The 121,896-nt window shown below is 36.3% G+C and overlaps 4 protein-coding genes across 7 annotated transcripts; 2 read left to right on the forward strand and 2 right to left on the reverse strand.

Annotated features, from left to right (window-relative positions):
- Positions 1-32,071: 32,071 nt before the first annotated feature.
- LOC139694438 (protein FAM193A-like) lies at positions 32,072-89,679 on the reverse strand. The gene is made up of 20 exons (XM_071593022.1): positions 89,446-89,679; positions 89,112-89,218; positions 72,149-72,319; positions 70,693-70,835; positions 69,799-69,986; positions 69,587-69,720; positions 69,329-69,439; positions 64,982-65,329; positions 62,863-63,202; positions 61,299-61,536; positions 58,883-58,998; positions 56,733-57,417; positions 53,640-53,903; positions 52,726-52,880; positions 51,003-51,309; positions 49,014-49,165; positions 46,806-47,181; positions 42,233-43,216; positions 39,970-40,827; positions 32,072-34,136 (listed from the first exon to the last, which is right to left on the reverse strand). The coding sequence occupies exons 1-20, from the start codon at positions 89,677-89,679 to the stop codon at positions 33,949-33,951; spliced, it is 6,099 nt and encodes a 2,032-aa protein (XP_071449123.1). The 3' UTR covers positions 32,072-33,948.
- A 30-nt stretch (positions 89,680-89,709) lies between these two features.
- amrt (TM2 domain-containing protein 2 amaretto) lies at positions 89,710-91,073 on the forward strand. 4 transcript variants are annotated; one of them, XM_071593027.1, is made up of 5 exons: positions 89,710-89,824; positions 90,221-90,280; positions 90,348-90,435; positions 90,510-90,625; positions 90,682-91,073. In XM_071593027.1, the coding sequence occupies exons 1-5, from the start codon at positions 89,820-89,822 to the stop codon at positions 90,911-90,913; spliced, it is 501 nt and encodes a 166-aa protein (XP_071449128.1). In that variant the 5' UTR covers positions 89,710-89,819; the 3' UTR covers positions 90,914-91,073. The 4 variants fall into 4 exon arrangements, with proteins under 4 accessions (XP_071449128.1, XP_071449126.1, XP_071449124.1 ...); XM_071593025.1 differs by lacking the exon at positions 89,710-89,824 and adding an exon at positions 89,882-89,926; XM_071593023.1 differs by lacking the exon at positions 89,710-89,824 and having other exon boundaries at positions 89,966-90,280.
- Positions 91,074-92,647: 1,574 nt separating this feature from the next.
- Positions 92,648-107,574, reverse strand: Dhpr (dihydropteridine reductase). Its single transcript, XM_071592208.1, has 6 exons — positions 107,443-107,574; positions 106,831-106,914; positions 106,596-106,701; positions 95,516-95,656; positions 94,419-94,611; positions 92,648-94,193 (listed from the first exon to the last, which is right to left on the reverse strand). The coding sequence occupies exons 1-6, from the start codon at positions 107,530-107,532 to the stop codon at positions 94,094-94,096; spliced, it is 714 nt and encodes a 237-aa protein (XP_071448309.1). The 5' UTR covers positions 107,533-107,574; the 3' UTR covers positions 92,648-94,093.
- A 15-nt stretch (positions 107,575-107,589) lies between these two features.
- On the forward strand, positions 107,590-119,022 carry LOC139693890 (E3 ubiquitin-protein ligase KCMF1-like). The gene is made up of 8 exons (XM_071592209.1): positions 107,590-107,774; positions 108,395-108,562; positions 108,648-108,787; positions 109,918-110,022; positions 113,022-113,119; positions 115,423-115,612; positions 116,150-116,909; positions 117,000-119,022. Exons 1-8 carry the CDS (start codon positions 107,759-107,761, stop codon positions 117,119-117,121), a joined length of 1,599 nt encoding a protein of 532 aa, XP_071448310.1. The 5' UTR covers positions 107,590-107,758; the 3' UTR covers positions 117,122-119,022.
- The last annotated feature ends 2,874 nt before the right edge of the window (positions 119,023-121,896 follow it).

The raw sequence follows: 121,896 nt of genomic DNA on the forward strand, positions 1-121,896 counted from the left end.
TTAAAGTTTGTGTTTACTCTATTTAATCTCTTCAACCAGAGTACATTAGCTTTTAGTAAAATTCTTTCGACCGCCTGAAAAGATTACTCGTTCAGCAAGATATAATCTTTTCCAAACGAAGGCTTTTATTAATGCTTAATATTGTTGCGTAATTAAACAGTCCTAAGGAAAAACTTGTATATTTCCGAATCCTTAATTGATCAATACATACAACAGCTAGAAAGAAAGCATTTTAAGCAAAGAGTCAATGCCTTTACAAGTGTTTTATTGAAAGATGCATTCGGAAAGTAAATTAGCTCATATTTCCACTTTGAAATAGGATAATTTATTTTATTATTCATTAATGACGGCACAAATTATGTATACTAACCTTCCACGTATTTTCCGCCGACATAGGCGTTTATCATAAAAAAATCGCATATTGCTATTGAAGGAATAATCATTTTGACTTACAATTCCTGCGTCTTTAGGTGTGTATTGACGGATCTAGGAATTTTAATACAGGCTCAAACGGGATGGCAAAGATAAGCGCCACTCGGCTGGATGCGTTGGCACGCATATTTGAGGAGATATTACACAGATGTAAGCGGATGTGAAACGGGAAGTTGTAAAGCATAATATTAGAAAAGTAAAAGGGGCTCGGATGGGGAACGTTAAGGTTTCGGGAGGAAGACGAAGTTGTCAAGGAAAAAACATAAGACAATTACGAGAAATCGGATATACTAAGTGGCGTCGTTAGATGGTCTATTTTCTGCTCGCGGAAATTATGAGCTATTTATTATTCAATATTATCTCAAAAGTTATTCTTGAAAGTCCAACGAAAGATGCACCGAACCTGTAACATATTCAACATGCTAAAATAAAGGTCAGTTGAAAAAATATTTCGGCGTAGTAGAAAAATAGAAAAAAGGAAGTTCTTCCAAATCCAAGTGGGTTTGTTTTCCTTTACTATCACTCTCGTAAATAGGTCTATAGTATAACAGCACTGGCTTATGGTAAGTAACAATTTATGATTTTCGTTATCCTGCAAACAGGTTTCGAGCTTTTAAAGAATATGACATATAAGAATCATCACATAACTCACAGTTCTCCCAATTGTTTGGTATTCAAAAGTATTTTTTTAAATGATTACCCCGTATTATACCTCCCCGCCGAACATAAAAAATGTTAGCAAAAAATAAAGAGAGACAAAAATATATAACAATATGATTTTTTCAATTAAAATATCGTGCGAATTAAGATACTAAATACGTACTAAAAATCCAAAAGCAGAAGTGTTTTAGTAAGATGCTATAAATAATAACTTGGTTAATACGCAACCTAAAAAGTTGAATATTCCATTTTTAGGCATAACAGAATCAGGATTTTTGGAAACTCTATATGTCTACATCAAAGAAAATACCTTTAATGGATTTCATCACCAAGAAAAATGTATTAACAGCGAAGAAAAATGATCGTTAGGGAAATCGTAATTCAGGAAAAGAAAAAAACGTCCCGGAGGAAGTAGAAAAAGGGAGGGTTGGTAGTAGGTAGCGTTTGGAGCAGGCGAGCGAGTCCGGAAGCGGGTTAAAAAAGCAACGAAACTAAATGCTTTGGTTTCGAGGGAGTGGAACGAGGGAAGGCCGGAAGCTGAGAAACTATTCATCGCTACGCCACTTCGTCACTAATGAACCAGAACCCCTAGTTCCAGAAGCTCTGGGAGAAATCTTCGTTGGGTCTATTATAGCTCACTCCTATCTAATTTCTATCTCAACTTGGATTTAATTGCCTCGCGAAGTATTAGACAGGAGGAAATGGCAAGATCATTTTTTCATCAATGAAACGCTCCCCACCTGTTTTATTCTGATGCCAAGTCCGTCCTTTTAATTGGAATTTCCAGAGTTTTTATTCTTTTCAAAAGGCTTCCAAATCACATGGCGACTATGTATTTTCAAGATTTTTTCAATTTTCGAAATGCGCATTGATGTTTAACTTTATCCACAAAATATATTTATAAATCGCCTGGTGAACGGCGATGTGATTTCGGGAGATTGGGTGGAATACACGTATGATGAGAGATTCCAGTTTGTCTAGTACTAACAGAACCAGTGCGCCCATCGAAAGGGGGTGATACTACGAGTACTGAATAATTACTCGTATGCTGCATAATTCCAAATTTGCCCGGACGGATCTCACTGTAATTATATTGCCGAACCTTGAGGCAATGTTGCTCTTCCTGAAATTTTTAAACACCCAGATACGAAGAAGAAAATGTGATTGGACTGTAAAGTTTTGGTTAAATCTAATTATTCAGATAACCAGTAGAACAAGAAGCCGATGACGAAGGACACACGGTATTTATTTAAGATGCACAATTCCATTAAAGTCGAAAAAAAACAATGAGCACCACTGAACGTGTGAGTCATCAGTTGAAGTGGAAGGCCTTCCTGGTCACGGCTCATCTTCAATTGACTGGCGACCACTTTTTAATCGTGAAAACATTTTGTAACATTGCGTACGACCCAGAGCATAATCTCTGTAACCTTGTTTCAGAATTTAAAACGTTTCTGTAAAGTTTTTTCTCAGTTTCACGCAAAGTTTTACGTTGCATCGTTGCTCCAAGAGATTGCACATTTCAAAAATGGCCACCAGCTCTTAAACGCCTTGCACTCAAACGGCAGTATCACGAAAACTAAACGATATATCAAACCGCGCATATCAATAAATATCTGCGTTGGCGCGTAATTCAAAACGTTCGGCTATTTTATTAACAGAACTCGTGTGTCGGTGAAATTCGACTTTTTTTTAGTTATTTTAGCACTTTTTTACTGCATGCAGAATAATAGTTAGCTGTATATATGCATATAATTTTCACTTCCGCAATAAAGGAAGTGTCAGCTTTACTGTGGAAGTGTAAAGTTTCTTTTTTACCCTCATAATGAAGGAATTCCACAAAGTTAAACCTGACCCGGTTATGTTCATATAATTTTCGTAAACTTCGCGATTTGTTAAGAACTCGAGGTATTGAATGGTGCGAGAGGCGTAGTACTTGGGAAGTCGGGCCAATATGGTACGAAGGAAAACCCCTCACTCCAAAATATGCATCCTAAATAATTGACAATATAAAAATAAAAAAATATTGCCTTGTAAGCTGGGTATGGTAAACAATAGCTTGTGAAACTGATATTAATAAATTCACAAAAAGTATCCCAATTAAAATAACCACTCTCGTAACAAAGCTTCAAAAAAAACTTCCATTTAATATTTTCAGAATAAATATTTTCGCCGCGACCCGATTAACTCTGAGAGAAGAATATTTTCTGATCCAATAATCTGCATCGTGAACCAGCTGAATGATTAGTGACGCGGGCGATATGTATTTGAAGAGAATGAGTCTAAAGGCAGATGGGTTATCGAGTCGAAGCTAGATGAAAGGTGTCTTCGAGAAATACTGGAGACTCGGGTTGATACGCTCCACCAAATGAAGACAGGAAATGTTTCCTGGGTACATGCTAGAGGGAACGACGGGAGCGAAGATGATGCGAGCAAAAGAGGATTGAGAATGCGGAATTACGGTCATGACGAGGAGATGACTTCCGTTGTGAGTTATTGCCACGAGGGCCCCAAAAAAGAGGAGGATCGTGGTTTAACGTCAACAAGGTATCTTTGCGTGTATCCGGATAAATTAAACTCACCATTCTTTAGGGTTAATTGTGGAGTTTATCTTTATTATTGAAGCTTAAAAAAAACCATTCAACATTTTCCCTCTCTCAAACATCGCATTTGTAATCGACGAAACCTATGAATGACCCCGAAATTGAAATTAATATCCTCTGGATAAACTTCTGGAAATAAATAAACTTCTTTAGCGCAGAGACCTCTTTCGATTAAGATTCCTTTTGGTAGCTTTGTACCCCAACGGCTGTATCGTATATACGTAAGACCGTATCGCACTGTAAAATTATTTTTTTTTTAATGTTTTAGCTATGATATTCGAACCCGCGATCCGCAAACAATTAAGTTTGGACACTAGACACACCAATGATTTTGAGTCCATGATGCCGATATTAATTTTATAAACCAAGCGGACGATAACACATCTAAGACGTATCTTCTGTTCTCTTTTTTGGGATGTCTTCCTTGCCTTGAAACCATAGCTCTCTCAGGTTTCTCTTTCCCTGCTATTCATAGGCTTCGGCACTTCATTTATTTTCAGAAAACACTTAATAGCATCATTATTGAAATGAGTTGGAATGTCGTAAGCCATCTCTTTCCCTAAAATGACATTCTCCTCTCTAAAACGCCCTTAAATCATACTATTGCCTAATAATACCACTTCCATCTACTTCTGAGTGTGTTCTTTGAATTTCTAGAAGAAATTCCTCTCATCCCCAACAGTTTAATACTTCCTTGCTTTTCTCCCTCTTTATTTTCATTTCTCATTCCTCCTTTATATCTAAAACGTCTCCAACCTACACCCTTCCTCTTCTTTTATTACCAGGATTGGGAACTGTACAGCGCTTTCAAAATGTATCTTAACTGTAAGATTTGATGTTTCCTCAGGTCAGGGTTTTAGCTCTCGACGTTTCGATGACGGCGTTAGTCGTTGAAACATCGTAGCTAAAACGTTGACCCGGTAGAAAATCCGCAAAGGCTTGACCAGTATTTCAACTGATCTATAATATTTAAGTATAACATTTTCATCAATTTATATTTCAATGCACCTACATTAATTGATTCCTTTGCATAAATGCTTATGCTAATTTTCTTCCATTATCCGACTCCTATTTTTTTGCCACTATTTCAATCGTTGTCTATGTCAATATTGACTAACTTTCCGTTCAAAGAAAATTTATAATTTCTGAAGGTAATCACCACCATTACACCATCGCGCACTATTTAGTTTCATTCACCGCGAAGTCATAGTTCTACGTTGTTATTGGATACATTTTTATCATTATTAATCTTAAAATTATAAGTAATGTTTAACGCTAAGAGATGCCATCACGGTTGTCCATCTTATGGAATTGGCGTCAAAGACAAATTTCTCGACGCGTCATAAAGCCATATATCAAAACCAAATACTCTGGTAAACTCACTTATGCCAATACTCGTTCTCGCATTCTTGTGGTAAATTGGAAAAATAAAAGTCACTTTTCCATTACCACGGTTGCTTACCGATTTTCCATACACAATAAGCAGGTGTATTTTTCACACAATGACGACGAAATTTGCATTGAACTAAGATAAAAATTTAGGGATGGTCAGAAGACATTAACGCACACGAAAAGAATATTTTGGTCGCGCCCCTCCCCGATCCCTGTGAACGCCGTCGAGCATACGCAAATGAATCACGCCGAAAAAGATACACTGACCGCCACATCACATAATAGGGTTGTTCGGATGACGTCTAAGACCCGGGTGCACCGCAAAAATAAATATTAAAAGAAACTTCTTACGTATGAACACGTCGGGCGCCAGGCCATTGTTATGTCAGCCCCCGCCCCCTCCCTCCTCGTTTCTATAAGCCGTCCGGAACTCATCAGAATGGGAGAAAGCAAACCGCTGCCGAATAGTAAATAAAAAAGGAAAAGACATTACTATCACTTGACTCCATCTTTCGTACGACCAAAATGGCCGCCCAGATGGACTCCCCTCTCCTCCTCTGCACACGTCGTCTGTATCGATCGCTCATCTCCAGCAGCCAATCGGTTGAAAGTCACAAAAAAGAAACAACAGAACAACCTATGGGAGATTGAACCCTCGCGTTTCCACCCCTTGAATCGATTTGAAGTCGGAATGAGACTCGTGTAGGCACTGCGGCGGGCAGGGAGAAAAATGGATGCCCGACACCCGCGACGGGTGGTTTCGAATTCTGTACTTAACAAGGGGAAGGTGTGCGCTCGCGAGTGTGTGTGTGTGTCTTGATGCGTTATGTGCATGACCGGAAAGGGAAGGAAACAGGAAGTGAGCGGGGGTCGCGTGAGGGTGATCGGCCATTGGGGAAGAAAGAACCGTGGGAAGAAGCTTAATCAAAACGATGGGGAGTGTGGGGAGACGTCGTGAAATACGCGATGCGCTCAAAGGGGAGGAAGGAGAGAGGTGAATAGCAAAAGAAGAGGCGGGGTCGTAGTACGGTCCCCATCGATGATAACGGAAAAGCCAAAAGCGAACGAACTTCTAGCCAATCATGATTCCTGAGTCGGAAAAAATAGGAGTGGTGCCTAGTGAGGGGTTGCGAACAGATAATTTTGCGTATTACATTTATATGAATAAATACTCACCAAGCCAGAACCACCGATGATGCATATTACATGGAATATTTAGTCTAAAGCTAAAACGTTATTATTTTATTTCTAGGAATGGTTTTTGGGAAAATAAAACAGGGCTTAGGCAGAAACATGACAGTTCCTTTCAAACTGCACGGCCCAGCTTCGTGATCCTGATTAAAATAATACGAGTAATAATTATAAAAAATTTTCTCAATTGATAATTTTTAGTCGCAATTCGATTTTTTTAAGAAAAACGATAGACTTTCAAGTCAATAAATCAATCCCTAATCCAACGCATCACCTTAATTAAATGACTGCGTAACCAATGCTATAAAACGTTTCCAATGTGAAATTCTTGCAAAAATGTTATATTTTAGAGAGGGACTTCTACTTTTTAAAGGTAATTGTTTTGTTCACCAAACTTTATCTAATCTCTTTAAATCATCAGATAACTATGCACCAGCATAAGTGCCCAGGGAATTTTAAATAGTTGCTTCTTTAAAACAATTATGAATTTTTAATTGCTTTTCATTGACGAGTGAAATCCATTTGAATTTGTCAATACAATCTTGAATTAGACACAAATCCTCCATATCGCCTATTTTATAATAATCAAAAGATCACTTATTACGGAGACATAAAGCTAAAACTGATCCCTGGAAACTGCTGAACAAAGATGAAACGGTAATAGGGTGTCACGCAGCACAATCATCAAATACGATATACGATTATATCATTACTCGTATATCTAACTCTCTCATTTTCTTGGCTTGGCAGGAAGCATTTCTTAGTCTCTGATTGCATTTTGTTTTCAATTATAAATCTTTGAAATTGTTTTGGAAAGTTGAAGGATGTGAACAATGAAATTAAAAAAATAGATTAACACCAGAAATGTTCTTAAATCACTTCGGTAGTGACGCTGAATTTACGGTCGTTATGATCACATCCGGTGAAATCTTCGAAAATCTATCATTCGTGTATTAATCGCAGCTACCTAGAAGTTGGTAGCTGAATGCGAGCCGAGCACTACGGAAGCGGAATCAGAATGAAAGAAAGAGCAAATTAAAAACATACCCGCTGAATGAATGGACATCGGCGTCTTAGTCCGGAAGGACAGCGTACAGCGCTTGGAAGTCCCTCGCTGAAATTGAATTGGCAGTTCATTGACTCGACTGAGTGACGAATCAGATGATTACACCAGCAACACGTGCCACAACAGAATGATTGAGACAAGACTCCATGCTCTAAGGTCCTCGATAGTATGCTCGTAGAACGAACGATGTGGTCGCACTGCGGAATGATACACATGATTAATGGAAAAAGTTACTTCTGGATTAGTTTTTCCGTTTAATAAATAAAACCTTCAATTTTTGTCCCTGCTCTCATATCGCTTATGCTGTTCACATATTTTTTGACACATCATAGTAATGAGGAATCATTACTTTTCAGCAGTATTTAAAATCAAAAACTGATCAAAATTCATGAGTATATCATATACTAGATCAAGTCACGGAGACTTGACTAAGAACACAGCATTGAAGTGACGAAATAGTAGCCGTCTATTTCATTATATACTGATCGCTTAAATATGAATAATAACCAAATCACTTCATGCTTCTCCGCCAAACGGTGTAGCAAGAAGTCCCAACATACGAGCACAAAATGTCAGAACAAGAAGCTGTGAAGACGGAGTAATAAAACTGAATTTTATATTTTTAAGTTTAAACTCATAACGTGCAGAGTGGAAACGTGGTTGTCCAGTGGGTAGTGCATTAGGCTACCGGTTCCGGGTTCAAGCCCAAACGATGCCCACATTCGCAACTCAATCCAAATTCTGTGACTATCTGGATGCCAAATTTTCCTCATCAATCATAAGAGAAACAGGAAAAGGAACTACAACGACTTTGGGTGTGTGTATTCCACATACCGTAGGCCTTGTTACGAAGTGATCCATATCCCTGCTAATAAACCAACCATCTCGTGGATCCGGAGAGTTCCTATATTAATTTGTAAAGGTTCGTTCGTATGCTTTCCCCTCTCCTAAGATCTGTCAGCTGTGGTGTCAGGCTGTTGTGAAGGCGATACATTGGTTATTAGGCTTGCAAAATAATAAAACTTTTAGGGTGTACTCCGGTACTCCTTCTACTATGCCTACAGAGTAACTGAGACAAAGCAGTAATCGGTGTTAGAGAAAACTCATGGTGACATAAACCTATTGTTAGGGCACCATGAAATTCGCAGCTATACTGTATTTCTGAATTTGATTTATTTATTCCAATAATGATCTCCATGCACAAAATATTTAGGGATCGTAGAGCCTATGAAATATTCAATCGCCAGTGGCATCGAACTCGAGTCCTCAACTTAGAATGTAAGTAGGGAACATTTAGGCCTCCAATTCTCAGCAACTGGACAACGATTGTGAATTCGTGCGTCAAAAGATATACAGCCTTTTTAGTAATAAACATGATACTACAGTCTTCATACTTCTATCCCTTCTTCAATCTTTAGGAATGGCATCAATTATTATAACTATGCGAATTTACTATTTTAATTTGAATTCCGTTGAGCGATTAAGTTGTTTAACTCCCCTCCAGGCTCACTCACGCCCGCGAAAGAGTTTCACTGTCTTCATTCTTTTCTATTTCTGCCTGCCCTTCTAATCCGCACCTAATTCTTATTAATGATCTATTCTTCTCCACCAACCCTTTTCTCCTTCTGGCTAAACGACCACATAAATACCAATATGACCACGGACACCAGGCATTTGGCGCCCTTTCATTTACTGTTGAAAATGTCATTGTCTGGGTTTACTTTCTTCTTCACTTAATTCAATACATAATACTACCTCTATGAGCTGCCGCTACTTACTCTAGTTCACTTTTTTAGCTCCCCAGCACTTCTTTATATACCTTATGACCCATGTTATCATTCATGTCTTTCATCAATTGCCTTCAGAATCCGTTCCCTACATACCTATTCCCTTTTTCCTTCAAACATCTGACTTTATGTCTGCGTTTGCGGCATTCTCAGCATGCCCTAGGTATATAATTCCTCTTTCTAATCTAATCCCTCTCGCACTACAAGCGCATTACTTAAAAAATAATCTCGCTCTTCAAGAGCACCACATCGACCGATGTTTATTACATTTTAAGGTTATGCTTTATTACATTGGAGTTCTATTTACGAGGGTGGTTTCATAAGTATCCGGCCTGACCCAGAGATAGCGTTAGTTGTTTGTAAAATATCACTGTATTAGAAAGTACACAATCTAAAAAGCATATGTTTGAAGTTTGAAGAGGCCACGTTGGTCAGCATTTGTTTGGCAGTCATCAATAGCGAACGTTTTCAGTGAATTTGTGGGAATGGAAAAAATTGGTCATCGTTATGTGATACAATACTTTTATTTGAGAGGCCTTGACCGAATCAATATAAAAGCTGAACTGAATTTCACTCTGGGTGAGTCTGCTCCGTTTACAGCAGTAAAATGTTGGGTAGCAGAGTTAAAACTAGGCCGTACGAGCTGTCAAGACGAGCATCGCATTGGTCGACCAAATGAGATGACGACTCCAGAAACGATGAAGAAAATCCACAAGTGATACTGAATGATCGTCGACTGAAAGTGCTCGAGCTAGTAGACATAGTGGGCATTTCAAAAGGTGCGGTACATCGCATATTAACTGAAATTTTGGACATGAGAAAGCTGTGTGCAAGAGGGGTGCCGCGTTTGCTCACACTCGAGTAAAACCATTGCCATGAAGATGTTTCAATTTAGTGTTTAGCAAAGTTTCACCGCAAGTTTCGGCAGTTAATAACTATTTTGAGGAGCAAGACAGTTCTTATTATAAAAAGGGTATCGAATTCATTGAACATCACTTGGAAAAGTTCATAGAGCTGAAAGGAGATTATGTTGAAAAATAAATACGAGGTTCATCCGGAAAGTAGTACCCGTTCGTGAAATAAGGACACAAAAGTAAATATTAACAAACATAAAAAATTTTATTTGAAAGAGGATACTTTAAACTACTTCTCAACATAATCTCCAAGCAAATTAAGGCATTTGTCATAACGTGTGACAAGTTTCTGTATTCCTGCTGCATAGTCCTTCGCCGCCAGCTCATTGAGATACGCGAGGGACCCATCTTGCACAAATTTTTGCATAATGCAGATGGTGTTTAACAATTTCATGAACAATTGTTCGAGAAACATTGGGAAAATGCTCACAGATGTCATCAATTGTGACGCGCCGATCGTTCCTCACGAATTCGTCAACTGAGCTCACCAGTTGGTCTGTAATGACAGACGGTCTCTCCGAACGCTCATCGTCGTGTGTGTTCCCCCTCCCCATGTTGAAGTTACGACACCACCGCCGAACAGACGACTCGTCCATTACATTGTCTCCATACACCTCCTTTAATTGGCGATGAATATCACATGGGCGAACGTTTCTTGCATTGAGGAATTTAATCACTGCCCTCACTTCACAACTGGCGGCGTTCTCAATTTTTTTAAACATTGTAAACAATCACAGAAACAACACAGGCAATGCTAGCGTCACGCAACTTGGCTCAGAGAAGGCAGACAAGCCACTGAAGCTATCTGACCTCGTCCAGCGGCTACTCGCGTCGTCAGCACTTCATGCGGCACGAACGGGTACTACTTTCCGGATGACGTTTCCTGATGAAATTTCATCCTTTAAATTCAACTCTCGGTTGATTTCAATCAATTCATCTGCACCCAGCTTCGAAGAAATATTATTATTACAAATTCTCCTCACAATTACCGCAAATGAAGTTGACATCTTAATATATTTTATCTCACTCTCACTTATTTTCAAGCCAAACTTACTTCTCTCTTCAATGTTTCAAAGCTTTCTTTAAGGACGGTGGCCTGCTGGAAAAATAATGGAATGTCGGCGACATAATAATGCATTAAATCTTCGATTGATATATTATACAACCCTCGTTTCCAATTCCTGCATTAGCTAATGCGAAATTAACACGTTTCCACTTTAAAATAACTACGTAATAAACATATCGGCAAAAATTAATTCTGGAAACGTTAAATAAACTCATTAAATAAGAGGGGAATTTATTGTTATGAATTGAAACCTATTTTTGTCTTTACAATTGTGAGCTTTCAATTATTGTTGACTGAGGCAGCACCAAAGCTCTGGAATCCGTAAACACAAAAAAGTGAAATTTCTGAAATGCTATCGGTGAAAAAAAAGAAATAATAAGGTCACATGGACTCTGGAAGCATATATCTATTATTTAAATCTAATTTTTTTGGGAAAATCACCAATATTGACCATCACTAAGAACAGACTTAGACAAAATTAAGTACTTTTAACAGTAACGGGACATCTTAGATTGAGAGTGCGTGGAGTGAGTGCGCTAATTTTTGCATTTCTAAACAATGTTATTTCTTTTGATGTTTTCTACTGCTCAAATCTCATGCAAACCAGCGATTTTGGCAGCTGAATTAGAAACTAAACCGTACGTTCACATGGGATGTAAAACCTAAGAAAAGATTTAGAACACTTAATTAAATCCGAGGATTTAATTTAAATACACCTGGAAATAAAGGCATGATAAAATCAGGAAAGAACAAAAATTATATTTAATTAAAAAAATTATGAAACAATTTAAACTAATGAGTATTAAATTGTGCCTTCTTAATCGTTTCCATCATGGGCGATCATATTATTTTTCTCTGTATTAGAGCGTAAAATCAACATTCCAATAAAATTTTTCTCGCTGGTGAATGATTTGATTTTCTCAGACGCAGGATGAAACCGCGGGGTTCTGGCTTCCATGCCTCTTCTATTTATTTCTACGTACGTTTAAGTCGGCTCCCAAAACGTTAGCGAAACTGCAGTGAATTCAATAAAAACACAAAATGAAACCATTGACTAATCGTCATCATGGCCATTCCGTGTACGCATTTATACTTTCGTACGTCTCTTCATTTGTTAGAAGCATTAATTTTAAATTAAAATTAATAAACATTGAGAAAGATAGATAGTGTAAACATAAACAGATACACAAATACTGAAACGCGTGAACATTTTTTTCAATGAAACGAAGCCCTCACCATGGGGTTAACAAGTGGTGATTTCGACAGAAAAAATTCACAATGTGACAACATTATTTCTGAAAAAATGTTTACCATCAGACTAATACTAAAAGAAAGTTGGTGCTATAATTTAAACTCTCGTAAAACGGGTACTGAACTTCCCAGTGCTCAATGTCTGAACAAATATTCCTATGTATTTCAGAAGCCAGGTTTCAGGAAACCAGGATTCCATCTAGGCCATTCAGCGTGCGACTTCCCTGAACATTTTGAAACGAGGCAACACCTACAGGTAATGTGACCTCTCTGGTAGACTAAAGGAACATGGGAACAAGACTATGATGGTAACAGGAAATTTAAAAAAGGATCGATGGGGTTAGTCTCTCTTACCTCACATACTATTTGATGGAGCAGACCCACAAAACAGTTGCCGAGATGCCAAGAGCAAGTTTAGAGTTGCCAAATTGCGTGACATTAACCATCTGTCTTTATAGCAGCTAACAGCTAACTGGCGACTATCTTCGGACCTCCTTGCAATCCGCATTTTGAATAACTGATTTAGATCTCGAATAGACTCTGTTTTAAGTACATTCGCATTACAGATTTATAAGTATAGGGCAAAAAGTATAAGCATCAGAGGAGAAGATTGACGCATGTCGGGAGTGATTCTGAACGATTGGAAAGAGAGTGACGTCAGACGAGTCAGAATTAGCATAGAAAAGGCGTTCTGGACAGCGAGTAGCTTAAATAAATGAGGAACGGAAGTCACTTGTATAGAGTCTCGGGATCCAAACTAGTGTTGGCCCATTTTCTTTCCCTTAATTACATTCAATTAAAGGTTGTTGGCAATTCAGTGCCTTCTGTCACCCAACAGATCACCTAGCACGTAAACTTGTGAGTCCATTCTAAAACCAATTAACCACTAATTGCACAGGGTAATTGCAGTGGCGTTGGTAAGTGCTCATTGGATCATTCATGTTGGAATTCATTATTATTATTTTGCTAAAATACCCCTCTTTTTTATTCTAGAAAACTATATTTTTATAAATAAAACTTAATAGAGTACAATCGAGTTGATAGCATGACAGTATCAAAACTAAGGAAGGGAAAATACGCATCCCCCATAAGTCCACATTAGCAGAACCAGAATTCTTTACTATCCTTATTCCGAGAACTCATTTGCTCTACATTTTACCATTTTAATTTTAAATTTGATAAATACGCATGTACCTGATTTCAATTAATCATGTATTTAAAATAGAGAAATAATTTAGTAAAATATACTCACACAACAAACAACTGGCCCGTTCACTAGGTTATAATCATTTTGGAAAAGAGAATAAATACTTAGTTACTCCACATATTATATTAAATACGACCTAGGTTTCGACTTACAAAGTTATCATCACCTGATGATGACTTTCTAAGTCGAAACCTAGGTCTTGTTTAAGAAAATATGTGTGAAATAACTAAGTATTTATTTTCCTTTCCGAAATGAATCGCTTCCACAAAGTGACGCCTGAAACCATTCTAGGATATAATCACGTGCATTATGATACTCCAGTGATTTTAAAGTGCCATCTTGGATGAAACGGGAAAGGAAGTAGCCTCTAAAACTATGTTTAAACCTGCCTCCCAAAAAGTAGTTTTTTACTGCGCCATAGTATTTTTTTCTAAACTTACTAACTGGGAACTCGTTGAATAGACCGGAGACAAATACTAACTTTGAAAATATTATAAAAAACTTGATGACTTGATGATCGTTTTAAAATAAAAACAAGTCGGTCTGAAAATCGCAGCATGGACTCCGACGTGCAAAAGTATGGGAGTGAGAAAATAAAAATTTTTGGGTAGAACACGAAGACGGCTCTGAAGCTCCTCAGCGTTTATTCTCTCACTCATTTTCTCCCCCCGTTCCATGATTCTTCGCCCTCAGATAAAGTAAAATCGCATTCAATCACAGAGACCACCCAAACGACGCGTCTCATGTCCGCGTGGGATGCAAGTCGCGCGCACGCCGGTGTTACACCCCCCTCCCTGAAAAGACGTCTCCCACGTACCCCTCTCTCAGCCGGCACGGCACTGCACGCGGTTGGGCTCGCGCGCGCGTGTGCGCCGGGTGGCCTCACATCAAGTACTCCCACCACCAACCAACCGCCTTCTATTTCCTCCTGGATCTAAAAACCCATACGCACGTAAAGCTATCAAGAATACGGGCGGAGCCCGGGGAGTCCACGAATGCAACACGCGAAGCAGCACTCTACCTCCTCCCCCATTCCAAAGTCGCACTAGGCGCGGTGTGCATCGCGACTGAGTACCACCTCCTACTCTCCCCTTTTTACACTATTCTTGGGTGAGAGGGGGTGGTTTTTAAGAGATCTCTTCGTCGAAATTGCCACGGGGGACGTCATAGGGGAGAATATAGTAAGTCTTAATCGGCTAATACTATAGTCACTCAGAGTATGCTTCCACTGCACAAAAGTAATTTTGAATGCCGCATGGCATTCAAAATTACTTTTCTGTCGGCATAATCAAGTTTACAGGATAATTTAGGCTAGTTTTAACTTTGTAATAAGCATCTCCATATGAACTGAAGAAGTGAATATTTGTGTTGAAAAATGCATTTTATGTTCATTTGGTTTGAATTCCAGCTCTTTTACCTTTACTCTTAAATCTTAACGAAAAAATATTTTTAAAAGGGACTAAAATAGCACAAAGTTAATGATTCAAACGGAAATATAGCTTGGTAATGGGAAGAATACGAAAATAATGTTCAAAGTTGTAACATTGAAGAGGTTCTCTAGGACCAATGCGTACCCTTGTGAACTATTTCACTATCCCAACTAAGGACTGTTACTTCAAGTTTTATCCAGCGGACTTAAATTCTCAATATTTATCCTTTGTTTCCACAAACCACTCCCGAAGTCTTTTGAATAAAAAAAAGTATACTTTTTCATTTTTATTGAAACACATTTTTGGCAATCACATATTTTCGCAACGGATCCTGTCATGGCAGTCCTTTGGGGAAATATATTTTAAAACATTGACCTGCTATAGAGTATATTGATATAACCCTCAATCATGTATGAGAGTCGAGGGCGGAAGGAGACAAGCTGAGGGGAGGGGAAGGCCCAGAGGGTGAGGGAAACACGGAGACGAAAGAGGGGGAAGTGAGGGGTTTTTAACCCCCCGCGGAACACACCAACCCTGCCTACTTCCGGCTCGTGCAACGGCGTGCTTCCCTAAGGTCCGCGTTTGCGGAACGTGGAAGGAATACCTCTCAGGGTTGAGAAAAGGGGATGAGGCGTGGGCGTGGGCTGTTAGGAAGGAAAGGAAAGCTGGGGGGTACGGGTGACTGGGGAGGGGGAGGAGAGCGCCCGAATGATGATTTTTCCTATCAGTCGAGCACGGGAAGCCGGTAACCAACATTCGACTCACTCTCACACATCGAATGAAAATATCGCTTCGCTTTCTGCTGTGTGAAATCAGAAGTTCGATAATGAATGGAACATAAACATATGCAACGAAACATGGAAATAATTTATAGTAGAACCCTTTCTTCTCGGCATTCTACTTAAATTTCGCGGAATTGTTCGGAAGGAGAGTAATAATCAAATATTTCTTGGATTTTTAGAATGGCACCCAAAACATCGAGTATGTTTTGGGTGCCATTCTAAAAATCTAATTCTAATTAGATGTTACCATCTGATGATTTTGAATCTCAGTTTTGAGGAGTTAAGTCCTATAAATTTTCTGGAGACATTAATATTTTTTAAATTATTATGGAAAGTGAATAACCCCCTTCGTACATTTGGTGTTCCTGTTTGTAAAAATAATATTAAGTAGGAATCATAAATGAACTACGTAACTACATACACATTACGTTGCGTAACAGGAAAATTCATATTCAGTTTTGTTGGGTAAAGGAGTGTTATGTTTTTTCGTAAAATATTATTATTTTAGCACTACTATTGCTTCATTTTTATTAAGGTTAAATAAATTTTCGATGATACCACAATGAAGTCTTTTTCTATTAGCCAGTTAAATTTGGCAACTGGTTTTCAGCTATAACTGAATTTGTTTCCAAAGGAATTTCGCCAAACACTGGCGATATTTCATATTCTAATTTTCCTATCTTATGTGCCTCAGGAAAATAAGGATATCCGCGAATATATCTACCCCCATTACTTTACTCAAATATCTTACAATGTTGGTCGACGCGCTTCCACTTTCAAAATCCAACGTTTAATTTTAATAAAATTAGCATTCCGTTGCAAAGTAACAAAATCTGGTGGTCAATTTATGTTTCATTTAAGGAGAGAGAATTTTTTTTAAAGGTTTTTTCGAAGTTCTCTTTAAAAAAACTGATTTTTTACTCTAACTGAATGGTGTAAACACGATATTTGCGCGGTAGATCGGGAAAATCGGAATAAAAAGCACCGGAATCATCTTTCAAATCGATATATTTTTCATTAGTGTGATTGGTGAAGTAACAATTGCCCTAGGATACTTTCAAACATTTCCGTATTTTGCACTAAAATCACTTGTGTGATCACATCTGTCATCTTTTGGTCTGCGTGGAGAAGTCAGCGTGGAGTAAAACTTAAAAGGTGCATTAATAGATTAGGCTTTATTTTAAGGTCGGAGTAGGTTTAAAATACAGCCATTCGATACTCGGTACAGTGCCTTCATGGTGAAATGTCGTCCAGGAAGGTCGTAAATAGGGTTACCAGACGCCCGTTTTTTCTTGGATACGTCCTCTTGTTACTAGTGTCGGGAGTGGGCTTTAGGTTATCGGCCGAATTTCACGAGCAATGAGAGCACACGCATGAGCTCATATGGGCTTGTATGTGCTTATAATTATATGCGTATATGCTTATACGTAAATACGTATTTGCTTACGCACGTCCCCAAACGTTAAGCGCTCTCTTTTCTGGAATAAAATTCTTACTAGTGTAATGCATTTTCAACATCTTTGCCTTGCACCTACCTAAAAATATCTATATCAACCCTGGGGGAGCTAAAATGACTTTTTTTTTCTAGTATTACAATCCTAGAATTGGTGTACTGCAGCCCTCCATTCCTTCCTATCCCATGCTAGCTCCTTCACTTCACTGGGACGAATGCCATCATGTTATAATAGGTTTGTGTGCAGGGCTGCATCTCCTCGGGAGTTTAATGCGGTGGTTTCCCGTTGCCTTCCGCATCGCAGTACTTCGGCCGATTCCGTGAATTTCACTCTCGCCCGAAGCTGTGGCAGTTGATGCCGGGCCAATCTCCTTGATCTGCGCCATCATTGCCTTTTACTGAGAGCTGCTTCCTCTCAGTAGTGGGGTCATTTTGTGCTGCGTTTAAAAGTCGTCGACCGCTGAAAAATATTCTCCGTGCAATGGTCTCGAAGCCGGCGACCCTCGGAATGAGAGTCAAACACGTTACCACTGGTTCACCCCGGCCCTAAAATGACTTTTAGGGGATAGAAAATCTGAAGATGGGTTTAATTTTTCTCAAACTCATGTTTCATTTAGCATTTTCCATTTCCTGAATTTCTGACACGCTTAGGTTTTGACTAAAAGTGAAATATTTTTTTAAGAAAAATGCCCTATTTTTATTATTCATTATTGTCAAAATTTAAAGGTGAAACCAAGAAACTTGGTAAAATCATCGAACGACTCTCAGTAATTTGCCATTTTTGGTGGATGAATTTGAGTGAAAATGCACGTACTCACACACACGCACAAAAAGCATTGATTTCGTTGTTCAAATGATGAAATTTCTTCAATTAATCCCAAATATGTTACTATTCCTCTTGAAATTCCCAGATTGGTTTTTTCATTTTCTTGGATTTTTAGAACTTTTCAGTATTACTTATGAAAGTGAGAAGAAATATAGAAAACTTACCTCTTCTACTATTTAATGCGAAAAGAATTGGTTATTAGTTGTGTTTTTCATTTTAGTTTGGCTTAGTTTTTCTAGCATATGAAACAATATGGAAAATTAGAATGCATTCATTGGCGTTCGATAGACAAATAATATGGGACACGTAGGTAAGAACAAGTTGGTCTATATTTTAAGAAGTTAACATGAAATTAATAATAGCGTGCGTTGAATCTATGGATAGTGTTCTTGTATGCTAACCTCAAATTCACATTTTCAACTTTTATGATGGTCGAGTGTAATACGAAAGAACATGGTAACATGCAGAAATAAGAATATGAAGACTCGTGCGGTTTCAAGTTATCTTAAATGTATATTCTGAAACCCATCTAAAACATTTTCTAGGGCCACACACAATGCAAATGAAAACCCTCGATTTCATAAATGGAGTATTATGTTCTCGTTTAAACTTTCATCATGATTAAGTGTAAAAACATTAAAAATCACTTTTTCAATCAAATTCCCTACATAAAAAGATATCCCATTTTCAAACAATAACAGACTACCCCCTCCCAATCACCTACAAACTCGACGTGGTGGAAGGGGCTGGGCGTTCTGATGAACCCTACAGCTGCCATGGCGGGAGCAATATTATTTCTCCTGGTTGGGTCACCCATGCAAGATACGGCAAAAGGTAATCCGCGCAGTGTCCTTTTCTCAGTGAGGTAGCTGCAAAGCGGTTTGAACCAAGTGGGGAAGCCATCTTAGTGATTGTATTACGTTAAAAAAAGTAATGAGGAAAGTATTGGGAAACCACCCTAATTGATTATCCCATATAGCAATGATAGATAATAGATCTGAGTAAGAGTCCTGGCAACTATGGGATTCGGCCCGATGGGTCGTGTGTCGTGCCCGGCAGCGGGAGAGGCAAGGTTTCCATGGTCGTCATCTCATGAAATCCTTATAAAGCAAATTCGACAGCGGCAGTACAGTCACAGGAAAGAACCTAACCATTTAGGATAGGGGGTTGGAATGTTAGGGCGACGTGGAGAAGGAAAATTTGAAAATACCAAGCTGAAGATGCATAGAGGAAATATAGATATTTTAGGGCTCTGTGAAGTGAGATGAAAGGATAGCAGGGATTACTGGAGCGATAGTTATGGAGTAATAAACAGCGGAGTGGGAGATAACCAGAAAAAAGGAAGCGAGCGATAGAATAATATTAGCAGAATAAAAAGTTGAACCAACAAACTTGGTAATTGCTCAGATCTAAAACGCCACCAAGCAATCATAGGGAGAAAGACGTCAGCAAGGTATACAGTCATTTAAACGAAGTAATTGCGGGTGTTCCTGTAAAGGAACATTTGATATTGATGGGGACTGAAATGTGACGATAGGCGAAGGGAATGATGTTAGTGGCGTATTGGACTAGGGTTTAGAAACACAGAATGACCACGGGGAGAAACCAATGGAGTTCTGTAGAAGGCAGGGCTTAATGACAACGGACTAGGTTTACAACGAACTTGATAGCACTTGGACTATATTATGGTTAGGCACAGATTTAGGAAATTAATTAATTCGCATAGTTTCTCAGGAGCGGATGTAGATTCAGATCATTACGTAATACTAATTATGTGTAACGTCAGATCTAAGAGGATGAAACAGGAAAGACAGTTGAGGAAATGGAATGCAAAAACATTAACCGGACCGATAAGAGAGGAGTATCAGCAATCTGTAGAGAAAATTATGAGTGAGGGAAGGGAGATGGGTAATAACAATGTGGAACAGTTTATCTACCCCGTAAGCGTTCTCAAATAAAATGGTCAAAGTGGTAGAGACAAGAAGAAGAAATACGTTAGGCAAAGAAGCTACACAATGAGGAGGGAATCGACGTCTGGGTATGGATATTAAGAAAAGGCTCGTTAATTTTTTTATCTGGAGTAGGGCTCTGTATGGCACGGAAATACGTCCATTGAAGCAAGATAATATTCGTAGATTGGAGGCTTTTGAAATGTTGATACGAAGAAGGACGAAAAAGGTGAAATGGACAGAAAGGAAAAGAAACGAGTCGGTAGTGGTATGGTAGTTGGAGGAGGAGAGGGAGTGTTGGGAGAAATACAAAGGAGCTACAGCGTTTTGATTGGCAACGGTATGTTGAAGACTGTTGATGGAGAGGAAAACGTTAGGCAAGCGACGAAGGAGTAGGAATATGTTAGAATAGGCATTTTGGACGGAATGAAAGAAGGAATGAAGGAAAGAATGGAGGAAGGAAGTATGCGGAATAGGAGAAAGGTTTATTGCAATACCGGGTATCAGGTTATGTTTTATTAGTGGAAGCATGTATTTTTGTACCGATGTTATCGGCTGTGTCTATCGAAAATCTACCTTAACAATAATAATAATCAGACGACTGGTCAATAATCGTCTTAAAATCTTTCAGGTCAACTCCTTGCAAGTTTATTCAACCGTGAGAGTGAACTCATTTGATGGTGAAAGTACTCTTACCTTAATTACTTATATATTTATTTTACTTACTTAATATCTATTTTAAATGTGATACATAAACCACGTAATAGAGGCAATGAAGTCTTTTAACACATTTAACGTAGACAAAATATTTCTTTATCTTTAAAAAATAAGGTAATATATTTTAAGCTTTTTTAATTGTAGCTAACTATGCATATTTGAGGGAATGTTTGTTAATCATGTCACGACAACTTATCTAACGAATGCGTTATCATCACAACGAGTTATCAGTATGAGTATTTGTTTGTAGCAGCTCTCCAAACTATCCTATCCCCTTCAAATCCCCTCACTCCTTCGTAGCTCTTTTTAGCTACATTTTGCATTAACTGGAAACTGTTGATAATTCTATACCTTCCTCTGTAATTCATCCCCTCCATGTTTCCCTCAATTACGATCTTCAGTAAACTGTCGTGCCTCAAAATATGCCTAATCAACTTTCCTCTCCTTATTGCAAGTGTCCCTGATTGGCTTCTCTCTCCACCCACTCTTTGGGGTGCTTATTCATCTTGCACTCAGTCAGTCCATTTTATTTTCAGCATTCTTCGGTGGTACCACATTTCCTTCGCCTCCAATTTTCGTATCTCCACTACTCCCATCGTTTAAGTCTTATAGTCTGCTTAAAGTAGGTTCCATATATCTTTCGATGAATCGCATTCTTATATCTATACCAGTTCGATTTGCCGTTAATAGTTGTTTCTTCATATAGAAAGCTTTTTTACCATTCCTATTCTGCTTACAAAATCCATCTTGTTTCTCCCATTACTAGGGATCCTGCTGCCTGAATAGCAAAACTCTTTCACTTGTTCAGTAGGCCATTCCCTCATCTTACTCGAAGATTTTTTCCCTATTTCAATTGCAGACCATTACCTGATTTAAACTAGTTTACCTTGAGGTTCCACTTTTCCAACACCTTTTCCATATTTATAGTATCCTAGTAAGTTCTTCTTTCTTCGCTGAAATAAAAACAGCAATGTATATTTCCATTTAATTTTATTTGGTACAACTAGTTTCAACGCATCGGTGTCATCCTCAGGTACTGAACTAGTTGCACCGAATTTGGAGAAACAAGTTGTGCCGAATGAAATTGAGTGGTAATATACATTGTTATTTTTACTTCAGTGATAATGGATTTCCACAAAAGCCTGAAAACATTGAATATGTCATTTTTCTTCTTCTCAATGATATCTTCACCTTTCTTAACAAACGTTGATACCTCTATGCTACTCTGCGGGCAGTTCTTGTCGGTGCATCCATAGCTTATCTACCTAATAAGAATAAAGGCAGGTTTTGGATGTTTTATTGAAATGATGCGTATCTCCTTGTTGATGTGTGGGTTAAAAAACTAATTCCTACAAAAATTTACATCCGAAGCTGATTTTACCTGATCACTTCGAAGGAAACAAATAATGATCGACATTTCTCCGAGCACCGGTCTATTTGCCACCATCCAAGGGAATCTCGTCCCCCTTACCACCACGGAAACAAAACACGTCAGGCGCAGGAAAACTAGTCGAAATTTTCAGAGAGATGAGCTGTAAATTTAGGAAAAATGTGCGCGCGTGGGCGAAAGAAGACGGGGGGAAGGGAGGGCGGAAAGACGTCGGTACAGACGCACCCCATGATCTCTTTCACGGAGCCTGCAGCTGCGAATGGGGGAGGATAAGAGGTGGTGCCGCAGGACGCGTAGCGAGGGAGTGGTGGTGTCGCCCAAATGCCCCCCGCGTGGTGGCACGGTCGATGGAGCGTGTCGCCAACGTCGATCACGGCGGCCCTCACCGCGGTGTTGTCGGGAGGAAACACAATCTCCTCCCTCCCTCGGGTTCCTTTGAGTGACGTGGAAATGCTCAAACAAGCAACTATTAGCAGCCGTACGCTCCCTTGCCCCCGTCGTGCAGACGAAATTCTCCGAAGGGGAGGACATTCACGCAGCTAACCCCCCAATAAGGGTACTGTAAAGGATTCCGGCAGCTGATTACCCTCTAACCAGGTAACTAGGATACGCCCCTGACAGTTTGTGCTTGATAATTCGTGTGACCTGTTTACAAAGTGGATTTTTATTAGGGGTTCCAGTCGTGTTATTCAAGAAATGGAATTGTTTAAATCAATAAATCTGGCATTTGATGAATGTCATTAAATAATGATTAGAGAAAGCACAATTTCCATTCTAAAATTTTAAATTAAGGTCCTATTATATCAAAATGGAAAGTGATCTGGAAAAAAATCAATTCGATCGAAATATATACTTTGGTAGGCCTGTTTGTCATTGCCTCTCTTTTGTTTATCCCTTAAAGAGATAAATGTTTTCATCAGTAGCCATACTTCCTGAATAGTGAAATTGTTTCACTTTCTCTGCTTCCTCGTTTTATACTTATAATTATAGCCCTTCTTAAGGTGGTTTTTTACTCACGAGTACCAATTTTATTTTCCTGATATTTATCTTAAATTTCTGTATTGGTATATAGTATACAGTTAATGAAATTCTGAGTGAAGAGATAAGTCACAGTATTAGAAAGATGAGGGTTTCTCGAACAAGGGATAAAGAAAGTGCCCGATGAAACAAAAGGAGCCATCAATAAAAAAAAAGGTTAGGAAGGCACGGATTACAAAGAATATGATTATGAAGGTGGGTGAGCCAAAAAAATGGAATAATGTAAAGCCAGAATTAGGGAGAAGAAGTGGCAAAGAGCTAAAGAATGAACTGAGGCGAGAAACTAATAAACGTGGAAAAGATGGAAAGAGTACATGGAGGAGCTTTATGGCAGAGATAACAGACCGGTGAGTTTGGATACAGAAAAGGAATGTGATGTCTATGAGGAAAACTTAGGACCAGGAACACTTAGAGGGTAAAAAAAGGCATTAAAGGAAATGAAAAGAAAGCTGTGGGGAAGAGATAACATTCCTGCAGCATTACTGAAGAATTTAGGAAAACAAAGAAGGGAGAATTTTTATAGGCTCATTCGTGGAATTCATGGCGGAGGAATTTGGCCGGAAGACTCTTTCAGATCAGTATTGATAACCGTCCCAAAAAAGGGAAAAGCGGCGAGCATCACATGGAGACACTGGGATTATAAGATTGATTTTACACGCAGAAGCAGAGTGCTCAATAAAGAATAGAGAAGAAAGCCAATAATCATTAAGGGGAAGAGTAATTTGGATTTAGAAAAATGATGGTTATAGTGATTTTCTGCGAATTCCTCATGTTAAGACTAAATTAATGTTTAATGGATACTTTGAACGCATTTTATGGTAAAAGGAGCCAGTTCCAGACAAATGCAGTTACATTCCCAGTCAAATTTACAATACTACCCTGGTGTGAATGAGCCGAAATTGAAATGGTTTCCATTACAAAATTGTTTGTACCAGTACCCAAAACTGCCTCAAAAATTTCATTTTGACGGCCTGTTTACCCGAACGGGCATGATATTCTTGGTTATCGGCACATATTCCCAAATTTTGCGTTGTGCAATGCCATTGAAGCGGCCATATCTTTTTCAAAAAGAAGATGAAGCATCAATTCATTTATCATCATTTATTCATTTATTTATTATTATTTATTCATGTATCATTTCATTTATTAATTCATTAATTTATTCACCATTTAAAAGGAAATTAAAGTTACTAAAAAAGTTGGTCAGAAAAAAATTTAAAGAACCGTGACATGATCGTTATTCGATTCTCATATACCCTCATTTTAAGTCTGCTATCTCTCTATCAATCAGGAGCTTCCAGTCAAGTCTATCAAAGGTATTTTCTAAATCTATGAAGATCAGATGCTCCTGTCTGTTTATTCACAGGAGTCTTTCAGTTATTACACGTAGGGGTAATATTATTTCCCTAGTGTTCCTCCTACTTCTAAACTCAAATTGACCCTCCACAACACGCTCTATTTTTCCTGCTGCTCTGTTTTTCACCACATTAATCATAATTTTGGAAGTATGCGACAATACGTAGAGGTATTGTTCTATAGTTACTTATTAGTTATTCGACATTATCTTTGTTTGGTATGGTTATAGTTGGAGTGGTTATTAAATTCTCTGGTGACTTACTTTCGTCATAATATTCTCTAACGACTTAAAAGAGCTGCTATTTTGCTTACCCCACTAAAATCTGAAGAAGTTCTGCCTCCACACCTGCTGCTTAGCCTACATTAAGACTTGGCCGTGCTTGTTCAAATTCCTCTTCAGCTGTTGGTGGACCTATTTCATCCTCCCCTTTTCCCTCTTCGTTTTTAATAAATCCATTCTCATTTATTTTAACTGCCAATTGTAAAAAACTTCTTTATGTATTCTTTTCTATCTTTCAACAAACTTTTTCACTGTTCTAATCTTTACCTATGTATGATTTAGTTCTAGGTTTACAAAGAATTTTGTTTTATTTTTCGAGTACACTTGGTGTCGCCTTGTCTTTCCCTTCTTACATTATCTTGAATATCTTCCAGGACATCTAAAGTACACTTTTATTTATTTATTTAGTATCCTGCGAGCCACCACTAGGGTGTGTTGTTCTGCACAATTTTGCGACTTTGTTCTTGGTATTTTCTAAGCTTCTAGACGCATTTTATCTTAGTTTTTCCTTTAATCAGTTAATTCCAGTACCTTTCCTGTCTTCCACCTTTTTCCTTGGTATCCGTTTTCTTCTCCCAATTCATTTCTTCTACAGCACTAAGACCCAAATGCTTTGTTTGCTTATCACCTTCGTTAATTGGAGTATATTGGCTTTCCCTTTGCCACTTTTTAAGCGCTAATAACTCCTTGAACTTTTTAAATTTCTATCTTTTTAAAAGTTTCTTGTTTTTCTTTAATATAACATAACACTCTGACATGACGAGTTCATTGCCCACAAAATGACCAGGATAACAGGGAATATATTCATATTTTATGCTATTGATATCTATGCTTCACCAGTATGAAATCTATTCAAAGAAGTAACAGATACTTCTTGGAACATACAGGGTTCGTCCGGAAAATAAGTGTACTGACTCCTGGGCTGGGCGCGCCGCTCCAGGCGCGCCCAGCACCGCTCTGACGGGCTGCGATTGGAGGGGGGTATGTTGGCAAGCGACGCTGAAAAAGGCAGTCGGCTCTGAGCTGTGGTGTAGTGAGGAGCCCTGTTAATGCGAACCTCCACGCTTCGACCCACGTCACGGAACGCGATGCCGAAGTTTTTGGAGCAGCGTTATTCCATCAAATTTGCGTTAAAGCTTGGGAAATCGTCTAACAAAACTGTCGGTATGATTAACCAGGCTTACGGGGAGTCAGCCATGTCCAGAAACATGATCTTTCGGTGGCACAAGATGTTCGTGGAGGGCAGAGAAGAGGTCGACGACGAGTCTTCGAGAGGTTCCCGATGATGCCTTCGCGGGAGCGTTCCAGGATTGGGAACGCCGCTGGAACAAGTGTATCGACTCACAAGGGTCCTATTTTGAGGAATATTAGCTTAAGATATGTAAAAGTGTAATAAATTTTTTTTCCTGAGCTCAGTACACTTATTTTCCGGACGAACCCTGTACAACACTTCCACTAAGTTACGCCAGAAGCTAATAAGCTAAGTGTTAAATCTACTTGGAACGTTCTTTTAACTGGTGCTTCCCATGTGTATTTTCTTCTAATTAGCACTTCATCATTCACTTGTTCATCCACATTTACACAATATCCCAGGAGCCGTCGTAAGGGCGGTAAGTACTCTTCATGGAATGGCTAACGTTGCCTCCACCATCTTGATGCCGTTGATTACTGATAGTTTATCCGTATTTAAGAGCAGTTTCCCTGCCCATCCCAAAGGCAAGAAGGTGCCCCAACCCCTCCACCTGCTCATCCGCCAATATGAAGGTCGCCGGCGCTTGGTGAATGGAGGATTAAAATTTAAAATATTCACATCGTACCGGAGGTATATCGTCGCAGACGAAATTTATTGGACTGAATTATAGGAAGTTTGCGACTCATATATAATACGAATACGTTTTCATCACCTGGGTGACATGTTTCAATATTTATAGACAATGTAGTAAATAGTTTCATCCTCGAAACAGTTCAGCATTATCTACGGTAACGTTTGTGAAAATGCTACGAAAAAAATCATTTTTATATGTTTCATAAAATGGTAGCTATTTCACAGGAAAATATTCCATATTTTGTCACCAGCTGTAATCAACACAAAAATAATAGGCGAAACTAATAGTACGACACGAATATATTTGGCTGTTTTGATGAGGATATCAAAGAGCACATCAACCAAAGGGCACTACCTTGCCAAACACAACCACCGCTTAGAATCAATTGTCCTGATTGAATCGGTAAATTTACCATCCGCGTCGACACGGCCACGGACAAGAGTTGAGGGACTGGTTTTCAAATCCACGATTCAATTTACTCGTTGAGAACGTCGACCCCGGCGCAGTGGAAGGCAGAGAAAGGGGGTGGAGTCTAGCGGAGGGGGTGAGTGGCAAAGTGGAAGCAGGCAATAGCGGCATCCTTTTGCCCCGCTGAATGGGAAAGAAGGAAGAGGAGTCCGACCCGATCAGGCACCAACACCAGACTTGTCCGCCCTTTTCTCGCCGCGCCCCCTCGACAGAGCAAAAATCGGAGGTACCTGACAAGACGGAACGCAAATATGAGAAGAAACGAGGGGCAACTGATTTGAAAAGTTTGGTCCTATTCGTAATTATACCTTACATTATATGAGCTTATGTGTATGATGAGAGGAGCGCCAGATTCATAATTCGCCCCGGACAGGACACTCTCTAGCCAGATCACTGAAAGAAAGGCACTCGAAAGTCACGAATTTAGGCCTTTAGAAATTTTTCTTATTATTTACTTACCCTGAAGAAGATCTACGCTCTGAACTACCAACGGCGATAAACTGTCGTCGTGTTTTCGTGGATCCTACGCAGTATTTTCTGCGATACCTCGCACGGATGAACTACCGAACGATTAAGAAGCTTTCAACGCTATTCACGCTGACAGGCCACAGGTCGACAAAATACATTCCAATACCCGACAAGAATGTCCAATATATAATGTAATCCTTCTATGAGAACACCACAAAAAAATAGGATTTGTCGAACTCTCCAAAATACGCCTCTGTCTCGGCGATAACTTCCTCGTTTGAGCTAATTTTTTTTCCCGCGAGCCATTTCTTTATGTTAGGGAATAAAAAAAAGTCGTAGGGAGCCAGATCAGGTGAATACGGAGGTGCGGCAGCCATTCATAACGTAGTTCATGCAGTTTGGCGGCGACAACTCCGGATGATAGCCGGATCAGATTGTTGTCCACCGCGAGCAATCGCGGCACCCATCGGGCCGACAATATTTTCATCGCAAACTTATCATGTAAAATATTAATTGCCGTTCCGGTCGACACACCCATGGCCTCTGCTACTTCGCGCACTTTCGTTTGTCGATCAGCGAGAATCATGGCGTGGACTTTTTGAATGATTTCCTCGGTAACCACGTCTGCCTGGCGTCCTGGTCGCTCCTCATCAAAAACAGATGTTCACCCACGTCTAAATTCGTTGAACCAATATCTAACTGTGGTCATAAATGGCGAAGTGTCCCCATAAACAGCATCCAACTTTGCTTTTATTTCCTCGCATTTCTTCCCATCCAAAAACAAAAAGCGAATTACCGAACGATACCGCTCTTTTTCCATCTTAGCAAAAATCACGAAACACGTCTCACTCGAATGGCTGCCAAATCCAAATCCATGTAAAGTAGGATTCCGGTTGTGTTTTGTTAGAAGAGACAAGATACTTATTTGGTTTTTGTGTCCATCCAAATCCTACCTTAACCGGTAGATTACCAATAGTTATATATTTTATATTATAAACATACATACATACATGCACACGATGGTAAGGTGAAAATTTCTCGGTCTGACACAGAGGTGTCGTTTCAATTAGTGAATATTTATGATTCCTGCCTGGGTGCACTTGTCATTAACTCGTAAGGCAAGTTTAACATGCTCTCTCAAGTATTTTGTTTCCACCTATTGTTCAGTAGACATATTTCGTGCTTTTCGTTAAAATAGAAAAACTGGAATTTCGTGCGGTCATATGATTCTTCGTTTTGGATGCATTAACCACCAAGGAAATTCATCCGAAGGCGGAAAAAGTGTACGAGGAATATGTTCCTCCAATGTCAACCATTGATAATTGGGCAGCTGAATTTAAACGTTATCGCACATCCCTCGAAGGTGACCCACGTGAGGGACGGTCAAAAACCGCACCCCACCGGAAACCATCGAAAAAGTGCGCGTTATCGTTTTAGACGACAGACGAGTGAAGGTGGGTGAGATATAGCTAAGGCCGTGGGGATATCAGAAGAAAGGGTGCGAAACATCTTGCACGAATAATAAGGGATGCGAGAGGTCTGCACAGATAGGTGCCGCATTTGCTGAATGCCAATCAAAAGCAAATACGCAAACGATTTAAGCTGTAATATTTGGACTGATTCAAGAGGGAACCGACCAATTTTGTGCGGCGATTTGTCGCCATGAATGAGACATGGGTCGATGGGAGACGCCAGAAACGAAACAGAAGTCGAAGCAGTGGGTCAAAGCTGGTGGTTCAGCTCCCAACTCTTCCCCTTGCAAAGGTTTGCAAGGGGAAGAGATGGGAGGGGAATTTTTAGAAGTGTGGGAATAATATGGAAGGTGTTGGGGGTGGATAGGGGATGAAAATATGAGAAGATTGAGGTAATTAATGTCTAATATTAGTGTCTAATTAGTCTAGTATTAATGTCTTGGGTAATTCCAGGAATCCAGGAGCCAGATAAACGCCTGCTCTTTGTTTTGAGTGGAGGATAAGAGGGTGGGAGGAATACTTAGTAATGGATACACTTTAGCATTTATTAAATGGACCGTTGTGTTCGGAGGCGTGTTTTGGGATTGGGAGTATCAGAGACAAGGAAGAATGCTAGCATGAGGCCCGGTGGTTATTGATCCTAATATTTAGGGATGTGGTGAGTCCAATATAAAAGGCAAGGTATAGTTGGCACTTTAGAAGGTAAACTACAATGCTGGAAGTACATGAGGAGTAGGGAATTTGTGGGAGAGGGATGGGGTTCGGACTTCGAAAATAGGAGATGTTTTGCATCTAGGTTGATTGCAGAGCATGGAAGTGGCTTTGGGACGGGGCGGAGATTTAAGGAGTGGATTGATTAAGTTGAGATCTGACAAGTTGGCGGGGCGTTTGAAAGTAACGGAGGAGTATTTGGGAAAAAGGTTGGCGGTCGCATTCAGGGAGAAGTTCCTCCACTGTTGACTGAGCGTTACCTCCCAGAATACGCCCTGTGCGTATCCATAGCAACCAATCACAGGAAAGTGAATCAAAACCGTCAAACCCACGTTTAATTGAATATTGTCAAAAATTAGAGCGAGTTACGTCAAAATATGACAAAATTGGAACGCTTAATGAGTCATATTTTTGTCCACAACCAATGCTTTTAGTTACATTATTTCATATTTTAATGAGTAAATTAAAACTGATCTGCCCGGGAGATTTTCGTTTTTTCCCTTACGCATTATTAGAAATCACAAAAGTTTTTCGGATTGAGCGAACCACTGATAAAAATTTTCATTTTCCTATTTGTAAACGAAAATGCCCATTTATGTCTTTAGAATTCCCACTCTGCATTTGCTGTGGCGAAAGAGCGGAACAAAGAAATCAATCAATTTGCATATTTATATTAGTGAGGATTCTGATAGGATAATCATGATGGTTTTTCATCTAAAGCCATACAAGAAACTACGGCACAATGAGTGTACTGTTGATAATGCCACTACCTAGTAAATATCCATATTCTATCTCATTTGTACGAAGGGCTTGTTTCACGTAAAAGATGGCGCTAATGCTTTTGCTGCTAATTGCTGCTATTATCTCATTGCACCTATAATGCATCTTAGTTGAGCCTCAACAGTTAAGAAGATAAATTTTTTTAAAGGTAGCTCCAAGTACAGATACAGAAGTGTTTTCACTCTAATTGAAGAAAGTATCAAGAAATACACTCACCACAATATTATTTTGACCGGATAACACCGACTTCCTCCAACCGAGCACTCTCGCCGTAAAATTATTAACAAGGCATCAGTGGTCGACTAATGGGTCTAATTTTAAATAAATGCATATGTTAGCACATATTATGCAGTAATTGTTCAAAAAACATTGTTATATTCTTTACAAGGGCACTATTGGAAAAGAGTGATGCACTATTCTGATCTTACCTGTTGGCTCTTTCCACCCATACTTGAACAAATTTCTAACTAATCGTTTTACAAGTTCATTTGTTCTCCGAACATGATACATAAGTTAGAAAATTATATTCTGCATTCCCTTTTGCTGACGCCGAAAATTCATCATCACATTGCCCGCGGTAAACTTCATTTGAGTTGGAAGCGTGATTTGCTAGTATTTAGAAAAGCAGTTGCATTGCGCATGACGTTAATTGGTTTGTATTCAAATGCATAATAAACAGCGCAATAACCACAAAGGTATTCGTGATTATAAAACTTAATGAAAATTCTGATATTGCTGCTGCATGTCCATTTTATCGTCTTCTGTCATCACGTTTCTTACAGCATAAATGGCAGATAAATACATTAACCATGAGTGCAGCAATAATTAACCACTCCCAAGGCCAAAAATACAATTCATCAGAAGTTTCTTCGAAGTAAAAATAATTATCACCAATTACTTAACAAAACAATCCTAAAATCGGCTTCAAGGTAACACTTTAAATTCCCTTTCACATTTTCCAGTAAATACGTTGGGCAATAACCAAAAGGAAGTGCAACTACTTAATAGATTGAGGTCGTACATGCTCTAGTCGCTCCATTAGGTACCTAATTTACAAAAAAATTCCAAGTCTTCCCGGTAAAAGTTTAAATAATCATAACGAAACACTAGTTTTTTTATCACACATGTATTAAGGTAGATTTAACTTTTTCCTGGCATGTGCAATGATGCTCGAACACACTGCTAGGGAAATACAATACTACCCACAATTTAAGGAAGGAAATGATGGGAATAAGGAAGGTGGGAGACTAACAAATGTTGCATAAATGAATTAAACCAAAAATGCCATCGATTCCCAACCATGTTGACCTCAGAATTTTTGAAGCTGATTTAACCTATCTTAAACTTTGTGGCACATTAACATATGCACACATCATTGCAGGTACCTATATTACCACACCATGTTTATTTAAGGTATTCAAGAATCATCTAGATCTTAATAAGCATTCACCATTCCATTTTGTCATCCAACCTGGGATCCCCCTTTCAGTAGACATCTTCTTCAGAACAGGCGCCGGGCCATAAATTTCATTCCTCGTGGGGGAGGTTAAGGTAATCACAGGTTATATCAAAACATACTGTGAAACCTCAAGGCTTTGCAACCATATATTGTTTACGAACAATCTCTGTACAGATTTTACAATATTCTATATCATCTTTCAATTGAGAAATTTAATTAGCATATATATGCAACAAATTAGGATGTTCACAAATTAACTGCAACCATTAATTGCAAACACACCATGAAGAAAGCTACCACAAGCAAAGTTCATGAAAATATGAGAAAGGTCAAGTTAAAGTTTTATCTTAAAATATAAAATGCTAGTACGTTGATATTTAATAGATTGATTTAATATACTAATAAAATTACTTAGCATAGACTCTAGTACTAGACATCTGGTATAACAAACATTTTTTTTAGTTTCATCATACGATCAAATAACCCACAAGTTCATAATTCAATAGCTACAATTTATGCAGTCAGATAGGCATATGATTCTCACACAAAAAGAGTGAGAGTATTCATTAGGTTTCACAATTTCATGGAATAATAATGTATTGATAAAAGTATGTTTTAGCATCTTTCATGTATATACAACAAAGATGCACTTTTCAGCAATACAAATAGTCTAATTTTAAGTTAGACAATGTTTTGACAATACTGATAGATGTGGCAGCTCATCTGCTAATATTGTAAATAATATAAGATGATTGCATCAATAAATGTAATAAACAATCATATGTACACAATATTAACATAACCAATGAAAAAAAATCTTTCTCCAAAATTACATAGTAACTTTGAAATTGAAAAACAGCAGCCCAATAATGTGGCTTTTAAAATTGACGAAAACTCAGGATATATTATGAACACCTTAAAATTATTTTTTAAGACTAAGGTTTTGAAAACCAGGGAATGACACATCAAACAATGCACTATCAATCTGATAAACACATCAATTTGAGAAGGCAAGAAACAGGTTGCAATAGATAATTGGCTTTGTTTTTTTTTTGGGATTTTTTAATCATTAAACAATGAAAAACATGGAAATGAATGTTTCAGAAAACAACAAATTAAACACCAGATCACAGAATTAAAAACACGAAGGAAAAAAAAAGTTCCACAGTTTACCATTCAACCCAAGTTTCAGGTTGCAAGTAAAATTATTCACATGAACTTTTTAATCTGTTCAACGTACACTGCATGCAGAAAGGTGTGCATTCAGTAAAGACAGCTCATATCATATTTTAATCATTATTGAAAAGATCAAATTATCACCCATGCATAAACATACATTGCAGCACCATGTCTTCATTAGGTATGTTACTTGCAGCCATTTTCTCATCCATTGTGCAAAAATATTGAGGACATAAAACTGGTAAGACTCAAAAATTATAATTTTTTAAATTACAATTACACCAACTATTGTAATCCAGATACAAATACAATGGAGCATAAAAATGAGTTGCATGTATATATATTAATATTTTCTAACACATACACAAAGTAAAAATGCTGACAGAAAATAAGCAAACATCATGTATGTAGATATACAAGTAAAATTATAATTTAAAAATGTATTCATATAAATACTTTATGGCAGTATCATTTAATGTAATGAACTCATGGGATGAGACAGCAGCACACTCAGTCTCAAGACTTCATCAAGGCAATACTGCAAATGTTAATAAACACTGCATATTCATACCTTGAATAAATGGCCATTCTAAATAATGCAGCTCACTCACAGTGAAGCTGGATTTGACTTTAAAATACACAGGATTCAGTACTCCGTGATATTGCTGACATTCCTTCATCTTCCATAACACAGTAATTTCAAGATAGGGAATGGTTAACCAGCTGAACGCAGTCCTTACAACTCAAGTTCTTCCACAAAAATCACCGCTCCCTGATTATCTAGCACCCAGCATTTTAGCTACAGCCAAGAACTGAATGTTTCTTTTTCAAGACTATGTCCTTGATGTTGAGATGGACCTTTTCTTTGCGCTCCAGGGGAACTGAATTGAAGCAGAACCTTTTAAAGGCTTCTAATTCTCTTTCATCATCATCAATATCACCATTCTCCAAGTCAATATCTTCCTTTGGCGCAAACACACTATCTGTAAAGTACAAAAAGAAACCATGTAGTCACAAGCATCCCTATCAAGAAAATTCATTCGTCCAGAGTTTTTGGCAAGGATATGATGGTTCAGAATACCCAGAGAGTTGGTAATATGTACTAGAAGCCACCATAGCACTGTCTGAATAAGGTTTTATGCTTGACAAAATTATAAATTCAAATTTACTGACCTCTATTTGTTCATCAAGAAGGTTTATCATGCAAGTGTCATTTTAGATTTAGGCCTTGGATGGGAAATAACAAGTGAAATTGTGCATAGTTTTGAGGGAATATTTAGTAAGAAATTGTAATATTCTAAACAAATATTTGAAAATAATAAGAGCCGGAATTCCTCCCCCTTGAGTGAAACCAGAGTCTATTAGGACCACATTCACCTAATAATCTGTGAATGTGGTCTAATAGACATGGCCAAGAATATTTTAAATTTTAGGAATGAAAGAGCATGTTTGAAACAATGTATAGATGAGGCAGAGGCAAAAGAAGCACGTATACAAGCATATTAGAGTATGAGAGGAATTAGTGATAGAGGGTAACTTTCTATTTTTCATTTAATACCAAGCTTTTCTAGAGTGTCTACTCCAAAAGGGACCAGACAAAGGGTATTCATGTATACTTGTTCAATAAACGTCATCATTGCTCAACTGTAACACTGCATGCTCTCATTTTTTTATGTGACTCAATATACACAATATATCCTGAAAATGTTCTTAATTAAATGAATGAAACAATGAGCTGAATGAAATATGAAGAGCAAACAGAAAAAGATAAAAATCAGCTGCTTCATAATAGCAAGACATCAATGAGTACAAGGAGCACAGATGTCAGTTATCAAATATTGGAAGTAGCTAGAACAGTACCAGGTCAATTATACTACCTTGATCAAAAAGTTCCCGGAATAACCACCGTGTGGCGCTCCCATCGTTCCGATTTGAGTTCTGTTTTTTTTGTTAAATTGGTACATCTGTTGTTGATATTCCCTTTAAATCTTAGTGTCATAACTTGACATTTGCAAAAGTTACGTAGCCAAGAGTACATCTATCTCTGTGTGTGTTGGCGATTTTTTACAATTTCAGAAATGGATTTAAATTTGCAACAACGAACTTGTATTAAATTTTGCGTAAAAAACGGATTTAGTGGCGCACGGACGTTGGAAATGTTGGAAAAGTGTTTCGGCAACGATTCTCTAAAAAAAACGGTCGTTTACCAGTGGCACGAGCGGTTCAGAAGTGGTCGTGAGTCAATCGAAGATGATGAACGCAGTGGCAGACCATCGACATCGAAAGTCGGTGAAAAAATTGATAAAGTAAAAGAAATGTTGGTCAATAACCGCAAATTAACCATCAGAGAAATAGCGGAGGACTTGAACATTGCCTATGGATCCGCCCAAGACATTGTGGTTAATGATTTGGGTTTCCGTCGTGTAGCAGCAAAGTTGGTGCCAAGAGACCTCAATTTCATGCAAAAAAGAGACCGTGTTGACGTCGCAAAAGACATGATTTGCGAGGCTGAATCCGATCCCACATTCATCAAAAGGATCATTACTGGAGACGAGACGTGGGTTTATGAGTACGACACGCAATCCAGACATCAGGCAAGTGAATGGCGTTCACCAAATGAGCCGAGACCAAAAAAACCACGTCGTTTTCAGTCAAAAAAGAAGGCAATGCTGACGGTTTTCATGGATTACAACGGTGTAGTGCATCATGAATTTTTGCCAGAAGGCCAGACAGTAAACAAAGAGTATTATTTGGGCGTTATGAGACGTTTGCGTGAAGCAATTCGCCGAAAGAGACCAGAAATGTGGGCAGAAAACTCGTGGATTTTGCACCATGATAACGCACCGTCGCACAGTGCTATCATTATTCGTAATTTTTTGACGAAAAATGCAACAAATACCATCCAACAGCCACCGAATTCACCTGATTTGGCTCCCTGTGACTTCTTTCTGTTCAATCGAGTTAAAAAACCATTACGGGGAACGCGTTTTAGCAGCCGAGAGGAAGTAATGGAAAAATCGCAGGAAGCACTGATGGACATACCGAAAACCGAATATAAAAAATGTTTCGAGGATTGGATCAAGCGCTGGCATAAGTGTGTTGCAGTCGATGGGGATTACTTTGAAGGGGACAATATAGATTTAGATGAATAAACTTGTATTTTTAATTTTCTGAATAAATTCCGGGAAATTTTTGATCAAGGTAGTATACTTACTAAAATCAAGCTTGAGATCAAAATACGGTCATATGAAAATATAAACAGGCCATAGAACTTCTTACACTTCTAGCGTATTTAAGAAATTCTTCATCTCAATTTTGGACATGAACATGCTTATAATTGTGACATCTACACATCATTCCAAGATGATAGCAAATAAAAGATAGTGCACAATTATTTTTGGACCATGCAAAGAAATGAATTTAGTCTTCACAACATCTGTACAAAGCTCAAACTTTGTCTTTAAATATTTACTAAAACTGATTATTACTTGGCAAAGGAATAAACTGAGAGCAAACATATTATTCAATTCAATTTTTTAAAGTGTTTTTATGCTTACCATGTCTTTTAATTATGTTCAAACAACTCTTTTAATCAGTGTTAACATTAAACAGAGTTTTCAATAAATTTTTCAAAATGTGGTGGCTGGACACACATCAAATAATTTCACTGAGCAAAACATTGTACTTTTTGTTTGTAAAATCAATTCTTTCCATGTGTGATTAGTTCCTTTCCCATTAAATTAAACAAAATCAATGGTTCCAAAGAAACTGCGGGAGATGCCGCAACAGTAACTTTTAAGGGAGTCATCCGCTAATGTGCATTTCAATGCAACAATGTCAGAGTGTAAAAATCCCAGTCAAGGCGAATGATTTTTACACTCTGACATTGTTGCATTGAAAATCAATGGTATAATGGACATTGTTTGCTTTTGTGATTAGGGCTAATTTTTTTATACTTCTTTCCAATTTTTACAAGAAGTTTGCTCCAGATCATTTATTAAAATTCTCTCCAGCTTAGAAGGCACGAGGAAGTCCTTTTACACTAGATATGCATGGTAGGACCATCAGAGCGAAAAAGATATTTTTATAATCTTATTTAAAAAAAAAAGGCTGTTTTGGTCCTTTTTCTGTAACTAATAACCACTAATATATTCTATCAAGGGAATATTGGCAATTTTAAATAATAAATTGACCAGGCTAGTCATTTTCATTACTGTACACAAATGAAATACAAGGTGCGGCAACATAACTTCCTTTTTTCAAACACAAAATGCTTTCAAAACAGGAAGTAATGTTGCCACACCCTGTACAATACAGTAAACAAATTTAATCTCTCTCCTAACTATTTGAATGGTGTCCTTGATATCGGAGCCCAATTTACATGTCCTGATGGAAACTCTCTCCTTGAACCTTCCCCAAGTAATCACCCATATTGTTCTTACAGCTCTCAAAATGAGCCTCTAGTATTTGCATTTTAATAGAATAAAGCCATCCAATTTTACCAAAATTGTACACTAGTTCCTTGACCAAGGCCTCATAGATCTGCACCTCCTGGTTCCCAAGGAAGCCTCCTGTTATGGAGAGACAACTTCTTCAGGCTGCCTTTTTTTCCTCATCGAGTTTCCATATGAATCCAAGAGACTTCAATGTCTTATTGACCTATGGCTCCAAAAAGATGGTTGCTTAAACATTATCTTCCAACAAGAAATTGAAACGGCTGGATTTCTGGTCCAGTCCTTTTACAAATTGTTTCATAAGGCCTAGCTTTTCAAGTAGTGGTACCATTAAAGTTTTGGTTAGAACAGCCAATAGCTACCACTAAATATTCTTCTTGCCGACAGTAAACCTATAGTCTGAAGACAAATCTTATTCCTGTAATGCTGGTGGTCTGCCAGGGTATCCCATAAATGGTGGTGATAACATGGACTTTTCTTATCTTTGATGGCCCACGGGAGTAGTAGCTTTTCTCCATCTTTAGTAGCTCAAGTTCTCATAAAAAGTCATTTACGCTCTGTCCATCAGAGAAATACGGTGTTTTTTCTACTTCAATCAGCTGAAAAATATCTTGCAATCTTGAGTGTGATTCCTAGCTGCTGGAAGGCTTGCTGGTTGATGAAGGAGAAAATTGACATAATAGCACTGTCAAAACACTGAAATGGCGCATAGGTATGCAGCAAATCAAGATACTTTATTCCAAGTGAACCTTTTCTTTTTTTGAAAGATTTTCTTTCCAGCATTTGGTTTCACCACACAGAAGTAGCAGTCATAGTTGTGGTTGCCTGGTAACACATTATACCAATCCATTGGCATTTAAAAATAGCTTAAAATTCTTAACTTCACAGAATAAAAAAAATTACATAAACAGCCTTTTTTTTCAAAAAATGCTATAAACATATCTCTTTCATCTAGTGACATTTCTGCTATGCATTTTATAGGATATGGGGCTTGGGCCTCTCAGGTTGTAGAGAGCCTTTACTGATCACCTGGAGCAATCTTTGGGTAAACAATTGGAAAAAAAGAATTAAATATTAAAACCCTGACTACAAAATACAAATCAGGACCACTGCATGAATAATTCTCCTTCATTTCAGGGCAAAAGGAACCAGTAACACATAGGGAGAACAGAATCAAAAAAATTGCATTCACCTGTATTTTCATGCTTCATAGTCAAGACACCATCATGCAGGTAAGATTTACTCTATAGCACCTATAGGACTACAAGCTTTATGATGTATTTAATGCTTAGCTAGGATAAGTTAATGGAATGTTTAATCTTTCCAATGACACCAACACCAGTGTGGCAAATGTATATTGGCAAATCTTGGGCATAGAGGAAGGAACCTTTCTGATCATGATCACGCAACAGCTGCTAACATTCTTCTAAAATTAACAATAACACCAGAATACACTTAAGCACTGCACTTATTCAACATTGAATAAGGATGGGGTAATTTACAAGTATACACTTAATTTACAAAATTATATAACAGGGTTAACTAATGCATAAAAATGTCAAGAAAAAAATCAAGATTGCTACATCTTTGAAGCCTACCATAGAAATGATGTAACCATAATAATTAATGACGAAAAAAACTATGATTGGCTAAATGGTTTCTCTCTGTATTTTCATCTACCTAGCTACTGCAACCTACATGATATATATATGATGAAAAATTTCCTATTGTATTACCTCTTTAGAGTTGCAATCTCACAGTTATGAATTTATATTGAAAAGTTGTACAATTGTTATCATTAAGTATTTCGCTTGACACACATGACTACCATACATTCATTTTGCATTGAAACCATGTTAACATCTGTATGACCAGTTCTAACTTTTCCTTTAACAACTGGAGTTCATGGAACATAAAGTCAAAATGAATATTTAACTCGTGAATGAATTCAAATCAGTAGGTAAGGTAAATTAACTTAAAAGGGATAGGATAATTTATCTGCCCCAGTACGAGTGCTTTTTCATGTTTACTACCAATGTCCTAATTAGTTCAAAACTTGGGAGTTTCCATTTCACTAATAACTCAAACATACATGCAAACTAAGAGTGATTTCCCTTTCTCTATTACATAGTCAATTGCAACTTTGATACTGCTGATAAATAAAAATGAAGTATGGACATTGAATTATCAACTATCAAAAATTATTTTGTGTCATTCTTCAAAGTTATAGTCGTGTGATAGTCGCCATTTGAGCTTTCAAAGAGTGTTCTTATTCCACAGTGAAATTCCTTACTTAAAATTTGAAAACATGCATCAAACCGAACAATATAGTTCAAATAAAAAATATAACAAAGACACTTACCAACAGAATTCCAGTCATCTAACTGACCATTCTGACCCTTCTTTTTCTTCTTTTTCTTGTTCCTCAAAGCTGCTGCCACGGCTGCAGCTGCCATTGCATCCCCCACCGTATTCCCTATTGTGGCTGTTATCCCATTTCCCACCCTTTGACAAGGAGGAGCTCCAGTAATGGTCTGACCTGGTACTGAAACACGGCGACACTGAGGAGTCTCGGGGACCATCTTTGAGATTGGATAAGTGGATCTCACAACAACAGTACCATGGGCAGGGGGCCCTCGATTGTTATCAATGGGACGGCCATTGGTCATTCCTTGAGGTATGCCATTGGTGTCCTGGCCCAATTTACCATTACTCTCAGGCTCTCGCCTCTTCCCTGTCTGCAGTGATACATTCTCCTTTCCTTTGATTGCACCACTTGCTTGAGGCACTTTGCGGTTACCCTGGACAATTTCATTCACCTGTGATGACAAGTTTGGTTGGCTACGCACTCCCTTGGCATTCACTCCATTCTGCTTCTCAGGCAGTTGATGACTGGGTATACTTTGATTCACCTCGCTGGGACTCCTTTGAATGCCATTCTTCTGAGCTGGCAACTTAGCATTTTGTGGTTTGGTACCATTTTGCTGACCTTGAACTTGTATCTGTTTCGTGTTGCTGATAGTACGAGCTTGCTGAATGTGATGCTGGGGAACTTGAGCATCAATAGCTTGCCTACTCTTAGGAACATGATTTACACTTGAGGTGACAACAGCATCCTGGGGCTTGCCCCCATTTCCATTGCTATTGCCATTGTTGGTGTTCTTCTTCTTCTTATTCTTCTTTTTCGAGCCGGAAGTTTGCCCTCCTTCCTGTGGCTCTTCTGAAATTAAAACAAAATGCCATCAACAATTTTAAAATAAATGGAACAATACACTGAATGGTATCCTAGACATATATTTACTAGTTCATTTTGACGTATCAATACTTTTCATAGATATATCATTTTAACTTGTTTTCAAAAACATCAAAATTTGTATTTAGCAATTTTTAAAGCAACCAAATACCCACTGTGTATTACAATGGTTTATTAAAAAATCATGCTCGAAAATAAAAAAAAGCTTATTTATCAACTGGATTCTGATTTTGAATTTACATATAGAAGCTCACTTATTTTTACAACTCATAAATACAAAATGCAAATTTACATCATTTGAGAGCAAGTTGGTTATTTGTTTCTGCAAGATAGTTTTGAGACATGATCATTATAATGCCGCAAATATGGGACTACCGAAACAACATGACATTAAAACAGTGATTCCTCAAATATCACATTAGCCTTGTATTTACATCATACCTATAAAATTTATGTTATTTTCAATTTTCCAGATTGGTTTTTGCAAAAATCAAGGCAGCGTATACTTCAAATTCACCATGATTAAATATAAATGAGGCTTTCTATATGATTTCTAAGATGGCAATCTAATGTTGACCATATTATTTCGAATGCTTCAGTTTTGCTTGCAGCTGTCACATTTATTTCATTTATGTCACTTCATTGAAATACTTTATAGTAGAAACTTGATCATTTAGATACATTTTATCACTTTTCTTAATATTGACAGAAGAAAAAGCTTTCAGCACAACAACTTGAACTGCATGGAACTTAAACTTTTGTTTTCTTGGTGGGATCAGTTTTTCCAATAGAATATAGCTGTTGACAACCAGGTTTACTACACCATTTTAACTTAAATGATTTTATTACTCAAATGAGGTTGAATTAAACATTGAATATTGAGTCAAGTTAGAAGTTATGAAAATGTAGCTTGATAACTACAGCACAAGACTTGCTCAAAAACTTTGCATTGTAAATTTGAGCCAATAGTAAAAGGCTCCTATAAATAACATGTTTTCACATATTAGTGAATCCTTCACACTTGGTATTCTTTCTGGTGTTTAAATTCTGAGATAAGCAATAATTTATTAAACATATTTTGAAATATTACCTCTAAACCTGACCTCAAATTTATAATTTTTTTACTATGATCCTTAAAAAAAATTAAGGATTCCCTATACATACTTTCCCTTTTTTCTAACCCCATCTGGATTTTTCTACAGCAAAGAGTAGTAAAGAATTTTATTATTATATAAGCTGAAATACTCATTATACCTTATTATAATAAGGCACATGCTTCTCTTCACAAATATGCTAATAACAAATGCTAATATCAACAGTAACATTGCAATGAATTCTTACATCAGTAACAATCAAACAAGAATTTATTTACCATTAACATTAGTGTGAGCTTCTCCATCTTCCCTCAATTTTCCTGTATCAACAACAATCACATTAGGGCCATTTAGCCCAGCAGGAAACCCTCCAATAGAACCATTGGAATTTCTTCCAGCTGGCATCATTGGTGCGGCTACAACAGAAGCTGGACCCAATGGCATCCTAGGTGGAGGATCAGGAACCTTTGGTGGAGGTGAGGGGTTATGCTGATTAGATGCACCATTCAGGCCAGGTTTTTTCTGAGGAACATTTGACACTGAAGAAGATGGTGGCCCCATCTGAACATTGCCAGGACCATCAACTTTAGTGATGGTGATCCCAGGAGGCAGCCTCAGGTTTTCCAAACTAAAGCTCTGAGAAGGCTGCTTACTCCCTCTCTGTGCAACAGTTTCTGGTAGAAGAGAAGGCCCATGCATAACAACAGGAACTGATCCAATACTAGCAACGGCTCTGGGAATAGGAATTCCTCTGGAAGCATTGATGGCATTGTTCACCTGAACAGAGGGATTTTGACCCTGGGTAATTGCCACAGCTGGAGAAATTTGAGCTTGTATTTCACTTGGACGTGGTTGGCCATTTACCAGTGCAACTGGAGCAGAATTTCGCTTCTGATTGGCAGGTTGTGTTGCACGAGAATTACTTGCTTTTGAAGAATTGGAAGATTGACTGGTAGCAGGGGGCTGGTTACTATTACTGGCAGCAGATGCAGGTTGTGGAGTTTGAGGAACATTATTATTATTGTTGTTGTTGTTATTATTATTATTGTTGTTGTTATTGTTGTTATTATTATTTGCACCAGATTTGCCCTTCTTCTTCTTGCCAGTACCAGAAATAGAGCAATTGGTATTATTGTTTTGATTCTTTTGATTGGGGTTGGAACTTTTATTGTTATTAGCACTTTTATTGTTAGAATTTCCAGTATTGGCTCTTCCAGAGGTATTAGTCGAAGTTTCATCCACGACATCTTGAGCTTGGCACACTGTAAAACAAACACTATATTAATCTGTGCAAAGGAGAGGAAATCAAAAATTTAATGTACTACTAAGAATAAAAGTATATTTTACTCTGCCACTAATTAAGGAACCAAGAACACAAATTCAATGCCCTTAACAATAAACTGTTCAAAGCTTTCCTTAACCAGGTAAGTCACAGAAAATATAAATCTATAGGCAACACAAAACTTAGAGGCACTTCCACATAAGTCCCTTTTCAATGGAATAGTCTAATGTCTAAAATTTTATAAGGGGAGAAACCTGTAACCACATAAGTCCACCAAGGTACATGATTTTGCTTTCCTTTGATTGCCAACTTTTAAATGCTCTTTCTCTTACTCTCCTTAACTGCAGTGCTACATATTTCACAGTAATATAAATTATAAATTTAAAAGACAAAATGTATCCAAAAATATTTACCTCAGAGCAGTATAAAATGTACCAGAAGAAAAAAAATGCAAATACAAAAATTACAATACAGATAATTTCTATTTCTTAAATCAGAATATTAAATTGGTTTTAACTGTGACAAATTCAAAACAAATTCCTACAAGTAATCATCTTCCGACCAGATTCCTTCCTCATAAATACTACGAATCAGCTCATATAGCCTCTTCCTCCCACATTTTCCTACACCTTTTAGTCTTTCCACAGGAATGATGTCCACCCTAACAGCTTTATTTGATTTCATCTCCCTTAATGCCCTTTCTATCTCATCATCGAAAATGCCTCGGCCTAAGCTATCTTCCTCTATGTCATGTTCCTTTTCTATGTCTAACTTTGTTGGTCTAAGTTCTTTACTGAACAGTTCTTCTATATACTCCTTCCATCTCTCTTGGATTTTTCCTGTGTCAACTATTATCTTACCCGCCGAATCTCTAACTGTTAGCATTGATCTTCCCTTCTTAATTCCTGATAGTGATTTAACCTTGCTACATAGTGTACCAATTTTTCCTCTGCAAATTTTCTGTCCTCACACTGCATCTTCCACCATCCTTCTTTTGCTTTATCTGTCACCCATCTCAATTTATTATTTAACTCTTAGAACTTCCTTCTGTTTAAATCTGTGTTTACATTCTTCTATTCCCTTCTCTAATCTATTTTCTATCTATCATCTTTCTAATCATCTCCTCCGGGATCTATGGTTTCATTGTCCTTTATCATTAACGGTTCTTCTGAGGCTTCTGGTGTTCCTTTTTTGATATATCACTGAGGATAATTATTAAAAAAAGGAGAGATATATAAATCAGAACATTGCATTTTATAAATATATATGATGATCATGGTCGGTAACCAGAGAGCAAAAATTTTTATTTTTTTAAGGTGTCACTGTCCCCATATTTTAAAAACAAACTAAAGGGATCTGCCTGAATGCTAAGTGCTGTTAACACATTCAATGTAAGGATTTCATGACAAGTTATTCTAAAAAACTTCATTATTGATCTAAATATAAAAATAATAAGTATGAAGAGAGGGCGGTCAAAGAAAAACACACATAATGGTTCAAAAAAATGCAAAAGGCATAACAATGATATGCATTCGGACACTTATTGAAACTTTCACAAGTCAAAAAAGAAAATATTCATTTTTCTGAATTATAATTTGCGTTAATCTGATGCAACGATGTTCACTGTTCAAACATAAAAACTTATGCAAATTACAGTTGTAATGGGAAATAACAAAACTGCAACAATGAAAGTAATTACTTAAGCATAAGTATTTATGCCAAGGCTTAACATATCACTATTCACAAATAATTTCATAAACTGGTAATATCATAATGCATGCCTTCTTCAGGGTTAATGCAAGTGATATGGTAGTTCTGCCTTCCATGTCCTCGCTCAGGTATCCCCTTTCACAGACAACACAATTTCTCCTCCCTATTGCAAACCTTCACAAGGTGAGGGCTGCTAAGTTTTCTGATTCCTACACTTTGTTTTGAAATAATCACCGAGAATTAAGGAGTTTCCATTTTCAAGCTTCTAACTTCTAAATCAAATACATTAAGTTTGACAGTTACCATATAACAATTATGGGTGTGCTTTGTTTCATCTTTATCGATTTTTGAAGTGAAACAGACAAATTTCTTTCAAAGTGAATCATGCTGAAGAAAATTGGTTGACTGACATTGCAGAAGTAGTTACATACATGCAAACTCTCTCGCATGACTAATTCCAACCCCAGAAAAAATCACTGTCAAAAATTAAACTTCTTATGCACATATGCAATCTAAATTTGTTCGTGGCTGGTAAAACCTCAAGTTTTATTAGCCATGTAAGTTCCACTCACTTTTGAGTAGTACTATCAATAAATGATTACATAAAATGCAATTAAAAATTTAAAACCTTATTTAAAATATCATAAAAATGGTTGAATGTATTTTTATTATAACCTGAATAATAACAATGATAATACGTAAAATTAAAGACGTGACTGTTTGCGACTTGAGGAGCAATCATATTTCGCCCGGATCTAGCATTTGTGCCAATTTAAACAAACTCCATGCACACTTTGAGATCTCATTCCTTTTGGTCCATGCTTTCCACGATTTATTAAAAAAATGTTGCCGAATAGACCTTCCCTTATTTCATAGCCCCTTTCCTTTTGGCTGCATGATGAAATATATTGATGTAATTCACATTGATAGGGGACCCAATTCTTTTTTTACAAAATATTATGTTATGACTTAGGCCATTTCACTAAAAGCATGAGGAAAAATACAATATTCTACATTTATTATCTTGACTAGATACTGAACCCTGTTAGATAGAACCATGTATGGTTGGGAAGAAATTGAGGCTCCCTTCACTAGGAGATTATATCAAAAAAGTAGATGGGTGTGAGACATGCAAGTGGAAAGGTTGCATATGAGGTGCCTATTTTACAAGGTTTGTATAAAAAGTACCAGTAACAATTTTTCCCCCGACGTGTGTTGAAGTGCTGAATTTAGACCGTTGGTTAAGCGTGCGCATGATCACAGTTATTGTATTGGCATTGATATGACAGTTACAGTGCACACCATTATCACTGAAAATTTGACAATGCGAAAGATCTGCACTAAACTCATCCTCGATGGATGACCAAGAGAAGAATGGACCATCTACTTGCGAAGACATTCTCCAATGGTATTGCCACGATTCCCCTACCCCTTCATAGTCCTTACTTGGCACCAGCAGACTATTTTCTATTTCAAAAAGGAAAATCCTTCCGTAAATGACACCACCATAGGACCCTAAGTGCCATCAAAGAAGCTTGCACAGGTGCCCATTAGGACCTTCCGGAATCTCCCTAACCAGGGAGTCTTCAAGTCATGGAAAAGTCAATGGCAAAAGTGAGTCCATGTTCAAGACTTTTGAGGCATTGCAGCAACATCTGAAATAAATCTATTTTTCCGAAACTTTCATCTATACTTTTTATACAAACCATGTACGAGTCTATAACAAAATGTTCACATTTCACTTAAAAAACATAGGTATGTCTAACAATGGGTGTGTATAACAATCATAAAATAGTAAACAATGACAATGAGCAACAACATTAATATCCTAGGCGTGGCCAATAGTAAAAACTGCCTACCTTGCCCATTCACGAGAGTAAAGAGAACTTTATCTTTGTCAGGTGTCTCCCCCTTAAGAGTTATAGTAACTGTGGGCTCCGCACCATTGGATTCAATGACTCTCTTGATTGTAACCATCTGGGGAACAGGTCTCTCCTCGCCTGCATTACCATTCACTGCCTCATTCCCAGCAGCAGCATTAACTTTGGAGCTATTGTCTTTTTTACTGATGGTCACACTCCCTTTGGCAGGAGCCACTGGTTTCACAGGAGGAATCACAGGTGTAGCTCCAGGAGCATTAACAACTGTGATTGTCACTTCGGGTGTCTTATTGGCTATTTCTTCCAGTCGCTGCCTTTCTGCTTCTTCTTGCTCCTTTTTCATCTTTTCTTCAAACTGGAATTTAAGAACAATATCAATTTTTCAATACATTAACTTATATCCCTGACATATAAGGCTTAAAAATTAACATACATATATTAAACTAGTTGTAACTTGAAACCAAATAAAAAGAGAATTAGCCTGAGTGACGTTTATTCTAATTTATGAAGTTTACCATATGGGATAATGAGCATAGAGAAAGTATTTTCAATTTTTGAGATGACCATGTCCATATGCCTTTTCATATGACTTGTAATTCCATTGAAATGTAATTGATCATAGAAAATGTTACAAGTATGAAATATTTATAAATAGTAAAATCCTATTGATTTCGAGCAGGTGGAGATGGAGGTCGAGATGGAGTAAATTAAATCCATCATTCCAAAGGGGGCTCATATCCAAGTCCTTCCTAACAGTTGTTTCTATTTTTTTTCCTTGAAGTTTAATGCCCACAGCCAATTTAGAATGCAAATGCTGGAGAAACAGGAGGAATCAAAATCTCACAGCTTAAGGCCTGATTCAGTCTCAAGAAGTATACAAGAGGGTGAAAGGCAGACATTTCAAAGAGAGTTTTTGGTCTTTCTGGACTTGATTTGACAAGGCCTTATCTTGATCATAGACAAGACTAAAAAAAAAAAATTATCCACATCCCACATCCTGTAAATGTCTCAGACTGCTCAGGCATGAGTGGCAGTTGAAGAGTTGGATGGACAATGTTAGGAACAAGAGTATGACAGGGGTGTCCATCATCACCCATGCTTTTCATGTATATGTATGTGTACAAGAAGATAAAGGAGCCATAGGAAGAATATTTAATATTTTATTATTTTACATCGAAAGTAGTGTTTAGTTGAACTGTATGCAATAAAAATGATTGATTTCTTTTCTATATTTATGTTTTTATTCCATTATAAGAATGGTATAAAGGCAAGTTTAATAATATGCCGTTGTAACTTAATTAATGTCACATTAAAGCTTCGTATAACAACTTGGAATGGAAAGGCATTTTTCTTGTTGCTCTGAGTGATGAATGTTGAGAGTAAACCACTGAAGAGTCCACTTCATCTTGGTCTGGTCATAAGATTTTTGTGTGTTAGAACATTTAGTTAGATGATTTATTGGTACAGGGAGCAGCAGCATAACTTCATTTTTTGAAAGCCACTAGCACATTTTTTGAAAGGTTTCACTAGGTACTGTTACATAAATTTTTGAGTGACTTAACATATAAATGTCTACTAAAGTAAATGGTAACAGTTTTTATTATTAATCCGGTCATAGTTTTTTTGTGCATTAGAACTGGGCATAAGTCCTTCAGTACAAAATGACCTCTTTACAGTAATTTTTCCCTGCTCTCAGGAGTTTGTCACACAGGGTTAACTGTATATTAAGAGCCTACTGCATTCATAAAGGGCGGAATGGTATAGTTATTATTTGATCTAAAAAAAGGATTTCAATTAACTGCAGACATGGAAATTATGATCTTATATGAGGTTTTAGTGCAAAAACAACCTTAGCAAAAATATCAGATATGGCATAAAATTTTTTGTTCTAATTTGTCTCAAGATCCTGCGGAAGAAGGAATTAAAGAACCTGGTATGGACTGCCTATGCAACAATTCTTTAAAAAAAAATAAGTAGTTTAATTGCTTGTGTATACTGGAAAAAGTTACCTGATTATGTCCAGCAAAACAATAATTTGGTATCAGCATTACCTTGACATGATCAATTTCTATTTTGTGAAAGAACCTTAAATGAGAAGCCTTGATGTAACATATGACATTTTATCCCATTCTAAACGACTCAATATAACAGCCTTTTTTCATCATTTATGAAATATAATTTTCTCACCCTCTTCTGCTTTTGTCTAGCTTTTTTAGCTGCCTTTTTGGCATCCTTGCAGCTTCTCTGGTTACCAGGACCACCACCACTTCCACCTTCAATAAACTCTAATAACTCTTCAAGGTCTCTTGTATCTTCTTTTTCCACAGGTTTGGTTGGACCTGTACAAATTACATATGGATGGAAGTTTAATAAGATTGATAAAAAAACAAATTGAAAAATTGATGAGAAATTTTATGCCTGGCATTCAAAGATCTGCTACCTTAACCCATTCCTTTGCAATTAAATATTTTATAATATCATTGTGACTAATAAATTTACATTTTAAATGGTTATATCTATTTACAGCAATTTACAAAATGATCTTTTTTGCACCACTGGTTAACTTCCACTAACAGCTATTTTTTTTATTAACAGCAAATTCTCATACTGCAACAATGACTCATCCAATCCCTAGGAAGGAGAACACTTTAACAACTTACCTTTTGAAAACAAACTCGCCGGAAATTTTGTGCCTAACCTAACTTTAGCATGAGAATTAAAATATTAACTTTCAAAGAATATGAATTAGATTAAGTTTTAATTCAGCTAATCCATATCGCACAAGTATCACTGCTATTATTAGAGAACTATCAAATTTTCAGGCTGAAATATCAAATCAATGTCTTCCTTATAATTCAATCACAGTGACAAACAGAATCACCAATTCAAAGAACTACAGGATGCTACGATAGTTACTTTTAATGGAGTCATCCGCCAATATGCATTTAAAAGCAGAAAATTCAATGAGTTAAAATCATTTGTAATCATACGATACGAGTCAAGGCGAATGATTTTTACCCATTGAAATTTCTGAAGATTTTCACGAATAATCATAGCCATAGACCTCATTGTCACATAAAAGGACAAGTAATTTTCACCATTCATATAAAGTAATGTATAAATTTAACACAATGGATGTTCATATTGAACCCTCCCTTAATATATTATCATACAATTACAGTGGAACCTCACTTAATGAGCACCTCACACAGTGAGTAAATTCCTTAATGAGCAAAAATATTGGTTTCGAAGATGACTTCCTTAACAAGCAACTTTTCGCATTAAGAAGGCCAAGAAGAGGGGAATTCCTGGACTCATTGCATGCCTGCTACTGCAGTTTGTCTTTAGGGACTCATTCGGCCGGCATCTTAGCATCACTAATGATCACGCATTTTTCCTAACTTGTGTTCAAACATATTACTAGTGATTTCTTTATGCAAAATTTAATAATATTTTTTGCATAGATTTAAAATTCACCCTGAAAAAAAATCCGTAAGAAGAAAGCCAAAAGATAATAAAAATAAAAAATAACAGATATGAAAAGTAAAATCATTGAAAATCAGGAACAAGGTGTGAGCGCTGCTGATCTACTACGCATCAACAATCGGCCTTTCCTTCAAGAACCCGACAAGACTAAGGAGATGGATACTTCAAACAAAGAGACTAGTATCTATGCAATGATTAAATATTCTCAACGATGTTGAAAGGTTGCTTCTCATATACATAAATAAAAAAACCATTGCAATGCAACACCATTAACAGGAACATAATTTGTGAGAAGGGGAAAGTGACTTTCGCCGACCTCAATAATAAAAGAATGCCATAAATGTTAGGCAAGGTCTTTAAAATGCATAAAATAGGAACCATTAGTCACAGTTTTATTGCTAACATTCTTTTATCCACCATGTATGATAAAATACCCTGAGCGGAAGCTATACCATCCTGAATATTACAAGATTAGGCTATTAGGTGGTTATAAATTATCATTGATAACATCAAGCAATAGACGTAGTAGGTCATTTTATACTTATTGTAAACACTCGTTAAGTCAAGATTTAAGTGAATTTAAATTCAAAGATGACATCTAAAGGTTTTATAAACCATTGTAAAGTTTTCTCACATTTGAGTAGCCAAATCAGGCAGAAAAAAATTACAATCCTAAGGGTAGATACTAACCTGAGTCACCAGTTTCTCCTGCTAAACATGCAGCTGATGCAGCTCCAAGAGCTGAGTGTGATGACGTAGAACTACTAGACATGCTATTGGCAGAGGATGCAGTGCTTCCAGGTGCAGATGCTCCAGAAGATGAAGTGTAACCATTTGCTAACTGAGATGGAGCAGTGGGATTAACCCCATTGGAATTGGCATTGGCAGGACCTGTTTGTCCAGCACCAGCTTTGCATTTAGCTTTCTTTTTGGTTAAGATGAGACGAAGCCTTTCCCTCATCTCTTGATAGTTACGAGTGACTGGAGACACTGATGGCTGAAATAAAATTTCAAAAGATCATTAAACATGTACAACCCCAAATTTCTTGGATAGCCTATTTCTAAATAATTACTAGGATTCTAGTCCCTATAGCTAGTAATGTTCCAATGGAAATTATATTTTTCCAAAATGAAATACAGCAAGGGTGACATTTAAGAAAGCACTTCAATTATCCTTATATCAATGAGATTATAATGCCTTGAATTATACGTAATAATTGAGAAAATTATGTTTTCCACCGACTTAGATGCAACATTTTATTTCTCCAAAATCATGGACTGCAGGGTGGCCCCTCAATCAATCATTTCAAAATCATTAAAATTCAATTTTTTTAGGAGAAAAGCTGCAATTTCAAAGTTATTTGGAGTTAATTGATGAGTCATTTGAAATAATAATTTATTTTGTTCAGCCTGAAGAATCATAATTTATAGGGGAGTGTGAAGCATTGCTATTGTCAATTTTAACGCAAATCAGTCAAATTTGTAGTAAACTGAATCATGCTGAAAAGACAGTGAACTTCAATTACAATACTGGTCTCACATATGCTGCTTTTCAATAATTCAAAATAACAACAGAATACAAAATAAGTAATTTTGCAAATATTTGCATATATGCACTATCAGGCATGAAGGACTGTGACATATGAATAAAAACATTTCTAAGAAAATTGGTGATTTAAAATGCATTGAACATATCACCAGTAACTAAAAATATCACATATTTAGTGGTCATGTGTACCCTGCCTGGAACAAAGAGATTTATTTTCCGCAGAGTTATTTCCTTTTCACATGAAACAGGTGGTCATTATATGTTGCTTACAGTTAAGAAAATAAGTGAAGGTGAATTAAGTAACTCATTATTCAAAAGTAATTTTGAATAATAATAATAAGGCATTACAAGGGTGATCCTAAAAGTTATCTAACTGATGATGAAAATGACAATTTTTTCAAAAAAGCGTTATTTTACAACATAATCGCCTTTAATATTCATTCATTTCATCTAAAAGTGTTCCAATGTTCTAGTATTATTCCATCTCTGTTCCATGATCACTTAACATGTCTCTAACCAATATAAATGTAATCATCAACCATTATTGCTTACTCTTGCAGGTAAATCTGTCAATAGTAGAATAAATTTTTTCACTGTGAAGTCCTCACACTTAAACGGATTGGAATAATTTAATTCCTCAATTTAAAATAACAATTGAATAATGATATGCTTTCTTTTACCTTTCATATTGCTCTCAACCTCACAAAGCCAGAAATTTCAAAATGAGTTCTTCCCAGTGGGGCAAGCAGCCTTACTTGTGTGAAAGATGTTTCACTATAGCAGGGATTTTACTATATTAGAAGTTTAAGGATATATATTAGATCAATCACAAAATCAAATCATAAAAAAGAAGAAAAATCTTACCACACCATGACCAAAAACTTCGCAATAACAACAATCACAGTGCCTTGAATCTCTCTGAGTGGATGTTGTCGTGGAACTTGACCGCTCAGAGCATGAATCATCTTGGCTAGATGAATCTTCCAAATCTATTACATTTTCTCCAACTCTCTCAGGACCTGCGATTACGAAAATATAAGCATTACACAAGAGACAATATCAATGTTGAATCTTTTTTTACATACATTAAAATATGTCTTATAACAGCTGAACATAGCCTCAAAAACTACAATGATTCCCTACAAATGACATTTGGTTCATCAGTCCTATCGATCAAACCATCACAGTATATCTGGATCATGTTCTGCATCACAGAACCAAATGTCACAATTGTGTGAAGAAAGGAGAAAACTTCAATCTTCATGGCATTATCAAAGCTGTATAAAAGTATATGCATAGATACATTACCATGCGAGGCTTAGCTTAGAGAAATAAAGAAACCTTAACAAGAGTAATGAAATGCTTCATATTGTTTAAGCTCAACTAGAATACAAGAAAGACTAAATCAAGGAAACAACAGTATGCTAAATCATCATCAGAGAGAATGAAGGATGCAGAAAAAAAACAATTTTAATGCCAATGTGGAGCATACTTATTATGCCACTCAACTCACTAATGTTTCAAGTTTTTTGAACATTTTAAAAATGTTTCCCACTGTTACCTACTTCCTGGACACTGGCGAAATCAAACAATAGACGAGAGGGCGAATAAAGTTACATTAAATGATTTACTACTAATGCTAAACATTCAACCCATCAGTTATTCCAAAAATGTCCATGGATTGCATAAAATATGGGGCTACAAAATGAGGGATTCCACACACTGGGAATCAGAGTACTAAATGATTTAGCACATGATCAAATGAGAAGCATACTCACATTCTCCCCCAGGAACACGCTTTATTGCCTCTGGACCGCCACTTTTCCCTCCTCGATAACAAGCATGGCCAGATGACCCAGATGATGTCTTGCTGTGGATATTTTGATGCCTCATATTTGAGGGATTTGTGGTAGGTGCATGTGGTATGCTTGCATTGCATGGAGGAGGAATTGGTGCACACTGGTTGTTGGAATTACCATTACAACTCACACTGGGAGTTCCATTGTCATGACTACAAACATGCAGACTTCTCAGAACTCCAGCTATAAGACAAAAATATATTATTGCAGGCATTTAAAAAAACCAAGAAACCAACCTTATACTATCTTTATAATAAATGTTAAAATTGTCTTGATTTTTTGAGATTCATGAGTGAAATGATGCCTCCTGTGACATATCTGAAGCTGTATTTTTTTTATCCAGAAGGAAAAAATAAGCAGGTAAAAAGAATGCATAGTTGAGTTCCTTATACATGCAATTTTAATAATGACTTAATTTCCTCAATATTACCATTGCAGCTGTAATCTTATTAAATCATTTCTCTTAAGTGGTAGGATTGGTATAGATATAAAGTTTAAACCTACTGAAAAATATAATTGCACCATAACTAATGGAGTCATGTAGTGGTTTCATTCACAGGTTAACACCTTAGGTCTTAACCTTAAACAAGCCCACGACATGCATGCTGGACTTGCAACACATTTCATTTATGACCCATGAAGATTCTAAGATTTATTATTATTAAGTTATCTACCAGTTAAAGGAGGTTTTGCATGGATAGAACTACCAAAGAAATATTTTGTGACTCCTAACGAAACACACTCCAGCAACCTACTCTACATCAAGTCACTCTGAGTAATTCCTTCCCCCCTTCATCCCATCCAACATCCCTATCCTATTCCTGCCCTTTCCTTGTTTGGCTAACATGCTCCCCTATATCACAGTCCTTAACATCCCACTGCCGATCAATACGCCCCTCATCTATTTTTCCTACCTCCTTAGGATTTCATCCAACAAATCCCTCTCCTCACCCACCATACCCAGAAGCACCTCCTTTGTTTTCCTTTCAGTTCATTTCACCTTCTCCATACCCATATTTCAAAAGCCTACAATCTACTTCGATCCTCCTGCTTCAGTGATCACGTTTCCGTGCCGTACATAACTACGCTCCACATCAAAATTTTTACGAGCCTTTTCTTAATATCCTTACCTAACGCCCCTGTCATCAACTTCCTCCTCCTTGTGAAAGCCTTTCCCCAAGTGCAATTTGTTTCCTTAAGTCCCTACTACTATGACCATGTTGGTCCAAAACACTTCCGAGATACGTGAACTGTTCTACCTGCTCTATTTTTAGCTCTCCTATTTCATAGTTTAGTTCAGCCTTTTTCTTTCTAGAAAATCGCATAACCTTTGTTTTATTAATATTGATTCTCATCCCATACCTGTCGCACTGAATTTCCAATTCACTCAGCAATGCTTGCAATCCCTTGGCTGACTGACAAACTAAAGCTTGGTCATCAGCAGACTTAACTAATTTTACGAATTCCCTGCCCACTTTCATTCCTACCTCCGGTTCTTTCTATGCCTCTTTGAGAATTTCCTCCACATATGTTGAACAGCACTGGTGATAACAGTCAACCCTGCCTTACACCTCTTCCTTACACTGTCCATCCAGACTCCCTGTTCCCCACTCGTACCTGAGCAGTCTGAGACGTGTACAGGTTGTGGATTGGCTTCCAGTCCCTCCAATCTATTCCTATTTTCAGCGATATACTAATTAATTTTTCCTAATTCACTCTATTATATACCTTTTCAAAATCAATGAAACAGGCAAATACCTCCTGGTTGCATTCTATATTCCTCTCAATTAGTGATCTCATTATTGCAATGGCATCCTGTATGCCCCTCCCTTCCTAAACCTAACTTATCATACTTATTCACAATTAGAGAGCTCAAAATTATTTTTTAAATTTAGCATTGGCAAGTGTCCAAAAAAATCAGAAAATACAATTCACATAAGATGTTAAAATACACATTTTGCTCTCCTTTATAAACAAAAATTGGTTAAAAATTGTCTTCATGTAACAACTTTGCCATCCAAAGTGAAATGCATATAAGTAAGGAAGAAAGGACAAATAAGAGGAAAAGGAATTGAAAATTTAATTTTAAAGCAAGATCAGCAAAAATCATTATTTATGGTAAATTTTTAAATTTCATACAAATTACATTACAACTCTTAAAAGCGTTGCATGTACTCTAAATGGGTTCTTACTAAGAAACAGCAGCCCAATTGTTTTTGACAATTTTGAATTTTGAAGAAATTGGTCAATAAAAAATTTAAATATCCACCAAAATTTTCATTTTTTTGGAAATAGTATAAATTTATATGGCTATTGATGGAATAAATAAGGGCCTTATTGTATGTTTATCACTTCAAGAAAGATGGTGAATCGCTTCAACAAGTAACTACAGCACTTCAAAACAAAAATGGCACATCAGTCCTATCGATCTGAACCATCACAGTCAATATGGCAGGATATTTACATCACTGTGCCAAATACATGTTTTTGAAGTGCTGACAGGTCAAAACCACACAACTACTCATCTACAGAATGCAACTATAAGATGTTATTTGGAATGTACAACGCTATGACAGAAGCTCATTGGAGGGGATAACTGAAATTAACAAGAGCTTGGACCTTGACAAATTCAATTGGTTACAGGTCACCACTCACAGACATGTTCACATGCATTCTTTTGGATTTTTCACGACTCTTTAGTTTCATAACCTGTATTTTCAAAATGAAAAATAAAAACAGTTTAAAGAAAGTAAAATGCCATCTCACAGAATGCTTGGTTGTATATTAATTTTTGAGCATAAAAGCTTTCCCATTTCCTAAAAATGAACTTAATTTATGTTACTGCACTAGTTTCTGAAACTGAAATTCAAGTGGCCCAACTTCGTATGTTTGCCTTTATACTATTGTCATAGCATTATCTAGCATTTTCTGAAACTCAAAGAGTACCAACTAACTTCAAAGAAAATAGTCATATCAACAAAGTATTTATCAATTATAATTCTATGTACTTACTGAGGCGGTTCGGAGTGTGTGTCTGAGTGGTGGAATGCCGCATCTGGGTGTTCTGAGGCTGGGAGTGAGAAGACATTGGTGAGGAAGGCTGTGGACACCTGGTGACTGAAGCAGCATTAGCTGGGGAAGTTGTATTAGGGAGGGTATGCAGCTTAGGAGCCTGGGGTGGCAAAACAGGAGATATTGACTCAGGAGGAGTAGAGGGTGCTGGAGCCTGGAAGTGTGGTACAGATGGGTTTGGGCACCAGGGACCTTCACCAGGAGAATAAAGTCTACGAATTTTAGGGCTGGTTTGAGTCGCAGCAGATGAATGACCGGAAGTACCAATGGGAATACCTTGATTACAGGAAGAAATAACAAGGGGAGGTGACTGGGATATTGGTAGAAGAGGAGGAGGGGAATTTGATGAAGTCTTAGGAATTAACATTGCAGCAGAAGGGGGTGCTTGAGATATAGGAGTGGGTGGGAAAGGAGGGTTCGTCGCATGGAACTCTGTTACAATTTGAGGCAGTGTATCCATTCCAGGTGCCAGGGTGGGGAAGGACACAGCTTGAGGGGGACCAGAGAGAATTCCTCTGGTAGTCACAGTGGGAAGGAGCAGAGGAGCTGTTGAATGACTTTGATGTGGAGCTCCTAATGGCATCTGAAGAGAAAGCGGGTGCTTATGACTTCCTCCTGTGGACGGCTAAAAATTAAAAGCAAAAAATTCACATCAAATGGGGGATTAAACAAAATATAAAGTTATAAATTAAAACTTAAAAGTCAAATGGTATGAAAGGAATTTATGCGGCTTGATCAGGTCGTGGAATATTAAAAAACAGACTTGCAATAAGACATACAATTCAGTTTCATTGCGAAAAAAACAAATGTACATCGAGGGTGCTAACTTTTTGATTGTTCAAATCATGAAAAATTAATGAGTTCTACCACCAACCTGCACTTATCACTTAACACATAATTCTGACCTTGGAAAAAATTGAGTGAATCATTGTATTATGCTAATTTATAATACCAGCTATTTACACAATGCTGGTCTTACTTGAATTTCATACTGTCACACTTTGCCAAATATTTGCTAAGTAGTAATGTGCATAAATAGAAAATTTGGATGTTTTCATAAGTTAATTATTCAATAATACATGCATTTAATCTTTGGTTTTAATATTGGATTAAATAAACTTTTATATTACTGTAGAATATGATATTAATGATAACAGACTTCAGGCCTCTATATCTTCATGAATAAAATATTATTAACTTTGATCCAACCCCATAAAATTTGGAACATTTTTTTAAAAAGTGGCAGATTTTTTCCCAAGGTTCTCCGGTCTTTATATGCACCCAGTCATACTACTATGATCTTTCTTTCATCCCTTACAGAGTGACATATCTCCATTTCCTATTTCATCACTCAAGTTTTTCACTCGCAATCATTTTTAATTTCCCTTAAAGTGTGCAAACTAAACATTGGGACACCTAAAACCTTCCCACTTTTCGCAAAACACATCTTCGAAAGTACTACAAAATCTTTATTTTCTTTAATGATATCTGGTTAAAAAAGCAACCAAATGCTAACCAGTGCATTGTTCTAGAATGCCCGAAAGATATAGTTATACTTTTGATGGCCTTGAGCAAGCACTTGGATGCACAATTCCCTCTCAAACCTCATGCCGAGATACTTAGCCCAGGAGGCAGCAGAGGAAACGTTAATCAGATGAATGTTTCATATTGCCAGATGTTCTTTTTTGAAGGGTGGAGATAACAGATAAGTCTGAACTCGTGAAACTTGTGTGCCTCTTTTTCAAATATTTGTTTCTGGGAAAAAAAGCTATCTTAGATAAGGTATTGCATCAAAAATCAACAATAGGTTAACATAATACTAAGGGAGTGTATGTTTTGTTGTGTCTTTAAGACACAAGTTGACATGATAGCAGACCATGGAGCACCCTTAAAAACCAGGCAGAGCTACCTACATTGGATCTTTGAATGACGTGAAAAGAAATCCTTCACGCTTTTTGGAGGCAAGAGAGATGTTTCCGTCAGGATATAGTTTTTTAATATTAATCTAAACTTATCCTATTCTGGATTGAGCACGAAACATGAAACAGCAGTTTATAAAATATAAGTCATTGCTATTAAATTTTACAAACCTGATGTGATTGGTCTGAAGGATGGCCACCTATCTGGGGAGTCTTGGTCCCAAGCTGGGTGAGCAAAGATGGATGGATATTGTAAAGATGGGGATATAAGCAGCTTGTGTCTCTCCCTTAAACAATAAAATAAAATTTGAAAGATAAGTTCAACATAAACATGTCAACAAGTATAAAATTCTTGTTTATAACACATCAGCCCTATCGATCAAACCATCATGGACAATCTGGAAGGGATTATTCATCATTGTGTAAAATAGGATTTCTTTAATTTTTACCTTAATTTTAATAAAGCACCTATTTCTATAACATAATCATATACTCTCTTCTAAAGCCATATTTTGAAACAGAAATAAATATTACAAATTAATTTTATGAATTGCCTATTTTAGAACACTTGACCATATACCTCATTGAATCATGAAAAGAACATTTTTTGTATGGTAAATGATTGGCAAATAAAGTGTTACTAACAACAAACATAGCAGCCGAAGAATTAACTAATGGTTCATGGACAGCATGGATAATTTCCCACTTCCGCTTAATTCTAATAGTCAAAGAAATATAATTACAAATTACACTCTCCATATAAAAATATGTTTTACAATTTTGCTATTAATAATAATTAAATCATTAAAAGGCTATCTATATCTATAAATATGATGCATTTTTTGATAACTTATAACATTAATAAAATATTACATTTCTGGAGGCATTTTAAATCATATCCATTCAAAGAGGGTCTCCAACAAAATCCACCAAGAAACCGATATAGAGTAAGTATGAAATAAAATAAATGGCATAGGTGAGAATCTTGATAAAATCTACAGGGTAGTTCATTGCCCTATGATTTTAATGTAAATAACTTATAGTAAGGCCAACATATTTCTCCCACAGTGGCCATTTGATATTCAAAGTGATGATTAAGCACGTTCATAAAAATGGAAATCATAAATATGCATCAATATTTTATGAATAATCAAACACATTATCTTCTGTCTCAGCCTGGCCATTCAGAATTTGATTTCTATGGTTTTTTTTTTAAGCCATTAGACCATTGAGGTCAGACCTTGACACCATCATAGCTTATAAAAAAGGGTCAGATTAAAATTCTATAGACCTCAAGATTTGCATATTCAAATAAGATACAAGAATTAAGGGAAAGAAAATCAAAAACTTTCATCTGCACTTGTCAAAAATTTTCTTGAAACCATGGCCTTCTGAAAGTGAAAATGAAACCACGTGATGGATAGCTGAAACTTTAATAAGTCCAATGAGAGATGAGGCTCACTAAGAGCAAACATTTTCTGATACCTCAAATCCTTTTTCTTGTATTTTCTGGGGCAATTTTTGAACGACCCACTAATGAAGTGAGTAACAGGGATTTGCATTAAAATGTTTGAGCAGTTGAGCCCTCTTTTTTATAAATTTCGCTTAGGCTGCTTTTTCTAAATACCATCTAGTCTATTGGATGTGTGTTTTTTTCAAACCTGTAACTTCATTATATTTGCCTCACTTGTTTTTTGTACAATGATAATAACTTTTTTATCAGCATTCCAAAACAGAACACACATACAGGAGCCATTTATTACTTGCTATAAATAATAATTTATTAGCATCTATGTTGCAATGACTTCTTAAATTAGAGTAAAAAATATTAAACCCTTAACTCACTCATCAAAACCTAATTGATTGAAAGAAAATTTCAACAAATTTTAAGCCATGTTATTTATCTTAGGGATATTATAATTAATATATTGTAATTTTATATATAGACGAGTTTTCTAGTATTACATATAATAAAAATGACTGGTTAGAGTTAAAAGATGTTTATAATTAGAAAAGAAGTTTTCACGCAATCATAAGAATAGTATAGGTGCAAAGTTACTGCATTGTTGGAAATAACTCCATTAATGCCAAATTAAAATTGTGTATTAAAACTTAGAATGGAATGAAGTTTTTCTTGTTGCTTGGAGTGAAAGAACATTGATACATTAAATTAACAGTTTTTCAATCATTAGCTGATAAGAATTTCAGCGTGTTAGAAATGGTCAATTACTGTACAAGATGATTTCTCTGTTTTGAACATGTTTGGCCTGAATTCTAAGAGTTTGCTATACAGAGATTTGACCGTAAAATGATAGATAAATTCTCAGGTGACTTAGCATATGTCTTGAATATTATGCATTTTTAGTGACAAGAAGCAAAGTTTTAGCTACATTTTTACAATTTAAAAGACAATGAAAGCACCAAAAATAAAATACTTAATCAGGGCATATTTTTACAAAAATGTAACCAAATACTAATGAATAATGAAACAAAAATCTGGGAATACAAACAATTTTAATGAATTAAAATATTTCACTTTATTGTAATTGGGAACCTTAATTACATTAATAAAAACAAATTAATTTACCTAATCCAGGGCCATGGATGTGAGGATAGAGATGGAATCCTCCTCCATGGAGATTAATAATACCCCCAACAGAAGACGAAGGAGAGACAGATGAGGAGACTACAGGCGCTGGTGGTGGGATAGATGATGCAGAGGCATAGGAGGAGGTTGAGGATCCACTAGGTGAAGTAGAGGTAAGAGGGGAAGAACCTTGCTGAACACCACAACCTTGACAGCCATAGTTGTCCATCAGTTCGACCTAGAGAATACAAATAGAACACAAATAATTTAATTTTTAGCTTAGTGAATAATCAAAAGTTTACACAGCATTTATTGAAATGCACCCCTTTTCCAGTCATGTATTTTGACAGCTTTCAAAACTGAATGCTACCTCACCTCCAATGAAAAACACCAAAATGCAACTTTGTCAATTCTACATTTTTACACCCAAGTCATTATGACATCCAGAGGATCACAAATTACACTAAATATTTTCATAAATACATACAACAACATAATTTGTAAATTTAAAAATTGTTTTTCACCAGGACAACTATTCCATTTAATCTCTAACAAATTTTAATAGGATTAACCATTTAAGTGAGGGCCATATGTTTGAAAATTATTTTTTTCTGCTATTTTTTTCTATTTGTATTTTTTACATAAAATTCATCAATATTTGCAATAATTGATTGAATTACACAACACTCCATTTAAACATTCAAATACTTACAAGAAGCTTAACAATTTTATTTATTTTTGAACTTTATAAAAAGTGTTTCAATTCATTGACATTAGCTAAGATTCATCAACAACTTTATTGATGGCATCAATTTTTAAAATATTATTTGAGGCATAAATTATCCTTCAATGATTTACCAATTAACAGAATTTTAATCTGTGGTGAGTAACACTTAAAAGGGTAAACATTTTTAAATAGATTTTTTATTTATTTGTAAAGATGATTTCAAAGAAAAATCTTGAAATACTCAAGTATTATTATTTTTGGTAATCTACCAGTTGAGGAAAGTTTTGGATGGAGAGAAGCTACTAAACAATTGTCTCTCCCAACAAAACACAACCTAACATCCTACTCTACAACACACTTCTCTATCTATATACTTCCATTCATTCAACATCCATATCCTCTTTCTCCCTTTCCTCACTTGCCCAACATTCTTCCCTCTAACACAGTCTTCGACATCTCATTGCCAATTAATATGCTTAGAATCCATTTTACCTGTCTCCTTGTGCTTTCTAAAAAAATTATTCTCCTCTCCCACCATACCTAGCACTTTGCTTATTTTTATTTCTGTCCATCTCACCTTCTGAAGTATTATTAAGATATTATTAGAGCAAATTATAGTAATTAAAATATGGGTGTTTTGAGATTTTCTCCTTAAAAGTGATATATTTTTGAATTTTTCTGCTATGATGATCTATTTCAGAAACTGTATGAATCAAAAGTCCTAGCTAAAAATACTAGTAGTCCTGCTAGCATTAAGTTACTACAGAAAATTAAACAATGCAAATAGAAACCATATCATCACATTGGAGCAAAATGTAGAATGCAAGTCCTACTTACTGGAGACATCAGTGGTGCAGTGCAAACATGGCACTCACAACTCTGCTGCTGAGGAGGGGGTGATGGAGGTGTGGCTGGAGATGGTGGGGGGGTGGAGGAGCTCCCACCCTCATCCAATGAACCAGACTCATCACCATCATCACTGCCAGGACTAGGAGATTCTTCTGTAGGAGAAGCTGGTCGATCCAAAACCTCAGTAGGCACATCCAATTGTGGTCCAACTGAGATCCTGTCCTCCATTGGTGTCAAAGAAGAGTTCTCTTCACTACCCTCACCAGCTGATCTTTGCCAAGGATGTTGCTGAGTGGGCAATGCCAAATCGGGCAAAGAATGTGTAACACTGGGAAGAAAACCAATAAGAAATGCTCATTAATTCTATATACAAGTGATACACTATCATCAGTGTATTCAACCTAATTAAGGGTAGGTTTCAGAAGGTTTCTAAAGAGTATGTACTTCTTCACCAACACCAGATCTTTCTTTTTCATTGCCCTACATTATTTCATTTCTCCTCAAATTCTGCCAGCCTTCATGCTATCTAAAAAGCCTACTCTCTTTCTCTTAAGCAATCTTCTCCCTTCTCTGCCACACCCATACCTCAAACACCTCCAATCAAGTCATACTCTTGTATCAAAGACCAGGTCTCCAAACCATAAGGCACTATGCTCCATAATTAAGTCTTTCCTAACCTTTTATTTATATCTTTACTCAATGTATCCCTCATCAATACTCCTCTTCTTGCAAATGTCTATTTCACAAACACAACTATTCTCCTTATGTCTCCATTAAAATGTCCTTTTTCCTCTAATTACTGAAAATACTGGCCAAATATATGAACTATTAATATAAAATATTCCTCCTCCAATATTTTTCATTAGTTTTCTTACTTCTAGAGAATCTCTTTGTTCCTGTAAAGCACTCAATAACAACTGCAATCCCTTTCTTACAAAACTGCTGTCTGACTATTGTTTGATCATCCACAAACATAACTGAACTAATCATCTCGCCACCCAGTTTTATTCCCAGCCTCTGTGAATCCCAAGGTACCCATTAACATTTCTTCAGCATACACATGTACTTTAAAATGTACCACCAATAATGGACAACCCAGGCTCCAGCCAAACTGTACTACCCTTATCTGGGCTATCTGCTTCATGCACAAGTTTTGAAAAATTTGCCAAACTCTCCAGTTCACTCCCTTCCTCCACAATATCTCCATTAACTTTGTGCACTCTATATGGCTGAATGTCTTCTCAAAATCCAAAATCCATTCAAAAACAACCTGATTGCATGACATTCCTATTTAATAATGTTCTTACCACTACAATGGCATAAAACCTCTTCCTAAACAATTAATTTAATAAGGAAATGATAATTGTAATGATATTATTTCAAAGTGAAACCCAAATCTCAAGAGAGAATATATCAGAGTATTATCTTCACTTCCTTCCTCTTTCTCTTGACACCTGCTGCCTATTAGTCTCACAGATCCACCTCTAAAAATGCTCCCAGTTCCCTTGCCCCACTCTTCCCTAGGACCATATTCTCTTAACCATGTGGAAATATTGCACGCAGAGAAACAGGATTAACCATAGACAGGTTAGTCAAACCATAGGCCAATATATTTTAACTTCCAAGTCAAGTAAAAACCAAGTAGCATTCATTTACAAGCATATTTTGAAGATGTTATCATACATTTTGAATGAGTTCAGTCAGCACAGACAATTTATTGAAAAGAGATGGAAAAGAACTGGATTAAAAAGATGCTAATACTGTCTATTTTTTTAGATTGCCAATACGAACAAATACTTTCGGGAACACTAGAAATGCAAACTATTTACTTCTATGAAGTCAAGCATTGGAATAGTGATTACAATAATTGTATAATGTGTGAGATATGGTTTTTATCACTAATTCGGATTTCAATCATTAGGCTCATTCATAATAATTATGAAGTTATACATTTTTAAGATTATTACAAACTGTACATACTGTAATTATTACAATTGCAGCATAATTATTTTTCAAGCAGATTTTCAAACAGTTATCACACTTAAATACCCATTAAAATTCAAATTCGTATGCAATGGCCAACTGATCATTTAATGGCAGTACTTACACATTATCCTGCTGAACTATCCTCTGGGGAGTTGAAGGAGCTAAGATGGAGGATGGGCTCTGTGGAAGGTGAGGGGGCTGAGATGAATTAGGAGGGGGTCCAACAGGCGAGGCCAAGCAGCAAGATAGCATGTGGCTCACACTACATTCCACACAAGGGCACCTTCGTACACTGCATCCGGGACAAAAGAGTCCTTGATCACTCCCTTCAGGCAATGGAACTGCACCTCCTGCTCCAACACTCAAAGCAAGATCATCTGATTCTTCAAGGTCAAGGCAGGAAAGTGGAGAGCCCAGACCAGCAGCAGGGCAGCCAGGAATATTAGATTCACCCAGTTCGCACAATTCTCTGCATCAGATTGAAAACAAGCAAATTGATCAATTATCAGGAAACTAGTAAATAGAACCTTAATAATTAAAAAATGCAATTAAATAATAGAACCTTTCGAAGGCAAGTCAATTAGGACTAATGTATTGTCAAGATCTTAGAACAACTCTCATCAATAATTAAGTAACCCATCCACGCCTGATCATGACGTCTTCTATGGTCTTACCCAATGACAAAATAATAACTTATGAAACTGTTTAAATTCCCCTAAAAAAAGATTCATATGCACCTATATTGCATTATTCACACTCATATTTCTCACTCAACCCTTGTACAAATGTGACGTATAATATTTATTATAAATTGCTCACATTCCATAATGGCAGGAATGCTTAAGCACAAAAGTCACATTCTTTCCAGAAATACTAGAAATTTGAAGGAGGGAGGGAAGGGCCAGCTTTTTCAGGCAGATATGATATTTGGTCAAATACAATTAAAGATCCAGGGAAGAAAAGAAAAATTTCAGTAGAACTACATGACTTGAGCTATAAAATTGCATAATACTACAACTAACATCAACTTATTTCCAACCAAAATTTTAATAATTTAACTTTGTGACAACTATAATGAATGCTCACCCACCAACACTACATGGGGCCAAGGATAGTCCAGATTATGCTAACTTCCACCTATCCACCGATTTCAAAAAGGAACCCCACAGAAAGTGTCCACTCACTAATCATGTGCACCCTTGATTGCCAATAACTTATTATGATTCTATACATTGACACATGTTAATTACTCCGCATATTGCAATTGCAACTAACACAGGGGGGATATCTCCAGAGTAGATTTACAAGGAAATTAACCCTATTGCCAGGGACCATACTTGGGTACTTACAAATACACACACAGTCACACTAGTTAGCCTAAAGCGGTTTGCGGTAAAGTTTTTCCCTCACCAGGGATTGGCTCTGGGCTACCTTAACCACTTATGTGTCAACTAGAAAGAGATCAAACAGGTTTATAACATATTTCTTCGCCGGCCCTGGTGGCAGCAGAGTAACGTCCACGTCTGCCAACCCAGAGGTCACAGGTTCAATTCCCACCTAGGTGGTTTTTCCTCCGCCTAGGGCTTGTGTTCATGTAATTGTGAAATTGTTATATCAATGTTCAATGTGCGATGTAAAGGTTGAAGGGCTGATTTGAGACAAATGCAAAATAAAATAAATAAATAAACCTATTTGGTCTCTTCCTAGTTAACACATAAGTGGTTAAATCTGAAAATTATTATTTTGAATGGGTGTCTGAACCGATTACGGTCAGTCCATTACTAAAATTAATCATCAAAATGGGAACAACTAAAAAACAACAGGAAATAGCTCTTGTTTTCTTATGAAATATTTAGGGATTATAACGCAACACACTACTGCCCTTAAACATACTAAAATGTTACAATATCCATTTGAATAAAATTACACATACAATTAGTTCATCATACCAAAATATAAAAGAATACTACCTTGATCAAAAATTTCCCGGAATTTATTCAGAAAATTAAAAATACAAGTTTATTCATCTAAATCTATATTGTCCCCTTCAAAGTAATCCCCATCGACTGCAACACACTTATGCCAGCGCTTGATCCAATCCTCGAAACATTTTTTATATTCGGTTTTCGGTATGTCCATCAGTGCTTCCTGCGATTTTTCCATTACTTCCTCTCGGCTGCTAAAACGCGTTCCCCGTAATGGTTTTTTAACTCGATTGAACAGAAAGAAGTCACAGGGAGCCAAATCAGGTGAATTCGGTGGCTGTTGGATGGTATTTGTTGCATTTTTCGTCAAAAAATTACGAATAATGATAGCACTGTGCAACAGTGCGTTATCATGGTGCAAAATCCACGAGTTTTCTGCCCACATTTCTGGTCTCTTTCGGCGAATTGCTTCACGCAAACGTCTCATAACGCCCAAATAATACTCTTTGTTTACTGTCTGGCCTTCTGGCAAAAATTCATGATGCACTACACCGTTGTAATCCATGAAAACCGTCAGCATTGCCTTCTTTTTTGACTGAAAACGACGTGGTTTTTTTGGTCTCGGCTCATTTGGTGAACGCCATTCACTTGCCTGATGTCTGGATTGCGTGTCGTACTCATAAACCCACGTCTCGTCTCCAGTAATGATCCTTTTGATGAATGTGGGATCGGATTCAGCCTCGCAAATCATGTCTTTTGCGACGTCAACACGGTCTCTTTTTTGCATGAAATTGAGGTCTTTTGGCACCAACTTTGCTGCTTCTCGACGGAAACCCAAATCATTAACCACAATGTCTTGGGCGGATCCATAGGCAATGTTCAAGTCCTCCGCTATTTCTCTGATGGTTAATTTGCAGTTATTGACCAACATTTCTTTTACTTTATCAATTTTTTCACCGACTTTCGATGTCGATGGTCTGCCACTGCGTTCATCATCTTCGATTGACTCACGACCACTTCTGAACCGCTCGTGCCACTGGTAAACGACCGTTTTTTTTAGAGAATCGTTGCCGAAACACTTTTCCAACATTTCCAACGTCCGTGCGCCACTAAATCCGTTTTTTACGCAAAATTTAATACAAGTTCGTTGTTGCAAATTTAAATCCATTTCTGAAATTGTAAAAAATCGCCAACACACACAGAGATAGATGTACTCTTGGCTACGTAACTTTTGCAAATGTCAAGTTATGACACTAAGATTTAAAGGGAATATCAACAACAGATGTACCAATTTAACAAAAAAAACAGAACTCAAATCGGAACGATGGGAGCGCCACACGGTGGTTATTCCGGGAACTTTTTGATCAAGGTAGTATTACAGCTGATGGCTTAGCACACACCAAGAATTTTCAGTTAGACACACTTGAATTCCACAATATTTAGATTAAGTTGGGATAGTTTCCATACGACAAGCTTATTTCGGCACCAATGGAGATCTCTATATGTTGTATAAAATGGTGGGCATTTCAAAATGAATTTTGTCCAGCCACACCCTGCACATCCTGCCAACTCTTTCATCCTTCAGTTACATTAGACTTTCCAAACCTGCCTGCTAACTTTCTGGAATTAATATTAATTCAAAGCTAAGAGTTAACGGATCAATCTTAACCTTCTTTCCCAGATCAAGAGTAAATCAATAAAAACTCCTACAAGTTCAGCATCCAATTTCATACAAGCATAAACCTCACTGATTAAAGAGAAAAGAATGCTGTATGTAAATTTGTATCGTAGAGATCCAGTACAGCTCCTATGAGGGATTGATTAAATGAAATAACAAATTCTTTGGGTTTTATATAAATTTTCTTAATTACAAGGGCTCTAATTGTACATAGCTAAGCTAAGCGCAAGTATGCTTATGAAGAAAGGAAACCAGTCAATAATGAGAGCAAAGTTCAAAATGAAATAATTTTTATTTTACCTCGAAGACATGTCTAAACCAATATTTCTGTGCTGGAGTTGACAATACCCGCAAATACATATCCAATGCAGGCAGTCAAAAGTTAAAATTGTAAACTCAAATAAAATGAGCACATGTTTTGAGGTGCTAATGGTGACACACCATATGATGTCTTTCCAATGGATCAATATCTGAAATTTTTCAATTTAAAGAATCCACGATGGAATGGTTAGATAAATGCAAAAAAAATAGCTAAGGATTTTTTGTATCTTATGGTGCACTGACCAATGATAATTGCAAATATGTTACTGGATCAGTGGCACTGGAGTGCAATAGTAGATAAGAATAGCTTTTAAGAATGTTTTACACATTTTTTTCATAGGGATTCAGTATAAATCCCATCAAACATTGTTCATATTATATTCTTAACTTTTTGCTAAGTATTATACAAATTTTCTTAATTAAAAGTTTTCAAATTCTATATAACTTAAAGAACAGAAATATGTGATAGACCTTCTCATGTTTCATAAAAAGCCAGTGAAAATTTCGGACAGAAAAATTTCATATTATTTAATTCAACACATACCCATTGTTCTTTTTCCATAACTGCTGATGAAAAAATTTCCTATGAGCTTTAAACAGCTCCCAGTCTTCCCTTAGCATTCTCTGTTTGGCTTTCAGTGTAGCTTGCTCATTGCTGTAAAAAAAATCATAATCATAATAAGTGGTGTAACAATAATAGTTAATGAATAAAAGAGGTAATAGTGATGGTACAAAAAATATAGGGAAAGAAAAACATTTGTTCAAAGAATACTGAATAAGTCAATAGAATGAAAATACTAACTTATATTCCAATATACGTGTTTCAACATCTCGCCATAATGTTCCAATATGAGTCATCTCATCATCAAAGGACAAGTACTGCAAAACTAATTCTGTATACTCCTTTTGGTCCTGCCCAGGTAGAAGAGTACGAAGCTGAAAATAAATAATTACATCTATTTAAATACATGACCTCTTTACCAACACAAATAAAAATGGACAAATTAAGCTTACCTGAGTAATGAAAGCTGGCAAATTATTCTGAACTAAAGGGTCAGTATATACACAGCTCTGATAAAGATGCTTGTTAAGGACATCCCATGTGAGACCAAAGCGGCGCAGGTGCTCTGTCTCAAGCTGCTGAAGCAAAGGAGCCAATCGCAAGGAGGCAAGGCACAATTTCTTGTAACCCTCAAGAAGGCCTACGAAGAATTTCAATGCATTAATTAAACATTCACAGCAAATCAAAGGCTAATATAACTAACTGCTGACATTTAAATTATACTCTGCAAGCAGTCACACATGGACAAGGCAGGGGAAGTTAGTACCCCAATTATGTAAACACATTATCTACATCACAAAAAATAACATGATTAAGTGATTAGTTAATTAATTAATATGTATTTTAAGATATACTTGCCTTACCTGTAATTGATCAGAGTAAAATGTATTCCGCTTTTGGATCAAAATATTAAAATGGTTGACTCCTCCTGGCATATGTACTCAAATGCATGAACTAAAATTATTACTTTGAATTTCTTCAATAGTGATTATTTCTGAAACCCCCTTAAATTGTTTAACTCTTTTGAAATTTAATTAATGATTAGCTAAGATGGCATGAGCCAATAGAATCAATGATTTATGGAGTTGATACAAAGAATATGAAATTATTTTCAAAATGTATTTCCTTTTAACAACTGGCAAAATAATTATAAAAAATTATCCATCAGCATTGAGAGCTGGTTAACAGATAATACTACCAGTTGTGTAAAATATAATAAAAGCAAATTCAATTCTAAAATTAATCGTTTAAAACAAATAAGAATAACATAATTAAGCACCCCAAATGCTCTTCTATTCATTTCTAAATGCATTCAAAGATTTAATATATTTTCACAAGAAACATACCTGTAAGAAAGATCTTAGCTAATGATGGGGTTTTTTCTTCCCGGTGAAGAAGTTCCAACAGTCTAACTTTTGCTTCAATCACAAATTCTTGAACCTGTGACTCCAACCTTTGATAGAGTTGGTGAGGATCTTGAACACACAACCTGGAACAAACACCTGTGGTTTAGCATTTAAACACAAATGTGAACCTGAAGTGCTACTATTTACAGAATGTCACATATAATTCTCAGTAGGCGATTTCATGACCTCCTTCAGACTTTATGATTCACCCGAGAAGCTTCTGAATCCATCTCATAAAGAGAAAGTTAACCATTGGGCATGTGAAAATTGACATCAGAATTGTCATATGCTATCTTAGTCATTCTTCTTAAACACTTGTACTGTCAGATTCAAATTGATAGAACTGAGGACTTTGAATGAAAGTTAATCAAGTAATCAGTATCATTCAGCTATATGTAATTTAGATTCAGAAATCTTTCTATATACACACACATGTTAGAAAGGCTTTGAACAAGAAATAAACCACACTTAAGAGGTCAAAAACAAGGAAAATTTTATGCTTAATTAACTTTTGTAGCCCATAATTTAAAAGGGCTGTGATCAAGGTGATGAAAATTTCAATGTGAACAAAAGACATTAGTGAGGTACTCTCAATGAATGAATGATAAATTAACATGCATTCTTTCAGCGGTTATCAACACGCTTATAATTTTACATACACCCCTTAGTTAAAGTCATACTACACAGCAAAAGAATGCATGATATAGTGTTAAATGTACTTGCCTAGTATAATAATATGTACTTTATATCTTATCATGTATTATATTTGTACGTAAAATGTTACAAATGGACAAAATTAATATTAAAATTGTTTTATTTGGTATGAGAGACTGAATTCATGTAAAACATAAATACAATTATTTTGATTCAATCTGAAAATACACCAATCTGGCATAAAATCTGGTACAAGTAGGCATTTAACAGATAAGGTATAATTCTCAGGTAAATAAGCACACGTTTGTACTTAGTTGCCCAAAATGTCAACCCATTCATTTTAATGTCTCCAATGGATTTGCAATTATTAATTAGATATGGCTGTATAACATTTAAATTAACATCACTGTATCTCATCTTCTTCAGTAGCTGGTAGTGTCAACTTTGTGGAAAAGGCTAACAGTTATCACTACTCACAGGTAATTTGAAAATGAAGGCCATTTTGCAGGTTCAGAAAAGGAAAAAGGGAATTACATGGACAGAATAGAGGAAATAAACTCATATTTTCATCAAAAAATTTTCAAAAATATTTGTATATTATTGTCAACCATATCTTGAAAACATCCTCTTACAGCCAAAGCATTTATCCTTTATCCAAAACTGATCACAAAATTTGGGACTAGACACTGTTGACAGCCAAGTCCTTCAGAACCTTTGTATAGAAAAAAGAGTTGAAACTCACTGCTGTATGAGGTCCTTCATCTTTGATTCATTTGGCCATTCTTCAGCCTTGCTATTGTCTCCAATATTGCCTTCCATTGCCATTCTGTAAATCTGCCGGATATCTTGCCTCACCTCCAGCCAATAAGCTTGGAGCCTTCGCAGTTCCTCCATCTGTTCAGCGGCTGAATCCCTGGGAGAGTAAATAAAAACGTTTTCAATCCATAAATTAAAACACACCACCGAAAACTAAATAATTGAAGAATCACTTTAAAAATTGTCCCATTAGAGACTAGATTTAAAGAATACAAAACAACTAATGGAAAGAATCTAGTGTCTTAAATAACTTTACTACCTCAAGTATATAAAAGATATGAAGTTACAACAAACTAAATAATATTAACTTCAAGACAATGAAGTACATGCAAAAGGAGCTGATGAATTTTATTAATATCTAGAAGAAACTATTTTTATTTAGAGATAACTGCAGAGCAACACTTTCTGAGAATAACTGTTAACAGTGATCAGGGAAACCATTCAATAAATGAGAGAGACATGGTGAATTTCTAAAGTAAATAGCTTTTTATTTAGCCTCAAATAATCCCTAAAACATTTGTCCCATAACATCTTTTTAATGAATTGAGAATATGAGAAACTATATCCAGTTCAGGGAGTCAAAAATTAAACTGCAAATCAGTTAAAATGAGCACATTTCAGGTGCTAATGGTGACACACCATATGATCTCTTTCAAATGGATCAGTAACTGAGATCTTTCAATTTGAAGAATCCATGTTTGAATTAAAGCAAAAAATGGATAAGGATCTTTTTGTGTCATACAGTGTACTGACCAATAATAAATGCATTGAATTCACTCTAAAAAATAGTTTATCATGCTGTTTCGGAACCATTTACATAAGTGAAACATTTCCGCTGAATCAAATAAACAACAAAACAATGACATGGTAACACATGACCACATACACAAGGTCACAAATAAGCTATGTCCATACCTAATGTTTCAATGACAATGTTTAAAAAGCACTTGCTGCTGCATCTGCAACCCATATTTCAACACGAACGGTTGACATAAAATAAATATTGAATGGGTAAGATCCATTATTGTTTATTAGTGAATATGTCAAACCACAATGACCATATTGACAACGTCATCATATTAACAATCCAGTGAGAATTACTATGTTTTATTGTAAGCACATATTTCTGTCTAGTTGTTCAATGCAGACAACCTGTTTATTTTGAACATTAATTATGGCTCTGACTAATTTAGAGGGACATATTTTCATTAATTTAAATCATGAATCTAAGTTAGGCTGAGTATCACTAGCAGGAAGAATGATCATCTAATAAAAAGAGATTTAAAAGTTACCTTGGCCAAAAGGGCAAAAAGGCAACTCATAACACTACTAGAAAGAGGTATTAATTTTTATAATTCCATACTTAACTTGACATTCGAGGTATTGACATGAACTATGAATGGTTTAAAATATAAATCATAGTTGTGAATTCATTGTATACTCCTCCAGCAAACTAATTAATAAAATCTTGATGAAGGGAAATTTACAAAGAAAACATCAGCTCAGAGAATGTTCCAGATAGATCTATTAATATAATAATTAACACTCTACACCCAAGGTCCATCAGGAAACAATGAGAGTGATTTTAAACAAATAAAAACACAAGGATTATTTCAATCATAAGCCTTGAATCTTCAATCTCCTAGAGGTGAGAACACAAGCAATGGTTATCAAAACCATTATGTACAGCTTATGTTGCATAAGAATCACCTATCATGAGATGGACATAGGAATGCTACCTATACATACTATTGTCACCAGGTATATGAAAAATATGCACGGAAAGGAACAAGAATTAATAACTAAAATGATTATGAAACAGATAAATGCCCAGTACATCAAAGTAAAAATGTGCTAGTGGACTGATCTCATTGAAACTGATTTAAATGGTTTGACAGTGTTTTCAGAAACTGGTATGCATTAACTTGAAGTAGGCTTAATTCTGACTGGGAAGGCTAAACTGTAAATAAGGTAATTAGGAGTTAGAAGAGTTGTGATGTACCCTTCCTCAGCAGCAGTTGAGGATTACATATGGTTTTAATGATGAATTATTGGAATAAATTAGAGGTCTTATGATAACATGGCCCATGGTGAAATAACTGTATTAGGAGGCATGAATGATTGAGCCACTATTAGGAGAGATACAGGGTCCTTACAATAAGTATCGGGACTGGTACCAAAAATCAAAATTTATTGCAGTTATCATTAAAATTACTGGTCTCCTCACTGATAAGGGTGATGGTTAAATGACTGTCAGAGTCCAAAACTTTTTTCACTTTGGCCACCTGAGAATCCATTCAGCGGTCGTTGGGCATCCGACGCGGTGCTCGTCTTTGACGAGCTTCCGGCCTTCCTCAAACATTTTGTGCCACTCAAAAACTCTTGTGCGGCTTAAAGCATCATCCCCATAAGCCTGTTTAATTAGTTCAAGGGTCTCCAATTGAGATTTCTTGAGTTTAACTCAAAACTTCACAGCGTAGCGTTGCTCAACGGTGCGCACAATGCTGGTGCTACGACACCACAAACAATCACATGCCACAAAAATCCACCTCCTGTCTCAACGCATGCCTGGAGGTGACTGAGCTTAAGTGCACCTGAGAGGTGGGGGACCCCTCTACCGAGCCGACCGGTCGGACCCCCATCCACCGCTCTGTTGAGGCTACAACTAGTCATGATATTCATTGTTAGGGCCCTGTACCTTTCATGAAAGATAAAATTGGAAATGTATTATGTATCGAGAACACATGGTTTAACCACAAATTTATTATTTTTATAGAATTGAAAGAGGTGTTTCTTAGAGCATTATTTCACTGTATTACTACCAAGAGCACTATTTCATATGATTTCACAGAATACAAATGTGAGAGACAGCAATCAAGAAAACAAGGGTTCAGAAAGAGTCCAGAATGGTAAAAACATCATAATTTGGAAATTACAAAAATGAATATCGGGGTAAAATGAAGGAAGATTAAGTTCTGCTATAAAAGGGTAAAAAGAAACTTGACACTTCCACAGTAAAGAATTAATATTTCACGACCATGGTGTTGTCGTGCCAGCATGTTACATAATAAGTAAGGAAAGTATGTGAATGCAAAAGCTGAAAAATGAAGAATGAATTGGAAGATAAAATGAAATATTTTCTTATAGGCATAAAGGGCTAAGCAAGGGAAGGGATGACTGCAACAAATAATATGAGTGATCATTTCCAGTTTGAAGGTAGATTAGAAGACTTGGAGGGAGTATTTTGAAAATATATATAATAGTGATGTTCATTATGAAAGTGAGCCATATGCATTATTTGGTGACAATTACCATACTTTCCCATCGATAACGAGCACTTTACGTATAATGCACCACCAGAACTTTGTAGTTATCATGAATTTAAATAGACAAGCGCCCATGGCTTCATAGTTATCTTGAATGGGTCTAGATGCCACACTTTGTATAATAATAATAATAATATTTTATTCATCCAAGAGACACTGTGCATAGTAGCTCTAGCAAGTGTATAGGACATGTCATGGTTTACAAAAAATAGAAAGTATTACAAGAAACAAGTGTTACAAGGATAAAAGGAAGGAATGAACATTTATGAATTAGGTCTCAGGTATTCTTTGATGCTGTAAAAACACTTATCAGAGAGGTATTCTCGGACCATTTTCTTGAATACTGGTTCACGCTCTTCTTTTTTAATACATATAGGTAGGTTATTATATAATTTTATACACATTGATTTAGGACCATTTGCAGCCATAGTTAAGTTTGTTGATTTTACATGCAGGTTGTTGCATTGTCTTGTATTGTACAGGTGAATGCTATTGTTCGTTTCAAAATCTGCACTATAATTTTTAACAAGCATTATAGATTGATAGATATATACACAGGGAGCAGTTAACAATTTTAACTTTCTCAAGAGAGGTCGACAGTGTGCATAATAATTTTCATTGCACATAATTCTCACCATCTTTTTCTGTATCTTTAGAACACTGAGAAGGTGAGAGGGCAGTCCCCACAATACGATTCCATAAGAAATTCTTGAATGAAATGATCCATAGTACAACATAATCAACACATTTTGACTTACAGTGTGTCTTATTATGGAGAGTAAGTAGTACACAGAATTTAACTTTTTAATTAAGTTCAAAACGTGGAAATTCCATTTGAGGTTACAGTCTACATGAAGTCCTAGGAACTTAAAATTACTTACAAAATTTAAATTACTACCATATGTTGAAAAAGAGTTATCAATTGTGCTGTGCAGAGATGAGAAGACCACTGCATGAGTTTTTTCAACATTGAGAACCAGATTATTACATTTGCACCATGTAGACATAGTTTTCGTCAGAAGATCACCAGCCACAGCCAGATCCCATAAATTTTTACTGGGTGTCATTGCACTCACATCGTCAGCATAAATAACACATTTTTTAGAACCATTTAACTGCAGCTGCCCAGGAAGATCATTAATAAAAATTAGAAAAAGTATAGGTCCAAGCACTGACCCCTGTGGTACCCCTCTGTTGACCTCCAGGGGGGTGGAGAGGTAAATTTCTCCATCATTTTTGTAGGCCACCCTTTGTTGCCGATTTGCAAGATAGGACTTTAGCCAGCTCAGTGCTACTCCCCTGATGCCCAATAGCTCACATTTTGATATCAACTTACTGTGGTCTACAGTATCAAATGCTTTGCTCAGATCATAGAAAATTCCCAAAACCTGACATTTAGAGTCAATCTCTTGAATTATATAATTGATAGCTTCAAAAAGAGCAAGATTAGTTGACTTTCCCTTGCGGAAGCCAAACTGGTTGTCTGATAGCACATTTTGGCTTTCAAGATAATCAACCAGTCTTTTGCAGAAAACACACTCGAGAATTTTACCAAATTGTGAAATGATAGATATTGGTCTATAGTTTTTTAAATCGTTTCGGTCCCCTTTGTTCTTATAAATTGGTAAAACCTTAGCCATTTTAAGGGAATTCGGGTAAATGCCCTCAGCCAAGGACTGGTTCACCAGCATTAGCAGTGGTGCTAGAATGAGATCTCCACAGTCTTTTAATAACTTTCCAGTCACACCATCAATGTCAGCAGAGTGTTTTTTCCCTATCTTATTGAGATAATAGCATAATTCACTCACATCACAGGGTTTAAGATACATTGATGTATAAGTTGCATTATTGATTGACATGGGCCCTGAAGGCACAGGATGTGGGGAATTAGGTAGAGACAAAAAAGCTTTATTAAAAGCATTGGATATTTTACCTGGTTCCGTGATTAAGTTGCCAATGTTATCATTTACCTGGAGAGGCAAAACCATGGAATTTAAGTTGCTGTTGCTTTTTATGATTTCCCATGCTACTTTTGAGAAATTAGAGGCATTCCTAATCCGCCTATCATTATACTCCTTTTTTGCCTGCTTTATTAAATACCTGAACTCTCTTTTTTGCTGGGAGTAAAGCTGGTATGTTGTGCTGTCACTAGAAGATTCAATCTGTAAGTACATAGTTTTCAATTTTTTTGACATACTGCGGATTTCGGGCATAAGCCAGCTTTTCTTATTACCTCTCCTAATTTTAACTGGCTCATAAGGAAAAGCAAGGTTTAGGTAATGTATGAAGTAACTGTAGAAGACTTCGAAATTTTCATTAACATTGGTCAACTGAAATGACCCCACCCAGTTGTGCTGGTTAAGCAACACCCGAAAATAGTTAACATTCGACTCACTGAAGTGCCTCTGGTATTTTAAGGCCCTGGATGATGATGATGAAGCATTTTTACACAAATAAAAAGTAGACAAAATCACGGAGTGATCTGACACTGCAGGATCAAATACTTTGGTTTCAGTACTGCTTTCAGGATAATCTGTGAAGACATTGTCTAACAGAGTTTTACTCTTTGCTGTTATCCTGGTAGGGGAACTTACTAGTGGTTTCATGTTATATGTGTCAAAAACTTGCAATAGTTGTCTTTGATCTTTACCATCAACCATCAGGTTGCAATTGAGGTCCCCAGTAAGTATAATTGAGGGTCTGGACGAATGATTAGTTATATTATACAATAAATTCTCGAGTTTTTCGAGAAATGACACATAGCAAGCCAGGGGAGACCTATAAATAACCAGGACAACCAAAGCATGGTCAGCCATTGTAAGCCTTACAGCCGAGCATTCAAACGTTAATTCATCATTGAGTTTACTTATGTTACGTGAAATAGAATTAAAAACTAGGCTATCTTTGACAAAAATAACAACACCACCATGTTGATGATTTTGACGGCAGAAAGCGTCACCAATTACATAACCTGGGATTGATACAGTCACGTCTTTTAGCCAATGTTCACAGATACAGATTATGTCAGGTTTTTCACTTGTAGTCACAGCTTCAAGACCCACAAGTTTGTTACTTAAGCACTGAATATTTAGCACTAAGATTTTTAACTCAGATCCACTTTTACATGAAACAGGTCGGTCTTTCGTCACAGTTAACCTTATATGTAGATATATATGCACGCAAACATTATATATGCATGCACAAATTATTGGTATTGTGCATAAAAATACGTGTATATCCATACACTAATAGATGGTAACAACCAATGAATACATGAAATCATAATTGCCTGAGGCTATATCTACCATAAGTACACAGAAGATTGGAGCCAGGACATTGAAATTAATGGCAAACAACAATAGGATAAAAAAATAAACAATATTTGCAAGCCAACACAATATGCCCCATTATTGCTTTTTTGCTATGAGTCGTAAGTTGAAACAAGACAGGTTTGAGGGCCCATTTATCTGCTATATACATTAACTTTCAGGAAATCAAATACAAAAAAATAAGAGAATGAATGAAATAGGATTTTCTCTTTTGTTAGGTTTACTTCGCTTTGTTAGTATTGGTGCTTCTATTAAGTTCTATGAAAGTGCCACCTACATGGTGATTGTTTCAAACCTGAATTGAGTTAAGCTCTTGTAATTTGGAATTTTCACAAGAAAATTACCCATGGAGAAGAAAATTGTGTACGGAGATGTTTAAGCTGGAATTCACCAATTTTGGAAAATAAAAAGGAAACCGCGAGGCTGCCAGGATTCATCCATTAATACATCTTTTAAATAAAAGTTTTTTTCTAGTGGAGGATGTCTGGCATGAAAGACTACACAGAATCGGGAAGGATTAAAAAGTGTCATACGAAGAAATTAGCCAGTATATCCTGTGGATTTGGCAGGGTTTCAGAGTAACTTGTGTAAAAAATGGAGTTGAAAAATCTTTAGGCAATATGTAAACGCCAGTGCTAGAAGATAAAGAAGAGTGAACTTCGGAGAGTGAACTCTTATGTGCCTGAAGAGATAATCAATGCACTTAATTCATTTAATTTTGATTTGGGTGACAAATTTCTTGGATTTGACTGATCTACCTATCGTATCATATATAAATATTACGACGTACTCTAATATATGTGAAGTACTATGTATTAGGATCAAGAACTACTACGCATTAGAATAAATGATGTTCAGAAATTATATGTTTTGTCTTTTTCTCATGGATTTATGAGATGAAATAACTGTAAAAGTAGAAGATCTGTATAAAATAAATGCAATTAGAAAGGCATTTATTTTTGCGATACTCTTCTTTAAATTACTGCGTACATTGGTATGTAAATGTTTGGATTTTTTTTCAATTTTCATCAGATAACGCGCACCATCATTTCTTCGGTCATCTGAGCATTTTTGTATGGATTATGCACGCATTAATGATGAGGAAAATTTAGGTAAGTTGATTAAGTGTGAAGAAGAGGTCACAGAAGAGAGAATTTAGAAATTGGAAAAAGAGTGATTATAGAAAGTATATTTAGTATAATGTAAAGCATGAGGAAACACTTATTAAATGCACAAAAATTATTTATGCTCGCAAATTTTAATTGTAAACAACAATTTTAGCATAACTTGTAATCTACAAAATAAGAGTGTAAATCTTATATAAATGTTATTAAGTCAAAAATATAAGAGGGAAGGAAACAATTACAGAGTAATTATTTCTCAAACTATAACAGAGAATTGTTGAATAAAATCAAAAAACTGTGTAGTATAAAAATGTTTTACACCTAAAAGGAGATAAGTGGACCATATTTTCATATTTCACCAAGTACAAGATGAATTCATTAATGTTTAAAAGCAAGTATATTATAGCATTGTTAAGTTGGAGAAGGCTAAACAGCTATTTATTTAGAGATTATGGAGTGAATGACATTACTTGGAATACTACCTTGATCAAAAAGTTCCCGGAATAATTACCGTGTGGCGCTCCCATCGTTCCGATTTGAGTTCTGTTTTTTTTGTTAAATTGGTACATCTGTTGTTGATATTCCCTTTAAATCTTAGTGTCATAACTTGACATTTGCAAAAGTTACGGTCGGTTTTCGGTATGTCCATCAGTGCTTCCTGCGATTTTTCCATTACTTCCTCTCGGCTGCTAAAACGCGTTCCCCGTAATGGTTTTTTAACTCGATTGAACAGAAAGAAGTCACAGGGAGCCAAATCAGGTGAATTCGGTGGCTGTTGGATGGTATTTGTTGCATTTTTCGTCAAAAAATTACGAATAATGATAGCACTGTGCGACGGTGCGTTATCATGGTGCAAAATCCACGAGTTTTCTGCCCACATTTCTGGTCTCTTTCGGCGAATTGCTTCACGCAAACGTCTCATAACGCCCAAATAATACTCTTTGTTTACTGTCTGGCCTTCTGGCAAAAATTCATGATGCACTACACCGTTGTAATCCATGAAAACCGTCAGCATTGCCTTCTTTTTTGACTGAAAACGACGTGGTTTTTTTGGTCTCGGCTCATTTGGTGAACGCCATTCACTTGCCTGATGTCTGGATTGCGTGTCGTACTCATAAACCCACGTCTCGTCTCCAATAATGACCCTTTTGATGAATGTGGGATCGGATTCAGCCTCGCAAATCATGTCTTTTGCGACGTCAACACGGTCTCTTTTTTGCATGAAATTTTGAACCAACTTTGCTGCTACACGACGGAAACCCAAATCATTAACCACAATGTCTTGGGCGGATCCATAAGCAATGTTCAAGTCCTCCGCTATTTCTCTGATGGTTAATTTGCGGTTATTGACCAACATTTCTTTTACTTTATCAATTTTTTCACCGACTTTCGATGTCGATGGTCTGCCACTGCGTTCATCATCTTCGATTGACTCACGACCACTTCTGAACCGCTCGTGCCACTGGTAAACGACCGTTTTTTTTAGAGAATCGTTGCCGAAACACTTTTCCAACATTTCCAACGTCCGTGCGCCACTAAATCCGTTTTTTACGCAAAATTTAATACAAGTTCGTTGTTGCAAATTTAAATCCATTTCTGAAATTGTAAAAAATCGCCAACACACACAGAGATAGATGTACTCTTGGCTACGTAACTTTTGCAAATGTCAAGTTATGACACTAAGATTTAAAGGGAATATCAACAACAGATGTACCAATTTAACAAAAAAAACAGAACTCAAATCGGAACGATGGGAGCGCCACACGGTGGTTATTCCGGGAACTTTTTGATCAAGGTAGTATATCCAAAAATAATGGTGACTCACCACGAGGCGTAATCTTGTGTAAGCTCAATTAAACGACCGTGCACATGAACATATGATAAAAATTAATACAAGCTCTATTTTTTATCACAATTCCCCACAAGATATAATGGTAGGGGTGTATGACATTTAGATGATATTTGATGTGAAATCACTTTATCTCAGAGCTTCAAGTTAAAATTTTTAACACCCCAAGTAAAATCAAACCACATTAATACAAATTAATATTGTTTTGTGCAGAAAAAATGCAATTAATGTTGTCAGTTTGGTAAGTCTATCTTGACAGCCACAACGGTTAATGCTTAGAAACTTGGGTCTAATTGGAAAATCATAAATGACAACTAAATATAAACATTGAAGTGTGTACATGGGGCACTTGAGGCATGTTAGCAGTAAAAATAATAGAAGAAAGAGAACTTAGGTGAGAAGTGTTTGCTAAGTGTTATGTGAAAGCCATATAATGTGGTGGCAGTGAATTCTTCTCGGGATTTCATCCGGGTAATCTCCTCCATCTCCATCGCTGCCGACGTTTCGATGAAATCCTTTTCCATCGTCATCAGGGCCGATGATGTCAGTCTGAAGGTGCCGGTTTATATATCCTCGGTGGTCATGTTGGGTCCCTTCTGATTGGCGGAGGCCGAGCACGTTTTCCCGCCTTTTTCAGGATTGGGTCCCATGTCCTGCTTAGGTCATGTTGGGTCCCTTCTGATTGGCGGAGGCCGAGCACGTTTTCCCGCCATTTTCAGGATCGGGTTCCATGTCCTGCTTAGGCTGAAACCCTCGTCTCTGTTAAAGTTATTCTTAGAGAGTCGTATTTCAATTGCCTCCTTGGTGAGGCGGTCCCAGTAGCCTTTGGAATGGTGGAGCATTTTGGTTTCTTCCCAGCGTATCGCGTGGTCGCAATCAATGGCATGCTCCGCAACCGCCGATTTTGATGGTTGGTAGAGTCGGAGATGACGCTTATGTTCTTTAATTCGGGTCTCAATCGTTCTTCCCGTCTCACCGATGTATTCTTCGCCACACTCGCATGGTATGCTGTAGACACCAGGCAATTTCAGTCCGGCGGGGTCTTTGGCGCGAACTAAGACTTGTCTTAGTTTTTTGGGTGGTAGGTGCACTGTCCGTATGTTATGATTGCGCAAAATGCGCGAAATCTTGCCAGATACCGTAGAGATGTACGGCAGGAATGCGTTGGCCAACGGTTTCCGCTCTTCTTCACGTCTCTCCCTTTTTTCTCCGAAGGCCCTTTTCAGGGCCATGGAGATTTCTCGCGGACTGAAACCATTTTCCCGGAATGTCTTCTTCAGATGTCCGAGTTCTGCAGGAAGGCTCTGCTGGTCGGAAATGACTTTGGCTCTATGCAGCAAGGATGAAAGAACCGCCGACCGTTGTGCTGGATGGTGGTGACTTTTCGCGTTCAGGTATAAGTCGGTATGAGTCGGCTTCCTGTATACCTTATGGCTCAGACTCCCGTCTTCTTTCCTATGGATGAGTATGTCGAGGAATGGCAATTTTCCTTCTTCCTCTGATTCCATAGTGAATTGGATGCTTGGGTGTCGGCTGTTCATGTGGTCCAAGAACGGCTTCAGGGTGTCAACCCCATGTGGCCAGATAACAAAAGTATCATCCACGTACCGATAAAAATGTTTTGGCCGGTAGGGGGCTGATTGGAGCGCATGTTCCTCAAATTCTTCCATGAAGAAATTGGCAATGGCCGGTGACAGTGGGGACCCCATGGCCACTCCGTCCTTCTGCTCATAGTAGCTGTTGTCAAAGGTGAAGTAAGTCGACGTAAGGGCGTGGTGAAAAAGCTTCACTGTGTCGGCGTCAAACTTCTTCTCTAGGAGAGAAAGAGTTTCCTGGAGTGGCACTCTGGTGAATAATGACACTACGTCCAGGCTGATCATGATGTCCGATGGATTTAGGTGGATTCCCCGAAGAGTGTTGATGAAGTCCGCGGAGTTTTTCACATGATGGCTACAGTTCCCGACGTGCGGCGCTAAAACGCCTGTTAGATATTTGGCGAGATTATATGTTGGTGAGCCGATGGCGCTGACGATCGGTCGTAGCGGGATTCCAGTTTTATGGATCTTTGGTAGACCATACATTCGTGGTGGAGCTGGTGCCTGTGGCCGCAGGTTCCGAGAGATCTCCGTAGGGATATTGGATTTTTTGATGAGTTCAACAGTCCGCTTCGTAATGGATTCCGTGGGGTCCCGGGACAGCTTCCGGTATGCCGCATCGCCTAGAAGGTCTAAAATCTTCCGCCGATAGTCTTCTGTTTTCAAAATTACGGTGGCGTTTCCCTTGTCTGCCGGCAGGATGGTGATGTCTTTGTTCCTTGATAGTCTCCGGAGGGCAGAGAGTTCACTTTGCTTAAGATTAGCCTTCGGTGGTTTGGCCCTCTTGAGGAACGTGGAGACTTCGGCCCTTACTTCCTCTGCCACGTCCTGAGACACGTTCCTCACCGCTTGTTCTATCCCTCCAATAATGTCTTTGATGGGAATCGTCTGCGGCGCTGGTGCAAAGTTTAATCCTTTGGAGAGAACTGCTCTGGTGGCGTCGTCAATCTCAGCGTCAGTTAGGTTAACTACCACTCGGTTTTGGTCGATTGCTGGTGCCTGTGGTCGTCGTCCTTGTAGATGGTCAAATTTCTTGTCCAATTTCTTCGTTTCCTGCGTCAGAAGTGATTCTGCCATGGCCATTGTGATTCGGTCAATGAATTCCCAATCGAAAGGTGAGAGTAGAGTGGTAAGCCGCAGGTGAAGATTTCTCCCGTGTTTGGCGTTGGCGTCCAGTAGTCTCCTCTTCTCATGAATCCTTTCACGGACTAAGGCTTTGCTAGCCCGCTCAAGGATACGTTCTGCTTTTGGTGTCTTCACCGAGGATTTAAGCTTGGCGAAGGTTGGAATTACTCCTTCATCCCGGCATCTCAAGAGAAAGGCGAGACTGCAAATTAGTGTCGCCTTCTCCCTCCGTTTTGCAGCCAGTTCCTGAGTGCTGCGGTATATTGAAGTCCTACATATAATGTGGTGTTGAATGACACTATCAATGTTCATTTTAATATACTTGTAATTGAAGTTTTTGAATTTGTTTCAAGCCGCCAAGAATTGAAAGGGTTTTAGCGAAAATGCATCAACACATCTAAACTCGTGGATAGTGTGCACAAGTGACTGTGTTTAATTTATTATCACCAAATTTTTAAAGACTTCTGATAAGTTAATCTCCATTTTCAATATTTTTTCACATTTCAGTGACCAAATTCTGGATAATATTGAAATACAAGTACTTCAAGGCTTTAATAATACTTTGAAAACTTTATGCTCAGTTGACATTTTTATCTTCTTAATACTAGACTTCTTTAGAACCTTTAATAGAAGCTACCAAAAACACTAAGTCTTAACCTAGCCAAAATAATTTGGGCACAATTTAATACACTATCAATTTGTGATGATATAGCCGAACAAGAAACGAAATTATCAATTATTATTTCCACCAAGTTTACACAAATCCCCAAAACTGCAGCATTTTCTAGTATTTTAATGAATGGTGTTCCTGTAACTACAGAAAAATCTTTCATGCTAGGCAACATACAATGAACTTGAAATTTTTTACTACATAAGCTAATGATCAGGGCATGGCTAGCAATAAGATAATACAATGCAATAAATATCATCTTAAATGAGAATGAAGAGATTAAACGTGATTTGCATTAGATAAAAGATGATATTGCCACAGTTTATACAAAAATACCAAGTTCCTACCGTTAATGCTTCTACATTCTATTTCCTCAACCATCTTCCCTGTTTTACTTTCTCGGCAGGCAAATTTTTAAAGGATATTTGTGTACGTTTTTGGGCAACATTTTATGCAACTGTTAGTACCATATTTTGTACGTCAATTGAGCCTGTATGGATTTTACTCTTTTTTGACATGCTTATGTCATGCACATACCCCATCCACTAGATATTTTTGTAATATGATCTTTGGGCAAATAAAATATATTACTATTAAACTTAATTAGGACTAATTTATGACCTGAATGCTAAATGAATCTGAACTTGCTCCAGGGAAACTACACAAATTATTCATTTCATTCCTAAATGTGTGCCTAACCTTAATTTAGTCTACCTAATATCTGTCTGAATCCTTAGACATTTTTCATACACCTACGTCAATTGTATTTAAAATAAGGGTTTGATATGATTAAATTCCATCCTGAAGAAAACATCCCTTATCCTCACAGTCATGACTTATTCCAAAACCATAGTTCTCTACCTCATCTCATCTATTCCTTAACCTACTACCTCATGCCATCTCCTCAATGCAGATCTTTTCTTCCAGGAAAACCCACAATTATTTCCACTAATTGATTGAATACCTTATTTCTTCCTCTCTATGATTGTTCTATACATGTAGCCAGAATAATGACAAGCTTGTGGGTTCAGCTTTACTACTTCTAATAATTATCTACCACTCACCTGATCAATGTTTACTATGCCTCTTCTCCCTATATTGTTCAATAATCTCATGATTTATATTTTCTAATTTCTCTGTCTTCAGCATCATCCTAACAACCTAATCCCTATTCTCACCAGGCCTTATCCTCTGCTGTGCTGTTGTTGTTGATTTTGCTTACCAAGGATTTCAACTGCACAAGCCTTGCTTATCCCATTGCTAGACACAACACAAAGTCAACCAGACTTAAGTCCTATAATTGCCAGGACTAAAATCTTTTTTGTGATTGTTTCATGAGACAATAATTGAGTTGGCTGCCTTCCTCAATAGTACTTTCAATGAGAAAACAGCACTTGAAATCGCTACTGCACTTTAGATCAGATGCCTTCGCAGCAACTGAGAAAGAGGTCCTGCATAGATTACCTTTTGTCTTGGCCTTACACTTCAACCTATCTGGCATAGGCGACCCTACCAGGAGCAATTATCATTAATCCCACCAGCACAGCTTCAGGGGTCATCAGAATGCATATGCCCTTCTGTCACATCAATGTTGTAGGCCATGGGGAGGGATAATTACACACCAATGTATATGCATGTTGCCATTCTCATCTTTTGATTTGATGCACATCTGGTACATTTCACCACTATTTTGATGAATTTTGAGCTGGCTGACCTTTAGCATAGTGACCTATTTCTGGGCAGGGACAACTCCCTAGGAGATGGATAGCCATGATGTAAGTATTTAGAATCCATGTCAACCACCGTTTAGATCAGATTTGTCATCTTCATTTGCCATTGACCATATGAATCTACATGGACCTTTAATTTGTTACAGTTAGTCACAAACTACTTTGACATTGATTGGTGTTTGTGGCTTCTTATTGATGGGTTTGGCAAAAAACAGAACATTTGTAATCCCTTGAAATAAAATGCCACCCATGATACATATTGGAATAAAAAAATAACCACTACGAAATTCATACGTCAATCTTCTACTGACCAACCTTAAGGCCCCATGAATGGTAGCATTTCTAAGTTCAATTATGATAATACATTTCAAACTATTTGAAAAGTTAGAAAAGAGGGCAAGGGAAAAAGAACATGAGTCCCATTGTATGAATTTAGGAGCCAGGGGGGGAGCAAACTTGATTTTGTTTCAGAACTAGTGCAACTGAGGAAAAATTCCACATGGGACGTTTAACATGCATTACAAGCAGTGTATTATGCTTTTGATTTGTCTGATATATACCATGTAATGACCCAGTAATATTTAGAAGTCATAATAAAAATGAATGTTATAATGATATAGGGTGAACTTAGCCAATTCATAATATTTCTAACTAAGATAACTATGCATGATGAAAACATTTGAGTCTTCAGAAAGGCAGGATGAATTTAAGAAATATTTTTTTCAGATTTTATGACAAGGACCAAACTGATCGCTTATTCACTTTTCCGTGCATCAGCAAATAATTAAATAAGGTAGTAATCCACGAAAAAATGTTTTCCATGTAGATACATATTAATGCCCCTTACAAGTCTCAAAATGTCAAACATTGGTACAGATTGGTGTGAAAGTAGATAACTTGAATTCCAAAAAATTGTAAAAACGACTGCTCAAGCACTTCTAGCATTAATGAAAGGAATACATATATTCAAGTATGTTATCTGTACCATTTTACACCGTGTCTTCTGAAATTTAAAAGAACATTACCTTTGAAAACAATACCTGGCAAACAATGAAAATATACTATTAAATAGGCAAATGAAAGAGTCCCATTTTCAATTCACATTTTAACTATAAAGGGATGTTATTATCATGCACATCACTCCATTTATAAAAGAAGTGCTGAGTTGCACAGCAATACTGCAAGCAGCATTGACCAATTGGGAGGCATACATGATATGGGTGGAAATTGAACTTGCACATTCAGGGTGAAAAATAAGGCAGCTATTCTGAATTCATACGGGCTATGCATCAAATTATAAGAAATCAACACCCATGGAAGGAGAGTTTTGGAAAATATACATTTTTTCATTGTTGCATAGATAGGTTATGCGAAAAGGCCGTAGCATTGAGGCAATAATTATTCCAACTATGCTATACATGTATGCTACAAAACATGCTGTAAGCTGCAACGCATACATAACACACTAATTTCAAAACTCTGAAAATAATTAATACATTTCTTTCAACTTGATATGGGACCCTATGTAACTCAGTCAAAACTTAAGACTGAAGCGTAATCCTTTAAAATCAGTCTACAAAACATGCATATATGAACTTAAAATAGATAAAATTGACAATGGCATCAACTCCAAACACCACTATTGAATTTATTTAACTTATTCTATATGCATATAATTATTATTCCGTCATTAGGGATCCGAATGTAAGTCGTGTGACCTTCCCAAAAGGGATACGCGTAGAAAATAATTTAAACACTAATTTCAAATGACACAAAATCTATTAAGTTTATTAAGCCTCCCGTAACTATACCACGGATTTGTAATTTTAACTTTCTGACGAGCATACAATAATAATTCAATTAATTAGTAAAAAGATACGACACACATCGTCCATTCGAAATATAAATGTAGTTAAACCATTTCATTACTTCACTTCGAAAGCTTTCTTTTACGATATTGATACGACGGATTAATAGAAAGAAACCTTTTTAATTAAGAAGAATAATATTAATGCCTAATGCATTCAAATTAATGCTTAATCCAACCAAAGTAGTAATAATGCAGGCCCTGCTACAAATTACTTTGACTCGCCTGAGTGATAAAATAAAAACTAATCGAAAAAAAATAAGTATTTTCCCACCTTCTGTTTTTACATGCCTCGCAAGCACACTGTTTGTCGTCCCGGACAACACTGTTAGATGTATTTACAGCAGACGCAGCCGTTTCTTCGGGTACTGCTGCCGCTCCCTTTAAAAAAGGAAATAATCACATGATATGTGGCACCAGCTTCGTACAATATTTAGGATTACACAAATAAGAAATTGCACGATGCAATCGTGAAATACTTATTAATAAGCGGAAAATTCATGAAAATACAATCACTCAAGCACTTGACATACTACGGCAGTCGTACGTAATGTCTTATTTTTTGAATGAATCCCATTTGTGCCATCTATAACGGCCTAGTTCCATACCTTAGCCTCATCGGCTTGCTTGAATTCGTAGCCCACAGGTTGCCCACAAGCTAGTGACGTTTGCTCATCAACACTCGGAGCACCATCAGCTTCCTCACGCACTTCATCAGCGAACTCATCTTCATGAAGTTCATCTTTTTCACCATCCTCACATTCTTTTCCAAGAACGTCACCCATGTTACCGCTCTCGTTACGCTTGTGTTCGGAGGGTTTCATTAAATCCGAGCAACTCATTATAGCACTAATTATTGAATACAACACTGCTGTCTAAGTCCAAACACTGAAAATTATTCAGAAAACTGAACGAACGTCGGGAACATCGCTTCTAAAAATCTCTTTCTTCCAATGAAGCTTGACGTATCCGTACGGTCAATATGGCGTAAGTCTACTACAGCGTGATTATCAGTAGATGTCGCAGCGAACAGTTATTGTCGGTATTCTTCTTTTCGTGATAAATGGTCGTAAATGCCACAATATTTGTGTCCGTTTATTTAATATAATTTAATTTTATAAGGCAATTATTGGTCCAGTCTATAGAATTAGTCTCCTTTTAAAGTTTATCTAATATAAAAATTGTGTCACGCCTTCGTTATGGCATTATTATAAGATGACCCATATCATCACTTTTGAAAATAACCGTTAACATGAAATTGGAAGAGTATTACGTTATTCGTATGACATTAAAGATATAAATAATGAGAGTAAAAATCGCCCATAGTCTAGCATTTTTCACCTTTTTCTTTACTGCTCATGGTGATGACACGAATAAAACTAGTCAAGTGGACGAGTCGCTGCCGTATTTACCCCATGGCCCTCTGGTGCAGTGTTGTTTTCTGTAAGTAGACACAAAATCTGGGGTTACCTAGTTTTGAGTACGATTAACGCCTTGTCTTGTTACTCAGTCCCTTAGAATTTTTGGATTGTGACCCGCTAATAGATAACAAGGGAAACAAGACTGCGAAAGAGGATACCGGACTGGGATGTGTCAAGGTGATTGTAAGTTCCAATTGCATGTATATATTCAGTTCAGTGGTTGTCATTAAAGTTGTCCCACTCCTATTTAGTTTGGTGGTTATCGCTATGAAGATGTCGAGAAAGCAAATACAACATGTACCGTACTACCGGATATTGAATGCTTTGGCAATAGGAGCTTTGTTCGTGGAGGTTTTCCATGCATTAAGTGAGTTTACTGAAGTATATTCTAGAAATTTTGTCATTGTTCACCTTCACCGCTAGAAATCTCTACATTTCCAGATACAGTGGGAATTACTTCGCGACAACTCTAATTTATAGCATACTACTTGGATTTCTTGGAATGGACAGATTCTGCCTGAGCCACACTGGCACCGGAGTGGGGAAACTGCTGACCCTCGGTGGTGTTGGTATATGGTGGATCGTAGACATTGTGCTCCTAGTAACCAATGGCTTACTTCCAGAGGATGGAAGCAATTGGAATCGCTACGTTTGATAGATAAACATTTCAATAACTGCATTCGCCCGAAAATATTTTCCATTGAAGAATGCAGTTGTTTAAAACTTTTTCGGCTCGTATTAATGAACACATTAACAAAATATTGTACGATTGGAATTGATTACCATATAATACTAATTAAAGATGTCATTTTGAACTGCCTGATTTTCATTGCGTTGTTTTGTGTACTTTACAAATTATTCGTTTCTAACTATATTGCTGCATTTATGTAATATACTTGGCAATAATCCTTTTCAATGATTAAGCTTGGGGTTGGCGATAAGGCCCAAAATATTACCCAGAAAATGACCAGGATTCAAAAATACATCAAAGAGGGCTTTGAAACATACACGCAGCGTTCTTAATAATTGCTTTTTTTCTATCAATTTCAAAGGTAGGCAAGTTTTTCTTTGTGGTTTCTAGGACATGTTTGGAAACATAACGTGATATCAAGACATTTGGTACAAGTAAATGCTTATTTGAATATGCCTTTAACAGAAAATATTAATTGAGGGTGTTCACTGGTAGTATGCCAAAGTTGTTCATTATATTAATTGTTGGCAAAATAAGATCATGACTTCCCCCAACGAAATCTACAGCAATAACTTCAACATAACCACCAGAAATGTCAATGCAAATTCTTTATTGTGTCAGGAATAGCACAGAAGGTTTCAAATAAGATAAGTGTAACACAAGAATCGATGAAGAATTTAACTTAATGAAATTCAATGGTCATTAAAATTTAAATTCTTTAACAGAGGATATTAAAACAAGATGTTTAGAAACACCTGGGAGCTAGGGCTACGTAGCTGACTGCCATTTGAGCTCAATGCAAGTGTGTGTCCACAAGACATTTCCAAACCATGTACTTCACAATGCTGTGCCATAATATTGCCAACCATGTCCTTGATCTTAATAGATGGATCTTAATAGGATGCCTCTCATTAGGCTTGAAACTTGCAAATACAAAAGAAGTACTTGTTGCTTTTAGCAAGCTCCCCGTGTTTACTGGTAATCGGCCAGCAATGTAAAAAGTTGCCTGCAGTATTGGCAGAAGACAAAACTGTAGCTTATAATTTTGGAAATAAAAACAAGGATTATACTGCATATAAATTGAAATTATGAAAAACTTGTACAAAATATGAAAGTGACTGGCTATGCATGAGCCCAGACTTTTAAATTAAAATAATCCATATTTTAATAACTAGCTCAGTTTGCACTATCAAAATATTGCTGCCCATGCTCAATTTGGGAGAAAATGTCATTACCATTACGAGCTGTTAAAGTAATTTTTGTCCTGTAGATACAGCCGAATCCATTCTGAAGTAAAGAATTACTGTTTTACCTCAACATAATATGTAATTAATAAAAATACCGACTATATTCTATTGTTTCAGGCTTCACTTCGTGGAAGTAATTAATATCCATTACTAAAAAAGAAAGAAAGACACTTTTCCACAGATTTTATTATACGGTACAACGCGTATGAAATAAGTGGAAAACGCGTTGTACCGTATAATAAAATCTGTGGAAAAGTACGAGTCTTTCTTTCTTTTTTAGTAAAAATACAGACTTTTAATGCCCATGAAAAACTTTTAATTTAATTAAGGGTACTTAATGGCATTGAAAATACATGGAACAGTTTGGAGAAGATGGACGCAGCTCTTAAAACATAAATTTTGATAGAGAAAGGGTATAGGGTATTCGAGGTTTAAAATGAAAACAAGTGGCTGATGCTCAACACTTTTACACAAAATAGTCGTACAGAACAATCCATCACAGATAAATTCTCTCTTGGTCATTTTTTTTCAAGTACAAACATTGAACATTGAGTATTTTACTGCGCTGACAAAAATTTGCACATCTGAGAGAACTTAGTTAATTGCACCTTAAAAATAAAGATAAAGCAAACAATTATGCTGCTCAACAGCATGTATTCAACATCTCTCAGAGTAAAAAATAAATGTATTAGGAGATGCAATAAAACAACCAATAATCAAACTATGAAAACATCAACATGATAATTCTGTACACTATTTAACAAATGCAGCTTTAAAACCAGAATGCCATAGATACAGTTGTAATACTTAATCTACACTACTAACACCTAATGCCCCTACAAATAAAACACCCTATATATATTCCTATTAAAAAATGCTAACATTGAGTTATCACCTTTAATAACCCTTTACATGTTTCTGTGATATGATTTTCAACAATTTTGTTTAATAGAAGAATGGTAATAAAAGTAACAGCAAGACATAATTATCAACAGATAAATTGCAAAACCTAACAACTTTTGGTGCTTTAGTGACTTAATATCACGTCACACCATTCCTGTATCACCACTTTGTGCTATGTAAATAAATGCATCCAATCAAAAAAATGAAATGGACATAAAAAAATGTACCTTAAAAATCAGACCTTAATGACACCCTGTGGGAATTCCAAAGATTCTAACTCATGAGAAGTTTCTCAAACAAACGATAACAGAAGGTACACTTCAATGTCTGTTCAAGCAAACATGGCAGGACTGCTTAATTTGATTCAAATGCTAATTGGTGTTTTTACTCCAAAATGCAAACAATTTCTTGAAAGAACAGGTCATGGATATTTGATAGAGGAGCTCTTCCCACTGACATCTGTACAATTAACACTACAGGCAATCATTGAATAGTATTCCCTTAACACTGACTTATTACTCAACTTTGGTATATCAGATTCAAACAATGGATGAAATTAAAATACCAACTTCCTGTACACAAATGCTTCAACTCTACCACCAATAATTTCTGTCATGCTCTTGTGGATGATTATTGCACAAGGAAGACAATTACAATGATTACAATCACTTATTGTCACGGAATGTCTAATAGATACAAGAACAAAATGGAATTTGTTAAGTGTCAGCAATGCTACGACTAAATACATAAGCATGAAATAGATACACAGTTGAATGAGATGAAAACCCTCCCAGTAAGGTAATGGTAGTTGCCACAATTATGCATAAACATAAAAACATAACCAGCAAGATGAAACCCCCCACTCCAATTTAAAAAATTAAACTTTCTTTATACATGAAACTGTTTACCTACAGAGAGATGCACCTTTCCATATTCATGAAAATGACAGCAGATCTTACATTTCTTGTGTGCAATAATAGCAGAGAGATTTCATTCAAGCCAATAGGAGCTCAGTTCTGAAGTTCTTGGTCACCATTTGAACAAGACTTCCATTCGGAGGTCTGTCTTCTCCTCGACTCCAGCGTAGGAATAACCTTAAAAAAAAGGATTCACTTAACTTTAATGTATTAACAACATTTGGTCTGTAAATTAACATTGGAATAGTAGAGACTATTTTTAACACTAGGTTATATAACCACAGTCATTCAAATAGAAATCAATATGCTTGTTAGTCTTAATTCATTATAAAATATATATCTGTCCTGTAAGCTTACAGTTATATCATGAATTTTCCAAGCCTATCATAATGCAATACATACTCAGCAACAAATTCCAAAGGTGTCCAAGTGGAAAAATCAGCACTCGGCATCCATTTGCGATTCATTGGAGTGTCAAGAGTAACAGGCAAAATAGCCACTGTCAAGCAGTTTGGTGGAAGGCCACTCTTATCTGCAGCCAATGACTTGGTCAGTTGATGAACAGCGGCTTTTGCCATTCCATATCCAATCATGCCTGCCAATGATTAATGAGTTTTATAATTCATTTTGATAAATCTACTACAACTAGATCTGTTAGTATAACTATTCTTATTGGTAGTGTCAAGTTATAGGTAGGTTTTGAATAGGCTAATCATCACTACACCTTCACTTTTAGAATAACTATATGAACTATAAAAACTATTGAGTTTACATCCTTCATAATTTGCAGGTATTTAAAGTATTTAAATTACATTCATTTGTTCTGCTTCAACCATGAGCAATTCCTTCTCAGTGATATTTAGGGTAGTAAAAATCTCACGTGCTTTAAGGTGAGAGTAGCTCAAGTAAAACACTATCTATGGGAAAAACAAATTTTGGTATAAAAAGAAAATATATATTTATAAGCAAGGAAGCAGAAAAAAATATTCAAATGAGATAATTCATGAATTTGAAACATGGTTAATTGAAAAAGCACCCCACAGAACAAATACCTGCAAAGAATACTCGACAAAAATAAAAAACTCATGGAGATCAAATGGTCAGATGAGATGGGAAACAAGGGAGTGTACAGACTCAGAAGACATTGATCATATAAAAAGAGCAGTGAACTAGATCATATTGGCACATAATGTGATCACCAAAGCAAATGGACTTTGACCAACACTACGAGACACTCATACAACTGATTGCTGCAAATTCAAGTGAAAGAATAAAAAGAGATCTACCTCAACCCATCTACAATCAACCACTTTGGTCAGAAACCATCAGTGATCATCATTAATCGTAATGGAAAGAACTTCGGCAACACAGGAATACATTCCGTCATTCCTCACAAATATAAATGTATTGCCATGATGGAATTTCATAGTCACTATAATCTAATAGCACAGCAATTATGTAAATTTTAGGGTAAAATACAAATAACAGCAGGAAATTACCAGGAGTTGGTCCTAATGCAGGCTTGGCCCCAGGCAATGTGACTAGACCACCTTCTTTCAGATTTTTTACAGCTATGGAAGCAGCAATAGCTGCACTCCACACACTTTGCCTCCACATTAGATCAGCAGTCTTGACTAACTCTAAAAAAATAAAATGACAATTAGCATTCTTGGCATGTACAAACGAGGCACCCAATAATTAATAGGAATTAAAAATGGAAGTAATTTTCACAGGAAACACTTCAATAGATAGAAGATCATTAATCATTGGAATGGAAATAATAGGAGAAGAGGTGAGCAGGGAATGGTATGAATCCAAGAAAGAATTAAGTTAAAATAAATTACCACATGCACTGCAGAAATTCTCAATAATCACCTTCTAAATTCAAAAGCTCCTTCCAAAACTATGAATGCCAACCACACTTCTCCATTACTACTAGTACATCCTGTACTCAACAGCACAATACACTTCATATTCCTAGACAGAAAACCATTAAAACCTTTAGCCTCAAAGTTCATCATGTGGAATCAACATCAATTCTTCCTTGCTGGTTTGCTCTTGGTGCATATTTCATCCATCAACAGCTGAGCATTTCAACTAAATTCCAAAAATTAAGTTCATTCATTAAATGTTTCTATGGTATTTATTCAAATAATTTACTATTAACAATGGTCATTGTGAAAAGAATGGATTTCCCTCTCTACTCTTTCCACTTTTAAGCCCTCTCGTGTTTCTTTTTCCCATTACTAATGGTTAAAAGTTCGTGCTTACACTTTTATTCCGTCACCCAACAAAACGTTTTAAAAAAGACAATTAACACCAACCTAACCAAAGAAATAAACCCGAATGATGGTTTCATGGCCATAAGCAGAGCTCACTCTTAGTATTGAGCATTTGATATCCACACAAGTGAGAGGCTAGTTCCTTTCTGTATGCAAACTTAAGCTCCCACAATCTTGTACCAAGAAATCACACAATCACAATTGACTAGCAGAAAAGAAATCACTTCTTTCTAATTAACAGCCAAATGGTAACCGTTATTACCCCTCTATTCACAGAAAAAACTCCATTTACAGATGTTCATTCATTAAATGATGTAATATGTTTTCAGGCATCTAATTGCAAATAAATTCTCTGAGTTCCCAGATTTTTACTTAACTGATTTCACTAGGTTTTATCCAGAATATATCCACAGTGGTGAAGGGAATAAGTACTATTGGATCGCATTGAGATGTAATTACTAACAATTAATCAAAAGTCCAAAAATTACTTACAAGCACATGAAATCAAATCTAGGTAACTAAAGAGGCTTGAAATTAAAACTATATTTTTCCTCTGAATAGAAATAAACACTAAAAAATACTACATTTATACACTATAGGGTAGTAATTAGGCATCATAAATAAACTAAACCTTTCAGAACAAATAATTAATGCAAAACTTTGCTGTCATTTTGATGTAACATCTTTTGGACTGAAATAAAGAGGGTATAAACTATTCGCTGTGAATTTGTAAGGTGTCAATCCTACAGTTAAATTTGATTTTCAAGAACACTATACTGATATTCTGGTCAATTGGATGACCTCTAGTGAGAATTAAAAACTTGTTAAATTAAAACTTAAAAATTATTTTCAAATTTTCATTTAATCAAAAAATTAATTTCTCAGGATGAGACAAACAGGAGGATAGACGTTAGGTTAGGAGTATGGAGTGGGTGGGGGAGATATGTTTTCTATCATAATTTGTTGCCTGTGTACTTTTAAACTTGAGAGAAAAGTTAAATAAAGGACTGTTGCACTTGACACCACAGAGAGCAAATACACATTAACAGAGACAAAATTAAGAACAATGAACCACGAATCATCAACAGTCCCTTATTTAACTTGGTTGACTCCCTTTGATGGTCACCTAACAAATATCAGTATAGGCTTCTTAAAAATCATCATTGGCTTAAGGATTGATACATTACGAAAACATTTTGGACTGTTAGTTAGTCTATCGCCAATTATGCAGTCGGCTGTAATATCAACACTACATGAACCTACATTTCAAATCAATTATTGCAAAACTCAAAATAATAAGGAGTTCGCCCTAAAATGGGAGAAAACCAGATTCTAGATGATCCACTAAAATCCCCAATTTAATTCACCTTTCACCAGCCTTTACTCACAAATAAGAATAATTGAGAACTTGCATACTTCCAAGCAAGCGAACTGAGGACTAGTGAGATACAGGTAGATATATGAAGAGAGTGCAATTCTGTTAAGTTTATTGATACTCAAAAGAGACTCCATGAGGCAGGAGACCATCTGACAAAGATTGTCAGGAACAATTATGGAACTTTTACATGTATAATGGAACTAAAATATTTTTTCTCCTTTACAAGTAGACATGGCATAGCAAAAACCATAATGAAGCTAATGTCGTCTTAGCCAAATAAAAAACAAATCAATTAGAAATTTCATAATGCCCTATGTTGAAAGAATAGAGTTTTTTGAGAATAGAGATTCATGAGTACATTAACACTGAAAAACAATGCAATAAATACATGAACACTTTATAAATGATTACTTGACCAAATGCTACCTTTTCCAGCATTCCACAGACTGAGCTTGCAAGTATAAAAAGAAATAGTTCAATCCAAATATTCTCTTGTCAAGCATACTGACGAAGTTTTTGGTGAACAATTAGTAATTATAAAATCTTCATTACTTATTATCAAACAATTCAGAATTATCCAGTAAACAAATAGCATCCTCAATTTACTACAGCGTCGGTTTGTAAATTATTCCATAAATAGAAATCTCAATTTAAGACACCAACAATGAGTAGGGCACTAAGTATACTACAAAATATCTTGTCCCAATTGCTTCCTTTGCACACTTTCTTGATCCTATGCCTTAATTTCTCAAGGGTAATAATGCCCCCTTTCTGTACAACACTGCGCAAATGGGGAATTTGCTGGAACATGCCCCTCTCTCCACTTATCATACTTGTTATAAGAAATTATAAGCAATATAAATACAGGTGTATATATATATATATATATATATATATATATATATATATATATATATATATATATAACTTTATAAATTAATATCTTCACAACGGAATGCTCTTTGGTGACGCATAAATATATAAAAAACATTGATTGAGACATTTAAACACAGAAAAAAATACACACACACGTGTATGTGCATGAATAATTTATGGATAACTTCTACAAATAGCCTACTTTCTAACCATTTATTCTTTGTGAAAGCCTTCGTAGTTTGAAATTTGTCTAAATTTTTACAATTAAAAAAATCTTGATATCACAATACACTAAAACAAGACAAGGCCAGCATTCATTGATTCATTCATTCAGACAAAAGGTCTCTCATTGGGTTCTAGATTCATTGCCTTAAAAGTAATTGAATAGCACACAGCCATACACTTGTTTTTAATATTCCAGAGTAGCAAGTTATTATAGTTAAAAAGATTATTAAATATTAAGACCAGTAAGGCATTACCAAGCTATCATTTGAAACTACTAGGAATAGATTAGAAAGGTAGCAACAGTTCTGAATGTATGAACACAAACCTCAAATTTACTCTTTTGAAGGGACAAGTAAAAACACAGGAAAATTCTGAGCAATGAGTACGGCACATAAGAACTCCAATATAATGACAAGGTAGTTTATTGCTCAATGCTTTAAATGCAAAGAAAATCATTAATAGTACGGCCTACATATTTTTCCCTTAACGGTTATTTGATATAAATAAAGATTCAGTAACTGCATAAAAATGGAAATCATAAAAATTCGTCAATTTTTCATGGCATACACACATTTTGCACTGCCACGGATACCTCATTCATAATTTGTTTATTGTGGCTCTTTGGTTATCCATGCGATCTTGCAAATCAGAATGACAATTCCATGGCTTTCTAACAGATTAAGAGTAAAATTTTGATATGCCAGAGTATCCCTCTTTCAATTAATTCTGTAGGCAGAAATGGGCTAGATAAAGAACCTGAATATCATCAGTTACATAATCAGCTGAAGAAGCCTTCATAGCATGAAAACAGAGTTCATCGGTGAGAGAGAAAATAATGAGATCTAAATGTTCTCATGACCAATAGCTTGGATCAGAAGAAATGCTTATACAGTTGTCTCGAGTCTGATCTGACGAAACAATTTAAAGAAATACCATATCCCCATATTATTCTTAAAAAGGCAATGAAACAGGACTTTTAAACCTTCATGGCAAATAACTCAGTGGAGGGTATACCACTGAAAAGTTGTGGATGAAAATGGTTATTTCAACATTGAGAAAAATCCGCCTTTGAGTTTATATTGACATTTCAACGTGAAAAAAGAGGTTTTTACATTTTACTTTGCTGTTTGTGTCTGCAATCATTGGTAATTTCTCTCCAGCAGAAGGCAACAGAAAAGAAGTAACTAGGTATTCCTACATAAGCAGTATTGATGAAAATATCAAGCATTGGATTGGATAGGGTGATTGAAATGATACAAGTTTATGAGCTTACATTTATATTTGGCTTGATTGGACTAAGTTGTCCAAAGATTGACTTCCATATTGATAACAGGTTCCTGCTCATTTTCATTATTACAACATTATCAAAAAGAAATAAAGAGTAGATAAATTAACGCTGGATATATGATTAAAAATATGACAGCATTTGCCATGCAATAAGATGGTTTTAAACATGTACTCCCAGAGTTAAAAAAAAATTTAAAAGATTTTTAAGTTTTGCATTAAGCATAGTGAATACCTCACCTGGAATGCTGCTATAGGCTGTCTTCCATCGCACAATAACAGTTTTCTAGATAAGGTAACAGAATGTACATAGAAAAATCACTAGGTAACAATCTTGTGTACCAAAAGAACAGCTTATTAACATTAAATTTAATGCACCAAATATATAGTTGAAGAATTTACACCTAGGAAGGAAATCTGAAAAAATGCATGATTAAAATATACTTTTCTCCAAGAGATGATGAGATATCATGTAAATTCCAGTTTGAGCAACCAATTGGAATGCATTGTGTAGATGCACTGGTTTCCAATTGCAAGAATTCAGGTTTGTATTCCAGAGGTGGCACAATTTGTCACTGTTATTCTGATTCTTAATTGGGGTACTATGTGGAGAGAACTTCAAGTGTGTGGAATCGGGATGGTGTGGTGGCTTCTCACCAAGAAGACCTGGCTTCAAATCCAGGAGATGGCACATCTTTTCCAGTGGTATCCTGATCCCTAATTTAGGTGCATTGGGGAAAGCAATTTAAGTGAGTATGTCATCCATCAGATGGGACCTTAAAATGCGAACCCCTTGGCACCTTTCACTAAGAGTAGGCTAATGCCAACGCCAAGTTTCTCTCCACCCTTCCTTCTTTTCCATCCATCCGTAATGGTGCAAATGACCTCAACGGTCAGCTGCCTCCCCTAAATCTACCACCACTATTACGAACTTCAAGCGGAATATGCCACCCATTGGATCAGACAAGCTGTGACTTTAGGTGTCCATTTAGAACACTTACAGTAGTCCACCAGTTAAGTAGTTTTTTGTAGGCCCAAAAACTAAGTACTGGAATGCCTAAGTTTCACTTAATACAACGCTAAATACTCCAACACCATAATATTCATACAATAAAATTATCTTCCCACTATATATTCATTTTAAACCCAAAGTGATCATATCCTAGTAATCGTTTTCTCTCTTCCCCATTCTTTAATTAATGCCCTTAATTACTACCTCAACTGCATATTAAGTGAAATAGCCCACTAGTTTCATGTATCCCTGCTTTTTCTTTTAGGTATGATATCAAAGTTGATCTAATGAATTCTTCTCGCTGACTTACTTTCTCATTACTGCTATGAATGATCCATCTTTCCTCTATGTTTTCCTAAACCCTTGAGTAGATCTCCAGGCTTACAAACTACTTATTTTAAACAGTTTTCTACCTTGCACTCAATATATGAGCATAACATCGTACCTAGACCTGAGCTTTCCTCATCAACCTTACAATCCCTGTCTATACTCACATACTCTAATACCTTTACAAAATAGTTCCATGTATTCTCTACATTTTGTCAGAATTTCTTCTGGCACAATATTTTTCCTGTCCTATCTATAATTGTACATTTTCCTTTCTTAAATTGTGTTTTTCAACTCCCTATAGAGCATACCAAGTTTGCCCCATTTTTATAAACTTTTGTGCATTTATTTCCATCGAGGCCTCTTTCCCCTATTATTTTCACCTCCCAATCAGTTCCAAAAACATGTATACCCAAGTTTAAGGCCATGTAGGTGGCTAATGGTACGATGGATATTTTTAACTATGTAAAAAATTATGTTAAGTACTTTTCATCAATAGGTTAAGAGAATATAAAAAATTAATGATAATATTATAAAAATAAGCTATAATAGTTGGGTGAGCTTTTACATCTACCAATAAGATTCATTTTCTTTTTCAACATTAATCACCCTTCTCATTAACTATTTAATACTATTGCCAGCCCATACTGACCTTCCTCCCTTCTGCTATTAGTTACCCTGTAACAGAAGCTGCAATTGGTTGATATCATATAAAAATTGTAATCAACAGAAACATTAGTTGAGAAGTGAGAGTACCAAAAACGTATGAAATTCATACATCAGGGTTGAAAGCCAGTTTCAATCCATGTACCAACAGTGGTTTCCTATGAAGTTCTGGTATCTGAAAAAAAAACTCATTGGCAGAAGGCGAGATGCTCACAGTTATTATCTACACTCCACCCAACAACTCAGCACAATACCCAATGGACCTTTTGGCATGGTAACATGTCCGTATCATTATTAAACAACTGAGAAAAGATAATACAATAAGTAAAACATTGTAATATTTTTATTAGCACAAGATATTTCAATGTGTTCCATAAACTCAAAATTAGTGAGTGAAGAGGTGAGGTCAGAATGGCTGGGAGAGCAAGGATAAAAAATAGGCATTACCTGGGGGGGATGCAATGAAGGCAGGAGTAGAGAGTTACATAGTAGGAATTATACATGTTACATAGCATGCAATGATCAAGGAGTCTGTGCCGAGTTAATGAAGGATTTCCACTATGCGTTTCAAAAATTACATGTTATCGGTCAATATATTCCACAAGTTCCATTCTTACAGCCTGAAAGCTTCCTCTGCAGGCTCTCCTCTCCTATCAGAAACCTCATGGAATTATTTGAATTAAAATTGTTGCTCACCCAATACTAAGTGAATTCCATACATGAGGGAAGACGGGCCATTCTTTCCCTATGCCACCTATAGTTTCTCAGGTAGAACTGGTAAGCAAAAAATCACACAGATTGGGAGTATCTGAAGGTGCCCAGAGCCAACATCTTGAATCGAACCTGGACCCTCCAGTCAATAGCACAGCACTCTACCCACTGGACTCTTGTCCACTCTTACAACTACTCTCATCATATTCCTTCAGCTGAAATCCAACCACTGGTTGCAAATACTAACAGTCGCAATTCATACCTCACAGAGGAAAAAAAACTACTCTTCCATACCCATAAATATAAAGGAAATTAACTAGAGGCACAAGTTGATGCATTTATCTACTCTCACCTCAAATTATGAACTGCTTAATTATTTATAATCATAAATTAACATTTAATTAATTCTCAAGCCTTTTTCCTTCAGCCTTAACTGTTTGGCTTCATCACACTCAGGAGTGTATAGACTCCACCACAATGGCAATGCACTAAATTGCAACAGAACTGGCTGTTACAGCTGATATTTCCTAAGTTAGATTAAGGAGCGCCACTTTCACCTACTCTTCCCACTTCACAAAAAACATTTTTACAATCCCAACAATAACTCTAAGTTAAGACCAACAATAATCCACTACCAAAATTAATTGAATATATGGGGATTGTGTTTCAGAGTAAGCCCCTCTGCCAATGCCATAGATTGTTAAATTTCCCTCAAACATTGACCCTCTACAAATTTATCCCCTCCCAGACTGACCACACACCAACCATACCGAACATGAATACCCCCTTATATAACTTGTACAAATCTACCAAGTGCTACGTAGGTACTACATATATTAAGAAACCTTAGTAGGTTATATGGTACATATAACCATATAATAAAATCATTGTACCATATAATAAAATCTGTGGAAAAGTACAAGTCTTTCCTTTTAGTATGGATATTAAATACTTCCACGAAGTGAAGCCTGAAACAATAGAATATAATTAGTAGGTTATCCCTGCAGAGCACCAAAGTTCCATTTCTTTGCTTTCTTTAACATCTTAATTATGCAACAATTTCAGAGGGTAAAAACCATTCGCCTTTTAAGAAGAATGATTTTTTGCTGCATTGAAATGCACGTCAGCGGATGACTCAATTAAAAAAGTTACCATTGCGGCATCTCCTGCAGTTTCTTTGGAATCTTAATTATGGTCTGGAAATGTGAGCTGTGCACCCGAAACATCCTATGTCTTTATTCTACAAAAAAAGTCATCAGGATAACTAATCTTCTGCACAACAACACTGCAAATCATTATTTATTCGCATGAATATTCTGACTGTATAGAGCATGTATATCTATAACATATTGATTTCTGTGAAAGATAATTTCTGTTTTTCCAACCAAACATGAAGTACATGATTATAACACCAGATAAAAAGTCACCTTTCCATTTTTAACTGCAAATTAAACAAATCACAGCATTATCTGAATAATTTTGGTACTATTGTTTAACCAACTGCTATAGATCACTAGAACAACTAGCTCTGCCAATTTTAAAGAAGCCTTGTATTCACGGCTAGTCTCTAAAGCTCTGTACTCAGCCAATTTTTTAATTAATTGAAAAACAGATATGATTTTCTTAAGTGTGATATGCCTCACGGGCCGATGTGTGTCACATGATCGATGTATTCTGCTTGACAAGGTCCATTGCATGCCTACCTAATGATTAATAAAATTATTATTATAGGCCGCAGTAGTTCAGGGATAGAGCATTAGACTAATGACCAGAAGTGAGGACTTGACTCCTGGGCACCCCTCCCTGAGCACCCTCAGCTCCACTCAAACAGATATTTTGGATACCTGGTCTTCCAGGGAAACCATAGCCGGCACATGGAAAGGATCTGGCCCCTTTACCTTGGTGTGTGAATTTCGCATGCTGTTGGGCTTAGTGCTGGGTGAACTCTGCTATCATCTACCAAATAGACTTTGAGGTTGATTACTGTGTTTATAGTTTCTTCTATTATTGTTATCACCTACCATGGTATCTACCTCTCCTAGCTCCCACTAGTTTTGTATACATGGGCTCTGTCGGAACAAATGACATCCTTGATGATTTTAAAATACTGAAACACTCATCATACTAATAAACTCATTACAAAATTTTAAGTTTGTATTAGCTTTATTCACTTCAGATAAAGTATCATAGATTTAAGGTTTCTAAAATCCAATCTATCATGGCGAAACTGCTTATGGAACTGCATATACATGTAAGAGTATTAACTTAAATTTAAATAGCTATGGAATCTCCAGCAGTTTATTTGCCACACATTATTTGAATTCAAATAAGGGATAAAGACACCATACAAATACATTTAGGGAATGGGATGGTGTGGGGGCTTATTGACTTCCCACCCAGGGTTCGAATTCCGGTGGCGGCAGATATTTTTTATCAGAATCCCGATTCTTACTTAAGGTGCTATGTGGAGAACACTTTAAGTGAATACGCCATCCGTATGAAGGGATGTTAAGCTGAGGACCCCTTGGAACCTTTCGTTAATAGGATGCTAATGCCGATGCCGGGTTTCCCTCCACCCTTCATCCTTTCCTGCCCATCCCCAATGGTGGAAATGACTTCAGCTGTCAGCAGCCTCCCCTAAAAACTCACTATGATTACATTTTAGAGCTGTTAAAAATTTCAAGTCACAAAATAAAGTAGGAACGTATGATTCCTGGATCACTTGCTGCAAGCCTAAATTTATACCTGGAAAATGCTCAATGGATTGAAAGCCTTTGCACAATCACTGCATCATATTTGATTACAGTGAAACCTGAAGCATTCCGTGCTGTTGTTAACTGTGCATTAAAAAGTGAATGATCATGCAGTCTTCACTTCAATAATCATACTGCCGCCTGTTCCTTCGGTTAATTCCCGATGTAGTCAGTTTTTTGGAAATTTTTTTATTCAACTAGTTAAATAACCTGTCTCCATTAAAGAATTATGTTAAAACATTTTCTGGAGATGAAACGAAATATCATGCTACACGGACATAATATTTTCAGTGGAAAAGTGCTATCAACAGGTGCTATAAAATGTGCTACATCATCTTCAAATCTTCGCTTAGGACTAGTATATTAGTTTTCATTCGGAATTATTTCAGGCATGCTTGCTTTTGTTCATTCATTCTGGTGGCAACGGTTAGTATGGCGAGATGGCTATCTACATTATAAATTATATGGAGCACTCATAAATTATGAAAATAAAAAGCATAACAATGATGAAGACATGCTCATATGTTGAGAAGGGCTAAGCACTCCGCGTTTAGTGTTCGGTTTAGAAATATCTCTAAAACACTATCTTGAACACGAGGTTTTACGTGAAAAAAAGGTGAAGTGTACATACGCATTACGAAGTAAACCTTCCTTAACGAGACACTTTGCTGAAATGAGGCAATACTGCATCAGGTTTTTCAAAACCCCGATGGCTAATGAAGGCTTGGGGAGTATTATTTCTACAACAGTCTGCATCGGTTAAATGCGACCGACATATACGTTACACCAGAGCACCATTTTGCAGATCAATTGCGACAGAAACCAGGTCACCTTGACCCTGAAACATGACAATTAGTCCCTCAAAGAACACATACTTTCACTGCATATGACTACCTAGGAGGTAATTGACGGCTTCAATTAAATAAAGAAAATTTTCTCTAAATGTTTTTCTCGCGTAAAATTAAAAAATGAAGGCTTTAGCAACAAATGTAATCCTGTACCCAAAAAAACAAAGCCAACATTCCGTTGGAAGCATCAGAACTGCGATATTAAATTAAGTATTACCTTCCGATGCGGCGTTTCCGCCGGCCCATCCCCCTGCAACACATATCACAGCATCCACCTTCTCCCCTTTCAAGAGCTCGGCTACCATCTCGCAAACATTTGCCTCCTATATAAGTGAAAAAAACACACGAGTGAATTTCATTCATTCACCTGCATTCATATTACAAACAGTAAATCTAAGAGTACCAAGAGTTGTATTAAATAAGAAACATTCTCAATTCGCCTTTCAACGTACCTGCTCGACCCATCCTTCTTGGTTTTTTACCAGAATATTGGCATCAGCTTGATCATTAGCGACCAGATCAATTGAACCGACCCACTGAAATTGATTAATAAAATATTCTATTAAAATAACGTACCACTTATGAAGACATTTTTTTGCCGAGGTTGAATCGGTTGAATACACTCAGCGTGCGAGGGCGCCGAAGGGCGGAATTTAAGCCTTTCACTTTATCGGACGGAGGAAGTGAAAGGATATCGGGTGCAGAAATTGCGTGGCACGATTGACACGCTCGATTAAATGTCCTCGGCCCGCGGTTCACGATGCTCAATACGATTTCTAAAAAATAACCGGTTCCCACTCAACAAGAACCTATTTATTATTTAACTTTGCAGTAACTTTCAGGAAAATACAACACTTATTCTTAATCCGAATAACTAAACCGTCCACAAAGAGCAACGCCAAGAGTGATACACTTATGCATTAAAAGAAATTTCGTACCATTCAATTCAACCTTCTGGAGACCCTTTCACTCATCGACGATCAGTATTGATCGAAATAAGAGACAAAAAATTATGTTTCATATCGCAGACGAATAACATCACCAATAATAATACGCATACTTACCCAATTGTGCGCTTTGAAATGTGCAACACATGCCGCTCCTAATGCTCCTCTGCCCCCATATATGAGCACCCTTCCGAGCACAGAAGCCATGTTGATCTGCGATTTACGACGAGTGGAATGCTGGGGCCACAAAATGTGTGACGTCATGATGGCCTAGTTGGGATAGGATTAGACATGGGAAACCACTGAAATTTCGTCGTTATTGGGGATGTAATTTACAGTATAACTTAACATCGTGTCCCAATACCAAAACTAGGATATTTTAAGTGCATAAAAAATATAAATATAGGATTGAAAAGTTAGTGTGCACCCCGAAATGTCTCGACATGAAGGTGAGTACAGTTGGAATACAGGATTCTGAAATGTCCTGCCTTCGTATAAGTGCTGATGTTAAATATAATAATTGCTATAGTAAACATTATATTGTTGATTTAAATCGGTGCAGTAATAACGGCTTAGTTGTTTTTACATGAATCATGTTTATTTAAAATGTTAAACGGTGTAAAACTCGGAAGTTCCAACAGCTAACAGGGGAAAATATCCACTACTGAAGACGTTTTTGTCTAATATGTTTTGGAAATCATTTGCGAGCAACAGCGATTCTTATATTTATTTCACAATAAAAATGTGTAATTTGTATTAAAACAAAATTTATCTCGTTATTCCTACACCATTCAAGATAATATGTTGTACGTGATACGATAGCACAACAAGGACACTTTGATTTAACGTTAAAGTTTGAGTTGTTCGATATGTAAATAAGCAAATTTCATCATTTGTGTTCTGTATATAAGTTCCCTTTAAATTAACATACATTTTTATGAAACAACATCTTCCTTAATTTTGATCAATGCCACCATACTTGAATTTCTAGTATCATCTTCAGGTGATGAAATTTATTGCCTGTATTATTGTTTTTTACGAAATGTTCTCTGGTATTCCTTACTATCAGGTGTTAGCTGTGATTCGTGTTTAAAAGGAAACTTTCGTGGGCGTCGTTATAAGTGCTTAATTTGTTATGATTATGATTTATGCGCATTATGCTACGAAGCTGGAGCAACTACCACACGTCACACAACGGAGCACCCAATGCAATGCATCCTCACCCGATCGGATTTTGGTAATTATTTTTGCTTATCAGTTTTCATAACCAAAATGCATTTTCGTTGAGCTGCCAGTACTAATTAAGATGTTCTTTGTTTCAGATCTCTATTACGGGGGAGAATCCCTGACAGTTGAGCAACCGCAATCGTTTACATGTCCCTATTGTGGGAAGATGGGTTTTACAGAAACAACTCTTCAAGAACATGTTACATCAGAGCATTCGGAAACTTCTTTTGAAGTCGTAAGATCTATGATTATTCTTATAAGTCAATACACACATCGTGTTAGTCATTTGGCACGGTTGGAGATTTAGGATTATGGTATCTTTCCTTAGGTTTGCCTTCACATATATTTAACGGAAAATTAATATTCCAACCATATGCGTATATTATAAATATATGCCACCTAATAATGTTGTATCGTGGGTTTTATGGAATTTATTTCGATTATTCTTATCTTGCAATAGTATGAATGCATGTGGTCGATCTGTTAACAGTTTCGGTCGTTGACTGTGACCAATTCTCGAGAGTTCTCAATTTCATTTAAAATAATGTCTTCATTTTATTTATGGCAGACCATTTTATTTTTTATGAGGCCATGTCAAAGGAATATTTCTCAGATGTCTCAAATATTTCTAGTGCTAAGGCTCAAATAAGCAATGCATTTTCGAGAATTTTTTTTTATTTTGGTATACCAGGTTTTGAGTAAAAACTTTCTAAGAGACCCCCATGACCGATTTGTTCAATTAATAATAACTAATTGGCCTGTGAATCCCTTTAAAATGAAAAAGTGACCATGAATTCGAAAAATCAAACTGGTTTTGGAAATTAATATTTTGTATTAAATGGTTTAATTAATCAGTCTCATTTCATAGTTTTAGTTGGTTGCACACATAATGATAATACTTCTACTTTGGAGTCATGAATATTTTATTTGGATAAGGGATTTCTATCATTTGAAATTTAGTGCTCTATGATACCCATGGTGTTGGGGATAAAATACTGCTTGTCTTTTATCTCATTATTTTCAAATTGACTTCATTGGTGTTAATTATGACAATCATTTTAATGCATCAATGTGATGATCAAATACTGTGGTGTAATAATTTATCTTGCTTTTAGGGAAAATATAAAGTCATTAATCAACATATTAATAATTGGCCTAAATACTTAATATCATTTCAAAATGCTTTTTTGTGTTGCCATTTAGGGCTTTGAAGGTTTAAGAGAAATGTATCTATTTGCTGTAAAATCTATTGAGCACATATAAAATCCTTTTGTCTAGTTCTATGGTCTTAACTTCATCCATTTTTTTGCTATGAGTGCATGAGAAGTTTCATTGGTCAAAACCATTTATTATTTATTTGAACAGGTGTGTCCTGTGTGTGCCTCTTTACCGGGTGGTGATCCCAACCACGTCACGGAGGATTTTGCAGGGCATCTCACATTAGAGCATCGTAGTGGACCTAGGGACCTGATATCCTTCCTCATATCCTCTTTATACAAAATTTGCCCAACACAAACTAATTCAAATTTGACCAATGTGCAAAATTTGTTGGTTTTTCAAAATTACACAGATGTAATCTTGCGTGTTCTTCATAAAAAGTATTTTATCTGTTGCATGTCACTTAAACAATTCAATATATAATGTTATATTTGATTGCTTATTTAATTTTTATTACTTCCTACAATATTTAAGCCACATAGTTAAAATTCATTCAATAATTATAATATTATTAGATCTACAGAGCACCCTGATATGTGTGTTATTTGTGGAATGGCATGTTTTATTATTCTTGATAAATGGGAAAAAGAGAGGGTATACTTAAATGTTGATCTTTAACTTTCATTCTTAAAACTGTTCCAGTCTAGTTTTGAAATATAAATAGACCTTATATGTCATGCTCAAAGACATTTCAAAGGTCAGGATAAGGGAACAGACAAATCCTCTCTAAAAATTTGGATTTTTAAGACAGATTTTGAGCACTCGCATCGATGTCGATGTCTATGCCAATTATTTTCATAAATTTTGATTTGAAGTTAGCTCTATGAGCATAAGTTAAATTTAGATGTTTTTATTTAAAAGATAGTCTAAGTTCTAAAACGTTAAATGGTTCTTAGGGGAAAAAGTCCTGAAAATAGACTTCCTTTGTTCATTTTCCATTACTATTCAAATGTATGGTTTTCGTCGTTCATTCACACTTTAGTATTGATGGGTCAGCAGTGCTAAAATGATGATGATTAGGTTGACCACTTAGTAGGGAAGTTTTTAGAAACACATTCTTCTCAAGGTGCAGCAAATTTTGTTCGACCAAGAAATTGTAAAATTTTACTTATTTCAGTCAGTCGTTATATTCTATGGGCAAAAATCAGTAAAAAGTTTCTCCTAGGGAAGTGGATGAGGAATTTTTTAATGTATGTGTCTGTGAACAAATATTGCTAATTAATAACTTTTTGCACATGGGGCTATCCATATATTATAAGTAAGATGCTTAATAGGAAGTGATTCTTATTTGTTCTTGCATTGTCATTTAAGGAAGGAAGGGGTATCTACTAAGGACTCCCATAACATTTTATTTCAATGATTTACTTACTTTGCAAATGTATAATGCAAAATTGCAGTTATTATCACAAAGTAGCTCTAAAGACATTTACCACAGTCAAATTAGAAATAAATTGATTCCATAAGTTACGTCTGAAACCATCAATTATACCACAGACAGTATTAAGCTTCAGTGCTCCATTGGTATCAAGATTCACTTCTAGTTAGTGTGGGCACTCTTCTTTCTTATAAGCACCATCAAACCACGTTCACACTCCTAGTGATATTGTTACAAGTTGTGATTATTTTCTATTCCTCATTTAAATTGTATTCATGTTAACTCTTGGGTGTACAGCTTAATTGTGCACATCATAGAAAGCATTTATTTCATTTTTCAATAGTTATCTAAATTGTCTTGCTGAAATTATAAATAATTGCTCCAAAAGATGCTAGATAAAAGATTTACTGGACTTTGTGATATATTCAGGATTTAGTGAATCCCTGATTTCATATGAAAGTTGTGAGTAAGGGGAATGGTGGCAAAAGATTGTGTTACATTTTATTAATGAGGTGAAGAATCGCTTAATTGTGTACTACCATTTACATGATATGTGGATAGCTAACTCCTTTACTAAAATATCATAGAAGGGGAATTCAGTCATATGGCATTCAAAAAATTTTTTTTAATTAGCTGGTATCCCTCTCTTGCTAGGCCTTTTTTAAATCTCATTGAAAGGGTATTTAAAACTTCTTTTTTGGTGGCCAGAAATTTTATGAGTAAACATATATTTGACGTCTGAGATAGCTTTGGTTCTCAGCTACTATCATTCCAAAGACTTAATATAGGTATTTGATAGGATTACATATTTCAAAGTTGCTATTGTTTTTAATTTTTTAAGAAATCACAGGTGAGATAGTCGGAAGAATATTTTAACTCGATGGTTCACATTTTGTGCAAGCCAATTCTAATTGTTTTTTTGTGTTAGAGTCGTCAAGCTGTTCGGTTATTATTCGTTTTATGAATGATATACTTTCAGTTTTTTTTACATTGAGGTTATTCATATTTTATTGTATAAATTAAGTGCAAGTGTTAAGTTTATTTTTAATCAGTTCAGGTATCCAATTGGCATTTCAAAGTTAATTTAATTTGTATATTTACATCATATGTGAATGGTCATTAGTAATAATAAATTTACAATGCATTTTTCAATTGATTGATATTTGTTGGCATTGTAGTCTAATTAGAAGTGAAGTGTACATTGGTGTTTTCTTATATTGGTGTTTTATTCCTTGATTGAAAATCTTCAATATGTATTTACATATACTATGTAGCTTGTGTTGGGCAGAAAATTTTTGTGCTTGATTTTATTTTCTGCTTAAGCTGCTTTGTTTTGTGATACTAACTTTTACACTAACTGCCCAAGGAATCTTTGCTCATATCCTAATTTAAATGTTCGTTATCATGGTAAACATTTAAATAATTGTGTGTTGAGTGTTTGTAAGCTTAAGTAATTGTACTAGGTTTAAAGTATTCAAATGGTGCAGATGAATTATCATCATTCATGAAAGAAGTTAATGGCATTCTCATGGCAGCACTTGTAACATTTTTGGTGTGCTGCCATCACTTGAAAATAATCCCAAAACTATTCCTTTATTAATGTGATGAATTAATGTTAACCAAATTATACAATATAATCAGATTTTCAAAATATTTGAGTCTGCAAATCAAACCAACAATTCTTAACTCTAATTAATGCATATGATTTCATGAATTCCTCATCTCACTGATAACATAAGTAACTTCTTGCATTGCTTATTATAATTTTATTTATTTAATGTTTTCTGAAATGGCATAAACCTTGCATTCCTAATGGTCCATGTGATTTGCATGGTAGTTTTGTCTTACTTGGTTAACTGCCTTAACTCTTATTCACGATGAACCAGTAGCCTCCAGGCATGGAGTACGACGAATACCACATCCATCTCGGGGAGTTGGAGGGCCAAGGCCTAGAAGAGCTAACATGCATTTCAGGTGATTTCTTGTTTTATACTTAAGAAGTAATTATTGAATTTTTTTTAAACTATTACCAGTATAGCTTGGCATAGCCTACGATTGATTTAATACGGACCTATAATGAAAATCATTGAGTTACACTCATAAAAATTACCTTTCTGATTACATGTTATTACAAGTTGCTTTTTATAGTACGAATGCACTATTGTAAGTTGGAAACTTATGAATAATTATATACAAGGATAGTTCTTGAAATAATATGTTTAATGCAATTCGTTTTTTCAGTTTTCTGAATGGTGGTGTAATTATTTAGTCATGTCATATAATGTTCTGTCAGTTAGGCATGTGATGTAGAGCATGGGCATAACAATACAGAAAATAGAATTAGAACGTTAAGTAAAAATATGCACTTCAATGAAGTTAAGCAGTCAAACCCATATAAAATTTAGAAAAATGCACTGTGAAACTATATACACACCCTTACATTTAACACAGTTGATAATTCATAAATTATCACTCATAAACTCTTCCACACTGCCATAGCCCTAGATTACTCGTAAGGTCATTGGTTCATTTTAAAACCTATTTATAGTGGGTTTATTTATTATATGCATTGACAATTTGTGAAAAATAAATGAAGGAGAGTGATGACCTTTCTCAGGACTGCTGATTTAAATGTACAATCATATTGTTTCCCACGAGTTAAGTGGCAATGTGCAGGTTAGCTAGGCAAAAATGTTGCTGAATTTTTAAAAATAGCAATGCACAGTAAAAAATATATATGCTTGGTAGTGTCATTATTTTAAATTTAAAAAACAGTGGTCTTTGAGTTCCGATGGATTCTTACATATTATGCTCTGTTAATGATATTGTTCAACTAGTGGAATAGTATATTGAGCAGTATAATGCATATGCTTGCTATATGATAAAGCAGTTTGTATATAAATATTTATTGGAGACAGTAGTACCTCACTGTCCTGTGAAATAATATTTAGATGGTGTAATGAATGGTGTTTGGTATGACCAATGGTTGAACTATTTAATAAGGAAGGGTCATGTGGGAGCTTAAGAGTATGATGATGATATACTTTTACTTTCTTAATGGGTTTTATTGTTTTAGAAAGTAACTGATGCTAACAACATAGTTCAAGGTCTCCACCCTAAGTCCCTGGTGAACTTCGTGACAAACTATTAATATATTGAAATGTAATGAAATAATTGACTTTGTAATTCCACACAAAGTGTGTGGAATTACAAAGTCAATTATTTCATTACATTTCAATATGTTATGCAAATTCCACAAAGTTACGCCTGAGACAACAAACTATTAATAATTTGATTTTGCTGCATGCATTTATTTTGTTATCATAACCTATTACCTGTATAATGTATGGCAAAAACATAAGCTCTTTGTTTACTTTTTTCTATTATTGGCATCATACAAACTTACTAATTTTTATTTACAAAACTGCTCTACTAACCAAGTAGCCTAATTTAAACTGTTAACTCTTTTAGCTAGTAAAATAGAGAAATGATTTTGCCTTGCTTCTATTCAAGAATCATCATTTTTGTGGCAAGGGCAACCTGCTAGGCTGAATAATTCAAATTTTATCATATGATCATATGCTGCCATGCTAGATGTATGCTTTAAACTAACTCTTATTGTTATGTATATAGGGTCAATTTTTCCTCCATGGGATGTTCGAACTTAGTGGATCAAGTGCTGCTTTGTTGTAACTCCAACTTCTCACCAGATTGGCTAGAGCATGTTCAATAAAGATAAAGCATTAGGGCCTATTCATATTGGATAAGGTACCCCACCTGGTGATGGCATGTTGTGTTATAAAATCAAGGTGGTACTGGCATCTAAGGGCTGAATGCCAATGATTGTAAAGATTAATAAATAAAAATAGCTTGAAAAATTTTTATCTCTAGTTAATGCTTATCTTTAAGGGATCCCAAATTGGGCAAAGTCAGGATTACAAGCTGGGGAAATTATTTCTGAGTTTACCAGAATAAGCTAACCATAAGGCATTTACAGAGCAGAGAAGTGGTGACAAAGATGGTTTTGTCCCAAGAAGTTGGCTGGAACTCAAATGTTCTTTTCTTTTAATTATCTCAAAGGTATCATTTAATAAAATGGACATTTCCAATGAATAAATCCTATCCCAAGGATTGATAATAGGTAATGGATAGCAAGCTTAGTTTTTCATACTGTGGTTGAAAAATAAATTTTTTGCCTTATCGCTTTTTATCTTCACCATTTATGTACTCCAAACTTTTGGACCATTATTATTTCCGTTATCTGTGGTTTCCTCCAGTTCTGCTGGAGGGCTGTCTTCACTGTCACCATCTAGCCGAGAGAATGTGGACCCTATCGCAGAGTTACTATCTCAGCTATCTGGAGTAAGGCGTTCAACAGTGGCTGCAGCAGCTGCTGCAGGCAGCACTCAGGGTGCCGGTCCTTCACTGCAGCAATTGCAAATGCAGCTGCAGTTAGAGAGACAGCAGGTATGCCCAATGTAGACATTTTTTTTGGAAGAACCCATGCATCCTAAGAATATTCTTATGCTTGTTACTTTTTTTCACTCCATTATTTTACTAATCAGTCTGACTAGAAAACTACAGGGTTTTATAGTATACTATTTTTTACACATGATGATTGCAGTTGCGAAAACAGCTGTTTTGAAACAAATTTGGCTGCTTCCCAGTATGTCTAAAAATATATTTCTTAACTGTAGCATATTTAAGTTGAAGGAAGAGCTGGTAGTTTGGTAAGGGACTGAAAGCTTTTCACTTATTTCTGTAGAAAAAATATGAGTTTTAATTTTTGCTTGGGCATTTTTTGGATCCAAATCTTATGAGGTTAATTATGTTCTTTCAGTATTTTTTTCATTCAAGTCTGGATGTATTAGAATGCTATTTTTGGTGTAAATAATTGTTTAAGAATGACACCACTTGAACTACTACTACATTTAGTGCTCAGTTCTGTTTTGTTTCAGCCCTAAAGTATGTTGGTTGATTACCTCTAATATTTTCTGTTTCTAGGCTGCAAGGCAACCACTAGAGAGGCTACCTAGGCGGCAGGCCCAGGCAGCAGCAGCTGCTGCAGCATCTGGCATTGCAGCCTCGGCAGCTTCTTCCGCTGGTGCTGTTGAAGCTTCTGCAGCCACGGGGGTTTTAAGCCCTGGAAGTGGTGGAAATGGGGGCCAACCTCAATCCCAGTTCCTTCTCTCTCGCGGCATGGACCCAGTCCCAACCGAAGCAGAGAGAAGGGCAGCTGAAAGGGAAAGAGCAGATCGTGGTCTTTTTGTAAGGGAGTTGATCATTGGAACCTTAGGTGTCAGTGTGGAAGAAGCTGTACACTTAGCCTCTCTTTCACTGAATGGTAAACAAGTTCGAGCAGACCTGCCACTCACGAATCCCAGTTCCCAAGCACTCCCAACCAAGCCTCCCTCGAAAAAGGACGGAGGTGCAAATGGAGGTACATCATCAGGTCGTTCTTCTTCCGGTAATGTTCAGTGTGCGCAGCAAAAAGTGGCACCAGCAGTCTCGGCTTCTAAGCGAGCTTCAGGCCCTGGGGCTGGGCGTACCGCAGGTGTAGTGGTAGCAGGTGGGATGGCCCGACCTCCAGGTAGCATAGCACCTTCAGCATCAGGCTCTGGTCTGCCCACTACTCACCATCATGACATGCGCTCAAATGCAGGCCCAGGGCTGAGAGGAATAATGCCTTCACAACCACTCCAGCGAGTCCTAACGGGGACAGGCACGATACGCGAGGTTGTTTCACCACCTCAGCAGCCAGCTAGTGTGGTGACACCAGCAGTGGGTGGAGGAGGCAGGGGTAGCTCTGGAGTAGTGTCTTCGAGAGGTGGGGGAATGAGTGGGGGAGGTGTAGGGGGGGGCAGTGGTAGCGGAGCAGCAGGACCAGGTGCAGGGTCACCAGGTACTGCCAGGAGGAAGCCTGTCCGCCCTATTGAGGGGAGGAACCAGTCTACTGAGCCTCCGCCCCCTCACTAATACAAGATGAGCTAGTCGATAACAATAGATGTGGCCCAATTCCCCATCTCTGCGATACCTTGGCCCCGTCCGCTCCTCCACCCATTACCGCATTTTTACCTTTGCAAGTCCTTAATCTTGTCTCACTGCAATTCTGCCTTGAATGGTTATCTTTCCTTCCCCTCTTTAAAAAAATTAAATTAATTATTTAGGTTATTAACTTTTGTGTTACAATAATTATTATTTGCAGTCCTTGTATATACCTGTTAAAAAGTTGGTGAGACTGTAAGGAAATTTTGTATTCCTCCAGTAATCGAAGTGGTGTGGTTTTAAGGAGGAGGGATGTGAAAGGGTGAATTTAACTGTGTAATGCTCATACACATGTGAATGTGGAATTCGTGAAGAGGAAATAGCTTTTTGATAGTCAATATTTTGGTTTTTTCTCTGGTGTTTTTGGACATCTTCCTTTAAATTCTGAGAATTGAGGAGAAATGCCCTCATTGACTGCATTATGGAAATCATATGTGTAGGACTTATGATTGGAGATTGTCATCTCCTTATGCGAATCAATATATGAGCATTGAATATGTGTGTAACAAACTGCTACTTTATTAAATCCTCACAGCTCTATGTAAGGGATGTTTTTTGCCAAGGAAGTGATTGAAATATATTGTGCCACAGACTGCCAACACTGCTGCTTCTACACCTTCAGTCTTACCAACTTTTTCTGTGGCCTGTTGTAAAATAGCTTGTTATTTGTGTGTGTGTGTGTACTTGGAAAGCCAGCAAGTATAATTTTTTTAGGGGTGGAGGAAGGGAAGGTGAGGGGTGTAAAAACAGAAAAGCTGCCAGTGTGTGCTGTATCTGGGAACTGTTATGCCATGTTTATGCTGAGTTTTCTTGTTTTTTTCTGTGGCATGTTATTCTGTTTGCCTAACAAAAATTCAAACAAAAATTGAGTGATGTTGGGGTTTGGCAGGGTGCTCCAATGTTAGGTATTTTTAATAGAGAAAGGCTCCCATCATGTAAAGTGAAAACACATTTCAGGAAACTTGGGAAATTCTTCGTAACAGTAAGAGTTGGAATGTCTCACTTATTTGTGTAAGACAAGGCTTTTTCCATAGCAACTGTTAGGCATGCACCTTGCATCAAAATGTTTAATTTAAAAGTCAATTGGTATGAATCTATCAACACAAGTTATCATCATTGCACCACACCTGCATAATGTATTTGGTTTCCTTTTAAGACTGCTTCAATATTTTGTTAGTTAATGCATACTTTATCATATTGGAGTGATGTACTTAATTTCAGGTAAATTAACAATGTCTTGTGTTTGTTTCATCAAATATTAATAAAGCAGTTATACCCATTGGCATTATTTTCATGGTTTTCTTAATAATGGAAAACCAATTTTGTATTGTTGATAGCTATATGGCAGTGATTTGGTATCCACCGTAGTTCCACCAGATGGACTTATAAGTAATCTTACCTTTAATTGCAGTCATTAACAGTTGCTAGCCAAAAACGTTTAAATGCATGATTCAGTATGCATGTTGGCAGAATTGACAATTTATGAAGATTGAGTGTGGCCATGATCGAATTAGCCAATGGCCACTAATTATATCCTAATGGGTATTGAGGTGTTACATAAATGTTATGTTGAGCACAGTATGGGGTTTTAAATCTATTCATGGAGCAGGCCAATAACAGTTATGCCAATAAATATTATTTTCTGTGTGTACATTTATGAAAGCTGAATCAATTTTAATGTTTTCTTGAAATATTTTATTCATGCTTAAAGAGCTGAGGATAGAATGATTCAGCATGGCTTTTTTGTACATTGTATTCCATGATATGAATGTTACATTTTTCTTGCATTAATTCTTTTTCTTCTGTGAATAAAATTTGAGTCAGCAAGTCTAGTCACTTGAGCAAGAAGTCCTTCTGCATTTCAAAACTCCTCATACCTCCAAATGGTCTTTGAGAAAACTGGGAGTTGGCTACATTGGCTTATGTATGACAGTGGCTTTTCTGGCTTTCGACGTAACAGATTCCAAATTGGTTGAGTTATGATTGAAAGGAGGCATTCCTGTTATATTATTGGGATTTTGTTACTTCATTATATATCTGATTTAATTAGAATTAAGCATTGCCAAAGCATTATGACTCAGGAAGAATTTTCATTGTCTTCCAAGTTGGCCCATGACTGTAGGGAAGCTGAGTGCCTTGATGAGGCCATAGGAATGTGTGAACAGAACTGTTGTGGAGTAGAGGAAGGCAAATGGAAGTTACTTGGTGATGCCATTTATATGGAAAATAAAGCATTCTTGCTTACAATGTGGAGATAAGGTATATTAAAGACCCATCCCATGTACTGATGCAGTATTATTACTGTTGAAAAATTTGTCTCAGAATTGAATCACTTAACAAATTATATGAATTTATGTAATTCTGATATCTTCCGGAAATTACTGTATGCACTTAATTTTTAAACTATGGAATACATTAGAAAAGCAAATTAAAGCAAAAATAGTTCATGTTTGTTTTAAATGAATATCAGGTATAAACTTTTAACTGTTATTCATTTTGTATTTAACATATACAGCCTTTACACATCAAGTTTACTTTTTAAATGGTTGCTGTGAATTTATGCAGTGGCTATAAAATTAATACTAGTCAAAGACATGCTTGGCATCTTTCTGACAAATTATGAATGTAATCTCCTCATTGCTCTGGCAAAACAACTTAAGTCATTGCCTTCTGCTTGGGTGGTACATCAGCCATTGGCAATCATTAACTACAAATGTACGTTATGTGTCAAGATTATCTATACAACAATAAAGGCTATTTCACGATCCCTTGGTCATCCTCAAAGCTATCTAGGGCAGTGGTTCCCAGCGAGTAGTACGTACAAGGAAATACTGCTTATTACAATCCATTTAATAAGTGAAATTCCATGTCCATAATGTTATTTCCTGCATTTTTTCAATTTCTCATGCATTATGCGAGATACTTTTTCAGTTGTTTGTTTGAATAACAATACTGAAGTACTAGCAGCTTACCAAATTTGTGTGATATGCAACAAGTAGTCTGGCATCCACTGGCCTAGGGTGTTTGTGAGCATTTATCCCTCTACCTTTTATCTACTCAGTTTGGAAATTGAATTGTAAGAATGCCTTATTTCAATATCGTCTGCAAAGAATGAGACGGATAGATTTTGCATTTGAAACCCAGGTAATGACTGCTAAATCTTAGAGGGGTCCTCGGAATCATATGGAATTACTTTGTTTCCTAACAGTGGTTGAGTTTATGACTAAATGCAGCCTGCTGGAAGAAACTATGACAAGAAAAAACTTTATAATACTACCGGCAAATCTATTGACTCAAGCTACTTGCTTCAAAAGAGGTAAAAGAAAAATATTCACATTTTATATATTTTACTATATCAATGTATCATCTTTCAAATGTCATAAAGAAATATATTAACTATAAAAATAAATATACATGTAAATAAAATATTTCACTTTCTATGATGGTAACTGAGGAAGAATTAACCTCAATACCCATAACTCCTTGTTGACTGATACATCACAAGGTGAAGTTGCGACAAGATTTTTAGTGTAATCTTTATGATAATATTGAAACGTTTAATAGAAAAATGTATGTGATAGCATTTGAGAACACTAATACTGTGTTAGCTGAAATATCACACTGATGGTGAGGCAAATGCTCGAGCCAAAGTTTACCTACAAAATAGCCATTTTCCAGTTAGTGAACTCTTTAGTTGTGAACAATATCATCAATCTCTTCCTGGCACCTCGGTATTTTGTCCTGATGTTAATTCGTAAAAAAATATTTTCTATAGTGGTGAAAATAAAAAGTGGATAATGATCATTAGTTAGAGAAATAATGCCCTTAATATTAGTTCTGACTGCGGTTTGATTCATGGACTTCAATGCAGTGGTCATTGATTTGTAATATTTTTCCAATGGTGTCATAACAATGTTCATATCAAAATGGATGAGCAGGAACTGATCATGGTCATCATAGTGAAATTCACTGCCTTCAGATCCCTAACACTTGCAAAGCATGCATGCTAATTTGTTTAGTTTATTTTAAAGGTTAATTCCTAATTCAAACAATGGAAGGACCAAGATGTAAGGTTTATTTGAAATACTCAAAATGTTACCCAAATGTTTGGAACTCTTACTCTCTTTCCATTAAAATAGAATTGAATTTTGTAGCTACTGATCCTTGCATCAACTGAAAAGTTGCTTAATGAACTCTGGAATTAGTAATTGAAGTGAAAGGTCTTCATGAACGGTATGAAAAATTTAATGTGCACAGAATACTCTGAAACCAAGTATTTTAGATTGGTTCACCTAGCTTGTGCTACCAGAATGAAAACGAATGAATGAACATGGCAGGTGGCTACTATGGATTGGTTTAACTTGAAAACATTTATCAAAGACACTATCAAGGAAATGTTCAAGATTTTCTTGAAACTTTTATGTTTCATTAAAGGTGAATCCCATAGAGTTTTGTTTGACGTATCAAGACTTCTGATTGTCAGGTATCCCATTTTGCTATATTAAGGTAAAATATATAAATCAGAGAAGTATAGTTATCCAGTCATCAAAGTAGTGATTAAAATGCAGTAAATCTAACTCAGTTTTGTCTTGTCGCTAGCAATGTATTTTCCTGAAAATGCAGAGTTATATAATATGAGTTCTAGTGTTTGCATTTTACCACCCCACATAAACTGATATGCCCAAAATGATAACACTCGCCAATCA

Source organism: Hetaerina americana, unplaced genomic scaffold (assembly GCF_022747635.1).
Source record: "Hetaerina americana unplaced genomic scaffold, ioHetAmer1.1.p SCAF_5, whole genome shotgun sequence".
NCBI lineage: Eukaryota > Metazoa > Arthropoda > Insecta > Odonata > Calopterygidae > Hetaerina > Hetaerina americana.

Excerpts from the sequence above, each read along its gene's own strand:
- LOC139694438 (XM_071593022.1), bottom strand. The coding sequence starts at position 89,679 with ATGAGTTGCTCGGATTTAATGAAACCCTCCGAACACAAGCGTAACGAG. Across the intron at positions 61,537-62,862 it reads CTGCACCACTGATGTCTCCA|GTCGAACTGATGGACAACTA; the intron begins GTAAGTAGGACT and ends TGTATTCTCTAG. Across the intron at positions 40,828-42,232 it reads AGCTCACACTAATGTTAATG|AAGAGCCACAGGAAGGAGGG; the intron begins GTAAATAAATTC and ends TTTTAATTTCAG.
- amrt (XM_071593023.1), top strand. The coding sequence starts at position 90,141 with ATGAGAGTAAAAATCGCCCATAGTCTAGCATTTTTCACCTTTTTCTTT. Across the intron at positions 90,281-90,347 it reads CTGGTGCAGTGTTGTTTTCT|TCCCTTAGAATTTTTGGATT; the intron begins GTAAGTAGACAC and ends CTTGTTACTCAG. Across the intron at positions 90,436-90,509 it reads CCGGACTGGGATGTGTCAAG|TTTGGTGGTTATCGCTATGA; the intron begins GTGATTGTAAGT and ends ACTCCTATTTAG.
- Dhpr (XM_071592208.1), bottom strand. The coding sequence starts at position 107,532 with ATGGCTTCTGTGCTCGGAAGGGTGCTCATATATGGGGGCAGAGGAGCA. Across the intron at positions 106,702-106,830 it reads AAGAAGGATGGGTCGAGCAG|GAGGCAAATGTTTGCGAGAT; the intron begins GTACGTTGAAAG and ends TCACTTATATAG. Across the intron at positions 94,194-94,418 it reads CCTTTGGAATTTGTTGCTGA|GTTATTCCTACGCTGGAGTC; the intron begins GTATGTATTGCA and ends CTTTTTTTTAAG.
- LOC139693890 (XM_071592209.1), top strand. Across the intron at positions 108,563-108,647 it reads CCTCACCCGATCGGATTTTG|ATCTCTATTACGGGGGAGAA; the intron begins GTAATTATTTTT and ends TCTTTGTTTCAG. Across the intron at positions 116,910-116,999 it reads ACCACCTCAGCAGCCAGCTA|GGGGGGGCAGTGGTAGCGGA; the intron begins GTGTGGTGACAC and ends GGGGAGGTGTAG.